We start from the raw sequence: 144,179 nt of genomic DNA, 5'->3' as shown, positions 1-144,179 counted from the left end.
CCGAATCCGCGAACGGGACGACGCGTCCCATCGCGTTGACCGTTCCGAAAGTATCTTGCCAGATGGACGACAGGGAGCAATTAAGGGTGACAATTGTTATGCGTGAGAGTCGTTACTGTCGACTGGTGCGCCGCGACCATGTATTGTGTGACGAGACCATGCTGCTTTAATTACAGTTAAATGATGTAGGGCCTTTAAATATACTCCTCCGTCGCTTAACTTATCCCGAGTTTAAATTATTATGATCCATACAAGCCGTTCTGTATAACGAAAAGCTATATTTAAGCAGATTATTTTTTTTAGATATTTTTTGCACACATTTACAAAAATAATTATAATTGTATAAATGTCGCGTCTGGAAATTCATTAGAAGAGCAAACATAATATTAAAATGATGATCGCGATTAGCCGCGCACAATTATTTCTCTAGATTATCAATTTTGTTTTCAATCTCGTCAGATCCGATGACGAATATTAAAATCCGCGCGCGATTATTGCCAAACGAGCCGAATGTCGCTCGTTAAGATAGGTCGCTCTTCCATATATATTGATCGCGGCATAACGCGAATCATGCGTACTCGCGCGCGCGTCCGTGCTCCGCGTGTAATAAGATTCCGCATATTCATATATATACGCCATATATATTGTCAGCCTGGCACGCATCAAACCGCGCTGCCGAGACATTGTAACGACTGGCGCCTGTGTGACAATGAGCTAGAAAAGAAACGGAGAGAAACAGAAAAAAAAACACGAAGAAATACACGACGCTTCGTGAACACAGGTGTGCGTAGCGTCCTGACGTTTAGGAGCGCCTTCCGTCTACCTTGTCGTCTGCATTCATTCCCTTCTTATGCGTCCGCATAAGAAGTTGAAAAGTGGGAGACTTTATGGCGTTAGAGAAGTAATGCAGACTCGTAATATATTTTACGGCGTTTATATGACAACGTTTATAAACGTGAGAAAAAATCCAAGTTTCGAGCGAGGAACGAAAATTTAAGGAAATGAAGAAGACCGATAACTTATTATTATAATGCAATATGTGTTGAATTTCAGATAATTCTATAATAGATAAATTTTCGCAAATTTTTGAGAAAATGTAGTTGAAACAACATTGATAAAATCTATTAATTCTTTATAATTATATTAATATACATATAATGTATGCAAACTGTGATGAAGATTTCACGATCACAAAATTAAGAAGGCATAATTGCAGAAAAAATTTTCTTAAGAGAGACATAATCATTATCGCGTGTGATGTGCAAGAACATGAACTGTCAAAAAGGAATTGATAAATTAGCTACATAGAGTTTTAACAGTTAGAAATTAGACGATGGTGATTTGTCAGCAAAGGAAATTTCTATTTAATAGCAAAATGAAAATAATTCTACTTTACTGGATTTGCAAAATCGTAGTAAAATTAAAAATAATAATTAATATTAAGATATAATTAATAAATAATTAATAAATATCATTATATATATATATATTTCTTTATAAAACAGGCAAGAGATATGTAGTAAGATGTACATGTAAACCATTTGCTTTTTGTTTGTTATAATAGTGTAAGCAATGCGGTAAAGCCTTCAAACGGTCAAGCACACTCAGCACTCATTTGCTGATCCATTCTGACACGAGGCCTTATCCCTGTCAATATTGTGGCAAAAGGTTTCACCAGAAGTCAGATATGAAGAAACACACCTACATCCATACCGGTAAGTCTTCAGCAATTCAGTGTATCTCGATTCGATTTCCAATATCTCAAAAAAACCGCATGATATATAAAAATTAATTTTTAATCACGATTAATCACGCGGCAAATTATAAACATTGTTTATTATTATTTGAACAGCTTTATTACGAAAATTTCCTTCTCATTTCTCGTTTCTCGTTTCGCTCGCATTGATAGAATTATGAAAATCCTAGCTCACGCGTGCGCGTTTATAAATTTATTAGAATTTCTACGATGTCATGTATTAAGTATTTTATATACATGCGTACATGGACATGGAAAAAAATCACATCATTGCATACGATGCAACAAATAAATATTAGACAGATAAATGCTGTTTATATGATGAGAATTATATTCATTACGAAAAGAGATTCTACATTTAGTTTAAAAATACAGAAATTAATAATTGTTTGTATATCAGGTTACTAATATGTTTTATTAATGCACGAACTGCCTAAAGAGCATATCAGAAAGAATTCGATATCAGTATAATGGCAATTACAAATATTTAATAATAAATATTTAATAATCAAAACTTTATCATTTTTATGTCCTAAGACCTAAGACATGTTCTATTTTCGAACTATGTTCGTGAAGAAAAAGTTAAATATAATTCAAAATTATATTCAATTTTCTAATAAAATAAAATATACTATTATATAATAAATTTTATGGTAGAAGAAATAATTTCGTATATAGTATTATAAAATAATCATACATTCACATGTATGTTCAAACAATTAATTTCGATTTCAAAATGAGCGGAGGTGTATATGATTGTCCTAAATATTTTATGTAATACATAAAGTCTCAGAAATACAATATAATACGCTTCTCCAATCTCTTTGTCATCATTTTCGCGCGTCTCTCTAAAGAGATTGTAATGCCTTACCGAACAAAGCAGACGACTATATGACAAAGTTTCGGCATACGAGACTTGCGTGCGTATCGATAATTGCATTCGTTGGTAACAAGCCTCCACTTATGTATATCTAATTTTTACGTTGCGGTTATACTCGTGCAACTCAAGTTTTGTTCTCGGAATTACAGCTTGTCGCATGTTCTCCCTTAAACTTCTTCTTTCTCTATGATCTTCGACCAAATGTTGCTGCTGCATATCACCGATCAATAACTATATTATTAGTAACGAGTCTCTCTCCTTAGGCTCTACATCCGAACGAAAAGACACAAGCGAGTGGTTAAAAATAGGTTCGATAACAGAATGGCGCGATATCAAACGATTGAATTGGCTTTGACTTCCAACACATATTCTTTTTATTGTAAACGATGTTTTCGAACAGCGTCTTAATTAGACAAATATTTGAAGACAAATTATAAAGTAATTGTAATTGTTATTATAAAATCACGGCTATATATATATACATATTTAACTCTTTACATTTGTATATCTACTTTCAATTATCTACATTACCACTGGATTCAAATTATTATGAATGCAAAAAGGTTAAATTTAATTTTGTCCCCCTTGAGTTGCAATTGGATATCATTATTCTTTCTCATATTTTATTATCCGTCTCCAAATGCATACTTCTTCATAACACTTGAAAAAAAAAAAAAAAAAAAAAAAAAAACCGCGCGCGATCGAGTCTTTGACGGGTGGTTTCAGAATTATTTATAAAAACTCTGTATCTTGTTGCCATCGTGGCAAGCTACTTTGTGTATTATTCAGACTATTGGTGTCCTGTGATCGGCCGAATGTTCGAACGCAGGTCGCGCATCGTGAATTGTCGAAGACGAGAAGAATTTATTGTCTTATTTAATTTCTGAGAAACGATGAATATAAAATTCATGGACCTTGATAATTTTATAGAGCCTATCTTAATGTCTTTTTAAGATTTCGAAAAATACATGCATAGGAAGCAAGAAATAATCTCATTTTATTCATAATAAACTTCATAATAATTTTAATTATATTCATAAATCTAATATATATAATTTTATAAAGTAAGATCGATTGAGTATCGATGATACAATCCTAATAGAATTAAACTTGTTAATATTTACATAATGTATTGATTTTGGGACAAATCATGCATATTGTAATAATATAAATATATGTATTTGTTAGAAGATACAAAAATATTTTACCCAAATATTTTAATAAATTAAAATATTTGCCCTCCTCCCGTCACAAAAAAAAAAGATTAAATATCCTTTCCATACTTTGTAAATTAAAATATTAATTTAATTAATATTTCAAAACATCATTAATGTCACTTAATTCATTAAATATAATAAGCCTCGTGTGCATTATTCGCAGAGTAGGCTTATAAAAAGTTGCATTTGCTTGATGCACGTTATCGCGTAAATGACATTGCGTTGTAGTGCTCATTTATTCAATTCAATGTGACGGAGAACGGAGGACGAAGGGACTTGTGACCGCACCTTTATATCAATGTGTGCATTTAAACGCGACCTGCGGTGCATCTTCAATAGGGTGTCTCCATGAATGTCGCACCCACGTCTCTCTATGCGACTGACCCTTTTCGCATATGAAAGAATCACGCAGAGGGCATATACGCGACACCAGGAATCGATATCACGCCATCGTGCACTTTAGATAGGAAAGGGAAATAGAAGAGAAATATTATATAAATCTAAAGCTTTTAATATATTTTGTTATACCTAATAAAAGTTCTCTCAAATGGAATCTTTTAAACGGATCTTAAAGAACCTTCTTTGTTGTAATTACTGAGATATCTTACAATGTTTATATAATACTTTATCCATAGAGATAAATCATTAGTTCAATCAGTGTTATGGTGAAAATTTGCGATACAGAAATATTACGGTTTCAAATAATACGAAGAAAATCACTTGTTAATATCTAGATACGCAAAATCGGCAAAATATTTTTCGTCGTTTCATTCGCGATAGTGATGACAATTATTCTTTCACAATATAAGTCGGAAAAAAAGTGGATTGGCATGCAATCAGATTAGCTCTGGATTTGATTCATTCGAGGTTTGTCGCCGCGAGAGACTCAAATGCGAACACGCACATTGCCCACAATAAATATATCGGCAGATCATCAGTCTGTTTTGTATGGAAATCGTGTCTCGTCACGCACATGCAAACGGTTATTTTTCTTTCCTTCGTCATACAAAATCGTCCGAAACAGAAATTTTCCCGCCATATATAACAAACAGTAAAAGTCGTTGTTAATAACCATTATTGACTATTATATAGTTATTATTAACTATTATTAATATAACAACCACAGAATCATTGTTATTCTTTAATATTTTCATAATTACTTCACAAGTCATAATTTTTAAGAAATATTTAAAAATTCGAAATATTATTATTATTAAATATTATGTTTCTCGAATATTATTAACGATATTAATAAATACAATAATAATTACAAAACAATATTTTTTATAATTTTAATAAACTGAAAGTTTATTACTCTTGATTTTTCGAATGCGACGCAAGATCATAAAATGACACAAGATTCATTTATTTTGACTCATCATTCGCATCATTGAAGGCGGTTTCTAAACGACGAATTGTTTCCATATAGAATAAAATGTAATTTAGACGGAAAATGCATTTCTACGGCATCAAAAAGTGATCTTGTACTCCAATACCGAGTGAAATATTTATAAAACGCACTGTGCATTTTATGTTTTCCATAACACGAAGAAACTAGGAATTCTTGGCGTATATTTTAATATTTGAAAATATACAAACAGCAGCGTGTATATTCTAACTAGAGTAATAATATAACAAAATCTTCCTTCGATAAGGAATTAAATGAAAACTATAGTATGATTAAATTACATTGTACTCAACATCTAGATACGCCGTGCATGTTGTTGTTATTATAAATTACTTAATATTTCTATGATTCGTAATTACTTAATTATTTATAAATAATTCGATAAATGTATTTTACTAAAACAATAATCTTAATGAAGAAGTGACTAATCGAAAATATTTCGGCGATTGAACACACACATTAAGCCATCCAATAAATCAAATCGCACGCATATATGCATAATATCAAGTGACTAGTGGCTGATCTAAACCCGGTGTGTATTGCGTATCCAATCGCGTTTTTCTTAAACGACTATCCCGTAATAAAAGCAGGATATGAAAGAAAGCGTCGATGGGGAGCGATAGGAACACGTTTTAATAGCGATTTAATCAGCTGCCTCGGCCACGTTTTCTCGTGGAAACGACCGGAAGGAGCGCATGTACGATGGGAAACGGTCTGTTTGTCGCGCGCTAAGCGAGTTTCCGGCACGACACGTGCCCGACACGAGTCGTCGTCGGGCGTGCGTGTCTCGCGCTAATTAGTGGTTAAGGGAGTAAGCCGTCGTCGTCGTGGGTTAGGAGTTACAGAAGAAAGGGAGTGTAGTGTCCTCGAAGAACTCGCTCTAGCTATTTTGCGCTTTCTACTTTTTTTTTCACGAGGGGTGATCGTAATGCGAATTTAATCGATCCTTCCTAAGCGGCAATTTTTCGCTATCAATTTCGCTTTCTCGCATTGCGATACCGCGACGAATATCTAATCGAAATATTCGAGATTTATGTATTAATTGAAAGACGCGATGGTGTAAAAGCATACACACAAAAAAAAATTGAATTCTTCACCTTTAGTTAAATAGATAAACAGTTTTATAATAATAAAATCCAGTTTTTGTAAATAATTTAAAAGTTAGACAATTTATGATAATTTTCAGAAAAGCTCACGTATGTTTCGTAATGCGTCATCACAAGCAGGCTCCTTGAAATATAATTGCGAGCGATAATAAGGTTATTAAAGTTTATTAAAGATGCGACTCTTATGGTTTAAAGTACATTTAACGTTCATAATTATAGTAATATTAGAAATATTGTATGGATTACGTAATCAATGAAATAAAATTAGTCAAGGAAAAAATTTTTATTCGACACTACAGTCGAATATATTAAAATAAACGAATAAATTACGAACAAAATAACGCAGACATTCAAGAGTAAATGATGGGAAAATAACGCAGATGTTCAAAATTTCGTTGTCTTTAAACGTGGCAAAATATACCAATGTAAATAGTAATATGGTATGTGTATGCGTGTATATAGTTGATAGTAATAATATTTATGTGCGTGAAAATTCTTTTTTTTTCTCATAGAAGAGAACATTGTCTTATCATTAAAGCTTTTTTTTTAGAGGAAACGCTCTATAGCTTCAATCATTTTACGAAGAACAACGCTTCAATAGTCTCATCTAATGTATATCATTAATGGTATCTTTTTCCAGGAAATAAAGATTCAAAGATATTTCGATAAATGTTCGACAAAGACGTTCTTGGGAGAAAATATGCTCTATAGCTTTAATTTTTCTAAGTGTAATGCTTCGATGATTTCTCTTAATGTACGGCGAAACAATATCTCTCATCCAAAGAATAAAGATTCAATGATATTCCAACAAAGTTTTTCGCGACGAAAACGTATCCTATAAATAATTCCTAGACGTGGAATAGGCGCCAAGAGGTCTCATTGTCACTATCGTGCGGACGGTGTCTTTCTTAGGGTAGCAATGTCGCCGCTACAATTTGATTTCTTGCATAATTGACAATCGCTTTATCACGATTACTGCGTCTCCACCCACGGATATATTTCATGCGAAATGTAAGAAAAATGTAAACTATGTCGAAGATACATTGTTTTATCAAGACTGTACAATTATTTGGTTCGATTAATCGATTGAATGTTAAAGTGTCGAACGACAAACATAGTTTGCATTTTTCCGCAAACTTTTAGCTATTGGGAAGACTCTTAAATTTCAATATCAATCATTTCGAATTTTCAGCATATTGATAAATAAATATCAATTGATCCAATAATTTAAAACTTTACTATCTCTTATTAATTTTTTTTTTTTTTTTTAGATTCGGAGAGAAACATTAAACACTAAGATTCCAAGTAATAAAGTTGATAATTTGATTAGAATATTACAGGTGATTATCACTGTACTCTTCTCTCTCATAAGCATTACTAACGTACAATACTTGATTTTCTCCGAATATATTCTCGCAACTACAGAAAAAATTCGAGTAACGGCACTTATTTATACGATGAAAGGTACTTATCGATCGGTCAATTATCATCGCGCGATCGATTGATCGGCGAATCGCGCACGGATCGAAGACAACATCACTGTCAATGATTCACTCTGAGACATCTGAGTACGCGCACTATAACGAACAGCGCATATGTATACTTGCATAATGCATTTCGTGTCGTCGCAACAAAATTATTCATCGCGCGGGGATGCAATCCCCGTCATCTATAGTGCAATGCGTATCGATGTAATCGGGCCACGATGACGGTCATTGACGGGAAAAAAAAAAAAAAAAAAAAATGTTGCCTCCCGCGCAAAACACTTTGCGCACACTTTTGCCATTATCAAAAGCACGCTTTTACTCGGTAATTTAGATTCGCCCGGACTTTTCCCATCGAACGGATCGATCACAGCGACAGGGTCCCTCCTCGTTCACCCTTAACTTAGCCGGAAGGGGCAAGAAAAGAGAATACAGGAATAAGTCGGATTGCGATGATCGTTTCCGGCGATCGACCTGAAGAAACAACTTTTTCCGCATGCCAGGCAGCAATTGGCCGGAAAAGGTACAGCCGCTCTCGGCGATCGCTCGCCGACTGCACATACCCGGACACGAACTTTCGCCTATGCAGGCATTCGAGGGGTAATGCGCGCGGTAGTATAGTATGTATTCTTACCTCATCATTCGTTCAAACAACCGTCGTGAACGCTCTGAAAGAGTAATCGTGTCGAATACGCGGGTATCAAACGAAATGGTATGTTGTGCCCAGCTGGCAAATTGTGCTGGCAAACGTTATGATTCTCATCGAGCCCTGGACGAGCGGGAAAACAAAGAAAGGGGCGTTCGATGGGTTTTGACAAAACTTATTCATCATATCATTGCTAGATGTGACGTTTTATCAACGTTTATTGTACTATTATGTTTATTGTCGTTTAAGATTTTGTCTCTCGTCGATGAAAAATCGAATTATTTCAACGTTAAAAACAACAAAATTTATTTTATAGTAAGATATATTTCGCATCTACATGAGAAATCATTCAGAAAAATTTTAATCATGAGACAGTCAATTCTCTCAAACAACAGATTGACGCTTTGTTGAAAAATCGTTAAACTATCGGATATCTTCGATGAACTTCGAACGCTTCACCAAGGCGAAAAATCCGCACAAAATCGATTCTCTCTCTCTCTCTCTCTCTCTCTCTCTCTCTCTCTCTCTCTCTTTCTCTTTTTTTCTCTGTCATCGCAGTCGATACCGCTGCTATTACATCATGTTCGTTAAAAGAGACCTACATAATTAAGAGGACTCGCTCCGCTACTGTATGCGTAATACACGAATGCGTACACATACAGAAGCGCGCTACTCGCTCCTATCATTATAATCGGCCGCGAAGCGAACGTTTCAGCCGGTAAATATTTAAGTCGACCGGTAAGGGGCCGGTAATGAGAGTCGAGATGGATCGATAGGCATAGTACGTAGGATGAGGTGTATACGCACGTAGGTATGGGTCGCTGACACTCTCGATAAATATTGTCCGGCAAGCCGCGCGAATCGTACTTTTCTTCCCTTGCGTTTGTGCGAGAGAGATGATATCGTCGCGGAGAAATTAAAAAGTCTAAGGCAAACATCGCGCTGTCATACTTTTCTCCTCTTTTCCTGCGAGTCACCCTTTCTCCAAATGATATATAAAAATGTGCTTCATTACACGTTGGTTTTGAACGACAATTGGACGAAGATGGCAAATGTGATTTAATCGCCGCTTCGATCCAAATATTATATAGTCCCTTTTTCAAATGAATTAACTAAATATTAGCGATTACGATTCTATTGCGTTTTAAGCACTAAAGATCTTATCAAATTATTTCTAATATTACCTTCATCGTTTTTCCATCAAGTTTTTATTAATTTTAATTCCGCAATGTGTTTTTTCAAGTCAATAAGATCGTAAAGGCTACAAAAGTCTCCGAATTATGAGTGCAAAATTCTTTTAATAGATAGATTCTTAATAAAACTTCGTACGTAAAGGATACGCTCTTCTTTCGCTATCTCGATATTGCCGTCCTTAAAATTGTATAGTTGTATTTTTTGCGTACTTTGCTCTCACTCGTTATGTAGCAAAGACATACATAAAAAAAAAAATAAAAGGTAAAAAGAAATATTCGTAATATAACAATATCGCACATGTACTATTGAACGAAATCCTAATTGCATATAGGAGACACAAGCCGATATAATCAATCGTACAATATTTACTTACTGCAATTAAATAAGAGCACTTGTAATTTTTTTAATGATTATCCTATTCATTATCGCTAAAGATACACGGAAAATTTATTATAAAATACGAAGCAATCTATTGATACGTTCGCTCTAGAGCTAGAGTATTAAAGTTTGATTGCACTTTTTCCAGCATCAAGCAATACAATATAATGAAAATTGAATCGTAGGTGGAACAATTACGATAATTGTATTTTCCTTCGTATGTAGTCGTGAAGAATGGTAAGAGTGAAACGGCATGCCTGCTTCAACAAAGCAATATTGTCATCTACAATACTTCGCCATTGTACATACCCATGCTGCGGACGATAATTCTGACGATAATATATCGGAATAAAACGTCGGTAAATTTAATTTAAAGAAAAGAACGTCCGTTTATACATCGACGGCTGCCGATGAGTCAGAACCGCGTCAAGAAAAGAAAGTTTCTTTATTCCGCACAAGATAAAAGATATAAGAAATCGATCTTTGGTTCTTTTGTGTATCAAGTGCTAAAATGATAATTCATACCCGATATCAAAGATCGACCGTAACGTACCTTTTTACTACTAGTATTAGTAACAATAATGTAAAATTAAAATTTACAAATACTGTCAAAATATAATACAGAGGAACAAAACTTAAACTATAATCTCTTATAGTGAGTGATCATATTCTCCAAAATTTCTCATAGCGAGTGATAAAGATTCTGCAAAAATTCAAAAATATGGATATTTAATGTTGCTTAAATAATTTTAATTTTATTATTTAATTTTTATCGTTCGTAAAGAAATGTTAGAATACATCTTACAATTAATTTTTTAACAATTTATTAAATATTTTTGGCACTGAACATTTATATGGCATTTTTAAGTTTTGCAAATATCTACCAGCTTTAAAGCAACTTATCTTAATTAATAAAAGAAAGCATGACGAGCTATCAAATTACTTTAATGTTGTTACATCATTTCATAAACACTTTCGACATTTTATTTCTTTATGCCATTACACAATGTAAATTGGATATAAATTCGAACGTTTTCATCACCGATCTTATCTCTTTTCACGCGAGCTGGTTAAATACCCAGCAATTACTCGCCGCGTTTCACGCGCGATGACAACATAAAAAATTTCTTTTACGCGAATAACTATTCGTTGTTTCCTTTTGCTCGCGATATTTCTGAATTCTCCTTTTTACTGTTCATGCACGCTCATTCGAAAGAGAGGAAAAGAAAGAGATATCGTTCGCGCGCGCAATGTGTCCGCGAGCAGAATTAATTTCCTTTCGATAGAATCTTAACGGCATCTCTTCCGTCGCGTTACAACGTTCGAAGGCGTCCGTATAATTTTTATCGTCGCTTTACAATCGTAAAATTATTCGCTCGAGTAAGAGAGAAAGAGAAGCCTCGTCTCTACAGAATAGCTGTTTACTCTGTACTATCACCGTCAATCGATCGTTGTTAGACGACCGACGGACTTTTAGAAGATCGTGACAAGAATTTACAAGCGCGTGTAGGGTCAGTCTTTTTTTTTATTATTAGTATTATTATTATTATTATTGCTGTCTACTACGAGGCCGCGATCCGCGTGCAGGATGATCGTTCTTGAACATCAAGATTCACGGGAGCGATTAACAAAGAAGTTGTTGATTTTTTTTTTTTCGCGTAACGATATCGCGAGAGCAATTGCAAGATACGTACAAGATTATGCTGACGTTAATAAATGATAGCCACTCGTGACATTTTCCGCTTTCACCGATGAAACCATATTTATCAGATATTTTCTGCTTTTACTAATGAAATCATAATTAAGATGAAACATCGTTCTATGCGAATAATTTTATTAGTATTAGTACAGTGTATCGTTGCCAAAATTTATGGAAAAACGATACACATTCTTCCGCGCTTTATTTATAAATCATTTTAAGAAAGATCACGAATAGACAGCGTATCCGACATATGCAGCCAGCGATTATCCTCCGCTACACATCCTCTCATATGATTTTTTATTGATTTCTTTAATTCTTCTATTTTCTTCTATCTTTATGGAAGGTTGCGTTAAATGCATTTTTTTATTGTTTATTAGCACGTTATTATTATCTCAATCGCGCGTAAACACTTTATAATTGTTTGTTTTGTATATAAAATAATTATTAATTGCACATTGTGTGTTTGAGCGGATTGATGAACGAAGTATTACGATTGTATGGCCAAGTTGTCTTCGGCAAGATCGACCACAGAGACTTTAGTCATCATCGATCGATGCGCACACGACTGATCGCATGATTTATTGGTTGATTCAGTTGCGTTTGGTTAACCTTGGCTCATTATTCAGGACTGCGCGCCGTTGTCTACCTCGCTGATAATCGAATTTGCAACGCGCGCATTCGTAATTCACGTCTTTCTTTTGAGCAGAATTTATTATGCCATCCAAACTTATAACGTGAATTATAATATGTTTTGATAATCAATACAATAATTAATCGCTTAATTAATCGCTCGATCCGTAATACTCGTAACTCGTAACTAGAAATGTAACATCACTCACGGTTTTCAACGAGATATGCTGCAAAATCTTCCAGAAATATTGTTTGAAATACAATATTATCATTCGATATGATAATCGACGATATATTCTATTATATATGTTAATACATTTAAAGTAAATTTTTATAAAATGTTTGCATATTAATTAAATATAAATAGAAATATATTTAATAGCAATTTTATATATTTCAGAAAATTAACATTTAAATTCTGCTTACACAATATAACTAGTACTGCTTCTTCACTAACTACCGCTTCTTTTTAAAGTTACGAGATACGCTTTCCCTCGAAAATTATATTAAAATACGATGGTATTTTTTTGAAAATTATCTCTTTCCCAGATCAAAATACTCAAAAGTGCAACGCACAGCTTACTAACCCCGGATATCCTCCTCGATTTCGTGTTACAGGTGAGAAACCGCATAAGTGCGTGGTGTGCGGCAAGGCGTTCTCCCAGAGCAGCAACCTGATCACGCACATGCGTAAGCACACCGGCTACAAGCCGTTTCAGTGCGGCCTGTGCGACAAAGCGTTTCAGAGAAAGGTCGATCTGCGAAGGCACCGGGAAGGTCAGCATCCGGCGGCGCCGGCGCTCGACTATCGCTCTCTTCAGATACCGCCTCAGCAGCCGAACAACAACCGGCGCTCATCACCAGTACCGTCACATTCGACGGGTTATCGTATGATATCAGTGCCCAGCAGCAGCTGAGACTCGTTCAGCTGACAGACGAACGTCTTGTCCGTGAACGCAGCGGTGCTTCAAACCGGATAATCCCCCTCATCCCCCTCGCCAGCGCGGTACGTATCGCACCATCGCATCGTAGCCCATTGAAGGTTGAAGGCAATACGTACTGTGAGATCGTTGGTCGCCGGAGAAGCGAGATTTCATATATAGATTTAATCCGACGTTGATCGGAAGGAGTAATGCGTTTCGAGTACACGTGTATCATCCTTGGACATAACGTTGAAGTAGCGAAAAATGAGCGTGTTTAATGTGCGCGTAATGTAAGAAAAAAAATTGAATTTAAAATGATAACTTGTCACGTCTCACGGAAAAAGAAGATTCTGGTGCTATACATTCGGAGTAAAACGAAAACAATCAATTATTCTCGCTACGTTCAACTTGGCTTTACGTCGCGAATATTTCACAATATACGTCGAAAATATATATGAGTGTACGTACGATACATACATTTATGTTAGTCGCAAAAGAAATTTAACTTTTATACAGATATCTCTCTCTAATATAACGTATTAAAAATTTTCGAAGAAAGAAACCTCTCGAACTTTTGCAAAAGAATGGATTCATTATTTTATTAAATATATTATCATATATTATTTTCTGTATATATATATATATAGTTATTTACAAATTTTAAAATCAGAGTTCTAGGATACTTTGTAAACATTACAGAATATCCCCCAGAAATATATTAATGATCTGTTCATTTTCTTTAGTGACTAATCGCAAGTGTATGCGTATTACTGATCATGACATCTAGATGATACTGTTATATATATGATATTGTGATAATATACCACGATGCATGATATGTCGAAACGGATTATTGGACATGGCTCTTATTCGTTGCATCGACAAATCTCGTCACAGCAAGTGCATCGTTTCGGTGTAACGTGAAGACACGTGTGTATCCGCGATTAATGTATTGAAATGCTACGCACATATTGTATATAGGTACATCGATGAATGACCGATGCGTGATGCACGTGTATCAATGAGAATCGCTTTCAAATGTAACGCTTCGCTCTTGTTACGTCAGTGATTCTACGTATACCTTATGGCATATAATTATAGCTCGCGTTATGTATATTAAATATATACGTAACATCAGCTAAATACCGGCTACTTTTTTCAGACAACTCACGTGATATATGTCAAATTATCATCGTTATCTATCGTATATTCATATCAATATTGGACCGAATGTAAATTCCTTAAGACACGACGTTAATCTCGCATTATTCTTTTTGTTTTATTGCTTAACGAGCTATATTTCATTAACGAGCTATACTTCAATAGCCACAGCTCTAGTAAAGTATCGTGTATCTTGGAAAATGTGTCAAAATATCGAAAATGATACGCAGATAATTTATAAAAATAAGAGATTCATCAAAATAGGATACATTCCGAGAGAACGTAATAAAAGAAACCAGCATATCATGAAAATGACATAGGTTTGTCTTATCGCGAAACAATGAGATGTAAATACACACAGCCGCGACTGTGCACGCGTGATTGCATGATACAGATTCAAAGTGTACGGTAATTCAAGGATCGTCTACCACATTGAAGGTCACTGTCTCTCTGCAAGCCAGTCTCGCTTATTCTCAGGTGAGAAACAGAATTGTAAATATTTTTCATATTTGACATCACCACCGATATCCTTTCTTCGGAGGTATAATTACGGAGCGTAAAACACATAATCGAATGCGATTAACGAAATATTTACATAAATCAGTCAATTGGACAATCGTACATTTAATCAAAATCTACATACACAGTACCTTGAGATAAAATATTTCTGACCCAGTTAGAATTATTATGATTAAGCCAAAATATTCCACAATATTCCAAATTTATTATTGAAGGCATATCTCTGAAATTTAACGGTGAACGACTGTGTGTGTATATATATATATATATATATATATATATATATATGTACGTGTATAATATACATACGTACTGTATTTCTTGATGCGTCCACGCAAAATATCGCATATATATGCGTATTTGTACACTGCTGGTTTTATAATTTTATTATTTATTCCTATATTTTATTAAAAAGATAATATCTATCAATAGATGATTTTTAATTCTAAATAATAAATTCATTATACATGATTTACACTAATTGAGAATTATTACGTAAAAATATTTTTGAAATCCTTTTGTATATACATGATGTATAAAAAATATTTAAGTAATATTTACTATATTGAAACGTACACAATTATCTCGGTGTTTCGAAAAATATAAATTGGAATTAAAGAAGATTTTTTCACATCTCAATTTGTATTACTAATTTTTCTTAACGTTATGAAGCAATTCAACTCGATTGACATAAATAAAATGCTATATTAAAAATACCTGAATGTGCCTTTCTTTCGGTGTGTCGTTATACATCATATTTATTGAATATCACTATATTTCTACTATATATTAAAGCGTTTGCGTTTAAATACGTAAATAACATTCGTATATGTTTGATGTACAATTAAGCTCTATGATCTCCTAGATGCAGATATACAGAATTTTTTTTTAAATAAATTTTTTAGTTTATATCTATTTTTTACGCATCTCACAAATCTTATGCACATTTTATTTTTGAAATAAAAAATTCTAATATCAGCTTTAATACAAATTGTGTTAAATGCGTTTTAGTAAATTTGAATATTTTGGCAGTAACAAAAGAAAAGTATTAACATAAAACGCATATAATTAATAAAGTCATGAAAAATAATTAATTTGAGATTATCAATTGTAATTGTTGAGAATCTATTTCTTTCGATATATAATATATTATTGTAGTTCTATTCTCTCTACAATCGAAAAATATATTTCTGATAATATCTAGAGATGACACAAAATAAAATGTACACAAAATGCATCCATTGTATGGAGAGAACTCGCTAAGCTGATTGTGAATATAATACTATTTGTCTATTATGTGTCATAGTCCATCGAAGCCAAAGTTTTCACATACACACATTAATGCTTTGTAATCGTGAATTATTCAGAAAAGATCATTCAGAAAGAGAAAAAGAAAGAAAAAAAGAGAGAAACAATGATATTCTATATCAAATTATTAACAAACATTATCAATTTAATAAAATATTTCATTGCAAATAATTTTTTAAACCGTTTTGTACATTACTTACGAGTCTAATAACTTCACGTCTTGCTTTCGCACTTCTTATTATATTTTTGTAATTATCGATATATGAATGTATTATCTTGACGGACATATTTTTTATCAATATTTAATCGTCAGAGAATCAAAGTATACTTCCGAGGGTGGAAGTCATTGCTGTGAAAGAAAAGCGTAAGTGGAAGCAATTATTTTTATATTAACGCTAAAAAAAAAGCGGAGAAGCGAAATATGTAGCTTAATGATAAGCACGCTGTACTTTATTTGCACAGAAAAAAAAAATCGATGTTACACGATAGGAACGGAGACTCATGTACGAAACGAAATAATTCCGGATAACGGAATTAGTTTTTAAACTTTCGCGAAAGTTTTATGCAAATAGATATTCAATTCAATATTCAATTTTTCAAAATCGTTAAAAGATTATCCGTCCCTGTATGATTTATAGCAAACAAATCGAGAAAAGTGACAATGATGGAATTTTCGCACGAAAAATTCGCATATCCGGCAATCATAGCGGCTAGAGGACCAAAGATAGTATAAGCCGGGGCTAATCGATTGGTAGCGTAATCGAGTTTTCTTATCTGTAAAGTCTACAGAACAAAAACGCGAAACGAGTTATATCGTCAAGCGCAAAACGAGTACGACGAGATAATTCGCGAAAACTCGTAACTTACCAGAGATTCTGGTCCCTCGTACATACGTACAGATTGTAACATACCATTAGGATTAGCTAGATAAGTGCGTTTAGATTAATCGTCTGATTATGACGTATCGTTAACGATAATTTGTTTCCAATCAAGATTTCGCGATGAAGATTACGACTAGCAAAGACATTGTCCTCTTGGGATAATTAATTAGCGAATATTGTAGTGCGACATGTCCAACACTAAATTCGCGCGTTGAGCAATTTTGTGCTGTATGTTAAGATTATATAAACTTATAGGTAGAGACCGTGATCGATAGATCAGCAAGTAAAAATCTTTTAAGATGTTTGTGTAGATGTCCATATTAACATGGGAAATAAAAAAGCGCGCGTAAATATGTCTGAGAGGGAGAGAGAGAGAGAGAGAGAGAGAGAGAGAGAGAGAATAAGAGGATACAATAGTGATAAGATAGATCTTGCGAGCACGAGTGAGCGATTCGTGTTAATCGGTAAAACCAAAAATATGTTTATTATTGCTGAAGAGAATATTGATCGAATAAATTGTTTTTCTTATAATTCTTTATATTATTTAATTTTTCCATCCATAAATCCTCTTCATTCCTCTTTACATTTAATTTTTTAAATAATTTTATATATGCATTCTACATACGCGATATTTTTTGATAATTACGATTAAATGCAGTTCTAATATTTCAAAGTAGATTTATTAGAAAATTATTCGTTTAAAAATAATTTCATTTATTTTAATATAAATATCTGAGCTATAAAATATATAATTTTGCTTCACATAAAAATTTTCACTTCGATTTTTGTATATCGGTTTCTTGCTAATGCAATCTGCCGTTACATCCATTTTTCCTTCAAAGCCGAAGGTCAGTTATTATAGTGATAAGATAATTTTATTGCGTTTGCTTGAGCAATTAGCGGTATAATCATTTACGGAGGACTTCAGTTATTCCCGTTTACGGAATGAATGTATGAACTCCATTTGAGAAAATAAAAAAAAACCACAATTTATCTTAATATGCGAATATCTTATGCGTGAGAAAGTACTTTCTGCGCATGACATCGCCGTAACTAATAATATTTCATATAATTGGACAATTATATCGCAGTTATGTATATTATAATAGTTATGGTTAATAAATTTGTGAAATCGTTAAACCAAACATGGAAATAGAATAACTAGTCTAAAAAAAATATATGAAAAGAATCTATTCCCTATAATAATTTTATAAAAAAAGTTTCTTTTTGTTTAATATATTCTATATTCTTAAACAGTCTTATATATATATATAATATAACATAAGTAATATACATTATTTTCCAAATCAACTATTACTATATATATTGTTAAATTCCAAAAACAAAATAAACCGATATGCACAATGTCGACGTGTATGTTGTGCACGTAATTTGAATTGCGCGATCCAGAGTGAAAGGCTGAGCCGCGCGATTTACGCGATAACGAAGGGAGCGAGATAATCGGCCACTTCCCGATTTCTATCAGAATGCGGCAATTTATACGATCAAGACGATAAGCCGTCATCCTTACCCCTAAAGATTGTCCGCTTGCTTTCTCATCGATTCACCTGCGTAAGTTTGATGCGTGCAGTTTCGACCAAACGCGTGCTCGCACGCGTGCTGCGTGATCGTCATACTACATTCGCGTGTCGAGAAATTTTTCAGTTTAAATCATACGATTTTTCTGTCCTTAATATTCATATGTCCGCTCTTTTATTATTTAAAAAAATAATTTTATAATTATTTTAAAGATACGCGCGTTATTAATTGAAATATTCTTTTAATTTCAGGTTTTATTATTAAGATTTATAATTTTCCTCTTGAATTTTTATCTTATTCTTATATTACATTAAATATTGCGAAAAGACATTTTTTAATAATTTAAGAAATAGTATCGACGCAAGAGATGAGAAATATTTCTAGATAAAAATGAATAACTTTGCTAAGTGTTCGAGTAATTTTACATGTATAAACGGGCGAATTCAAGAACGAAAATAGGAACATTAACCGGTTTACACATTCTTGATCGAGTGAGTCTTTGCGGAATAAATCACTTTTTATAACATTTCTTTCTAACATCAATATTTACTTTTTATTACATGTTGATGTTAGAATTTTTATGTTAATATCTTGGAACCGGAACAATAAAAAAAAAGAATATATGTCATATATTTCATGTCATATATACTGGTCATATATGCCAATGTGCTTTGTTACGTTAGTCATATGTAAAAAAAAAATAAATTAATGATTTAAGTACATCATTTACTTTTTCAATCATTGTTTATCGATATAGTGATGTATTCAGATAATAATTCGGAAAAGAAGCCCTATCTCACACAAAGGCAAAAACAAATTATCCTATTAGATACGGATAATCAATTTAGTTTTTGTTCTCATCATCTTTCTCATTTATCTCACGAAATCTTTTCTCTTTGTCGGTTGCTTTTTGCAGCGAGGAACGATCGTTGATTATCTATTCTATGGTGAGACAGCGCCCGATCAGCGCTGATGACTTCTTTCAAAGTCATCTCTCATCTCTTGCACACGCGCAAGCATACATACATAAAATACATAATACATATTATATATATATATAAATTGTTTTTAGAAATATTTTATTAAATACTCTAACTTATTAATATTGTAAAATAAAATTTAGAATATTTTCTACGTACAAGAAATATATATATATATAATATGTATACGAATGTTATATTACGCAAAAATATAAGAAGTATCGGAGGAATAAATGATATTGAGAGATTGTAAACAATTAATATATCATAACAAATAACATAACAATAAACAAAATTATAATTTACTCCATACTGCTATAATTTATTTTACCGTTGCTTCGTCGTCACTCGCTGCTTCCCTGAGGCTCCTCATTCTCTCTTTCTTTTATAGCACTCAAAACAGCGTATTCTCTCGCGAGAATACAGTTAATTATGCGCGGCACTTTACACGGCACTCCCGAAGTAATTGCACACGACGCGCACTTTATTATATTTTGACAAGAGTACAATTACAAATAATTCAAGTAGCAAGAAATCGTAATATATTAGTATATCCATTTGTTAATAATATGTTTATTTCGCAGAATTTAGTATTCTCGAAATGCATTGCTATTAAAACGATGGCTATATATCGAAGCAGATATTTTGCGAATTTGTAACGTTTGTTCTCTATCGTTTCAAATTAATATGTCAAATAAATAAGTCCACACGAAATATATATATATATATATATATATATATATATATATATTTCTCAATACACCTTGTTTCAATACATTTACGAGTCGTTAATCACGGAAAATTAGTTATCAGAATTAATCATCGCTAGTTGTATTAATTGTGTAAAGAACGATTGCGTTAGCAATTCCTGATATCTATTACGATTATATTTTAACGATACGAAACGATTCGTACTGCTACTTGTTCGCTGGGTTGTCATCGAGTGACAATGTATCTATATGTCAACACAGCGCGTCGATCTTACAGCGCTATTTGTTTACGTATGGCCGGCCTTGTAGTCACATAGATATGATACGTATTAGCGAATTCTTGATTTATTTTGCAAGTAAGAAAAATTTCAAATTGTAACAAACTATACTTCTATTATAATACAATATATAAATTATTGAAAATTATTAAATTTATATTACTCTTAGAATTTATATTACTCATAGAATTTACATTACTCATAGAATTTACATTAAACGCGAAAGTTTTAAATGAGAATAAAATATACGAGAATGATATTTTTCTATAAACATTTTTAAGAAATTAATTAAATATTTTTTTTTTTTTTTTGTAATATATTAATAAGTGTCTGATAACACAGGAGTATATATGATTTATCTTTACTCGACAAATACATAAAAACCGTTAATTTTAGCAGGTAGCTATCTCATACTTGCCAACCTATTATTTAACTTTCTTCGTTTTCCATTTTATCGTCGTGGGAACGTACCATATATTGTACGCTTCAAGCATTTTAACCGCCATTAGTCCTTAATTAACTTCTCCGTTCAATGAAGCCGCAGATCGCGTCAACCGCAAATGGAAAATTTGTTGTAATCGGCTGCGATCGATTGCAACTTTGTGGCGCTTTTTAGGAGGCTATACATTGTAATCATCGGCAATCGAGTCATTAGTCGATGACACGTTTGGGGCGCTGAAATTGAAATTCTTGACGCGGCAAACCGCGTAAATCGAACGCGATTGCAAATTAATCAAAATCGAGCAGGAGGCCGACGGTTTCCTTCTACTCGTATTCTGTACGGTAATTTAATAACGTATTTACATCAGTTCATAAATTAACGTCATCACTCTCACGTTTTGTATACAGAAGATTATAAAAAAAGCTATAGCTGTCTATATACCGGTTATCATATATGTGTACCGATATTTTTCATAAAATACTATTACAATCTCTTCGTTTCTTCACCTTTCATTCAATTTTTGGAAAATTTGCCTAATATAATTCATAATTAATTGAATATTTAAAATCCGTACATACTCTTATAATATATAGAGTTTTCTTTTAGATAAATTTTAATATGAATATTTTTAATACTTTTATTGTTATATAGAATTTTTAATAGTTTACGTATGCAAAATCATCAAAATCAAGTTAGATAGCTGTTCGAAAATCATATCCGGTTCATGAATACGTTTTTCATCACGCTCTCGAATGTATTACGGTATTTTATTGCCCGATACCTCGCTCTGGTTTTTCCACATCTCTGGGTTTATTACCGCTAATTATGAATAGGCTGTAAATCCTTCCTACAACGCAGGCTTTTAAAAACTCGACGTTTCCCTCGCATCACTGCTCGGCTACGCTTTCCGGTTGAATCATTTGTATATTTTATGCAATTTAATTGGTCTACTTCTTGGTACATAACGATAGGATATGCTTCTGTGAACGGCTGACCTTTATAACAAAATCTAATACATATTAGTTTTTATTTCACTTTTATTCTTTTATACAATTATCCAAAATTTATATATGGTAACTTTATACATATAAAGCAATTTTGAAACATGAAATGAACAGTATTGCAACCAAAATAGGCAATATATACATATATACATACATACATACATATATATATGTTTCAAAATTGCACGAGAGTACTGATTTTTAAATCTATACGTATGGCTTTGTTTTATTAACATAAATCCTTTTTGCCTCTCATGTACAAAATATATGTGTATTGTTTAATAAAATTTTATATGGAAAAATGTGTTAATTTACATTAAATATTTAAATAGTTTTTTTCCGCGTTAATGTACAGTTGCAATCTTTTTATGATGAGAATTCGTATAAAGACAGGGTTTCAAAGAATTGAACCCCAATCCGAAATACGATCATGAAGCATTCATAAATATTTTAGTGACATTAATTCTATGATTCCGCGGTAGACTGTGGGTGTCTCGCGTGTCACTTCCACGTTACTTCGATCGATTTCAACTAGAAAAAAACCATAAATTCAATATAATTCAATTGAATCTTTTAAATGACAAAAACTGGATCGATAAATATAATCAGAAAAGAATAACATTATTATTCTATCTTAATATCCGACTGCACTATATTATTTATGTACTTTAATCAATTTTTGTAATATTCTACTTTTACGTTAAAATATTTACTTCTTTAATTATAATATTATTCATTTATTATAAATATTGCACGTTTTGCATTCTCTATCACTTTTATTTAAATAGTACGATTAAGCAGCCTTTTCGTATTTATTTATTTTATAATATTATAAATATTACATAAGTGCTGCTTTTGCAAATATCCTTCGAACAATCTCAAACATCATATCCGATCATTAACTTTTGATATATCATTTATATCATTCGGTAGAAAGTAATTGTATTGTATGTTTGAAGTTTTGCAAGGAATTGAAGTTTAATAAACATTGGCGACGTGTCACAGTCGAGATATGATCCCGCGACAAATGCATCCCACGAGCCCGTTGGGCTTTTATAAAGTATAACGTAAAACGCAACGCGCAACGGTTACGATTATATGCAAACGATTAATTTATCCCCCGCGAGAAAACAAAACCGTCACGCTCCGATCTGTTAATACAAACAAATATGGAATAGCACATCAGTATCCCCGGGGACATTACTTTTCCGTAAACCCGTATCTTTCATTATCAGAAATTATTCATAACACGCGTGCAATATAATTATTTATTAATATATATCAACCTGAGAAGAGTAAGGAAATTTTATTTTTTTTCTATTCGTGTTGTATATCGTTATTATATCAACGACACTCCTTTACTCGATTCTGAATTAGATCCATCAGTGCATTGATTGGCAGATTAATTGGGATATTTTATTTATTAAAAGATATACCATCCGAGAGAGAGAGAGAGAGAGAGAGAGAGAGAGAGAGAGAGAGTGAGAGAGAGGGATGGAGGGCGGGGAAGGGAGAACTAAATGTTCCTTTTGTGAATAATTTAAATTTCCATGCTTAACGAGATGTATTGTAGACCGTCGTCCAATTCAAAAATGTTGTGCTATTGTTAGCACAAAAAGATCTGATAACTGTGAAAGAATAGATCGAATCTTGCGTATTTGTTTAATGCAGATTCTCAAACATTTCCCTTAAATATTTTGGACAAAGCAAAAAAGAAATATATATACATATATTAATTTCTTTAAGATATAGAGATGGAAAGAGATGTGAGAGTGTAGTGTTTAAAATATCTATCTATATAAAAATATTAATAAAATCTTTCTTAATATAAAAAATAATAGTTACTTAAAGGTCTATTTAATATTTAAGTAATTCTATATAAATTATCGAAGAGATTAATTTGTATGAATTATTCTTCTCAACATATTATTCATACAAAAAATGTTTTTGTAATCGAAACATAATATAAAAACTTTGTAAATTAATAAAATAAATTGTAAGTTTATAAATTATATATATATATATATATACATTAGGTTACAAGATATTTTTCATATATAGCTTAATTTAAAAGTATCATTCAAGTTGCATATTATTTTTCGAGAGAATTACTATTCACACTATATGCTCGTTTTTCCAAGAGTAAATGTGTATTATGTTCAGACTTTTGCTTATCATAAAAAGAAAGTTTCCCCGAAATACAATGGTTTTTCATGTCTCGCGTTTAAAAGAAGATTCGATCCACTATCGTCTAGTGATATGTAAAGGATCATCATTCCTATTCAGATAATATAGTGTACAAATCCAACAATCTGATTGGCTCTTGTGATGGTAATAAATCATTCGAAACAAATCGCTACAACTAACTGCATTTCATTTCTTTTCTCTTTCATATCGTACGTTTTTATTTCTTTATCTGCTTTGAATTATCAGAATGATTTGAATATTATATATAAAGTAACATCGTAAAAAACTTTTATCCTTTCTATAATTTCCTATGTATAATTTACATATGTATACTTTTATATAATAGGAAACATCACATTTGTTTGATTTGTTTTACATTAATATTAAATATGTAATGCAGAGAATTTCGTAGAAATATCAATCCAACATCGTATAACACTATATGGACACAAGTTGTAGCAATTATTATCGTATACATGTGTATAGTGTATGAAATCTCTTTACCATTTAAAATCATTTATTACATTGTCGCATGATTTTTACATGTGCATTATTCTTAATGCAAATCTTCTTTATCGAAGCAATATTTTTGTAGACCTCATTATAAAATAAAGTGGAATATTGTGCATGCTTTGTATGTGAGTAATAAACTTCTTATCAGCTATCAAGAAATTTACACATTATTCATGAAAAATAAGAATACGTGAAGAGTTAATGTATAATGTGGCGTAACGCTATATTATAATTAATTCTGTTTTCGCGTAAAGTGAAAAAAAATTGACTGACTCGTGCGAGATGCAATAAGTTAATAAATTGTATCAAGATGTGCAATTTCAACATTATCCTCCATAGTAGTGCGCGGCTCCGACCTTCATTCGGATTCTCGACCGCGTAAAGGACGAAAAACATGTAATTTATCGTGCATTACCGTCCACACATAAACTTTAATAAACCCGCTCTCTCACGAAGGTTTCTAAATCTTGAGAAAACGGCCACCGTAAAGAGCGCGTCCGCCGCCGCCACCGCCACGCACCTGCCGTTCGTAATTTGAAGGAAGCACAACACGATAATTAAGCGGGACGCTTTCCGGTGATAATTAAACTGATGCGTGTATACTTATGCGAGAAATTATTCTACTCGCAACCGCGGTGCCGTTTGACAAGTGATCCTTTGCAAGCGTCACAACCCCCATTGCTTTCTTTCGCTTCAGTCTTTATTTTTTCTCTTGTTTTTTTCTTCCTCCGTTCCCTACGGTCTTTCTCTCTCTCTCTCTCTCTCTCTCTCTCTCTCTCTCTCTCTGTTTTTTCTTTTTTTTTAATTTTCACTGAATGAATATAAGGCGATATCGTTATAAGCCTCATTATAACGAATCCTAGTGCACTTTTGACAGAGTTAGTTAATTTCGTGCGCTTAACAAAGTTTTATGCTCCCGTGATATCTGCAGAATTTTTACGAGTGCGAATAAATTAAGCCATCTTACCTCGCAGCAAAATAAGAGAATAACGATAGAAAATGGCGAAATTTCTTTTCACGAAGTGCATAAGATTATTTTTTTGTCACCTCGTTGAAATACGATACCAATTTTGTTGGTCGATAATAATTAACTTTTTAATTTGGTTTCGTCATACGATCGCGATTTCACTTAATGGCTACGCACATTTTGACTCAATGATAAAAATTACTTTACACATCACGTCATAATTCATTTCGCAAATATTGTCATTTTTCTTTGCCATTTAAAGCATTCTATTTTTTCTTAATTTATTGTACGCCAAATAGGCGTATACCGCCGATAATTTCACCAATCTTTCTCGATTGTCAAGTATCCCCATTTCACTTATATCTTTCGAAAGCAGAGGCCGTGCACCGATTTTCTCGACGCGACCGATTTATTCATATCTTATTAACTTTTAACGATTATCACATGCAAGATTTCTGATTTTCACAAATATGTGATTAACATAACAAATAATATCAAAATTGATACGAAAGCGCTTTTTGAAAAATTTATATACAAATAATTTTTACATTATAAATCATAGAGAATTCTTCCATAAGATAAAATTAATATTTTCAAAGAAAAATTATATAAAAATCTTACAAAAATAAAATACCAAAGATTTAATTTAAAAATAAAATGAAAACTCCATCAGAGATCAAAGAAAGAGAAAAGGAGAAATAAGGGGAGAAATCATATTATAAATAAAATTTTGTTATAAAAATCGATTTTTTGGCAAATAATATTTTTTGTTTCGTTGAATGTTCTTAGAGTATCCGCGTAATAATTACAAAGATGTCGTATAAGACATCAAATATATTAAATATCAAATATAATATATATTATTTCTTTTTTATACAATATCATATAGGTACGTAATTAAAATTCAAGTACTCAAGTTTTCAAAACAGTTCGTCCCAGTCGGATAATTTCTCACGCACACTGGTCAATCTACTCACAACATGCTGCAGCCCTCTCTACGAGGGCAAGGACCTGCCGAAACGGTTTTCAGCAGCAGGCATGCAGCATCGAATAAATTACGCGCTCCAATCCGAGGCGCGTGCAAAATCCACGCGGTATTAAATATGTATACAGTGATACGTCGATAGGAAACACCTGTAGAAGGCCGCGCGCCGTCGCAAGGCTCCGATCAAAGAGGAAGAGAACTAAAAAGGATGCAGGCAGATATTTCTTCAAAAGTTTTCGGATTACTTACGCGCAGGTCGGGCGATCGGTACAGCGAATAAGAGCTTATTTATGCACTCTTCCCTATCATTGGCATAAATTGATACGTCGTGCCATTCCCTCTTTCACGGTAATACCTGCCAATTTTATGACATTCGGGGTAATGAGACATATGAGGTTGGCATGAGAGAAATTTTATCGTCATTGGCAATTCGTTGAGCTTGAGTTGAGAACATTGTTTACTAACAAAATGATAAAATAAATAGATCAATTTTAAATTCATTTATATGTAAGTAAATGTGTGTGTGCACATATATATATATATCTATTTTAGTTTTTGTACGTAAATAATTTTATAATGCACTTTGCATATGTTACATTTTTATATCTCTCTGTACTAATTGTATAAATTTAGTAAAAATTTAAAAAATTTTAAAATTTAGTTTAAATTACATGTATATTATAGTATATAGCCATATATACTAGTATAGAGTATTATATTGTATAACATAATCCAGTATAAATTTTGTTAAATTGTATAAAACGTATAAATATAGTTAATAAATTTAGTTAAATTTATCTATGTGTCATATATGTAAATATTGATCTGTAAAGCTTCTTTGCGTGCAATTATTCCTATATTTGCGCTGGAAATTTTAACCTCGCTCGACAGCTTGGTCCTTAGCTATCGAATCAACAAGAGATTCGACAATGGAATTTAAGAATAAATATTAAAAAACCTTTTTATTGGATGCATTATTTGAATATTTTTATTTTAAAATAAAATCAATTATGCTAAATATTAATGACGCTACACATATTTAATAAAAATAATGCACGGAAATTCGGGAATATGTGCAGATTGAAGCGCTCGCTGATCTCGATTCGGGGGCGACTCTCAATTTGAAAGCTGGCTGATAATTAACGCCACTTCCGCCGTCTGTTTCGTGAAATCGAAGCGTAAAATCGCAAGGTAGAACGATTCTTTTGTCGATCTTATCCCGATAAACGCTCATCTCACTGACAGCCGAGGGATGAGAAGGCAGCCAAGACTTGCCCATGCCAAAAAGAGACCGCGTATCAGAGTAAACGGAGAAGGAAGGAAATGGGAAGCAACATAATCTCACACAGTCGTTATCTCGCGCGTGCATCGCGTTCCATCTGTATAATTTAATAAATCGCACATATACTGTGTGTGTCGATTCTCGAATGGACTTTATTCACGATGCGTGATGCGTGTAATTCGCTCCCTCTTTCAGGGGCTTGTCAGGCTTGAACATTTTTATGGAAATAAAATGAGATTGATGCAATACGGGAAAAAAATTATTTTCTTCTAAAATTAAAAGAAAAATTATCGTGACAAGCAATACGGCAAAAGGTATTTATTGTTAATAGTTGAGTCAATGAGAGTTTCTTTTTTTATAATTCAAGAAATGTCCTATTACACTAAATTCAGCTACAATGGCGATCACGCTAATTTAAATTTCTAGGACATCGTTATGCACCCCAAAATTATTATTCGCGAAGAACATATATGTAACGAGAGTCAACGTGTGGTTGTAAAACAAAGAGCGGAACACACACGTAGTAGTGCTTCTGCACGACGCATATAAGAGGCGCACGCTCCTTTCTTATTGGTAGCTCCTTAAGAATCCGTCTTATCACGGGGCACGCGCTCACACCTGCCTTTTCCTTGCTCTGTATGTGTGTGTGTGTGTGGGTTCCCTCATTTATTACCTTCATTATCCACCATCGTATTCACGCCATACTGTCTCGCTCTGATTTACCGCCACGATTAATCTCACGTTGTTATAATAAAATAAAAAACCAATTACGATGACATACCGTTCGAAAGAATTCTCGTGTACCGTTATTATATAGATTTTCTTTTCTATATATTTTGCGTCATTAATACACACACAAGTGCACGCTCCTGTATGTATTTGCACAAATATTCGTAAAATCTATTATTATTTATTTATTTTAATTTTAGGATATAATATAAATTAAAATACTTTAATTGCAATCGTTTATTATCAATTGTGAATATTATTTATTCACAAGCTAAGATGTGTAATCATTCAATATTTCTTTTTTTTTTCTTTCTGTCTTTTTTATCAATGTTGTTTTCTTTTTGTAGTCATAATTCGTAATTATGTGACTTTCATTGCAATGTATAATATTATATACGAGCACAATTTCTCAGAATCACGATGCAAATTCAATTAAAATTTATGCTCTTTCTTTATTCTTGCTGAATTCAGATATACCATTGCAGCAACATTATAAATAAATGTATCAAGGAAAAAGAGAGCTTTGAAGAGCTTGAAAAGTTTTGCTTTTATATTCGAAATCACTTGTGCCATTATATTGATATATCACAATATTATTTTATCAGGAAGTTGTATCGCGCTATTTGATAAAATATTTAATCCTTTATAAAAAATATAATTTTCTATGTTATATTGACGGTCATTAAAATCATTGAATTTATTTTATTTAAAAAGCACGATAATTGTAAAAATAGTATGTATACTTTAAATATGTATATATTCCCTTATTAATGGTATAACTGTACAAGATGAAAGAGCAAAATCATATATCCCAAGAAACAGACAATCAATTAATTATATAAACATCGCAGACTATGTTACTCCGCAAGGTGCAATGAAACATGCAGCGACAGTATATGCGATATGTTTAATTAATAAGTAATCGTTTTAAGATTAATGCATTCGTAAGAAAGAGAGAGAGAGAGAGAGAGAGAGAGAGAGAGAGAGAGAGAAAGAGAAACATCTTTGCTATAGTTAAACTATAGTTTAAATTGAATGTGTCACTGTGTTACACATCTCATTAGCCGGTGAAAGTACCGTGTTATACATTGATCCTCGCCGAATGCGAACCAGCTGCTCTGCTCCCTTCTCGCGATCAGCAAACTCGCTTTTGATTCCTTTTTTAAGATGGAATTTGAAAAAGGGGAACATTACTGCATATATTTTGCAGTACATAATAATAAATTAGTAAATATGAGTGTTGCAAATACTTTGTGTATATGTGTAAAATAATTACTCTTCTCTGTAAAAATTGAAAAGTTAAAAATATTTTACTCAACATACTTTATACTGTTTCTCTCTCTTTCTATTTTCTTTCTACTCTCTCTATTTCTTTCTATTTTAACTACATTTAAAACGCAACGAAATAAGTTAATAACGTATTATACATAGATTTAACGTTTTAACTTCTCTATTCATTCAAACATAAGTATGAAATAAAATCAATGACGAATATCGAGCGCTCTACAAATCTAGAATGAAAATGACCGTAAATGACTCTGTGCTCGAAATAATTGTTTCTTCTTTTTCATCTTATAATACTCTCCTCATAAGACTCTCCCACGAAAAAACTAATTTCATTCGATCGGATATCTCTCTCATAAGTATAATTTCGATTGTGTAATTTCTAATAACGGTCCACAGACAACCTGTTGCGCGAATCCTGTATAGGCGAGCGATCAGAAATATTGATGCAGATACAGTAAAAAGCGGAGACAAACGGCGATAATTTACGAGAATCGATTCGATACCACGCGCTGTACTGGCACGACATCTCTCCCTTTCTCTTTTTCACTTTATCTTTTATCATCCACGCTATCGCTTTAACAAAGTGCGAAAAACCAAATTTATTGACGCAAGAAAAAATTTATGTACCGGCTTCTTTTAAATTCCACTTTTACATCGCAATTGAAAATAAACGATTCATCTTTGTGCACCAACTTCAAATAATTTTGATACGATTATACTGTTCTGTAACTTATATGATTTTAAACACATTTTTTATTTTCAAGAGATTCTGATAATACAATATTCTTTATTTAATTATGACATTCGCATCTTAATACACATAATATACTGTTATGTGATTAAATTAATTCTGGATCTAAAAATGCATATATAGGTGAGATATATTAAATGACTAATAATAAATTGATAATTAATAAATATTGTAGTTAATTATATAATACTCTGCTTTTAGTAAATTTGTATTAAAATCTATAAAAGTTTTTATGACAAGAAGCTGAATCGATTATTATTTAATTATGCAATATTATTATGTATATTCTTTATATATCTTTCTCCCTTAAGTCTTTTTTATATTACAAGAATGATAATTTTTTGTTTGTTTTATATAATAAAAATATAATTCTTTTATTTTAGATTTAATATTCTGCTTCTCTTGAACTAAATTAATGAATATTTATAACGTAACATCAAGCTTTATGAAAGGAAGAAGCACGGTACCTTCTTTAATTAAAAAATAGGAGATGCAATCACAAGTTGTTGTATCAATATAGTGATAAGAAAGTACGTCAACGTTATCAGCTTCGAAATATTTATTCCAAAATAATGGCAATATACCTTTTATAATTACGAGCGTTAGGACCCGCTCTCTTCGAAAAGGTTAATCGCATTTTTAAAAACGAAGCATGCCGTGACACGCGTCTGCGGTCGGGGCAATAGTAATTACAATTTATTTCGGTTGTTTCCGATCCTCATTACCGAATTCATCGACATACACATGCGCACAGAATTATGCTATTGGCGCGACGGCGTGGAAATTATTTCGCGCGAATCTTATTTCGAAACTTGATTGCGCGTTAAACTTTAATTAAACGAATCAATTAGCCAATTCGATGTCAGCCGAATCGAATTTCTTATGCAAAACACAACGGTAGAGCGTTTACAAATGGGTACATTTAAAATCGTGAATAATTAACGACTGCGAGTGTGTTTAATATTTATCGCATTGTTTATAAAACGTTATTAACTTATCTCAGGTATGATATTTTACATAAAATAATAATGTTTATATATATATATATATATATATATATATATATAATACAATATATAAATAAAAATAATATAACGTATAAATAAATATATAAAATATATATAAATAAATATATCGATTTCTATATAAAAATCGCGATTTTCGTCAAGTGTCATGTAACGGACTGATCAACTCGTTACAATATTATATTTAAATTTTGTGTATTAAATTCCATGCGATGAATTAACTCATTCATGCAATGAACTATCTATTATAAAAAATGTATGATGCAAACGCATCATAATTCTGAACATTCCACGATTCTTAACCACCAGTTTTCCCTTACGTTCTTTAAACCTTCAACGTATTTATCCGCGTAATCCAACCCCTGTCAAGTCGCAACACCTTCTATGTCTCCCCTGTAGAATCGAAAGAACCTTTTCGAGAAAGGTTGAATTCAACGAAGATCTCGGAGGATGCTCACCGACAAGGCGCGAAACTGCATAATTCTCGTCCTAATTTTCACTCGATCGAGCTCGCTCCCACCCCTCGAAACGAAAAGAACGTCACATGTGATTTACACCTGCGACAAGTTTCGGGAGAAGCAGGGCCCGGAGAAAGGAAGATAAACGCATTCAACGATTTTCCGTGGATTTTTTAATGGTTATATATATAACCAACCTCGCGCGTCGTCTCCCTCAGAGTTCATCCTATTTAAAAGGGCGTAAATTACGGGCGACGTGGCAACACAAAAGGCAACCCCCGCAGGTTCGAACGTTCATTTGTACGTAAAATATTGTGACAGGCGTGAACAGTGACTTTTAAAGCGACTGCTGGCCAGATCCTTAAGGGTCTTGTTTGCATTAAATTATGCGTCGCCTCGAGGCGAACGACGAATTATAATACTTGATTGGCTATCGCCGCTGGTGCAACGCGTATTGTCCGCCGGCTATAGAGAAAAATTCTTGCATATATCGCGATCACGATATTGTAAGTAAAAATCGCAGACAGGTAGGCAACGCAAGTATGCGCAGGCGTTTGAAATTATTTTATCAAAAGCGAAATTATTCAAGAAGTCGTGTGAAATTCAAACAATGTTTTCCGAATTTTCTCGAAAAACTTATAATCGGTAAAAAGAATTATAATTCTTTTTATTACAAAAATATATTAGAATAAGGGATAAGATACCGAAAAATATAATACGTGCAAACATCGTTAGTCCTAAGTAATCGATGCTCAATCAAAGAGAGAGAGAGAGAAAGAGAGAAATTGATTTGATATTCAAATTTTGATACTTCAATTAACTTATTTATTAATGTATGCATCCTTAAGCGAGCTTGTCAATCAACACCGAATCATCTTTATCTTCGTTAATTCGGCTCATTGCATTAATGAGACACTACCGTGGTGAAGATGAAGATTATGCGTAACTCGAATGTGTATACATATATATGTGTGCTGTCTTATTAGTCTTGTGAAGTACCGTTTGGATTTTGTTCACCGTGATATGTTGTCCACGATAAAGTATTCCGAGTACGAATCGGATGATTGAAAACAGCTCGATACCGTTGACTTCCGTAAGAGAACGGCGACTGCGTGTCACATTTTGTATCGCCACCTCTCGTTGCATCGTTTGTCGTGCAACTGTTGCATTACGAGTAAACGGGCAGTCATGAATGTTCTTGCTGTTGCCGCCACAAATTCCCGGGACAGAAATAACGACAATAATTAATAAGTAAAATTAACGAATTCTATGAGCGAATAAAATTTTAACCAAAGATCCGCAATTGATCAATTTTTTTAAATTAATTTCTCAATAATTATTACGAAATTCGCAAAATGGTAAAGGACTTTTCTCCTTGGTTTCACCTGCTCTATCTGCACACGAGAGATGATACGGTTATTATCGAACAACCTGTATATACTACAATATGATCCCATTTTAGTTAATAATTAATATAACACCATATCTGTATCTTGTAGAAAACATCTATATCTGGTGTTTTATATATATATATATATACATATATTGTAAATTAATAATTATAATTTATTAATATCATATAACGAAAAATTTTAATATATAAATTATATGAATTATATAATCTTTTTATGATAATGAAATATACTTTTAAGAATTGGAAAATAAAATAGCCTGTAATGCATAAAGATTAATTACCATACATTCGCACAAATCAAATCTATCTGTTCAATAATAACGTATAATAAATGTACTGCAAATCAGTATTCTCAGTAAATACACAGAAATTTTCGGTACGCAAAATGAATAAATACAGTAATCGATGCCGTTATTTCGTCAGATAAGTTTATGGCAACAATGTTGAGGACAAGAGCGGCAGTAATCGAGGATGCACCGTTCAATGCACTCGGGCATGTTTAAAGATCGCCGGAGCCTGCATGCATTCGGTCTCATTGATTGGCGTTATCTCCGCGTTTTTCTTACTCGCTCAACTTAAAAGAAAGTAATCAATTCGATTAATCTCGTGCGTAATTTTCGAATCAAGCGTGATCGCCTATAGGCAGAATAAAATTGAACAAAATCTGCAATTGCATATTACTTATGTACAATTATTCAGTTAATGATTTAATGCGTTTTTTTATATGTTATACATGTATAACGGTTGTCTCTTACTTTATTGATGTAAAAAAAAAACACAAATATTGCTAACTATAAATTACAAGTAAATGATTAATTACACGATTAACAAATAGTGTTTCGTCCCCTTCTTCATAATTTTCGAGAGTAGTTCTTGCAATTTGATGTGAATAAAGACATTGTCTCTCAAAAGCGGTACATCATACCTAAATCACTTTATACCTTTGCTACTGAGGTCAGCCATTACCCCGTGAGCATCAAGATTATTGTAATTGTATTTATTACCACCATTACCACCGTTTAATAATATCCTCAGCGTTTTTCGAGTCTTAAATCCTCGCCTTAAATTCTCGTAGCTGCACGTGGCAGCGGTTCTCAGTTCACTTTTCGTACGAATATCAATCTCGAATAACGCAATTAACGTAATATCACTTTTATATAAAAAATATTAGGTGAGTTAATGATATTATTTTAATTTTAAAAAATGCTATTTATTTACCTCAAACTTATCTATATTTGTATCTTGTAGAAAATATCTATATCTGGAGTTGTAAATCAGGATATTTTGTATTAACAATTTTAAAGCACTTAATATAATTAATATAATTAGACTCATATATATAACTATATATATATATATATATATATATAATATATAACATTATATCATATTAATTTATTCCATATGTGATTTTTTATAACAAATTATTGTTATTTTTATCATTTTTGCTTCATTTCACATATAAAGCTGAATTAATACAATAAATTTTATAATTGTTACTTTGTAATACAATATATTGCAGGAATAAAGATTTTTTTTTCATTAACACATGCAGTCATCAATTTTTGTTCATAAATCTTAACACGCCATCGCGGCGAGCACACCTTGTAGTTTTTTTGAGAAAACGAATATAACCTGCCGCCTGAATACTCCTGCTGGATAGACGAATTAATCTAATGTGTCGATCTACCGGATCAATTTTGCGCATCACTGACCTAATGTCGAATATTAAAGGCAGCGTGCTAGCAGGGCGGCCCGTCCCCTTTTTGCACGTGCCAATTATTACGGGGCCCATACGGCCTACGTAGAGAAGAGCTTCTAATATTCGCAACAAAAAAAGAAAAAGGAGGACTAGCGGGGAGGGAAAGAGGAAAGAAAAACAGAGAGGATACGGACGGCGGGGGCGTACGATATCGGTTACACCCCGTCTGGGGTATTAATTACCTCATGAGGCCCATAAGGCTCGGCGCGTGGCTCCCGCCGAGTCGTCCGCATTGGTCAAAAGTGCAGCCTCGAAGTGCAGCAGTTGGCCCACGGGCCCTCGACGACGGGCCCTGACATAAGGCGCGGTGCACACGAGGGAGAGGAAGAAGAATATGTAAGATATTGATCCTAGGCGTGTGTTAATAATCGACAGAATTATATATACCGCGGCGATCGGCAAGGAATATCGAATAATTATTATATAGAATATCTTTCTCAGATGTCGTTTATTTTTTTTTTTTTTATTTTTTTTTACAAACCGTCGCATTTTACAAAATATCGCATCTTATACATTGCTCCTGCATGATTCTATTATCCTGTGAATTTAAAATTATGAAAAAGCTTCTCGTATATACTCGACTTTACCGATAAAGCAATTTATTCATATATTATATACATATATAAATAAATAGTATTTTACGTTCTCTTTTTTCTTATCAATTATGCATAAATTATTATTAATTAGATCGAAATATATTTTTTGTTGCATTCGCTTTTGCTAATATGCCATATATTTTTTGTAGACATACGTAAGAAAACAAAGATCTTCCTCTGCGTCGCGTTCGTAAACGTATACCCGCACTCCTATATGTTCACAATGAGCGGATACACACCCGTTCGTCTTCTAGTCATACGTTCGCATGCTGGCAAACCACCTGCACCCGAAAAACCTGCCGAGGTTTGGGTTACTCGGATCCTGGCAGGGATCTTGCACCCGCGCGTAGCAGCGAGAGAGCTACATCTAATCCTTACCCTCACAATCCTAAATAATTTAGAACTAGCCGATAATGAGTTTATAAGTGTATTTGCTCTTAAAATGTGTACCCAAGAAGATATTGGCAAATGTTATGTGACATTTTGCGATAAAAAAATTCGTTCATTACAGTACACTCGAATATAAATCGAGTAACGTAAAAGATACGAATTATAAATAGATATCTATTCTTACATTTCACACCATTCTTTTCTACTACATCAGAGAAATACGTTCTTATTATTGCAAATCTTATCATCTCCAATTCAACAAAAATTTCATCTTAAATTTGCTACTTTTTTCGTTGTCGATGATAATCTTTTCGTGCTACTTGGAATCGTTCTTCTCTCGTGCTACTTCGAATCGTTCTTCTCGTGCTACTTTGAACACATAAATTTTGCGTTTCATTTGTAAGCTTACGTGCTGTTCAACGAGTCGATACACCCGCGGCTATGAAAAACGTGACATCGTGAGTTAATAAACCTTTTACCGATTTTATCTTTCCCTTCCCGTTATTTTAATTTTTGTAAATTAATTAGGAATTTAAGCAGCATGCAAATAACTCATCCCTTTTTGCTTCCAGCAACAAAGGAAAATATAAATTTAAAAAACAGGGGATTCAAAATTTAAAGTTCAATTATTTAATGATGTATGTGACCGTGTGCGAAAAAAGCACAGTTCTTTGCGAAAGACAAAAAAAAAAGAAAGCGGAGAGAGAAGATGGCAGACGACTCGTATTCGATAAAAATTATTTAACAGCGTTATAATGAAGTGGGTCATCGCTGATTAACCGGGAGGGGAATAATTCGCGTCGGCTCGCTAACGATAATAATCTGCCAGCCATACAAGGCTAAAAGCGATCGTACGTGCGATCGTATGTATTGTAGGAGCTGTAAAGATAAGTAGCGCTTTTCGCGCGCGAGCACGAGCGCGTAACACGACACCCAGAGCAAATAAAAATGTCAGTCGTGGCCGATGTACAATACAGCACAAAGACACTGAAACCTGTATAAAAAAGTGCGGGGATGGGGGATGAGACAACCCCCGCAAATGCGGGGGCGGTGGCGGCGACGTTCTTGCGTGCGGGAAAATTCTTAGAATTATTCATTCGGGCCAAGCTACCATGTCGGAAAGTTATGTCGATCGTTATAAAAGTGTTCCGTTAGGTATTAAATGTTTCAGTTTCACGCGAATATCGATATAAGTGATTCCTCCTTCCGAAAGTATATTTATCAGAAACTGTTACTTTTATCGTGACACGTTCGAAACTTTTATTTCTATTTATATGCAACAAAATATACAACTTGAATAATAAGGATCTTTTTTTATGGAATCCAACAATTTTTCAAGAAGTGCTATTTTGATTTCGTCTTATTAAATTAAAATAAATCAATTTCATGCACACACTCTTTTTCTTTCTCTCTCTCTCTCCTCTATTTATTATAAAATAATAATATATAAAAAAAAATTAAAAACCATGATTATATATTATAAGAAAATTATTTAAAAATCTCGTAATCATAATTCGTTAATAAAAATAGCAAAAGGTTCCGTCAAAACAATATAGAACCAAATAGAGAAACAGAAAATATTCAATGTTCACATAAAAAAACATGCCCACGATACACATTTATACCGGAAGTAATACCTCTACTAAAAGAAAATAATTATTTTATATGATTAATGCAAATTAATGAGAATTTGAAATTAAGATATAACTAATGCTATATGTAACGCTTACGATTAGTAGTGATTATTTTAGAAATCAATTCATTAAAGTTTTTTATGGAATCTCTAACTCACAATGACAACTTTACAAGTTGTCTTCTTTATTATGTTTACAACATGTTTTTCTCGCGAAAGATATAGAAACCCTAATAAATTACGCGTTCGAGATTACTCTCCGCATATCCAAACTCGGTAAAGGAAACAAAGAAAAAGGAAAGAGAGAGAGAGAGAGAGAGAGAGTAGAAGCGCGCAAGAGAAGATCCAAAAATAAATCTCTCGAGTGAATTGACTCGTAAGGGCACGTGCCCCATTGAGGTTCGCCCTTCTGCGGTTTTTGCGGGGCCCTATGGGTCGCATCGCGCGCCGACATTGCATTGCTGTTGTCGTTCCTGCGGGCATCCTGAGAGCGCGCAGAGCGGCAAGTGTCATCGCACCCGAAAACAGCTGCTCAGACCGGCCGGGGCCTCCAGGGCCCTTTGGCAGCCGGATGCCCTCCACTTAAGACTCGCTCCCTTCCTGCCCCTCCATCCCTTCATTCTCGAGTATCTGACAAATCCGATCTTCCGCAAAGTACAGCATGGCAGGGAGTAGGATGAGAAAAAAAATCGGAAAGAAAAGAAAGAAAGAAAGAGAGAGAGAGAGAGAGAGAAGGGAAAGAGAGAAAGAAAAAGGAACCCGCCACCGCCACCGGTCGGCGAACTCTGGGACGCAACGGGTTGAAAGGGACGTTCATAGGACTAATTGCGCTGATTTTTACGAGACTCGCGGATGACAAAGAATGCGCTCTTCGCTCGACTTGATGATTGCCGTCTTATAAACATACGATTATATTGGAATTTATTATAAACAGCTGGCTCTTTTTTCATTATCTTGTATAGGTATACAATATATTCATACAGTTCCTATATATGTGTATACAAAATGTCACAATTATTCCGCGCTCTTTTTCAACAATTTTAGATTCTTAATTTATAATGAAAATGATTTTTTATTAACAAAAATGGCGGAAATAATTTTTAAATAGTTTTTAAAAGTCTATAGATTTATCAAACTTAAATACGAGCAAAGATAACACAAAAAGAGTCTTTTTACATTTAATTTTGAAAATCCTAGAATAAAAATAGTAGAGTTAATAAAATAGCAAAAAATAGAATATAATTTGACAAAAATTAAATAAATTAAAATGAATTAAGATCTAAATAATGTTTTCAAATAATACTTTCTACAAAAAATATTCAAAAAATATATTGTCTTTTCCTATAAAATTTATTTTTAAGGGATAGGGCAACATAATCGAAAGGAAGTAGAAATAATATCGAAGCCCGGTCGGTGAACCCTTTGAAGAGACACGCGTCGTTCACATTTGCATTTATTACGTTAGATTTTAATAAGCAATTAGTAAATCAAGATCACGGCGATTGATAATATCGTAAATATCCCGTAAGAGAGTTAACGAATGCGACCGTTGGCCGGCACATCACAGCTGACAACTTCGACTATCGAACGTGCGCAAAAGAGGAAAAAAGATCCGTTATATAATCACCGACAAAATAATCAGCCGCCAAGATATAACACGCAAAAATGTTCTACGTTCGATGCACTCGGGGTTAAAGACACAGGCCCGATATTCCACTTCCTTCTAACTTCGATCTACCATCTTTTTTTTTCTTTTTGCGCGTTCCTCGCGTTCCCTCCTGCGCCCGCCATATTTTTAGCCGTGGCGATACAGATCTCTCACGAGCTTCCTACCGCGGTCAAGGAACCCTTTGCTAAAGGCCCTAAGGGCCCACATTTCATGCAAGCATGACACCGATGCATTCTTAGCAGTGATTTTCTCAACCCAAATTGTCCCGTCATTTGGACAAAAGCAAGCTCCCGCTTGCTCGGAGCGATTGCAGGACATTCTTCTTGGTTTCTTTTGTGTTTTACCAAGCACGAACGGCAACAAAAGGAGATATTGCAAATGAATATTTGTACTGATTCCTTTCATAGGAATTTCTTATTAGAAAATATCCGACAGCTTTCCCCGAAAGCTTTTTTATAATGGTCGCTAATTATTGACTTTAAATTATTTTTAAGATATGTTTTATTATTATATTTGGTATTTAAAAAATTAATATAGTTTCTAAAATTAATCTTTCAAAGATAAAAGTTTAATATTAATATAATTTGTAGCATTTGTAATAATACACAGAGGTGACCCGTGCATATAATTTTAGTTTTGCCCTTTATGCAAAATAACCAATCTCTGATTTTTTAATAAATTTATTGATAAAATAAAATCAGTTTAGAAAATTTTTTATGTAAATATTTCTATTTACGAAACATCTTATAATAATTTAGTTTAATAAAGACCTAGATATATTTTATCTTTTTATATTTTGTGTGTGCTATCTTTTTGCGTAAAAATTCCTTTGTAATTGTAAAATTTTAGACAAAATTTATTATATCACTTCGCAGTTCTTTTTGTTTTGTTCTTTCAATATTTATTGTACGCGTTCATTTGAGTGATTTTATGCAAAAATGACTTTGCAGTTCGTAGAAAAGAAGTCTACTACCAGTATGCTAATTTCATCTCAGATGAATATCTCGATTAACCAAAGACTAAATCGATGATGCATTGACAGTTTAATTATATCCTCAAACATACATGTCATACTCTGTCGCAAATTTGATCAGTATACCACGTAGATCGCAGCAATGCATTTACGCATATCGTAAGTCCATTAATAACAGCAATAGGGGGGTATTACTTGGAGTACTAACAATACTAAGTGGGGAAAGCCAGTTTTCCCACTTAGTATTGTGCATATCATAGAAATACTCAATCATTCATACTGTTTTGTGGTCCATTCGAATCGCACGTATTGCGGTAAATTTTTGTCTGTGATTTATCAATTTTAAAAAATTTTGCGCTAGGATTTGAGGTTTTGACAATTAATTTCAAAATATGTGTAATTTCAAAAAGTTAAAACTATTTATGTTGGAAATTTTGCATAAAAGAAAACTAATCGAAAGAGAGAGAGAGAGAGAGAGAGAGAGAGAGAGAGAGAGATCGTGCGATTAATTTATTTTATACAACATTTATCAAATTTTAATGCTATTTAATAATACTGGCGATATGTTTCTTTCGATATTCTGTAAAATAAGAATATGGAGATCAATAACTACTTGAATACACCTTGATGCGGAAGAGACTACATAGTATATTAGGACACAATTATGCGAGAACAGAGATAGCAGCCTAACATTGTATATAACTCTTGTAAGATCGTAGTTTTCGGCTATGTTTCATAATAGCTTAACATCGCTTAATGACAAGTCACGTTCTTCTTTGTATAAACTTGAAAAAATATGAACCGGTAGGGAAACGATAATTGCGACGAAAAAAAAACGGACCGCCGCACCGATAACGACGATGCACGCGAAATATTACGGTGCCCTTTTATTAATCTCTTTAACAACGTCGTGTGCCCGCGATTAAAATAATTTTGCTCCCCCTACCCAATGCAGCTCTTATATATGGCTTTATTAACTTCACTCTCTCCTCTCGTTGGCGCCCAATCCCGCCCGTCAGATTTACCACGAAGTTGCTTCCGCTATTAAAAAAAAACGCAGATTCACGAGATAACGGCAGTAATGATAAGTGGAGTAATGATGATGCAGCCGACGATGCGGCGGTAAAGTGGAAATATTGCGATATTACGAGTGCACAAGGTCGGATAGCTAATGATGACGAACGTGAAAGGAATAGTTTACATTTACAAGATTGCATAATGACAGGCTCGTATCAGCACCAAGGCAATTAGCGGCGCATACATCTTCTCGAAAATATTTAGTTTAATATTTCTCTCTCTCTGTCTTTCTTTTTCTCACTTAATCTCTTAGAATTTTACTTAACTATCTGATATGCTTTTAATATATCTCCTTCTATGCTATTAACCAGATTTCCCTATGACATTTATTCACGATGTTGGCATGATTAGCGTGAAACAAGTTCTCTACAGCGAATATTCGCTAAACGTGTGTTCGCTAACACGTATACAAACACGCTCGAAGTGCAGTATATAATTACATCTCACTTCGCTATCGGTCACATGATAAATATCAATTTGCTATATTAAATAATAATCTTAAATCAAAGTTTTATGACGTAAAATTATATCTATATGAACTATTATATCTATATGAAAAAGATTTTGAAGATTGAAACTGTTTTGTTATTTAAGTACTTCTTCTTATAAAAAGATTATCGACAAAAATTAAGATAAATGAAAATGTATAAAATTTAATTTTATTAAGATAAATAGAAAGAGAATACGTAATATTTCAATTAAGTCTTTCTAAGAGACTTCTTTTTTCATATTACTAGAATTTTTTACTTTTACATAAACAATGATAAAAATAATTTGATCTCTCTTAAGCTAGAAGTGTATACATATATGTATATACAATATAATAATGCTGATACATATTCCTATTATAAACTCTACTCAATTGTAAGGGAAAATGCGAAAGAAAAATCACGATAATTAGGCGAGAGCAGATGGACTCCAAGCACACCGACTGGTACGTTAGTCGAATAAACTCAAATCGAATTATGAATCGGGAATTAATCAATTAATTAATTGATGCAATAATTTCCGTGAAAGAAAGCGTATGCGCGACTCTCGTCGATATTCGTCTATGCAAATTACGCGTGCCGCATCTCGGTTAATTCCGTTCCGTTATCCTCGCGCTGCACCGTTTAAAGATTAATGGCATGGTTACTGATCGCCATATATCAGGCTTATCATCCAAGAGGAGACCGAGGGAGATACGAGCCGAGTAGTCGGTACTCATATCGGCGCGGTAGCAGATGGACATAAAAGTCACTCTCCGGGCGCAAAAACGACGAAGGAAATACCCGGTTTGTTACGGAGCCCTACGATTCGCGTGCTACAGAATGCTACATCGCCCCCCGTTCAAAACACTAACTCTCGCCCGTTGCATCGTTCCTGCCGATGCACCTGCTGATGCAACCAATAGATGCCAACGGTGCGTGTGCTCTCGCGCGAACGCTGCGGCGAGCCACGCACCGTTGGCAAGTGTGTGATGTTAGATGAAATTCGTGTTTCGGAAATGATATCCGAGCATTTGCGTAATCTTTCTCTTCACGAATGAAAACATAAAAGTCATAGTTTCTCAAAAGATATTCAAAAGATGACAATATTTCTCTTTCTTCGAGCATAACGCTTCTTTGAAGCTTTTGTTTTAGATACTCCGCTGATTGCAAGGTAACTAATACAAATGCAAAGGTTTTTAATAAGTTATTGTATGAGACTTTCATAATTCATAACTGTCTGTCAGTCCAACACAGCCAACAAATATTACATGTATCAGCAAGCAAACACCTGTTATACAATCTTGCATTCGTGGTTTCATCATTCAAGATCAGCTGGCTTCTCTGACCTCGTAAATTGTCATTTTTCATGCTGCGTGAGATTAAAATAAAGCCTGCATCTTTATGTACGTGTGTGTGTGTGTGTGTGAGTTATTTTAGCAATCATCTGATATATGATCTAATACGAATATATTGACAAAAATCGTTATGTGATCCGAAAAGTTAATATCATTTTGGATTCAAAAATATTTTTCTCTCCAAGGAAAAAAAAAATTATTGTAAGCGAAGTAATATCGTGCTTTAGGTAGATGTTTTTTTTTTCGATTTTTAAAAACATTTCATTTTTAGGCAATATACATTCTTATACAAAAGATTCAGCATCACATAGATATATAAATCGTTTCTTTAAAAGAAAAGAATAATTCTTCTTCTTTCTTTTTTTTCCGTCAAATAGCATTACCATCGCCTTGGTATGCTTATCCTCCCGCGAGGCATATATGTTATCTTTTCATCGTACGAGCCCTTTCGATCTTTCGGAACCACCCAGCGTCGCCGAAGGGCCTGTTCGCGTAAGACCACTCATTCATATCGATCGCGCTCTCGTCCACGCTTCTTTATCTGCCACTTTATTTTCATTATCCTGCCGCCGCCGCCACAGGAGCGTGATCGCGCTTGGACGAAGAGGAGGAGGCTATACAACCCGCCGCCGGCCAAAGCCGATACCGATCGCAAGCACACATCGCCGCCAACAACGGCGATGTATCCCGCATAATGCGTTCGCGCGGCCACGACTATATGACACGACAAATAATCGTTCGTGGTGCCAGGCAGATATACTCCGAATGCCGCGCACCGTAGTTAGGTACACACAAAAGAGCCGATATATCAGACAGAACAAGGGTAAACAGAGCAGCCGTCGCGCTCTTCGTGGTTCGATTAGGAATCAGGAGACAACTCAGGAAACAACCAACGGCCGTGTCACTCGCTCATTGTTTGCGTACGTAACGTATGACCAAGTGAGGAAATTTTAAGCGATGTTGAGCTAACATTTTTCATATCGGATCTTAGCGAGAAATTGCAGAGTTGCGTTCGATCTATAAAATGATCTCGATTCTCATTCATTTGTCATTATCATTTGACCGGAAGAGCAATTGGTACAAAAATACAAAAACCTCGAATGTGATAAAATGTTTGATTATTTTCCTGTCTTGTTTGGTGAAGATATATAATTATTAATCATTCTATAACTATCGACGAAGGAAGAAACTTTTTTGTCTAGTCGTTTATACATTCGCAATTTCGCTAAAACACACGTTTAATATTTAATGATAAAGAACGCGAAATTGAATTTCGAAAATATTGAATTCTCGTAAAAGAAATATCATCCATCTATATTCGCTATAGAATCCGTCATCGATGGAATATAACGCGCTTGATACAGTCTATATATTAAATAACGATCTAGCTCTGTTATATCGCCGTCATTAAATAAGCACTCGTTACTGCTTCATTCCTGCTTTACTCCGCTTTACCATTTTTTTCCACAATCACGCAAACCGCGTGTAAAGCAGAGTAAACAGCAGCACGACAATTCCTTCCAGCACGGATGCATTTGATTAAGAATCAAGAGGCAGTATGGTTGGCAATATTTGCGCACGAAACGATTGCGGACGAAAAGTATGATGCGCACTGCGATTAATACCTTGCGTGGTGTATATTATTCGTCATCTATACTAGTATAATAATACGAAATAACCAATGTAAAAGCAACCGATTTTTTATAGAAAAAGAATTCTATTATTATAAAAAAAATAAAAAAGAAACGTACAGCCACATAGCTTTCAAATAATTACAATATTAAAGCTATTTACTGATTCGATCGAAATTTGATATCTCATTTTTTCTCACAGAAATATTACAAATATTGCGATAATAAAATGTTATTTTGTAGATGGACATTTTATAATTTCTTAAATAAAAAGAGAAATTACGACAAAAATTAAAACTGATCACGGTTAGTAATTATCTGCTCGAAATATGACTTTGAAGTTCAAACTATCCATATCGATAGAAAGCTGCAATTGATTGTCGTATTACATTCGCCACTCATATCACCCTCGACTTTCGATTTCTTTGTGACAAGGTGACGTACTGTTTTCACAGAACGCTGTATACACATCAATTATTTGATTTGTCATAGAGAGACTCGTGGGACTCGTGAGACGGGATATCCTAGCGTAATGTGTGTCAGCCCCTTTTATTAAAATTAAACCTCCATTCAACCTTATCGTATCGTCGATGTAATATTCTCCAATATTATTCGCATTATAAAATAGATATGATAAAATAAATTTATATGCAATTGAATCGTATCTTTATAAATATAAATTACTTTTATCTATAAATATAAATAGTTATCTGTTACAAGAATAGATAACGAATGACCGTGAAACACACACACACACACACACACACACACACACACACACACACACACACACACACACACACATACACACACAAATACAAAATAGCTAATATATGATAGATTATTTATAAATTCATATATAACGGAATAATGTTCCGTTATTATTTTAACCGCGTTTATTATATGTGTATATCTTATAGGAATCATTTCTCTGCACCTGTACTGCATGATTGTATGTACCGCCTTTTACGTTCGCGCCAATGATCGAAGATAAAAATAAGATGTCTTGTTCCCTCGCTGTGATAAAAATTTTAATTACTCAATACATGCAAAAGGTACTTACGGCTTATGCTAAAAGTAATTAAAAACAATCACATTTTTTCTACAAATATATCCTATAATACGTTAAAAAAATCTTGTCTACATTTTCCATATATAACAATTACAAAAATTAATAATATAAAAAAATTATTCTTGTAAACTGTTAGACGAGAGATTATTATGTTTATAACGAAAATATAGCATTTTCTGTATAATAAGAAGATATGATAATATTAAAATAATAATTAAGTACCACTTCTCTCAAATTAATTAAATATTGTTATAATACAATAAATATAATTTTATAATTTTATTAATACTATCAGAGTTACTAAATTTAAGAAGACTTATTATTATCGGTATTATTTCATGTTAGTATTATATATTTATCTATTTCGAACAATTAATCTTTATTCTCGAGTTGCAGTTAAAAGGCAGGCATACGCTATCTCCCAGCAATTGATTCGATATCCGTAACGCTGCACACTTATCGGACTAGCGGCAATATTTCGCTTTATTCCAGCGACGTACAATCCGTCACACGTAGTATGCCCCATCAAGGAAATTAATAAAGCCCGATAAGTGATCGTTCTCGTGTCTATACTACGCTCGATACCAGCTCATCTCGACACCCCTCGTCACCCGGTCGCCCCTCGTCGACGATAATCTGCTTCTTTTAATCATATTGCGCAAGCACACGTCGCTCCCAGAATGAGAAACTGACGGACGGCCTTTGTAATCTCCATTATCGTTATGCGCGACGCGGCAAACTTTGCGACGGGGTTTCCCTCCTCACATTCAGCGATTTTCAAGAAAAATTTCAATCGAAGCCCATCGCCAGGTTCGCTTTCGCGTTGATGAGCCGCGCGCGATGTACAGGTGCACGCCTCGTAATAAAATTATATATCACGTGGAAGTAATACGTATATGTATATAAATAATACGAGCGAGCGACACACGATTACTACGCGCAATGCACACGAGACTTCTATATTTAGCGAAAATGTAATATATATATATATATGTATGTATGTGAAAATATATATAAAAAATATGTCCGAATGATAATGAGAATTGATTATTTTCGAAGTTATATCGTATTGCGCATTAATATAGTTCACGATACTTGTTGAGATATGTGTGATTTCATATCATACTTTTCAGATTCTTTGACAATTGCAAAATAAAAATGTCTTGTTATTTATAAACTCTAAAATGTTTATAATTTTTTTAAAAATTTACGTAAACATTAAATAGATAACAAATTTTTTTCTCTTACTTAATTGCAAGTAATCTTAACAGAATATTTAAAATTTTGTTCGAAAAAATATTTGGTGTCAAAAAAACTAAAAGAGATGAAGAAAATCAATATAAAATTGTCATTAAAAAAATTCCAAATTAATTAAAAAATTCGTAAATAGATCCGTAGATTACATAATTATAAACAAAGATTATTTGGATCCGATAAATTTTGATAGTTGATAATAATTATAATAATAATAATCCTTGAGTACTATATATTAATAACAATAATTTTGAAAAATTAATTAAGTATATTAACTATAAGCACGGATCATGTTAACTATATAAATCAATACGTGAATGAAGGATCGCACGATTAAAATGTTTCCATTCTTATTAACAATAATAAACAAAAGTATCGTTGTAAAGTTTTTCTCGTATCTATCAAAGCGTCGCGCAAGTCTGCGACATAATAAATAACGCGAGGTACATTATGAGTATACGAGAAGTCTCGCCTTAATTGCCACTTTCATTAATTCTCCGATCAGTATGTATGGGTGTGTGTGTGTATGTGTGTGTGTGTGTGTGCGCGCGTGTTTCTAGAAAGACATAAATTCACTCAAGTCGTTTCAATGAACGGAGCTCGAAGAGTTCAGACAAACCTGAACGATTTACTGAACCGCATTTACAATTATCAAAAATTCCATATTTTTGATTGTATATATATTTTCTCTCCTCTCTTCTCTCTTTCTCCCTTCGTTTTAATTTCAACGGCGACTTTTGAGCGAATAATGATTCTCATGAAAAATGCAAATGATGCTTGTCCTTGAACAGATTCACCGCGAAAACCCAGTAACCGCGTTTAAGTCTCGCAAAATTACACGGTGCGTCGAGATATCTGCGTCTCGTGAATCAAGTACATTCTCAAAAAGAAGATTGCCCTTATGAAATTACAAAATCAAATGTATCAAACCACATTTGCTAGCTCTATTTGTATGTCAGATATAAATGTGCACTTTAATTACAAAACGTTAGCACAACAAAATTGATATTGAAAAACTGATTTAAGTGGATTTAAATTTTGTAAATATAAATTTTTTGCTGGAATGCACAAGATTCAAAAATTCCATCATAAACTTATACAATTAACACTGTCAAACATTAATATTTTAAATTTTCATATTAAAATATGTAACTCATACGTCAAACTTCCAACGTCATTGCTCCGCATATATCTAGTACATGCCGCACAATATAAATACTTGTTATACACACATTAGCAGTTCCATAAACTTGAACGCTACTTACAGAGCAATCGCGATTGCACCTCGCGATTTACATCGAGCTTTTTTTCTGGCACATGAATCGGTGTCGTTATTAAGACCGCGGATTAAAGACGGTTTTATATGTGTGTACACATACTTATGTGCCCATTTACATTTCCTGTGAATGTATCTCACGCCTCTTTATCTCATCTGATGTTTCTTTTGCTTCCGTATCATTTCACATATATATATATATATATATATATATATATATATATATATATACGAATATTTGTACAGTAGACTATCGATTACACTTTCGAATCAATTACGTGCATGCTCTCGTTTCAATCGATTTCGCATCTCGTATCGTTAGCACCTGATTTCTCATTAAAAATTAAGAATGATCAAAATGTACTTTATCGAATAATACGTGCACAATGTATGAAAAATTACACATATTTCATAAGAACAGATTCTTTAATTAGTTTTTTTGACGTTACGTTCTTTAGTAGCTCAACAATGAATTTGTCTGAATAATTATACCAATAGTATGGTACGAGAGAGACTCTTATCATTGCTTCGTGATAATTAGGCGATTATTAGGCTGTTACAGTCCATAAAAAACGCGAAATATTGTATAAATGCGTTATATTTGTATTGATAATAACTTTGTGATAATGATAGCTTAGCGATGATTCGGTAAAATATTATTTTTTTAGAATTTTATTTAACGTTAATTATTTTAATAGTTAAAAATTAATATATTTGTATATTTATTTGTATAATCGATAAATTTATGATAAATATCCGAGTATTTATTGCTATTGCGCAATGTAAACGTGACCGATGTAAACGTTATCGAACTGTTGATAGTTTCTTCTTGAAGTCATTTCTCATTACTTTTTCAGAGTACTAATAATGGTAAAGTTACCATGTAGAGAAGAAAAAATATTTTCCACGTCAGTAAAAAAAAAATACTTGATACACAATCGTAAAAACTCGATCTTGACTTACTCTCTATCATAGCATTCTATAAAATATCTTCAATTATTTAATTAAAATACCATTGAATGATTTAATGTAAATGATAAAATATCGGTAGATGTGTGTGAGTGTCAAAAGATATCTATTAATTAGATTTTTGTATTCTTTACGAATATTGTTAAAATTGAAAAATATTTGGCAGGTAGCAACGAGCATGTGTGTATAACAAATCAAATAAAAAGTCAAAGGCATGCCATTTAATTTTGAAACATGATTCATGCAACACGCTATATTATTGAATTCAATTCTCGAACCCGACATACAAAATAATGATAGACTCCGTGCGCCTTTAAATAGCACCACAATTTCTGCCTTACAAAAATACGTGCAAAGTCGCATGCAACCTATGGATAACACTTTCGCTGCAATTATCGTGAAATTTTCGTGAAATTTTTACTTTATCCGCGCGCACGCTTGTTTATGTCTCTTTCGAAAAGCGATGGATAAAACGCGCATGAATTACAATATATCGCGCGAAACGTCATTGAGCACCTGACTTCTGCGTGATGCAAATTGCTCGCGTTGCAGTTAATTTCCCAACGGGAATCAATGGCAACACCTGTAGGGCAATTTCTGATAATACTTCCGACGATAGCTCTCAAATGATAGAACGCGTGAAGCTTAATTAATTGTAAATTGTTTCGTAATCCAATACATTAAGATCATATATGTATTTTCTATATTAATCACTTAAGGGGTACACGTAGATTTTCGTAGCATTCGTTCTTCACGCGCTTTGTTTTTATTTTAAAAGATTTTAAAATAATTCTTTTTAAAGATAAACATGATAATTTTGATTGTCTTAGAAAGGAAGAGAGGAATAAAAAAAAAACATGAAACTACACGAAGCGATTATATAAAATATACAGAAGTCCTTAATGATATGAGACATCCTAAATGGGGACAATGATACAAATGAGTTAAGAAATATATAAGGTCAATATGGCGGTTTTAATAAAAACACTCCTATAACGCGATTTACCTTACAATGGCTGCGATCTCATCAATTTGCATCATCATTCTTGTTTATCATATTTAGAGAGTTCTAAATTATTCAAACATATTCAAGCTTCTTCTGAATTTTCTGAGAATATACTGATGTGTAAAAAAGCTCACGTCATAGTCATTAGAAAATTGAAATCGAGTTTTTAAGCTAAAGATTAATTAATTTGATACTAAACAATATAAAATATGATTATATATAATTGCATAATTGACAAATATATTTCATTTATAAAAAAATCGAATATTGAGAAAGATTTATATGTGTGTATAGACTGCTCAAAAATATATTTATGTTATGAATATTTAATGCTCATTTATTAACAAATTTTTTCTTTATTTTGTTTAAATAAAAGGAAGATTAAAAAATAATATAATTATTCTCTCCTTTAACAATCCTATTATACGCGAATATTTTCTTACAAACAAAATGATGTTGATAATCAAAATTTGGATACAAACAACTGTACTTTTATATGAAATAAACTCTTATTAATTGTATTTACAGAAAATATTTTCGTATTTTTTGCTGTGGTGTTGATAGCCTTATACCTGATATTAATTTTGAATTTAATGTCACATATATTGGAAGACATTATTGTAACTTTAATTTTTATTGGAGAATATTGTGGTAAACAAAATATAAAAATTTGAAACCATCATTATATGAAAATTGATAAAATTGAAAGACAAACCGGATATTATACAATAAATGCGAGATATTGACGTATCTAAATACTAAATTATAATACGTATATAAACGAGCAATGGTTCCATTGAACCGTCGTCCTCGTCGCGCACATTATCGCGTATTCCCTATGCGACATTAACAAAGTGACGTCGTCGCATCGCGCAGAATTATAACATACTACGTAGGGCAAGAAACGAGGAAAGTGTATTCTCCGGTGTACAGTCAATAAAGCCGTCGCGCAATAATTATCGTTGCTGGCAGCGTCTCGAGGGGCGTCATTAGGCGACAACGTCGCATATCGCGGCTTTTAATGTTTCACAAACGCTTTTCAGGTACGACGACGAAGACGACAATGCACGGCGGCATCGCTTTATCGCACGTCGTCGACCAGGTATTAACGAAGAACGCTCGTGTGGTATGCGTACGTGTGTTCCGCGGAAGACTTATACGATCGAGTTATTTCGATATAAAAGCTGAAACGACGATATGCATTGTTATATGTCTTTTGCGTTGGAAATGCGTTTGCGCGCGTCTGTCATAGCGGAAAAATTATCGAGTACGATCAATGCAGACAACGATATAAAGTTCTACTTTTATTGTTTCTTTTTCCGTATAGTTATTATATTTTTTCGATCGCGCCCACCGCTCTTTTATTACGCTTTATATATGCTCGCCTGGAAAAATTTGCGTGATGCAACTTCTTTAATTCGATAGAATGTTCTAAGTGAAAATCGCGTTAGAGAATTAAAAAAATGTATTTTATATATGTGTAAAAAAATTATACTATTATATTCAAAAATCTATTATATACGTGTATAATATATAATAGATTATATATGTTTTATCATATTTGATGCGCATAGCAATGTAACAAATATAAAATATTGTTGCTGCGCTGACAAGATAATGTTTAAGAGATGAAACGGTATGTCAATAATAAGGGATCAGTTTGATATATTATAATATGCAATCGCATTACTTTAAAAAAAAAAAAATTTACATTTCAAATATATTATATGATATATATATATATGTATATCTAAATGTTTATATATCATTCGATATCACGATCTTTCTTTTGAGATTTCAGAATTTCGATAATATAAAATTTAAGAAAAATTACATTTATATATATATGAAAATTTTTTATAGGTTAATAAATTCAGATAAACATTTACTTGTATTGTACACACGTACAATATGCATTTACATAAAAATCACTCGTTCTTTCTTTCATACATGCGTGTATGCACATTGTGATCTTTCTTAAAAAGAAAAATCGTGATGCCGAATAATATCCGAATGATTGACGCTTTCACCGCAGTTGAAAGATACTCGGTATTGTTACAAATCGCATCACGATCTGTCGCAAGAACGACTGGACATCAAATAAATTCGACTAACATGGTGGTGAAAGTATAAGAGCCAAAAAAACGTCCAAAAGTTGAATATAAGTGGTTAGGTAAAATTGGGGTTATTTTATATTAGATCTCGATGATATCGTCATAGCGTATCTCAAATCACAAGTTGATAAATTAAACGTCATTTCTAATCAAGATATACGTTCTAACGAAAAATAATGAAGATAATCTACAATAGAAAGCGAGCAAATACCTGTGAATTATATATAACGCGTTCGCACATAAAATAAAATGTAATAGTTTACATTTAGTCAACGTATATGCTATATGTTTAAACCGTACACAAAATATGAGTAACAAATGTAAGAAAGAAACATTAAGTTACACATCGTTTAGACGAAAAATGCACGGGATTGGACACAATCCCGTTTAATGATGTGGATATTATAGTACTTACTTTGATATGACCCATTTGAATTTCCGTTAGCGCCATAAACTCATCACATATTCGTTTCTTCTCCTGAAAAAGAAATGTAGTTATTTTCGCGTCGAAATTTATAATATACACGAAAATAATAGAGAAATATCGAACCGTCGACAATATATCGTGATAAGAAATGAAAAACTTACACTTGATGAACAGATTAGCAGAGATTCAAATCCCATACGACGAAAACTCGACCAGACTCGACTCTCGGGAAACCGGAAATGAGCGCTTTCTTGATGGAGATGCAAGGCCATCTAGCGGAGATATAAATCAGTTGACTTTGTCGATAATCAATATGTCGATAATTAATTTGCATTACCTTACAGAGATGTCGTAATTAGTTTATTCCTAATTCTTGGGTAATTGAAAAATGGATATAGGATTATAAGAGGTATACATACAGTACACGTGATGTCATATTTTCTCCAAAAAAACCGAACAGAAAATGTTATAAAAAATAAATGTGACAATATTTTCGAGTTTGTGCAAGTTTAGAATATAATTTATTCTATATATTCAAAATTGTAGAGCATAATAATACTTTTTTATATAATAATACATGCTATTTTAAAATATAACCCCGAACGCATTGTATTTTTACGTTTAAACACAACGAGATATATATATTACGTTAACTACTAATGTAAAACATGAATCTCTTACCAAAAACGCACGAAGAATTCAGTCATGCAGATTATTGGAACACATTCTTCAAGAAACGTGGCAAAAAAGTGTTTGAATGGTACTCTATAATTGCATTGTTGATAATGTTTTGTATATATAATTATAATTTGTTATACTCTCTCTGATTATTTCTGTCTGGTTTCAGGTACGGTGAATATCCAGAATTATGCGAGATACTTTTAAAATATGTCAAAATAAAGGATGATATTTTGATTGTTGGTTGCGGAAATTCTACACTGAGCATGTCTCTGTACGATGTTGGTTATAGGTAAATCTTGTATATATTCTCTTTGCAATACGTGTATATATATATATATATATATATATATATATATATATATATATGATCACAATATGGTTAAATTAATATTTATATTGTAAATGCTAAAATTGTTTTTTACAGAAATATCATTAATATCGATATATCACATATCGTTATCAAACAAATGCGTGATATAAATATAAGTACAAGACCGGACTTGATATATGAACATATGGATGCCACGAAAATGACATATACTGATGAAAAGTTTAGTGTAATTCTTGATAAAGGTACATTAGATGCTTTAATGCCAGATGCGAAAGAGACAACTATATCTACAATTGATAAATATTTTAAAGTGAGTTTCTAATTACTATAAAAGAAAAAATATTTTATAATTTTTATTTTTACAAGTAAAACTTTTATTTTAGGAGATCACGCGAGTGTTACGAAATGGTGGCAGATATATTTGTATATCATTGCTACAGGAGCATATCCTACGAAAACTTTTATCTTACTTTCCTGCTTCGGGTTTCATGTTCCGCATATCACGATGCCACGAAGCTGAATCAAAGGCGCGTTTAGAAGAGGGCAGTTTGGTACCAATTTTTGTAGTCATCGCTACCAAATTCACTAAATTATCCCAGACCGTACGTTGTAATATAAGAGCATTAAAATTTGTCATATTGTCATCTTAGCTTTAGCTGGGTGAGCAGTTTGTCGAACTTATTTTTGTAGATTGTAATCCCGATAGGTTTTTGAATTAGCTTTGGTCGATGGTCCACCTGAACGATTGTCTTCGACAGATGATATGGTATCCGCGATATTATCCGCACAACAATCGGCATTGGTGTGCAGTAGTCTTTACAAGAGAAGTGTTGCCGATGTAGGGGAAATATCGTTGGATTTACATCGTCCAGGTGACAAGCATCCGCGATATACCGTTTATGTTCTGGATCAACCATGTATACGCGGAACAAAAACGTATGCGGCTTTTATCGTTCCACAGGGAAAGTACGTTCGATATTTTTCAAATGTAAACTTGTCGACTTTAAATTACAAAATTATACTGACCCATTCTTTTTTTATTGAACAGAGAAATGGACTGGTTGTTCAGTACCAAGGAAGGACGACAGCAAGTTCTAAAGAGCGCGCAACGTGACAGACTCGCGATAGTTACTTTACGCAGAGAACATAAATTCGAAAGTTGGGACGCTGTGAAAACCGAATTAGAAGATTGCGTACGCAATCTCGCACCGGCCGGTTTGTGTGGTAAAAATGATATTCCCTTTTTGTCATTGGGTTCCGATGTTGGAGTTCGAACTACTTGTTACGAAGGGAAGAGTGACATTAGTGGGCCATTCGTTGTCGAAGAAGTGGAGAAGGACGGCCACGAATTCAGACGTCTTGTATTCCTGAACAATGCATATGTTATTCAAAGTGAGGCTAGACTGAAACAAGGTACTATGATTCACAATAAATACAAAAATTTTATAATTATTAAATTAATCATTGTATATAACTAATAACACAATTATTTATAGCAAAGTCTAGACGTGGTAAAACGAAAAAAATTGCCGATCCTGGATTTCTAGCTTGTGAACATCACATTCATATGAGCGCTGGCGTAAATGCAGTGATAGATATAAAAGAGCAACAGGAAATTATGATTATAGGACTTGGGGGTGGTGGTCTTTGCATGTTCTTACATCATTGTTTCCCCAAAGTATGTATCTACACGTGAAATTTATTATTGTCAGACCAAGCGCTACTCATTTAAGAAACCTGAGTGTATTTTTTTCGTAAATCGAAAATAAATCGAAATTTTTCTTTTCTTTCAGTTAAAAATTACTGCAGTTGAAATCGACAATGCGATGCTAAAAATGGCCACCGAATATTTCAATCTTATTCTTGATGACAGGATGACAGTAGAAATCGCGGATGGAATCCGATTTATTAAAGATGCCGCAGCATGTGAAAAAAAATATAAAGCAGTACTCTTTGATATTGATAGTAAAGATACTACTGTCGGAATGAGTTGTCCGCCTAAACAATTTCTCGACCTATCAGTACTGAAAGCAGTTGCAACATGTTTAACGAAAGACGGTCTTTTTATCTTGAATCTGGTCAGCAGAGATAAGAATTTAAAACAGAAAGCAAAGGATGACCTAAATTCGATATTTCAATCGCTCGCCTGTTATGCCATTCAAGATGAAGTAAACGAGATCGTTATGTGCTCTATAGAAAAACATGACTCGAACGAATGGAGAAGCAAACTTAAACTCGCCGCTATGAGCTTAAATAAGCAAGCGGCTGCGAGAAAGTTATCCTCTTTCAAGGAAGCATTTAATATCTCTACACTTTTAGAAAGCTTATCAATGGAATCCTAATCATTTTATATAAATATATTTTCCTTATAATAAATAAAACTAAAAGTACGATTTTGTTCAATACTTTAAATTATATATATCTTTCATATTTTTATATACTGTATTATCTATTTATATATTTTTTAGCACACTTATCCTATTTATATATTCTCTATATACAATTCATTAAAGTAATTTTATTTTGATATATTCACACACACATAGAATGTCGGCATTTAAATCATAAGTTAATTCATGCTTTTCATAGCAAAAATTCTGTGATCTTTTTAATGTATAGTGTTTACAGATTATTTCTAAACAACATATTAATTGGCATAAGTTAAGGAAAAGTCATTGTACATAGTTATACATATAATGTATATACGACGAATTTTTTGGCAACTTTATTCTTCCACTAATTCATTATACACAATATGCATTACTTTTGTATTTAAAGACGTAGTTTAATTACAAGCAATTAAAATTCAGGCGCATGAGTAATAGTCATAATAATTGACTAAACATTCAACAATAGGCAAACAATCTTATGTATATATTATTCTTTTCCACACACACACACACACACACACACACACACACACATACATATATATTCTTTCATGCGTATCTTTCCATAATATATAATAGATCATTTGATAATATTCATTCAAACATTCATTTTAATATATTAGAAATTTATGCTAAAATACAGAAACGTGTATATAGCATATATATATATTTAAGAGTATAAATAAAAAGAAATATTCATGAATTTTTTTTTACTTGACACATTGATATATATATATATATATATATATATATATATATATAAAAGATGTATTTAGCACATACAATTAAAAGGTCTAAATTTAATAAAAATTTATTTATCCTTTTTTTCATTTATCGATTGCGATGAATGAATTAATGATGAAAATATGTGTACATACGAAAAATATTAGATTGAATGAGTATTCTTTTCAATACATCAAAATAATGTTATTTAGTATCTTTATTGTTTCATATATGACCGTTTTACAAATGATGGAAATAAAGTTTAATGCACATTTTCTGTCTTTCTACAATATCAAAATTTTTAGAAAGATAGAGAATCACACATGGTTAACTTTCATTTTTTAATTTATATATATATATATATATATATATATATGTATTTATATATATATAGGAACAAGTCCATAATAATATAATTACATAGGTACGTATGTGTAATATAATTACATATATGTACCACAATATTGATTTTACTTGCTCTACAATGTATTTACACATTTTCTTATATACGCTTATCTAGAAATCCGCTCGAACGTTTGTGGCATCCAATTTTTAATCATTCATACATTAATAAAAGAGTGGAAACATCGCATATCACACCACGGATTTTCGTTCTGAAGAAAACTAATATCTTATTAGGATATAACTGATAGAACACTTCGCAATTATAGACTAGCACAAGATAACTGCACAAAAATAACGCAGCTCGATTTTTTAATCCTTCTTACTAGCAATATGATTTGTAATATACATAGTAGAACTATAAAAAGCTTTCATTATCGATTAGCATTATGTTTATGGATTAAATTATATGTATATGAATACATTATAAATAATTCTTGCCGTAAAATAACGATATATACAAATAGCACGTGAACGCAAAACATATTATTTTATATAGATTTTACTAATTGTTGATAAACAATATGTAATGTTATTATATCTTGATATTTAAATGTTAATTATTTTGTTCGCGAAATATAATATTAACTGTGCACTAAATATTTTTGAAATACTCTTTTATTATATAATGCATAAAAATATGTAAAAAATTGACAAGTTGCTTAAAAATTAGTTTTGCAGTCTAATATTAAAGTACGCATCTTATTATATTAGAAGTTTAATTTACTGTTACTAGATCAATATATAACAAATATTAAAAAATAAATATATTTCTAGGTATTGCAGATAGTTTTAAGTTTTTTAACTATCATCATATATATATATGATGTATTTTGTTATAATATATATTAGATTGCGGTGCGTACTTTTGCATTAAATTAAGAAAAGAATAAATATATATTATGCTGATAAAAAAAAGTAACGCGTCATTTTTGAAAACGAGCTCCGTATTTTCGTTAATTATTCCATTCACATTCATACCATAAATTCTACATAAAACTTTTTTTATGATTATTATTATAACGATCATGATTTCATTCAAAAACAGAAATTGATACAATTGCTAAAATATTTTACTCAATATAATATCGCATATAAATAGTCACTAGATTAACGATATACGCGCATAACGTAATAAGATATAACTTACACATAGAAAATATATTTAAAAATATATTTAAAAGCTCTCCCTTATCCAAGCATACCAAATATATATAAAGTTTTCCATCTATCAGTATTTTTAATATCTAAATGCACGTTAAAAAAATAATAGGATACAAGTTCAATTTTAAGTAATTTTGGATTCATTACTCCTCCTTATTTCACTTTCTCATTTTGTATTCTTCTCTCCTCTTTTTCTATACTTCTTTATATTTTCTGTCTTTTTGCAAATCTTAGGAAGATTTTATCACAGTGCATTTCTTTATCAAATACAAAAAATGCTGGCACAATCATTGTTAACCTTCGAAGTATCTTGATGATAGATATTTAATAAAATTATCGACAAAGAAAGTTTGCATACTATATTTTACATATTTAGTGCTAAATGTTAGCAGTATATTTAATTATATGACAATTGTAGATGTACAAATAATCTTACAATATGCTATCATGTATTGCTGAATTATATGTCTGTGTATATTTATATGTTTATATAAACTACTCGATTTACATTTAGCACTAAATTCGTAATGCAAATGTAAATCTAAAACTCTAGAAGAAAGAAAGAAAAAACAATGAATAATCTACAGAATTTTACTCTTTTTCACAGAACAAAATTTACTTAATACATTATTGGAAGACGAAAACGGCGGACTATCAGAAAAGCAAAATAAATAACACATATGAAAGATGTATCAAATAAACAGAAAATACCCGAAGATTCCGATGCGCTTTTCTGCAGATTCCCATCCGTAAATCTATTGCAATGTTGTCATCAATAATAATAACAATTGAAGATTTGAGTGAAAATAAAATCAAGCTTACTATCTCTTTTATAATTTCTGTATTTATTAGAGTAAAAAAAGAAAAAAAATTAAGATAGTTTAATATTTTATTAAAAATATCATGCCATTTAACAAAGAAACGAATTACGAAAATTATTATACATTTTTATAATTGTAGTTATTTCTTTTTCGTGATTTCAGTACCTTACAGTAATTACAAAAACTATACTGTCATCATGTGTAAAATATGACTTTATATGATTTTTTTATAATTCAAATAGAACTGAAAAGTCTTCAAATAGAACTGAAATGTACCGATTACTTCAGTAAATATGCCAAAAATTAAGTAATTTTTTTGTAATAAAGACTAAGTTTATTTGTGATGTTTGAGGCTAAATCTCTTCAAATTTCTTATAAGATTTTAAACATTGATCAGATCTCGCAGTAAAAATATAAAAATATTGCCTTAAAGGAGCAACATACAAAGGCTGAGATCAAAATTTAAAACTTTATGTAATCCAAATACATACATACAAATTAATTAAATATTCGCAATATAACACTCGTTTGAAAGTCAATGTATAACACATTTCTAAAAAGTACCATGCCAAAACTCTACAAATTAGAAACTAAATTAATAAAAGCAAGACGATTCTTTGTACATGGAAAGCTAAGATTTGATTGTTAATTCTTCATACGAAATTTTCCGGCCAACCTATTCCTTCGATGCATAACTAAAAATGACTAAGTCAAATTAATTTGAATTATCTTACTTAAAACTATATATAAACATTTCTTCTGCCTTTATAATTTAATGGCATTGATAAAATTAAGAGATTTTTCTTATTTTCTACCATTTGATCCTTATCTCATATACATATATATCACTGGCGACAAAAATTAATTTTCTTTGATTATATGATAATGGATGTGAGTATCGCTAATGTCTTAAGATTTGCTCGTAACATTTCATTTATTTATTTTCTCTCTTTCTTTGGCGATGATTAATAACAAAAAATTATTAAATAATTCGAATTTAAACTAAAACAAAAGCATAGAAATGTTCTCTATGTCATTGTAGTTTCTATTGTTACATCAATTAAGACCAATCAATAATAATATACATATATTCTACATAAAGTAATATGTTTATAAATCTCTTTTTCTCTCTCATTTTATTTATCTTTCGCAACGGTGGGGTAATCTCACGGTTGTGACAATAATGCAGTTAAAGTATGTCTCGTAGCAAACCTCTATGTATTTCTTTGTATTTTGTAACGCGTGCATGCATACTGATTACGTATGATACAATTATTGCTAATAAGTAAAGCACAACTGTGATCGTAGTGCGTGAAACCGCATGTTATCACATAAACGAAAAAGACAACTACCATAATAAATAATGTAAGCGATAGAGGAAACTTTCGAAACTTAAAGCACGATCACGCTTAATGATTTTCTGCCTTGATTTGTAGCACTTGGAAATTTTATGTAAGCTATTTCACATTTGCTATTTCTTTTAAAGTTCTGATATATTCTCCAAATTATATGTAGCTTTGAGCAAAAAAAAAAAAAAAAAAAAAAAAAAAAACATTAATAAGTTCAAATAATTAACACACCGCTTGCTAGTCTATACACAACTAAGATAGGTAAGATCGTGCTCAGGCCAAAACTTATTCGTATATCATATATAACTTTGAAAAGTTTTCATAGTTCATTCATCCATCTTCGATTCTCTAAAAGATGTAAGAGCATCTATTTTATATTTAGTTATATAAATTCGCGAGACTTTTCAGTTCAATCTTGCTTCGTACTTTCGTCTTAGTCTCATTCCTCGTTTAAATCGATTACTTCAATTTATCACACGATAACGAATAAAGCCTATCTACAGTTTATATGGCAATTCGACGCAAAGATCAATGTTCCAGTTCAGTCTGTGTGTGGGTCTATTTCAATCAGAAAAACTTTCTTACCATTTTTTTTAGACCAGCGCTTCTTTTTTCTTTTTTGCTCGATGTAGGTGTAACATTACTGCTCCTCGATTCGTCGCTTTCTTCGATCAAGCCATTCGCGGCTTCACCATTGATGCTACCGTCAATGGTCTGTGACAATGTTTTCAAACCTACGGGACTGGACGGGAAAGACTTGTTGTTTGAATATTCCGAATCCTGGCTCCATTCCCATTTCTCGATGGAGTTTGAGGAGAACTTTCTTTTACTTCTCGTGCCTAAAGCAGTTTTCATGAAAGAAGGCGAACTTAATTTCGCGCCCTTAAGGATACCACTGGTTCTGAACGAGCCATTCTTCGATCTCCCAATTTTCCGCTCGATCGTGGCCGATTCTTCAACAGATTTGTACACAATCATTGACGACGAATTGGATTCGCTGAGTTCATCATCATGACGAACAAGTTCGGAATCTGATTCTATCTTAAAGACTTCATCTTTCGGCGATGCAGACTGCGCGATTCGTTCTCTCCTCTCTGTTTGATCATCGAACCAACCAATGGCAGTCTCGGGCGCAGATTCTGGTCTCTTGTCAAGCAATTTCTGCAATTCTTTAGAACGTCGAGATACTATGGACGATGCTCTTCTCGATGGCAATGTCGTACCGTCAGGAATCACATTCAATACACTCTTGTAACGAATTGCTTCTTGCTTGGCGTCGAGATTAACTCCTACTCTAGGGTAGATTCCGGTAGCGATTATTTCCTTCTTGCGTTTCTTTTTTCGCTCCTTTTTTGTCTCATGAGATGGATCATCGATCATCAGCTCGTGATACGTGCCGCTAATGTGAGAAGCAATCTCGCTAGGTCGCCGTTTCTTCGTTTTTTTCGTCGCAGCATGAGAATTAAAGTTTTCCGCACTCTTTCGACGCGTGTTCTCCTTCTTTGTCTCTGACTGAAATTTCTCTTCTTCGAAATCTCCTTTACGGCAGTAAGAGAGAATCACAATGATAACGATGACTTCCAAACAAATCAACAAGGCATGCTGAACAATTGCGGATATTCGACTGCGCCAGCTGTCACGATCAGAAAGAAGAGTTTCGACTGATTTCGAGAGTATAACGATTTCTTCTCTCAAAGTAGCGATCTCCTCCACTCTCTTTGCTTCGCGCTCCTCACCCTTTCGAGACTCCTCGCTCATAGCAGCTACTGCGCGCTCCAATGAGCGCTGCATTTCTTCGACTTGCTTTTTGTAACGACGACTCAATTCTTCCAGATATTGCCCACTGAGTGACATATTCCTTTCTAAAGCCTGAAAATTCATATAAGTATATAACTGTTTTAATAAATAAACAATCGCATAATATTGCTTTTTTTTTCTTTTTTTTTTTTCTCAAGTTTTCCAATATTTTTTAAAATAATCTCGTTGTAATAAATATCTTTTTTAAATATTCCTGAAGAGTGTTCTTTCTTACCTTGATTCTGTTGGACAATCGAAGAAAAACGGACTCCTTCTGAGGCGCAGCACTTGCTGTAGGTTGAGACATTGATGAAGAACTAGACGCCCCATTCTGCATGTTAACTGTGTCACCCTCCAAATCTTTCAAATCGGAAAATAATGTATCCAGCGTAAGGTGATCTTGAGACGACAATCGAACTTCTTGCTCGCCCAGATCTTTCATCTGTTTCCCATCTTGCTCGCCATTTTCTGATTTGTTTGTTTTGATTTGTACAATAGTTTCGGCATTTTCCGTATCAAGCATGAGGGTATCACCCGTTTCTTGATTCTCAAGCGAATTTATCAATGGACTGCTACTTATAGTTTTTGATGTCATCTCGACAGAAGTTCCCAGAACCGGCAACTCTTCGACAATTTTCAATGTTGGCGTCGGATTAGATGGTGGCGGAACAGTCGTCAGCACTTCTGGCTGCAACGTCTCCTCCGTGGGCTCTTTACTGGGTTCCAAGATTGGTACGGAAGATTCTTTCTTCACATTCTCTTTATTAAGTGTCTTCGTGGGTTTGATCTGCGATGCCAGACTGTCTATGCTAGCAGAAGTCTTTATGGAGTCAGAGCTGATATCCTCGGTTTCCTCGTTAATATCCTGAACTAATAAATGTTGTTGTCGGAACTCTCTGCCAGAAAACGCGCCAGACTTGCAAGCAGGAGAATTCGAATCCAAAGTACACGTAACAGATACTTGATGATGAGAAATGGTCTCGTCACTATGATCGGTAATCTTGGTAGATAAAATATTCTCTCTGGCAGCGTTTTCGGAACTATTCACAGGAATCTCGTAACTCGTGTTCATCACTACCTTACGGTCTCTTGTTGCCAGAACATTACACAATGCCACAATGTATTCGGATTTAAAGACAGAAGTTAAAAAACTCGCTTGAAGATCATCCGCTAAATTGAAACGCGTCGTATTATTGCAATTAATTTCTTCCTTTCTTTCTCGCCAAGACAACTCAATCTCCACTCCATGAAAACTACATAATCTTCCCCGTCTCAAAGTTCTGTTCACCAAATCGATCTTAAGCAAATCATTCAACTGCCGGTCTCTACAACTGACCAGCTGAAAAACGCTGGCGAACTTTTGATCGGTACAATTACCGCAAAGGATCGTGTATCTAGGCGTCGTGCAGCTCATGTATGAGTTGTCCAAGATATTGCCATCATCGATACTCTGCTGGATTTCCGTGATGTTGTTTCCAGTGAGACCGCTGGATTTCACTAAAACCTCTGCGGCCTTTTTCACAATACTTAGTACAGCGTCACGCGCGCTGCCGAAGAGGTTTCTTGGTGGATTACCACTTTCACTGTCCAATAGCTCCTCCTCGTCGCTATCCTCGTCATCGTCGTTCTCCGTGCTCGTCTCTTGTAGAATCTGATTCTCCGTTTCGGTTTCCAACACTTCGAACTCGCTGGTACCGTAAGCGCGAAACAACGAAACGGGACAGAAATGTTCCGAGCCATAATGCGATTGTAGCTCAACCTTGATGAATTTACCAAAGAAGTGAGGATGCAGAACAAAGCTCTGAATATCCTTCACATCCTTAGCGGTGAACTGACCGACTGGACTCCAATCTTTAGTGGGAAAACGATCGCTCACATATACGGAGAAATCTTTCGGTGATGAACTGAAGAGCTCGAAATTTGCCAGCTCAATTTTTTTCGCCTGGATTGCCTCGCAGAGCTCAACAACGAACCAAATACGTGATGTACAGGCGTTCAGCATGTACTCGTCCCGCGTGGACACCAAAACATTTTTGGCGCTATTCGCTTCGGGATTGGCTGCCACGATTTTGGCACCGCAATCGGGAGAGGCATAATTCTTAGAACGAATCTTCATACCGCTTACGCTTCGTCCTGGATTACCTGGAGTCTGCACGGAGGCATTTGGATGAGCTGTAAAATAAATAAAAGAATAATCGTAAATCAAATGTGCAATTGAATGTAATGCAATTATATTGCCTACTGCAATTGTATCTAATTTAACGCAATGCATTATAATAAATATAACATTTATCAATTTTTTGATAATAAAAAAAAAATACTCACTTTTCTTCTTCTCGGCCTCCTCCAAACGCTTCTGTGCCCATTCACTGAAGGATGGTATATCCTCATGCGGATCGGAAGGACCTGAAGTAACAAGCCCGTCTAAAATTACCGCTACAGTTTCATCTCTACTACCACTAATCAATTGTGCTCTGGCCGCCGTATCATTCAATTCCGATACCGTAGTAAATGTGTCGTCGACCTTTGAGGACAACTCTTCGGACACCTGAACTTGGCCGACCTCCTCCTCGACTCTCAATTCCAACTCATCCGTATTAACTTTCTGCTCCGCTCTAACGATCACCACAATCTCCGGCGCCTCCTCGGCGGATATCTTTTTCAGCAGAAGCACTTCCTTGTCGTCCTCGAGGGCCTCCGTGTCATTCGGTCGTTCCGTCGTCGCTGTCGTCTCATCAACAATCAACGGTGGTTGGATCTGCGTCGTCGGCTCAACGATCTCTTTTATATGCTCGGTTTGTCTGATTTGGTCACCGTTCAATATCGAGGAATTCTTGATGGACGATCTCGAGGAAAACTCACGGTCGATCTTCGGCTCGGCCAGATTCTGCAATTCCGCCGTCGCGGTATCCACCAACGTCAACACTACAGCCTGGCCAGTCTCGGAGATCCTACGAATATAATAATCATCGAGTCGTGTTAATATATCGTTATACAAAACGTGCTCTATCGCCGAACAATATGCTATTGCTTTATAAAAATCATAACTTTTAATACTTTACTGTATACCATATTTTGATCTGTTTAATTTAAAATTTTGCAGAACAGTTTGTCTGTTGAATACCACTTCTAACTTATCTCTTAATATATTTTTTATATGCAAGATCAACGTGGCAGGATTTAATAAATTATGTAATTTTGTCATTAAATAATTTGTGCGTATCATATTATTACTATAATAATCAAATGTTCATTAATTAACTTAAATAAATAAATTTTATAAACGCACATTATAAGATATTTATATATCTTAAAGATATCTCATATTTTTGAGGTAAAATATGAATTAATATAATTATGTTTTGCGAATTAAGAAATTCGCCATTACAAAAACAGAATAATATCACATATAGCATCTATTGCTAAAGAAAAATTAATATATTGCAGTGATAAATATATTGTAAAATACTGTAATGTTGAAATAAAGTTAAAGATAATATATTACGCTTTATGATATGCGTAATATGGGACAAATGTGATTCTTTTGAATACTAAAATAGAATGTGCGGCAATCACTTTCGGATGCATAGAATTTTTCAATATCATAATCATGTATATTGAAAATATGAGATACGATGATGAGAATTGAATTAACATTGAAAAAATATATGTGTGCATGAATATAGTGTAATTATTTGTAATTATGAAAAATATATAACTACTGAAATCTATTTAACTAAATTACTGAAATATATGTATCATATGTAAATTTTTCTATATAAATATCTATTTAAATCATCCTGTATTACAATTTTTCTGCAGTTTTTCTAGAACTATGAAAAAGATTTTATACTTCAGGTTACAGTTCTAATAATTTTTTTTAAATAAAGATTTTTCTCTCCGCTTTCCATCTAATTAAATATGTCGAGATCAAAGACTTATCAAAAATCTTAATTCTAAGATTGCATTTTTTTCTAGAAAAATTAATCTACGAAATAAGCGATGATCGTCGAATAAATACATTTGTCAATATTTTAATACAAGCCCATTTCGGAGGCCAACGAAAACATCCCTGATAATGATAACGCTTTCTCACCGATGATAGAGACAGGTAGGGATGCACCATAATACCGCCAATATAGTTAAATAGAAGACAACCACTCGAAGAAGATGTCTGGGCTGCCCAGTGGGATTATCAACCCAATGCAAGGGACATCCATCGCTGTTCTTGACGATACTCTTGGCCATGACTTTAGGCTCAGGCACGCATGTTACTTCACACCATGAAGTGATATGACACCACGATTTCACCATTGCCTTGCCCCGTCTTGTCGTTGCAATTCTTTTTTCAGGCTTGTTCATCATTTTTCACACTTTCATATGCCTAAAGTTTCTCGCAGTCACTTTACGATGATGTTAGGTAAAACATCATAGGCATAATATCTGTTATATTATGAATTCCTCATTATCAAACCGATTTTTAGCCACTGGAAAACTATGGTCATAGCATCTAAGATACATCATACATCTGTCCTACTTTTGAAAAAATGCGAAATCGTGTCATTGGAGCTATCTCTCGTTGTTCCTTTTGATTTTTAAAAATATCCAAATTCTTTTATCGTAGGATAACTTATCGTTTTACCATTCCAAACAAATTTTAAATAAAGTATAAAAAATATCAATATATAGCAAAAACAAAAATTGAAAAAAGATATCGCGCACCTACAACATATGTTAAGTAAAAATATATTTTATCTCAAGAAATCGAATGAATTCTACATATATTTCTGTAAATTGCAATAGCTTTAGAATAAATAAAGTCATACCGAATTAGCCGTCTATAGCATTTATAGTTTAGTATTTAGTACAAAGTAGTATTTGATCGTTGATAAAACATTTCAGCATGTTTAATGATTTGAGATTGATATTGTGATATTATATACATTTCCGCTTCTATTAAATATATTTTAACGTGTTATTTAATCCAGAATTATCTATATGGCACGCGTACGATTAAGAGGTACAAAGCATGCAACATTTATTGAGGCCTATATATATGCTTGAAATGCTATTGGTGTTGACATGCATATTCAATATCTGCAATTATGTAATTCGAGAACATAGAGCGGATCGAATTGACATCTCTCTGTCACATCACATCGCAGTTTGCTCACTGTCAACGTTGACTATAATGATTCTAATGTAAGTAGAATTTTAATAGTCAAGTGATCGTGTCCTTATTTGCTAATTCAATTGTTGAAAAACAAAAATTTCACGTTTTACCAGGTGAAACTAACATGTACTACGGAAAAGATTTATTTATATTCAATATTAAAAAATTTATCGCACGGGCGCTCACATACAGACTGAAATTTGCAAAATATTTCTTTCATATCGCAGTAATATAAATCTTTTCATAAACTAAGAGGATTTGACAGCTTGTTGCTCGACTGTGGCTGTAATACATTTCCGATGTCATGCTGGAAATCGAACTTGAAGTGAAAACTGCTAGAAAGACCGACTAGCTAGTTAATGGTTTTCATATAACTATATAATTAAAAAGTATCAACACTCCCGCATTTAAGTATTGTGTATTAAAAGAGCTTTTTTAATCTAACATTAATTGATTGATCGATTATGATTAAAGATCAGTGACGCAGCCATTGTTGATGATCCACAAAATCAGTGTATTCAGTATACGAAAAACTTAACATATATCAGTAATTACCTTATGTAATGTCACAAAATATAAATTAATTTATAAAATTAGTTTCAATATTCTAATGTTTTCGCATTTTGATCGGTTGGTATGTACTTTTTTCCGTTCGATCAAACGCAAAAAATTATTTATAATTCAACAAAAGTATTTTTGATATATATATGTATATATATGTGTGTGTGTGTGTATGCGTGTATGTATTTATGTATGTATATATGTATATATGTGGCATGCGACAGTGGAAGAGTCAAAACTTGGCGTTATTGTAGTCAACATTTTAAGCTAGCTCGAATAACAGTCAGTTACAGAGTGCATTATGTTTATGTATCACATAGCAACGGAAAAAATCGACTTCCGTGCTCTTTCGTTAAAAAAGATGATTATATCTCAATTATGACAATGGGCTCGAACAATCGACTTATCGCGTGTGCATTTAATCGGAACGAATGGCGCATTGTGAACAAACCCTCAGACGGAGAGGCGATGTCACCGCGAATGGTAAAAGCCTCATCGAGATCGTTTCACGGTCTGGTGAACATCGATCAATGAGCAGAGCCGGTTTGTGAGAATGACGAGTCTGCCACTGAGAAACCGCAATCCTGTCTACTCTCTGTTCAGACTGCAACTCACAAACATCAATCTTGAATGTAATAGAGAATCTAGATAAATTAACGCGATAGCAATCGGTTCGGTAAAATAATCATCAGAAATTCAAATAGACATAGTGTTGCAGAGCGATAAAGAATATTAATCACCGGTCAGAAATAAAAAGATAAAAAAGTACATAATTCGAAAAATTATATATATATATATATATCGAAATTAGAAAAATACCAAATTGATGTATCAACATTGGATTAACGCGTGATAAAAAGTAATATATATATTTATAGAAAAATAATGTATTATTTATCAATTATTCATTAGATTTTCCTAGACAATGACAAAAACACGTTATATATTTTGACTTATTTAATATTAATTCGATTATAGAAATAATCTTGCGTTTCTCGTCTTGATCAAAATAGCAATTGTCGTGCGAGCAACCTAGCAAATGCTTACAAATGTAGCCTGTTACTGTCAACGTCTATAAAATAGTATTTTTCACATCGGCTGGTAGCCTTGCTGCAAGTGTTGTAGATATCATTCACAAGTTACAATCAATTTAAGTAGGTAGGCAAAATAGTCGACAATGCATTTCTCTCTCTTCAATGAACTATTAATAACGCTTCCTGATTCAGAAGTCATTCATACGAATTGTTACGTAACGCACATATGCATGTAAGTATTATTATAATGCAAACTACATAGGCCAAAGTATTAGAATATGCAAAAGAAAAGATAAAAGCACGTAACGCTTAAAAAAATAAAAATAGAAATTCTATTTCTAAAAGATTCAATTTTAATGTATGACGTGGAAAAATAAGAAAAATGAGAGAAACCAATTCAAAATAGAATATAAAATAGAGACACAAATCAACGATTATAAATATTTCTTGCCATAATTCATAAAAAAATGGCATGTTCCGACGTCGCGTGGATGAAAAGAAAATAGTTATGCTACTAAATGCAATTAAAACGACGGGAAAAATATACTATACTGTTATTTTACAATATATATAATGTAAATCGGCGAGGAAAATCAAAGAGAGGAGATTTATGTGTGACGACCCGCGATAAACGACAGTTAAAGGTGAAAACACAATCAACTAGAGAAATTTATTCGTTAGAAAACGAAGCCTTATGTATCTGGTCCATCAACTTGTCAGTTGTGAAACTAGAACGACTTTTGAAATAATCCGAACTAGGTTTTCCTCTTCAGATGTCTTTTACTCGCGTTATATATAAACACATTATAGTTACACACACACACACACAATATACCGTCGTTGTGTGAACATATATAGCATTAAATTTGAAATTACATCATTTGGATACATTATACGAAGGAAACATTAGTGCGACATAGTTGATTAGTTTATACACCGAGAGCTATAATTATTACTTAATTGGGTTAATTAACGCAAGTTATAATTACGGTAATATAAGCATGAAAAAATTAACTCGCCGGGTTAAGACCACAAATCTTGATAAGCGGGAAAATATGAAACCCGCAAAGGATATTAGATAAAAAATTAAAAAATATTAAAAATTTAAAAAGAGCAAAGAAAATAAAGTTAAAAAATAAATTGTTGCAGCTATGTAATTATAAACTACTGTCCTATAATAATAATAATAATAATAATAATAATAATAATAATAATAATAATAATAAAAAAACATGAAATTCTAGATTTATTTACTAAAATTTCCATCGAATTATTAAATGTAGTTGTTCACAAAAATTAACTAAAACTAATTTAAAAAAAGAAATTATTTATAATAATTGTATCGCCCAAATAAATCATTAAATAATCAAAATTTTAATAATATTGAAATTTTCTCCAAAGTAGCATATATCACGTTGCAATGTTGGGAAAATATATACGTGTACATCATGTATGTAATCAGACAATTGGATTGTACATGCGTAATGAACTTCACTTGAAGATCTTTGAAGGAGCACGCTTTCTCAATCGAATATATCGAAGGCTCTTTGTAGAGGCACTAAATAATGTTCCTGTTCATATTAACACGCGCGTCCTCCATTGCGTGTACTTAGGCGATCGATAAATCTCAAGTGACAGCGAAATCATGAAGTGACTACACACGAAAGTAGCTTGGAAATTCTATCGACTTAACGGCTTTCTAATAAGTAGCCTTTTCTCGTAAGACACGTAAAAATATAAGACTGCTCTTGGGCATGGATCCTTTCTAACGTTACACCCCCGATTCTATCGTTACAATAAGAACTGAATAAGAACAGATCCTGAATCGGATAAGAATAATATTTGTGACTTTCTATCCGTCATTCTGACAAAACATTTATTATTTTCACAATTTATTATTTTCTTAATATTAATCATATGCTTAATAATACCGCGTATATCTCGTAACATTGTATCGCGATTATCAAAGAAGAATATTCGTGTTTGATAATTCATCAAACAGTGTTACAATCTAATCACTTAATAAATTTAACCGGGAGTTCTTTATGTGTCAGTCAAGGCTAATGTAAGGTTAAGGCTAACAAACTAAACGAGAAATCATTAATTGTTATTATTCATTAAAGAAAGTCGTGTGATCGATGATTATAATGAAGGAAGCTGACACGAGAGAACGATAAGAACTGTGATGAACTTGCCTCTTTATCGATACATCAAGAATTATAAATATCTTCTTTATTCAAAAATCATTCGCGATTTTTACACGCATAGCAGGCATATAAATTGATGTGCAATAATGAAAATTAATGCGGCAAATTTAATGAAAGTATCGGATTAGATAAAGAATAAAGGTATAGGATTAATCGGATGTTGGTTATTAAATGTTTTTTTGTTCTGATATATAAAATCCGATTTCTCTTGACTGACATATCGTAATAATAAATCAAGTACTCGAAATTGATTGAATATTGACTATTTATCAAGTTGAAATACGTCTGCTTTTTAATTGCCAGAGAAAACTGATACAGAAATTCATAGCCCACACGTATTGCGTATTATAGAAATCAGACCACTGTTTCAAAACTTTCTGTACATGATTGATAAATAGAAAAACGAGTTTATTAATAATTATCAATGTTATTTTTCTTATTCTATCATAATGTTTAGTACGCAATGAATAATTTCTAAAAAATATCTTGCACGCTATATCAAGAATTAGGAATTATGAAAATTTAAATAGCTTCCAAGAGCTTCAATTTATTATTCAATTTATATTTTATTACGTGTAAAATATTTTTAAAGGCAAATTTTTCTGCAAAATATTTTGCTCTGCAACTGCGCTGTTGACAAATCATACACAGCTACATTATTTATCGTACGTTATTTAAAAAAAAGATGTTTTAATAGATGCACACAGCTGCAAAATTGTGCTGTCATCGCGATTTCATTAGGATTATAATTTTTACATAGATCGAATTTATGTATAATAAATCTTGCTTTAGGAAAAGAAAAAATTTCATAAAGCCGCTTTATCGCATATCGGGTTGGCTTTTCTTCCTGCTTTCTTGTTTGATAGCGAGCACGGTCGAGACCCACGCAAAATTCAACAATTGTCGTCGTACAAAAAATGAAATTCTCTATGGTTAGGCACGTTCCAAGGCGTGTCCAGCCACCGTGTTGTGTGGGTATTGGCTTCCACGTGCCTTTGCCAGCTTTGTAAGGTCGATCGATCGTCTTACGATTAGTCGGCGCGCTATGCCTCGTTAAAATGCATATGCATCGTGTAAACGTGCTACGAACGAGCTCGAAACGGAAATGTCATTGGTCGTGAAATCAATGTATTAATATCTACTCAATATTATATTCCACAATACATTGTTGACATAAACCGATAAGTATAAACTCTATATGTATATTTATAAATTAATTATGTTCTCTCAGAAACAACAGAAAATGAAATACAAAAATGCGATATAAAAAACTATATAATATGCTTAAATATATATATATTCAAGTTTACACATTACATTGCAGGATATATTATAATTATATAGATTTTTTCATTTTTTCAACAAAATAATTTGTCTATTATTTATCTTAGAATACGTTCTCAATTATGTTTTAAACTGATTTAATTCGTTATATTTGGATTCAAAGTAAGCACATTTTTTTATTTCATCTCTAAAAAAAAAAAAATAAATAAGGCGGTAAAGATAATTCAATATTTTAGATCTTTTATACACGCAAAATATATACAAATAAATTCTGCAAAAAATCGAAATCACGCAAAATATTTATATATATATATATATATATATATATATATAAATATTAATATAACTGTACATTGAGTAACCAACATACAGATATAACTGTATATTGAGTAATCAGTGTTATCAGTGCTACTTTGAGCCGACCAATTCAAACAACCATGTATAGCAATGAAAATTGTGATGCATTGAATATTACTTCTAATTTCCAACCGTTTCAATTACATTTCCGTCTAATATTTAAGTAGTGTAATCAAGGATTTAATCAATGTTTAGCTAATTCGCGCTGTGTAACTTTTATATGTTAATGATCAATTCATGTCAGACAAATGATATCTCGTGACAATGAAATTTTAACGTCCGTTATCAGAATAATCATCTCTATTATTATGCAAACCGTTCTCGTTTGCTCGATGACCCACTTGAATCGGAATTCTGAGTTGAAGGACGCTAACTGCAATGATCGTAGTCGGATGCAAACATGACCGATCACGTCATAGTCACAATGGAAAATAAATATATGCGTTTGCAGAGTGGATTTAACTAATCAACCGACACTTATTCGATTAATCGATTAAATCGATTTAATTTTAATGATTCGAAATCGCAAAATGAAAGTCTACGCTATGTATTCTATTTGACTCTCTTCTCTCTCTTTCTTTATTTTTTTCTCATATGACAGATAAAGCAGTTTTTAAAAAATTTATTACGTTTATCACATTTCGTTAATAAGAAGATTAATATTATTACAAACAACTATATAAAAGACATTAGTTAAAATATATTAAAAATTTAATTCACTCTAAAATAGAGTGCCAAATTCACATAGATTTCACGATTTACTTCTTTGATTGCAACGCGACGATTCCCTGTCATCGTCGAAAGTGTCGGTGCGGTATAACTTCGTTTGCGTGCATCCCAAAAATTCGGATGCGCTTCGCATTGTTAGATTCGATTTCGCCGTGGGTCATTCCTGATGCCAAAGGTATATGTAGAATTCGCCACGTAACGAAACAAGGACTCGCTTAATGTCGCCGAGAAAATGTTGCATATTATAAAAACAATTCCAACAAGTATCGCTTGAACGAATCGAATCATTTAACGTAATAATTAATAATTATTGCCCAAATACTTCAATAAAGCAGAAATTTGTACGCAATGATATACATGAAATGGCTAGGGATTGAAAAAAGTAAATATAAAAATCAACGCAAAACAACAAAATTTCTTTTCATCGATATTGAAAATACGAATATTAATTGCAATAAATCACATTTAAAAAATAAAATTACTGCATTAATTAGCTTCGCGCAAAATAACATAGCTTTTTGATATGAAAGGATTTTTGTTATTCGTGTTTGTCGCATTTATTGTATAATGTATATTAAATTGTATATGCGCCCCTTTATTCCAGTTTTCGACAATCTCCATACCTCGTATCGTGATTTTATTAAACGATATGACATTGGAACATTGCATTCTCTTATTGTTAGTAAATTGATGTGGTTAGCATGTGGTCGATAGAGTGAAAACTTATGTCGACATTGAGTAATGAAATCGAGAAACCACGAGTTTTCTCGTAAATTACAGCGAGTAAGTAAAGTTGTTTACACGGGTTTACACGGGATATCGTAAACGTGCTCATCAAAGCACTTTTTAAAAAGGGGGAAATGCGCGATTAAGATTTAAGTCAGTGCTTTCTCGAGGGGGGATTTGCGGCTACACCTGCATCCACCCCGCGCACGCTACATCTGCAGTTCACTGATCGATCGATAACCGATATCTGATAGGGTGAGGTAGCGAGAAATAGAAAAAGATATGAGAGTATGAACTTTCCTACGTGGAGAGACTGCAAAAATTATAACACACCTTCTCTATTAAATTATCTGTTATTATTACATTTTGATTATTTTATATTGGTCGTATAATAATGACCATTATATTTAATGACATATTTATAATTATTTCTCGAGAAATATTTGGCTATTTCAAATATCGTAAATTAATAAATTATAATGTATTAATAAACGCAACAAGAATGCGAGATAATATATATATTTTTGAAATATTAGCTTTTCTCTAGAGAAAATTACATGTTGCGAAGGTAATCTCGGACGCGAAAATATAGATATTGTATATCATGCCTGTTTCTGTATATGCGAGAGTAAAAGTGAACGCTGACTATTCTATTAAAGATCGAGAGAATAATACGGTAACGTAAAAGTGTTAATTGCATTATTGATGTAAAATAAGATTATGCGGATAAAAATAAATATTACGAATAATTGCCAGTTTCATCATTTAAGAGAAATTACTTTGCGATACATAATAATACATTATATTAGCACGAGTGCGACGACAGGATCTAGGTTGCCATTCAAATAGGATACGCTCAATCGAATGAAAGTGAAGATCGTACGCGGATAAAGTGTCACATGCGTTCATGCAACTGATTAACATGGGTCATCTGTACGCGCAAAACAAGATGAGCAGATCGAGAAAAGTGGATGTCATTAAGTAAAACTGGTTCTTTCTAGAAATCAGAGCCGAGATAAATAATTAATCAAATGATAGGAATAATATTCATCTTTCAAATGTTGAATAAGTTACTTATTTTAATTTTTTTTTTTTTCTCTCTTTATGTCCCTATAATCTATTTACACTTCTTTGATTTTTGCTAGCGCGTTAATTAGTGTAAATTATGTTGAAGCAACATAATCAGTTCCATTACATAAATATGAAAAATATAAATGATGTTTATTGCATTATAATTTTGTAATTTTGTGGTAATAAATCTCATTCATGCACGAGAGTCGCTTTAATTCTGCTTCCAATGTGTAAAATGTTAAAGTTAAAATTATGCCACTTTCTTTATTTAGAAAAGTTTGTTCTTCCTCTCTTTAGGAACAGTGTAAGTTATGATTAAAAACGAGCACGTATTTCTCCTCCCTTTGTTATTGAAAATACATAATAATAGGCGTAAGCTTTTTTAGAATAAGCGCTTTCCACATGAGTGAAACTGGCATTTTGGGTTGCTTGACAGCGCAGAATCTCTGAAATGAATTTTTGAAATGTGTCGCAATGGGGGGAGATCCCGTGCTTTTTCGCAGATAAATATGCAGGCAATAGCGTATTGTGGACGCAATGCGGTCCCGCATTGCAAGAATATATTTTCACCGTCTGCAGCGATAAGTCGGCGATTCTTATCTCGTATATTCAAAGCCGCACAGTTCGTAAAAAACTTGTAAAATCCCATATCACGTGTTACTCGCCGATCTACTCCAAGAACGAGATTTGACGGAGAAAATTGCGATCATCGACTTTGTGCCACGGAAGGTATATATAGATTGGCCAATCATAAACGGAGTGAAAGCTCTAATTAAGCGGGCGAAAAGCTTTCACCCGTCTGCTTTTCAGAAATCGACTTTGCCATATAATCGTCGACAATACGTTTCGCCCATTTAACGAGTGTTAAACGATTTTGAGTGATGTCAAAAATTGCTGACATTATCTTAGCGTTATTAAATTTCAAGAGAGATACTACGGAAATACGCGATTACATTCTCCCCGAACACGACAGTAGATAACCGGCATTTAATTAAAGTAGTTTGTGAAAGGACATGAGAGACGTATTACGACAAAATCGATTTTTATTAGCGTGTAGTAACACTAAAAACACCTTTCTCAGATATATATATATGTATATATATATATATATATATATATATATATATATATATATGTGTGTGTGTGTGTGTGTGTGTGTGTGTGTGTGTGTGTGTGTGTGTGTGTGTGTGTGTGTGTGTGTGTAGTAAAGATATATAGAAGATATATAATGATACAATCAAAAAATATCGGGTTTTACAGAGAAGAAATCTTCTTTAAATTTCTTATCTCAATTCTATGAAAATGTAAATTAACTAAATATTATATCCACGGATATAAAATATATGATATTGAAAACAATATGCTTTAGTGGATTCCATTTTTAAACCTTTAATCAGAACTTTTCTTTTTTTTCATCCTGAATTCTTTTTAAAATTTACACCTTCATCCTTCATCGATCGGAAATCGTAAACATTTTACTATAACGTGTATTTTATATTGATGCTCTGCTGCATATATCCAATTAAAAAAATACACGGCGCAACAATTACTGAATTTCTTTTAACACACGGCATATCTCCTACATTTAATCTTGCGAAATGCATTGCGAGTAGCATTAAACTAAGCAAAAATTGGTAAAAGCAAACTTTTTGAAGAAAAAGTAAAATAAAATTACAGTGCGAGAGATTATAACATTAAATAAACTCACAAGAACTTGAACATTTAGAATAAAAGCTTGTAGGATTTACGGAAATAACAATAATTAAAATATTTTGTACTGAAGAAAAGAAAGATTCTATAATTGTATTTTTGAATTCGTGCATTCGCAATTTCGCAAAAATTCATTCTATATAACGGTTCTATATAACGGGGTTTTTTTTTTTTGCAAAATAATATATTTCAACAGTATATTAACTTAATAAAACTCATAAAATCCTAAAACATATTAAAGATCAAGTCGAAAAGAGAAACGATGAATAGTGGAAGCATTAACATACTGGAGCTTTCTTTATATCTACGGATATGAAGTATATGATATCCGATTGAAAACAATGTGCTTTAGTGGATTCCATTTTTAAACCTTTAATCATATATAAACTTTTCTTTTTTTACTTAATTTTTCACTTAACAAACTACAGTGATTTGCGGCCACAACTTGAAAAAGAAGAGCCTTTCGAGAGGATCATTGTTAGACAATCAGAAACATTGCAACAAGCGTAGACATTCTTCAGTTGTAAATCCTATCGGTCATCCCCATTATTTGAAGGCCATTCCAGTATGTTATATGATTCCAGAGCATATCCCAGTATGTTACATAGTTCAAATGAGTAGAAGCAAGCAGGGAATTCGTTAATGATGAAAAGACAGAGAAAAGTGACTAGGGTAAGAGAATGAGGCAGGAAAGAAGTCGGACGAAGTTATGATAAATTAAGCGAGTAATCGAGCGTGGCGATGAGACGAATGTGGGTAGATAGTAGATAGTAGAAACATATACCGTGTGTGTGTTTTCGTGCCTGGTTCCCATTCGAAAATTAGGAACGTTTTTACGCGTTTCTTTTTTTCCATGAATTTCGTTAAATTACAGTATCCTTTCTTTTTTTCCATAAATCTTGTTAAACTAAAGTATTTTAATTAAAATATACGATCCTAAGGAACGGTTTAATAACAAAGAACTCGACCTCAATAAGAAACCGTCCGCAACAATCCCTACAGGATGCAACGAGATGCAAAATTATTCACTGCATTTCTCGATTAGTCACTTTAGACAATTGTTACCTTTATCTCTTGCATCGTCATAAAATTCAGCAGATCGTTGCGACAGTTCGCTCGTCCGCTGAATTTTCAACGAAAAATACACATTTCTACGAACATAATTCTCGGTCGAACCAGACTCTATCCCCAGATTTATTAGATTCTTTTGCGCTGTTATTATTATATCATAACAAATTTTTACACAAAAATATTCATTCTTATATCAAATTCTGGAAACAATTTTAATACTCCTGAATAACATTTTATCAATGCTATTAATATAATCATTATATAAGAGACTATAAAAAGCAAAGTTTTTATTAAATTAATAAATTGTGTATTTATTGCATACATAACATTATTTAAAATTATTATTAAATGTAATTAACTTGATATCAATAAATCATCATTATTCACGCGGCTCATCTATATTTACGATATTCGTATTTGCAACGATAAAGTCCATCTTCAGAGAGAGAAAGAGAGAGATGTGGAATACAGATCATCTCAGACCCTCCGCCAAGATTGAGTACCAAGAACTGTTAGAATAACGCATTAAATGCATTTAAGTAGCGAGGAAGTGGGGACTTAGTCGATTTAATGTTAGCCAGTATGACTACTGGCTACTGACAGGTCAACAGTTGGGTGGAACGTTTCAGCGTAGCTGGAAACAGTCATCGTCATATTTCGAATGTATGTCGATGAATATTTCTTCCCAGTAATTATAAAGTGTGAGTGTGTCTACTAAATTAAAAAAGTGTAACATAACACAAAAAGTGATTCAAAAATGGCTGAGGAGATCACTGCATCCAACCTCTCGACGAGATTGAAGGGATATCTTAAAGAAGCACCGTTTTTCTGCAAAATTATCGAACTGGTGAAAATATATATTATTGCGATCTTAAATAACGATATCTTACACGCGATGGAAATATAATCTTCTTAATCTTCCGATAGAAACAGAATTTAAACGATCTTTTTCGTATTTAAATATCTTTCTTCATATTTTGGCAATAATGTAAACTTCAAAATTCCGCAAAAGTAACCATAAATCATATAATCATTTTACTATATATATATATATATATATATATATAAATTATCATTATTTTTTAAAAATATTTTTAAAAAATTTTAAATTGTCAGGTTCTAAAAATAATTTATATAACAAAAATACTTTTTAAGGACAATCACATATTAAATGTTATAGATTTTCTGCGTTATTGCATCGGGATTGGTGGCAGAACCATTTCAACAGAATCAAATACGGCCAGGTGATATACACCATATAGCGATATTCCATGTGGCAGTATGCGGTTATGTTCTTATAAATGCAATTCTTATCATGAGCCATTTATTAGGCGAACGATTGCCGAAAAAAACAGTAAGTTAAAATATGAAATATTGCTACTATCATTTACACAAGTGAAAACAATTCATTCGATGATAAATGCAATCTATAACATAAATTATTAATAAAAAAAAATGTTTTTGTTCGAAAATAAAGACTGTTGAAAAGAATTAACATTTTTTTTCTCGATACAAATCGTGTTCTGTTTCTGTGCGAAAAACTTTGAATTATATATCGAGAATCCAAGAATTGATTTGCTTCCTCTTCGATTTAGCAGAATATTAAAACGCATGAAACAGAATTCTGTCGTCGCTGCTTCAATTTCTTGGATCGTCTACTTTTTATATGTATATTCGAATTATTTAAATTCGATTCGGTCTAGGATGACGTCGTGCTGTCTAAAAAATTCCATTGTTTTAAATTTTGAGATTTATTTCGCTATATCCTCTCTCTAATCTGTTGGAAAAAAAAATTCCATTTTGAAAATCTAATTTCTTATCTTTCTACTAAGTTTCATTGTATTCCTATCTGATCTGATGAATTTCAAGGTGCGCAAGTAGCTATAACAATGCATACTGAATTATGAAAAATGGATATATTTTTTCTTTTTGACATAGCGAAATAGCAAATATTATTCTTTGATTTTGCAGGCTCTCATTTTTACGGCAATGGGAGCGATTCTGTGTTGCACCGCTGGCCTCATTCTAATTCGCAGCTGGGACAATTTCTTGACTAATCTGATTCACGCGTATGTGGAGGAGTATAGTGACCAAATAGTTGCAGCCGGTTCTTTCGCAATCCTAGCTGCCCTAGTATTCGCTATAGATACGTACTTTACTAATAAATATGACTGATCATTCAGAGAATCTGGATTATTATATAAATATATTCATAATCTTTATTAATTTAAGTATTTAAGAAGATAAAATAGTGTTTTCTAAAATAATATGTAAATGTAAAATAAAAAGAATTAAATAAGTTGATTGATAACAAACTTTAATACGAGTGCACAGTCAGTGCATAATATCTCTACGATAAATAATTTCAAATAACCTATTTTATAAACAAAAAAGCTTTTTTTTAATCCATTCTTAATAAGTGCTGTATTGCTTCATATATGTATACATATATGCATATGACCGACCGTTGTAATTAGATGAGCGCCTTAGATGCATTCATGCTGTTATGCTCGCGCTGGTAATTAGTCGTCAGAAACATGAAATGTCCAACACGCTGGGTAGCGCGGATTAAAATGCAATTAAAATGGTATACAGTAACGCTTTCGAGCCGCCAAATGTTTTATATCGGGACGAGCGTGTCGGTTTGTCAAGGAGAGCGAATAGCTGTTTGCAGAAACTAGACTTAACTTTGCCGGGCCGAAATAACGGCGATTAATGTCCGATTGAAATTACACACACAGCCAGAAGCATAATTTCGAAGGAGTTTCGTGAATCGAGAGTATATTTTATTTCGATGAGACAACATATCCATTCTCTATCCTGTAAATCAATAAAATAGAAATTCAGATAAGAGAATGTTCTGTTTGAATCATGTGTGTGTGTAAAATAAATTATGCAATGTAAAGAACGATCTAATTCAACCGTATGTTTTTGAATCTATAAATTTATAAATGTTTTTCTTTATTTTATTTAATGTATAAAAAAAATTTCAGCACATAAATTCCATCTAGAATATGTTACATATATTATCCTATATTATATTAAACTTATTAAAGCATCGCGTGATATATTCGTTTATGGATACTAGTATTTGTAATTTTGTTACATCGTATTCATACATATAAAAATTATTCAGTACACTGTTAACGCAAATACATGTATATTCATCATGGATATAGCTATTCAAATAAATTTTCAATGAAATAAATTTTGTTATTTTATTGTTCAATTGCTCTTTTGTTTATTCGTCTTCCATCGCAATTATTCGTTTAAATTGCTGAATTTTTTTAGCTCCTCGTTATTCGTATTTAAATTATATGTAATAAATCAAAATTAATAAAAGTTCATTGAATGGCTTAAAATGAATTGCAAAAAAGATTCTAAAATTAAATAGCGTGACATTGCGAACATATGTGTAACATTTTATGCATGTCATATATGTGGCAGCGAAATAAAATAGAGTTTAACGAAATCATTGTTTATAATCTGCAACGCATTAAGTTTAAAATATATGAGTATTTTGCTCCTATGTAAACCTATAAGATAGTTTTACGTAATTTTATCTTTAATTTCTAATAGAATATATATAGATCGACGAAAATTCAATATCCCAAGAATTGATCGGAAAGAATCTTAAATTGCATGAAAGATCATAGTATAATTGTCTGATTAATTTCAAAATAATTATGTACCAGAAAAACAAAGGCACACTTGGCACGTGCAAAGCATCGTTGGGCATGATTTTGTTTTTTAGAAAATGACATAAATATCGCAATGTTATGTGATATTTCTATAGTTATTCCTATGTTATTTCTATGAATGCTACGTTTAATAGCATTAATGTAATTTCTAATTGATCTTGCTAATTTGAATTTTCTCTCTGTCTCTACTAATATTGAAAGAGAGCATAATTACTAAATAATGTTCTCTCAGTTAATCTAAACTGTTTACAATTTAAATTACACATGATCATTAGCATAATTTCGTTTATACTGTAGCCGTAATAATTTTAGCAAATTTAAAGAAAACAGCTCAAATCGCTAAAGAATAAATTCTTTGACAAATTTGGAATTATTTTCTTCGTGAGAAAAAGTTAGCAGCAAATCAATATTGGTTTGAATTACAAATAAGAATTCTGTTGAAATAGGACAATTTTAGGTGAAAAATCATATACAATATATAGTTCGTGTTATTCGTATATATATTTAAAAAAGAAAGTATCATTCGCCAAAAACTTTTAATTTTCAAACGTTTATCAGTAATAAATGATCGATGGTTTGTATTCTCTTTAAATAATCCAACGTGAAGTAAGATCATTTATTATTTTTTATTAAAAATTTTTGAATTAAAATACTTTTTTATAATGATAAATCATTCTACATTTTCGATAAATTTTAATAATCTCTGTGTGTGTGTAATTTAGAAAAGGAAATTTTATTTTCAAATAGATGAAATATAAGAAAAGAGAAAAAATAACACATACACAATCGCGATTTTTCACAATCTCACAATCACAATAAAAACGATTAGATATCATGAATGCACATATTATGGGAACATAAATATATTGTATTTAAACGCGGCCAAGATTATAAAACACTGCAAAGAAACCACGATCACGGAAACATGTCATATATCAACATGCAAGTTTAACAAGAACAATTTTAAATGCATGAAATCATTCTAAACATCATTATATACAGGCCATATAAAATCGAAGATAAATTTGCGAAATACTTCCTTACTTTTTTCATAATAAGAATTAATCACAATATTCAGTAAACTATACATATTTCTAAAGACTTTCAAAATATCTCAATTGTATCTAATAAATGTACACATTAACAGATTAGTTACACACACTCACCCTTTAAGAAACCCTCAAATGATCAATATTTATTAATCATATTCTCTCTTCCCCCCATAATATTAACAAAGATTTTTAATATCGTTAAATATTTGGAAGATACTCATTACTTGTCATATTTTACCGATAAATATTAATATAACATGATGGTGTAGATCTAGCCGCTGTATTTATGTATAAAGACTCTGTTAACTAATCAATCTTCTCTTTCACATTCAAAATTATATATGAGCTTAATACAAAATTAATTTTACACAATCGATATCACAGATTATCAATATAACATGTATGTACGAAAAAGATCGGCATTACAATAAATATTGATCGATGCATTCGAGTCTTTAGCCACATTCCGCGTATATTGCACCAGTGATCATCCTGTTGGTCGACCGGCAACTTCGCACATCATGTCACGCACGCACGCACATACCGCACTCTCCTCCTTTCGATCACTTCGGACACGCGTCTCTTTAACACGATTTCTATCGCGAGACCGCGAAATCGCGGAGGATGATGAAATAATGCGGTCCGATCGACCGATCATCCATCCATACCACCCATATCAGCGGCCGCTCGAACGCGAACTGATGGTCCGCCCGTTCGCCCTCGTACGACGTCGCGACGCGACCCTTCCGCACCATCGCCCACTTCCTCTCTAGCACCCTTCCTTTCTTTCGTGTTCCCCCTCATGTCACGTCGCCCGAGAACCGTGACTTTCCTCCTTCGCATCCTTTCTAATCCGCCCTTTTTCTCCAGAAGTCCCCTCTTGGCTCACTCGCCTGGAAGGGGACCCACTTACCTCATACGATTTCAACGATTTGCAACCAAGTGCGCTGCGGTACTTTTGATGCCCTATAAAGTATTCACGCGCGCATGTAAAAGAGTGGCTCGTGCGCTTCGAATAAAAGGTATTCGTAAATTTTTAAGGTTTTGCATTTTCCGGATCGCGATGCATGAGAGAATCCTCGTGATAAGTAATCTCTTTTCGAAACATTTATCAGGATATCTCTCTCTCTGACCTAAAATTTTTTTATTTCAAAGCTTAGTTGTAAAGATATTCAATATGTGATAAAATAAAAAACTATAAGAGAGAAAAAAAATGGTCTTTAAATTAAATTAAATTACATTACATTAAATTTTCATACTGTCTCTAAAATGAAGAAAAACCCATCCGAAAAGATTAACTAATACAAAATATCGTATGTAAATAATCTGGTAGATCTCGAAACAATATGACAAGATGTAACAGTAATTGTGACACTAAATATAACAATAATTAAAGTAGCGAAATTATTGACATGAATATTCAAAATTATTCACTAATCACACATTTCTAGAACACTTCGTTTAATTTTTTTATTGCGCACAACAATTTCAAATATAATCTATATAATATAACATCCTACTTTTTATATTATCTGTAGAAATTATTCATAGATTAAAAATTCTGTAGCAAAATTAGTATAATCCGTAAATTCTTGGAGTACGTAACTCTAAAAGATGCATGTGCTCGAGATGTCAAAATTTATCTGGATAAAGAAAGATGCGTAAAGCGATCGAAGATAAATTTCACACAATGCTCCACGTACAATAGAATTAAAGACCTTTCGTTGGGGTCGTTGTAGCTAGAAAACGCAGTGATTTATCGATCTGTACATCTTGAAATTTAAACGGAGACCAAGGAAGACAGAAAAGCTCTCTTTTCACGTACTTTCAATAATAATTTTTCAAGTTTATCGTGCCTCTTTCGTCGCGAAAATACTTATCTATACCGGTAATGGAAATGTTACGTTTTACTCGTTTTCTGATACACGCAGTAATATAAAAAACCCATAACTATGATATCGATATTGACCCGCAAAGGTAGCCCTTTTTTACGTTAAATTTTAAGAAAATTAATCTCTTCAGTGCAAAACATTTTTTCAAATATCTCCGCTAAAAATAAATAACTACTGTAATATACCGCGAAAAAAAGTCGCACGATCGATATAAAATTTCAAGCGCACACAGTTGCATTTTTGGAGAAAATAATAAACTCCTACGAAATAAACTTTGCGATGTAACTAATAACTTAAGAATTAAATTACTTAAGGATTAAACATAAAAACATTGATAAAAATTATACCAAATATAGAATGCAAAAACAATATATATATATATATATATATGTACAAAATGAAATATATATAAAATTCTTTCTGATTCTCGTACAAATAAAGAGAAATTTTTGAGAAATATGTGATCATAAGCTATTATCGTGTACTGTTATTATTGTGTATTCAGGTGCATTGCAAAATATATGTATGAAATTAGAATATCTTATCATGTTTTATATGTGTTAAATATGTGTATTTATTTTTTTTGTACGCATGCAGATGATGCAACTCATGCGGGAAAAAGAATGCCAAACATACATATAGTATTGCAATAACTGCAACTGTAGTACAGTCACACAGCATTTATAAACATACGAGTTATTTAGTTTTCGTATAAAACAGAAAACTTTCCTCATTTGTCGTTCAAAGGATAAAAAACATAAATAAAATAAAACACACACACACATAATCTAAGTTTTATAAAAGCTTTTGTTAAAACATATATTTGCCTTTTGTTACGATATATTAAATTTGTTCAATTATAGCATTCTTAGTATCTTATATTTTAGCACGCATTAAACTATTTTATAGTCACAAAGTTCTACATTTTTATCGATAAGACAATTCGTGAAGAGTGGATGCGTGGATGCGGATGCAGCTGCAATTGCAGCATTCTGTAAGAGCACATGCACACACACATAAAATGATTCCCGTGCAGGTTGCTTCCGGCAAACGACATTTTCGTGGCTCCAGTGACACGCAAGTAATGAATGCACGAGCTTTTCTCAAAGTGGACGAGGAAGCAACCCGACAGCAAGAGAATTTGCATGAAACTCCGCCCGATCGGGATCGGTTACATGGTTGAGTTGGACGTTCGCCAAAAGTATCCCCCATGCAACATCATCCTTCGTGCTCAATAGATTTCCTCGATAAAAAACGAAATAAGTGCTTTATGACTGCGCATCTTTCGCCTCGGTATCTCTAAAATCAATCTACTTCTAATATATACGAGCTATCGAATTCGTTATAATACTTAAAAATTTAAATCACTTATTTATCACATGCGTGCCTCAAGGCCCTCGCACACAAATTGGCATAGCTGCATATGCATAGCATAAGACCATCTGGACCAATGAGCATGCTATGTAAATCAATACGGTGATTTTATTTCGATTATTTATATTATATATAATATGGTATATCTATGTTCCGTTCGGACATATTCGTTATTAAGATCACCGTTATTATCTATTCTGTATTCTATGTTTATTGAGTTCTGCTTTATTATTATTAAAGTTCCTTTTGTTCTTTATAAAGAGTATTCTTTATTTACATCGTGGTATAGCTTTGAGATAAATATCGATCCGTGGACATATGAAAATAGCATCGGGAAGCCTTTTGGCGATGATTAAGCGAAAAGCTGTGTATATAGATTTTAACGTCTAGGTCGAGAACGAAGCCCTACCGTTATACATACATATGTACGTATGTATATATATAAACACGTACGTATATTATATAAATACACGCATTTTAATACAATATCCGTATATATAAGTACGATTTATATCGGATGTCTTAAAATCACATCGCTGCTATTATATTCCAAACCAGTTAGACAATAGTGATCACAGATAATGAATGAGAAGTGAGATGCGAAAATGTTAATTCAGAACCAATACCAGGTGCTCGATTAAGAGTGTAGGTTGATTAGAGATGTTAAGGAATTCAGTGAACTGCACCCAACATTTTCAAATTTTTGAACTTGCGAAAGTAGGCGTGCAAAATGACGGACGTGACAACGCATGAAATCACGACGTTTATTAACCTTCGCGCATTAAAGCAGTTCTTTGTATTTCGCAATATTTTCTAAATTTAAACGAACAGAAATCTTTGATTATAATCGAAATTTTATTGCATATAAATATCGCCGTCATTCTTATACCGATTAATTTATCACACACACACACACACAGATAATCTATTTTATTTCAAGTGTACAATTAATTTATTTTAACGCGTAGCGAGCAAAAATTATTTGGAATTGTTATATCCTATAAGTTATATATATCCTACATATATTTCGATTTATCTAATATGTTTTCATTATTTAATGCGTTAGTTATATAACATTTTTTTAAATGTATAAGTTCACAATTTGAATGTAATACAAACTGCTACTAAATATTATCTATTAAAATATTCTTTTATTAAACACATGCAAATATCGTATATAGATGCAAATATTCCTATAACAAAAAAAAGGACAATTTTTTTGGAAATAACTTTATAAAATTATTCATGCAAGGTTTTACACTCTTCATAAAGTTGTTGTATTATCACAATTATAATTAATAAATTTCGATTCTATAGAAATTTGGTAAATATAATAAACACAATTAATCAACGCAGTTTTTTAATTGATTGCATATATGCATTCATGGCACTTCAGAAATTTTATACTCGCAAAGTGTAATTATTGGAAATTACGTTACTATTATTATGTAAATCTTATTTGCGTGCAAAAAAATCTAAAAAGATTCATAATAAAATTTATTTAATCTTTGAGATTACCATATGAATATGATAGCAAAAATGATATATTATTATATCTTACGTTACGATGCTATTATATAAATAACTTGCTTTGCTAACGCGAAAAAAAAATTACTGTATTGTTCGTAATAAAAACATCATTAAAAAAATAATAAATTTTATTTTATGTGTAAAATCTTCGTGCGACGTTGTTGCTTGAAGATAAAAATAATTCTTAGACTCTCTTTGTAATATTACTGACATAACTAATATATTTTTTCAGATATGTAAAGATTCGGTGTAAAGCTATTGCCAAATAAATGCAATGGTGCGTGACAAAATGCATCGGTAATAGAGCATTGTCTGTACGATTAATGATGAGTCAAAAGAAACCGCGCTTTTTACAATGTATAGGCGTATGCACAGAACTATAATAACAACAGTCGTGATAACTTGATATGGATCGTCTTGATGTAAATGCTCACAACAATGCAATCGGTACGAAGCAATTTGTCAGCAGACAAATTGTTATGCAATAAATCAAGTCGTCGTGACGAGATTTCCATATCACAGGCGCCAGTGATAACGGTGTCTGTTAAGAGAAAATGAGCATTCAAGCAATTAAAAGCTCGAAATAATGTAAAATATGTGTATTCCAAATAATTCTAATATAGAATAATATAGAAATATTTCATTATTTTACGTATTTTATATATATAATTAGGATATATATCCCATATATGGATATTTTGTAGAAATTTATGTATTTAAGAAGATTATAATACATAAAAGGTAAACTAAAATTGTAAGGAAATACAAAAATATTTATCTCTTTGTACTTTTGTGATAAAATACAAATAAATTTATTAATATTTTCTTGTTTAATAATATAGAAGAATGTGTCAAAGTATATATTTGTTATATATATATACGTTTCCACTATTATAATCCAATAGATTTTTATTATAATGCGTAGCTTTATGTAAAAAGCTTTTTTGCAAACTAATGCGTGATTTTATGTAAAAAGGCAAATTACACAAGTACAAAACAAGACGCAGGAAAATATTCTAGACATACACCTTCACCTAAAAGCTCAGGTTACGATGTAATGCAGCTCGTATTGCCTCGTTAGTACAAAAGCATGTCTAACAAGATACAAAGTATCACAATGACCAAAAGAAATGATAAAACTGAATACACACACATAATTTTAATGAAAGGATCCGCATATATATATATATATATATATATATATATATATATATATATATATATATATATATACGGATCCTTTTGTGCGTTAAGATTATATATACTTTATATAGAATAATAAAAGAATTATTAAAACTTCTCGTAAAATAAAATAAAGAAACAGATAAGTATAAGATAGTCAACATTTTGTATAATTTTAGATTTAGAACTTCTATTATCTCTGCTAATAAAAAAATTAGTAGACATACAACATACAACTAAACTAAGCATTTCTCTTTTAGAAATCTAAATTTACACACACACACACACACGCGCGCGCGTAATTTCACATATTACTTGATTGCCCAATATAAAATTAATTAATAGTTCACATCTATCGTTCTCTATTATTTATATAATTACTATTTGTGAATATTACGAGATATATTATACCCTGTGAAAAAGTAACTTCTCAATCTGTAAGATATTGATTTGAAATATAGCATGATGAAATAAATAAATTGCTATCACACTTGTTGGAAATAAAATTTTAAAAAATACTTAAGAAAATATGTATATGTGTGTATTCATGTGAAATATTAAATAATATTAAAAATTTATATATGTACAAAATTTACTTTTTGTTTTATAATTGCAAATTTTTGTACAAAAGACTGAATAGTTATTTAAAATTAAATAGTTTATTATCATACCAAACGCGTTTAAGAAAAATAACCGTGAATTACAATTTTAATTGTGTTAAAATTTACAACAAAAATAGAATGTATATAAATCAAATATATATTCTTTTTAACGAGATTTTCATTAACGTTCAATATAATAATAAAAAATATAAACTGGGGTTTATTTTATTATTATTATCCTGGAGAATCAATCAACGCACCACCACAATATGCGAATATTTTTTGTACATATTAACGACTTCTATCATTTTTTGCTATGTGACCTTTTGTTGTCATATTTTTTTATCATTTTCTTGCTATACGTATTATGCAGCGAATATTTGGCGTCGCTACTATTTCTTGTTTAATTCTTGCTATAACAAACTCCATGATAATAATAAAAAAAAAACCACAGAATAATAAGTATTAAACAAGAAATAGCGACGCCAAATATTCGCTGTATAATACGTGCAGCAAGAATATGATAAAAAGATACGACAACCAAAGGTCACATGGTAAAAAATGATAGAAGCAGTTAATATGCATAGAAAACGTTTGCATATTGTGTTATGATAGCATTTCTCGAGGACAATAATAATATAATCATAGAATAAACAAGTTTATATTGTTGTTGTATTATACTCGAATCAATTTCTGTGTTCGTGATATCATATCGAAACAAACACATAAACAGTGTTACTCGATATAATGCGAATTCGTCAAACCAAAATTACAAACACTTGTTTTTCTGAAATATCATGACTGACATATAAATAAATGTTCGTAAGATTTGTAAAAATTATAATGGAAAAAAAAAAAATTATAAAATTCTGATGATATATACAGTTTAACTAGGTCCTTAACTTGTTTGAAAAATAATTTTGTTTAATAATCTTCTACGGCATTATTATTATACTCTATAATATATATTATATTATAATATATTTATACCATTTTTTTAACGATCTTAATGATCTTATAGCAATGTCAAATAAAAAACAAATGTATACATAATGTAATGATAATACAGGTCAGAAACCTGTCGCGATAATCTATGATTAACATTTTGCGTCATTCTTGTCGCCAGTCTGGCGCATATCCATTGTATGTTATCGCGTCCAAATCAGATATTCAACCATTTACACATGCCTGCTATTAATTAACAAGTTTCGTATTATATCGTATCTTGCCAGATTTTGCAAGACAATTACGAATAGCAGTTATATGATTTATATTATCATGTAAACATCAACAAGCTTTTATAAAAAGACCGCTGAGCTTCCCAAATAATTGCAACCTCATTCCAATATCGTGTGATGTATATATATTTTTGATATAAAACACTGTTTTTCAATTTCTGTTTAACCTGATGCCAATTTTTTTCAAGATATGTGTATTTTTTAATCGTCCCTGCATTTCTATTACGATTTCAAGTGACTTAAATTTTTCATAGTAAATATATATCAACTATCGAGAGAATAATCTTTCAACGCATCAATAATAAATAAAATGATGCAGAAGTTTCTTTTAACAAGTATATTTTAATATTTTCAAAGATATTTAATCCGTTACCTTGCAATAGTAATCATATTTATCGCGCAAAATAAATCTACAGTCAAACATACTTTGAAGCAATAGAAAAAAAGATACCATGCGCATATATAAAACAATGTAATAAATGTATAATTTATTATTGTATGTATTAGCAATTTAAATCAATTTTTTATCAAAAAATAAAAATAATATAATCTTATACAACATTAATCAGTTGCTACAGTTCATATGTGCATATTCCTACATATGTTATTTTTTAAAGTGCTATAATTTATATTAAGATAAAATAAAATAATGATTTATATGGAAACTCACTCTTGGGAGAGATTAGGCTGCTGTGTAAGACTCTCTGCTAAAATATCCATATCCTTTCCCACCTGTGCATTGTCGTTGATGACTTTCTTAATGCTAGCAGAGACTGTAGTAGCTTTTTTCTGTAATATAATGTGAAATATATAAAATAGATTATGCATGTACATACTCTATCATTATATATTATCATTTGACAATAATATACATATTATTTATTGTACATTTTTCATATAAATAGATATATTTTCCTTTTGTTACAAGAAGAATTAAATTGTATAATCATCTTACCTGATGATATTGATCATTCTCATTAGTCTTGAATGTCATTGTAGTTCGAGTTTTGATATCCAATATGGATGACTCAAAACTTTCATGATTATCATAGCTAAGCGTAATATTACTGTATGCCTCGTAAATCTCATTCTTTTCAGGATGAAAAGAAGAATCTTCGGTTTGTGCGCCTTCCGAAGCTACTATCAGGAACAAAAGTCCACTGTAACAAAGAAAAAATTATTTTATTAGTTTTATTTAAATGTTAATGTTATGTAATGCCAATATAAGTCATTATCTTTTGTAAAATATTTCATTTTGTAAAGCAAAATAATTCTATTATAAATTATAGATTTTTGTTATAACTTAATCAAAATTTAAATTAATTAATTGCAATTAAGTTATAATAGAAATCTAATTCGCACAAGAGTTGACTCAATTGTCAAGATATATATTTAATATTAATTTATTTAAAAGAGTATACTCAATGTATTTGTGATAAATAAAATTCAATTCTAATTTTGTCAAAGTATCAAAACAAAACTATCGAAAAAATTCTTTAATAAATCCTAGATAAATTATAATTAATTTTTTGTACTACTTAACATCACGATTTCTTACTGAAAAATATTTTAGAAAATATGAAATATTAACGAAATATTAACGAATAATTTAGCAGAGATCTATAAAAAATTTGAAATTTATAAATTTATAAATTTATAAATTATAAATTTTCAAATATGTAACATATAAAGAAAAATTTTTAAAATGCGCAAGAAATTATTTTCGCATTCCGATCACAATCATAAACGAAATCATAAACTAGAATTTATCGGGTCTTACAATTTATTATTCTACGTGATTAAAAATCAATCTACGAAACTCTAGTTACGTTCGAATATGATGTTCGAATGTGTACTCACCTGGACACCATCGATATTAGGAGCAGCGCCCAGTAGACGTACAACATGTGGGATTTCATCCTCTTCTTTTATAGGATACTGATGTTGTTATCCACCGCATTAGGAGCAACTTTTTTTCACACACATCGTTGTTATTAAACGCGCGGAAACGGACACGAAACGTATTATCGCCGATGCTGTGAACATCATCGACAACCAACACCACCACCGCTACCAACCACCACTACTACCACCATCACCACCACCACCGGTACCGCGAAAAACTGACGTGGTATATTAACGGAAAACTTCCGGCGCCCAACAAGATCGCAATTCGCTTATCGAAAGCGCAAATAAAAAAGTTCAACGAATCGAAAATGCGTTACGTTTACGCGGATCTTTACCGATGTGCATGTAAATTTTCACGCAAGAAAACGACATTACGAATATGGCAAGACACGCGCGTCCACACGCAAAAAGATTCGTGACTCCTCGTGACGTGCTAGACGAGAACAGCTGATTTCCTCAGCGCATGCGCGTCGCGAATCGTCTGAACTTGCTTGCTTTCGGAACCGTTCGGAAATTTTACCCGAAAGGTAAAATAGCGTTTAATTAACCAATCAGGACACAGAAATTTTTGCTCCTTTTGTCCCGATTGATCGATTAAAAGTCACTCTACCCCATAAATAAAATTTTTGAACGCATCTTTATGTGCACTTTTTTTTACATAAGTTTGTTCTTGCTAGCTGAACTTTTTGCACTTTTTGTTTTTTTCTCTCTTTCTTTCCAACTCCCAAATATATATCTATTTCATTTTATTTCATTCTAGTTCAGCTTCAAAGTACAAATCTATCCATTTTTGCTACGCGGGCTTTTAACCGCAATGTTGGATGACAGAGTCACATTTTGTTTATTTACAATAATTTATACACAATAATGGAAGTGAATAGCGATTTGGCGACTTCCACAGAAAATGCGTAAATATCTCGATTTAAAATGTTAATAATTGCATGTTGAATTACAAACAAAATTGTTGGAACATTCCATGTGTGATTGAAATATAAAACATAACAGTATCTGAATAAAAATAAAAATAATTTTATATCATAATGAAAAAAAATTTATTATGCTAATAAATATGCTAGCATTCTTATAACAATAAGATATTTTATATAGCAAAATAATTTATTAAGTTTGAATCAAAAGAATTTTTTACATTCTCTTTATAAGATATAAATATGTACATGTGTTTTGATGATGAATATTTTTTGTCGTAGGATAGCAGCAGAATCGTTGCGACAATTTATCAACCGTCCAATAATAGCAATCTTTTCTGATCTGGAAAATCCTGTAACAGAGCAGATGCTCTGTTCTCTTTTGGAATCTTTATTGAAAAGATCCTCTACCTTAATACCTGTATTAATTCCACCATTCAGTAATGATATAACAAATGAAACTTTACAACAATATGCAGGTAACATTTTTGCATCTGAACAATATATGATACGTGAAAAATTATGCTCCATAATGTGCTGTTAATTATGTATTTTTAGCATTTACAACATGGTTGTTTGGTACAATGTTTTATTTGACATGTATGCCATCAAGCACTGTGGTGCTTTCAAATAGTATTGAAGTACAAGCTTGTATGCTCAGAATATTATCAAGGCATCATAGGACAATGTTTCAAACCATTAGTTCAGAGTATTTAAATATATTTGATGGTATGTAACAGTAGACTTAGGTAGAATAAGGAAAAGTTAAATATATGATGAAGATATAATTATACTGACATAATATAAGTATTTATTGATAATTATAAATATACTTTTTTTTTTATAGAAATATCAGAATTTTATCTAAATGCCAGAGAAACGGAAGAAATAACTCTTTCAATGTTTTATACAGAAAAGGATATTATACACGATTTGGACTTAACCCCATTTCCTGCAAAGATTAAATTGTCAAATGTGTCATCAGTATATATATCTTTATTGCAGGTTTTATTTTCTTATTCTTCAGTTTTCTAATCAAACATTTCTCTAATGAAATTATTTTTAATAATAATGATATTTGTATTGATAGATAATTATGAAAACTGGTGTATCAGTTTGGGATCAAGTAAAACTGTGGGACAAAGCTACAACAATGATTGTTAAATCTTCTCCAGATTTGCAGGTGGAAGTTTTACGGCTATGCATAGAAATAATGAAGAACTGTACTGTTCATGATTGGGTAAATAAATAAAATTTAAAGATATAATTTGTATTATATGTTGAAATATTATATTTGGGTTTTTCATTTTTTTATATATAGGAACTTATGGCTAAAGTTACATATAGCTTAGAAATAGTGAAAAATCTTCCAACTTGGATTAATTCAAATCAATTGTCGATACACTTATCCCAATTGGTAGAAACATGGATACATTTGATAGAATTATTACCTGTTTCATTTAATGTTATGGAATTATGTTTCCAAATTATTGATTTTATAGCTTCTGAATTTGTTAGTGAGTATTTTCTTCTATTTTATTTGAATTTATATTTACACATTTAAATAGATTATAAACTGTTATTACATCTATTTTTTAGCATACAATGCAAAATCTGAAACAATACAAAAATTGATGGAAGCAGCCTGCTATAAAATTAAACAATATTTAATTGAAGAACCAAAGCCCTGTACCATTTTAAAAGCTAAGAAGTTATTGGCTTACTTCGTACATTGCTCGGTCTATATAATTATCAATATATATAATTAATATATTTATATAATACATTTATATATTTTCTGTATTTTCAAATAATTTGTATCTATTTTAGGCTATTATCGACATTTTTATGCGATTCGTTTTTATCGATATTAGACGAACTGCTATACCAAATGAAATTGTTCTTGCAACAGAAATAAGTGAGAAATGGAAATTATTAAGACAAGAGTTGATAAGTTTTGTGCAGGCTGAGAAATTCACAGAAGTACTATATATTATCAAAGCTTCATCTTTATTACAATTGTGGCTGGAAGAACAGAAATTTCAAATAAAATTATATGAAAATTACTTGAACATTATATTAAAAATTCTTATACAGAACTTAAATTCTGACAAATGTCAAAATGAGCAAATTAGCTTTCAAATTTTAATAAATTTAATGGCTCACAATGAATCGAATAAAGTTTTATTACAATCAATATTAGCATTGCCATTTACTCAAACTTTCAAAGGTTCTATGGACATTAGTCAAAAAATGGTGCAGAGAGCGAAATCTCTTGATGTTGGAATAATGTCAGAGTGTCTTGAAACTTTATGTGCATATGGCAATGGAAAAGAAAGATTAAAATTATTACGTGTATGTATATTAAATGGTGAGACACAAATAGCTGTTACAGCAGTATTGTAAGTATTTTTATATACTTTGCCATGAATTTTTATATGTATCTATATTTATTAACTACAAAAATTATATTATAATTTAGGAACAGTGTATTATTACTGAATGATACAGACATAAAACTGGAAGATGTTTGCCAACATGTTCTAAATACTGCTTTATCTTCGACAAAAATAGAAATACAAGAGGCTTTTGCAAATGTTTTAGGCCAGGTGGTTTGTGTTTCATCAGGAAAGGGAAGAATTATCAGGTTTATTGATATTATGATATGAGTATAATAGCATTTATTAAATATTGCAATAATAAATTGCCACATTTATTTTTAGTGAATCATTACACAACAGAAAATGGACAATATATTGTAAATGCTGCACAGAGAATATGGAAGAAAATGTCGAATCTAATATGAACTATTTGCCAAGAACTTATAATCATATTTTTAATACATACTTTGATCTACTTTCATCAACTAACGTTTCCATACGTTTGCATATTTCTAAAAGTATTCTTTCTCTCTCGAATCATATAGAATTATTTAATTCAAATGAAGTAACAAAGAAGTGGCTCTCTTATATACATGATGATAATATTGAAATCCGATCGAATATTGCATCAGTAATCGGGCGATTATTGAGTAATAAAATCTCTATAGTGAACCGTAATAATGAATGTTTGCCGGATACTATACCAGATGATTTGGAAAAATATGTTGATTTAATAATCAATGTTATAACTAATAGTCTTATGACTGCATTGAATACCTCCAATTATTTTTTACATAATACATTACTCGATACTGCGAGGAATTTTGTATGGTAATTATATATATATATACAGAGAGAGAGAGAGAGATTATTACATATATATATATTTGACAGTAAAATTTGCATAAATGTTACACTGCCTATTATATTAATATAATTTCAGTGTCCCATTACATCTGACAGAAAGAAGAATTCTAGATGTATTCTTAATCACGATATTACATCCAAATTCGTTACCTACAGTTATAGCATCTGCCATAGTTACATATCAGGATGTTGCTAATATTTTAAATGTTTCTCCAAAAGCTTTGTATATTCGATATCGAAAAGATTTTTTAGAGGTAACTATTTTCTATAAATAGCGTTATTTCTTTTTGAAATTTTTACAATTTTTATCTTGTTGCAGCTTATAATGAAAAGTGCAGTTAATAATTATATATATTATTCATATAATATGGCAACTACGGTACATCGCCTTGCTAAATGTATTGGCTATGAAGGATCACGTCAATTGCTGCGCAAGGACGGTCACTATGCGATTTGCTTTCTGATTGCCCTTATTGTTGAAGTTCCAAAAGCGAAAGCACTTTTAGACGATATAGCTGAATTGATAAATATGGATACAAAGCAAATGCTTGAAGAATATTTTCCAGTATGTAAAATGATATAATTTAATCGGATTAATATATAATAATGTATAATTTAATCTATCTTCTTTTCCTCTTTTTTAGTATATTTATAGTTATGCGTTTTTAAATATACCTTTACGAATAGCAGAGTGTTTGAGACTAGTAATGAGTATAACAAAAACTAGTCTTGAACTTCTTACAAAGCAGTCATTTATGGTAAAGACCAAAATCTCTTATTATTTAATAGAGAGAGAGAGAGAGTTAACTTTTATTATATAATATCAAAAATATGCATGTATATATTCTTTTATAGGGAATTTTTGAAGAACTTATGTTAAATTTTCATGAATCGCCCAAAGGAATAATAGGCTTTTTAGAAATTATTTCAGAATACGATAGTAATCAGAGAGGAAATTTTGGTACACAAGATCAAGTTGTGAGTATTTGTTTAATAAGTATATTACTTCTTTAACATAAAGTATGTCAAAAATATATTATGATATATATACATATATACACAGGCATTTTATTTGAATCTACGATTACATGGCATACTGGTGAATTTTGATATAAAACTTGGTCCCAAATCAGATGAATATACACAGCAATCTGCACTTGCTTCATTAGCTGTTTTAATTCGGTACATGGGTGCTACTTACCTAACTCCACTTCGATACAAAATTTTAGCGACATTAAGAACTTCACTTGGATTTAAAAGACCTGGTTTTCCGCGCTTAGTCTGCGATGCATGGGACGCATTTATACACAAGTATGCTAAAAAAGTATCAAAAAAATTAATACAATGTGTAATATATGAAATAATAATATTCCTAAATAATAATTCTCATAAAAACTATTTCAGTATAACTATCGAAGATTTAAGATCGCTATTTCCAACAATATGCGTATCATTAATGTCGTTGCAGAAAATATTCCCGGAAAAAGTCAACAGTATGTTAGAATTTCTAATTGTTCAAAATAGTGAAGAACACAACAGTCATATTTCAGAACTATTTTTTATAGACGACATGGAAGTTCCCATCCACATATCTAATATAGTCAAGGCACATATTCTGCAAGCAAAGTAATTTTAATAATATAAATTTATAATTCATATTTTTAACGAGATTTTCTAAAAATTTTTAATTGTAGACCCGAAGGATTTAATGCCAATTTAGAATTATGGTTGAAACGAATTACACACGAAACTGACGAAGTACGAATTAGAGCTCTGAAACATTTACAAACGTTTTTAGAAGAGCATCGCAGCGAGCTTAACAAAATGATATTAAGCGAAACTGATGTTCATCCACTAATAGTTGAAGTATGTTTATCTTTGTTATATATAAATTGTACATGCATATTATTTATTAGAATATTTGTATTTTATTTTAAAGCTGTTAGATACTTTGCTAATTGGATGTCAAGATAAAGATGAATCTATTCGTCTATGCTATGGAGAATGCCTTGGAGAATTGGGAGCTATTGAACCGAGTCTTATTCCACGAAGAATTATTTCTAGGGGTATTTAATTTTTTTTTTTTTTTTTTTTTTTTTTTTAATGTTATAATTCTTATTTTTTGTAAACTTTTCTGAAATTTATATTAAAAAATTTTATTGTATTATAGAGGACAGTAAATTTATATCAGACATGAATGAGGAATTTGCCTGTGTAATACTTGTTGAACTTGTACGAGCTTTCCAAATGCAAAAAAATAGTCAAAGTATGGATTGTTTTTCGCTTGCTATACAAGTATGTAATTTTGTGCATACATTTCACACACACATATATATATATGCATTTATGATAAATTTACAAAAAATCTTATTTAAACATGATCGATATATCCAGGAGATATTAAGAGCATACGACATTTCTCCACAAGGTCGAAATAATGAATTATGGAATAATTTGCCATTCACAACACAACAGATTATTATCCCTTTTTTAACATCACATTACAAGATAGCAACCGTTAGTGATGATGATGAATTACCGCATCCTATTTATGGGTATGTCTTGTAAAAGATATTAGCCTAAGTGTGTGCATATTATGTTTTCAATTTTTTCGTATTATTTGTGCTACTATTTCACGTTTATTGTAAACTTTCATAGTTCTGAAGCTGGTTCTTCAGTGGAAAGCTGGGCTTATAATTGGCTTTGTAGTATATCGAATGTTGTACATGATACATTACTCAGTAATATACTACAAACGTGCAAATTGGCATTCAAGCGAGATATAAAAACATTGATATTTTGTCTACCATATGTCATATGTAAGTTTCAGCACAAATTTAAAAAGCAATGATTTTAATACATGCATTTAGTATATATTACACTTTCTTTTACTAGCTTATGTAATTGCAAGTAATGGAGAAGAGATACATATTAAACTTAAACAAGAAATGTTGACCGTGATTAATGTTGGAGAGAAACCTATACTAGATTCTGAACTTATGCGTCATTTACCACTCCGGTATGGACAAAGTGTAAAGGCGGATGATAAAAGAATCTCGGAAGAAACTAGACGTACACGCTGCTCACGGGTTAGCACACTTTTTTTTTTTTTTTTTTTTAATTATATTAACTTGATACTATCATTTAATATATTATTATATAATTGGAACAGGTAGTTTTTTGTATATTAGATCATTTGCAAAGGTGGCTTAGAGAACGAAGATCACTGCAGGATAGCAGATATAAAGCGATAAAAAGTGCGTAGTAATTGAAAGTGTCTATTTTACATATTGTTTTAATATATAAGTCGATTGTAATATGATTATTATTTTATTAATATTTTTAGAGTTTTGTGATGGATTGGACAGCCTAATTGTAGCAAAAGGTTGTTATGAATCTCGGGAATATCATCGGGCACTAATGTATTTAGAGCAACATATGGTTTTTTCTAACAAAGGTTTATCAGAGTTAACAGAAGGTGGTTTACTTGCTGTAAGTAATGCTCTTTATGTTATTTAATCTATTTCTTTATTTCATATTCTTCTGTTCTCAATAAGATATGCTTTATTACAGAAAATTTATGCACAACTTGATGATCCCGACGGAGTATCTGGTATTCTAGCGACTCAAGAACAATTTCCTACATTACAACAACTGGTTTTAGCTCATGAAGTCAATGGACAACTTCAGGTAACCTTAAAAAATTTACGTAATTTTATATTTTGAAGAAACGCTAATTTTTACTCTATTAGCTTATATCTTGAATACTATGTCAATTTATTTAGGATGCAACTACATGTTACGAAAGGCTCGCGCAGAAAAAAGACTTAAAACATACATACTTGCAAGGTATGATTCAATGTTATCTTGATTTAGATCATCCATTTACTGCCAAACACATATCTGAGGGTCTATTGAGTAACAGGTAATATTGTCATAATAAAACTAAATATATAACTAAATATATAATTAAATTATAAATTAACTCAAACTCATTTTTCTAAATTATGTTACAATAGACCAGAATTGGAGCCTCTCATAACTGAACATGAACTTTTTTGGAGGCTTGGTCATTTCTCTCGATTTGAAGAGACTTCGCAAAAAAATATAAAACATGTACTACTAGATGATCTTATAAAAGGAATCAAACCGGATTTATTATCATTAAAAAAAAATTTAGTATCGTTATTGGAAGATGCTTCCCGACCCGGAGTTTATCAACAGAGTTACTCATATATCATGAAGTAAATCTTAATAATTTATATATATATATTATTATTATTATTATTATTATTATTATTATTATTATTTCTATATTCTTTCTTTTTCACACATACACACACACATGCAGACACATATGCATTATAATGTTCTAAAATGTATTTGTCATATCATTTCCAGATTACATATATTGAATGAATTTGACAAAGCAGTTTCAATGATGCTAAATAATGCAGAAGGTCTTCCAGCAATGCTGGAAGAATGGGAAAAACGCGGACAATTATTGAGGGCATCTCGTGGTCTAGAGTTTGTCCTGAGTATGCGTAGAGCTACTTTGGATTTAGCTGTGCAGTTACAACAAAAAATTCACAATACAGAGAATTCGATGCTTAAGCAAGAAATTGGTAAAATTTGGTTGAAAAGCGCCAAAATTGCTAGAAAGTATGTATTTTATGTATGTGTATATATATATATATATATATATATATATATATATATATATATATATATATGACTCTTTGGCTTTAAATATAATTTTTATGTTAATTACATTTTTTTACATTAGGGCTGGCTTGCATCAACAAGCATATATGCATATTTTATCAGCTAGTGATACATGTCCACCACAACCATTGTATATAGAACAAGCTCAACTATATTGGCAAAAAGGTTGTCAAGAGAATGCTTTCATTACTTTAAATCGTAGTTTTTTAAATTATTTCAAACCAGCACAATATTACAAGCAATTATCTTCAGGAGATTGTAATGAAGAAAGAAAACAATATGCAAAGGTTTGTAATGCTAAAATACAAAATTATTAATTATCAAGAAATATAATATTTATAATTGTTTTATATTTATATTTGTGTGTTTCACAGGCAAAACTTCTTTTTGCGAAATATAATGATGAAACTCTCAATGTTGATACAGATGGTTGTATCATTAATTACAAAGAAGCGATAGAAGTATGGAGAGGATGGGAAAAAAGTTGGGTATTATGTGCTCAATATTATGACACTATTGTTGAGAGAATGTCTGAAGAAGACAAAGATAGAAACAGACAGTAAGTTTGCTTCAATATAATTTCATTTTGTCATGATATTGAAATTAGAATTATGATTGAAATTATACTTATTATTAACAGAGATCTGCAAGTGCATATGATGAACTTTTATGGCAAATCGCTTCAATATGGATGCAAATATATTCATCATTCAATGCCTAAGATGTTGACCATCTGGTTGGATCATGCTTCTCGTACTACGATTACTTCCGACTCAGCAGATATAGTTAGACTTCGTCAAGATCGTCTAATAAAGATGACTCAGATTATGGGTATCTATTTCTGAATAATTAGTAAAAGATCGATTTATGATAATAATCAGTTTTCATGTTGCAGATGTCTATCATCATAGATTACCGACTTTCATGTGGCTGACAGCATTCAGCCAACTTGTATCGCGAATTTGTCATCCATGTTTGCAAGTGCAAAATACTCTTTGCACAATTTTGGTGAAATTAATTTCTGCATATCCTCAGCATTGTTTATGGATGATGGCATCAGTTTTTAATGTATATTTTATTAATATTAATAATATTACACACTATTTTATAAAATAAATAGAAATATATAGAGTCTGCTCTTTTGTTAATTTTGTAGTCTTCGTACCCGGCGCGACAGAAACGATGTCAGGAAATCTTAAATCATGCACAATTGAAAACACTGGCAATGTCTAAGCTTATCAAAGACTTTCACAGACTTTGGGAAAGATTGATTGAACTATCTAATAAAACAATACCAGATGTAAGTTACGTTATTCAATCGTAATATGTGCAAAATTAGAGTTATAATGGCATAGTATATATGACAAGATATATCATAAATTAATAATGTGTATAATCTACTAATACATTTCTTATTCTTTTACAATAGGGGATGTTAAATACTACAGTGAATCATTTGTCAAAAAATTTGCCGAGATTACTCGCAAGTAAAGATTTCAGTCCAATTATGATGCCAACAACAAAGTTTAGGCAACTGCATCTTCCATCTAAGAATACTTCAATTGAAAATCATAATCCATTCTTATTGTACATATTGCAATTATTATCAAAATATTATTTTTATTGTAATGGGCTATATTTCACGTTATCTTTTATAATATGTATGCAGGAGATGGGTGCATATCACGAAAATAGAAGAAAACGTGATAATAATGCCGTCGCTTCAACGACCGCGACGAATTGCATTGAGAGGATCGGATGGTAAAGAATATCTGTTCATGTGCAAACCAAAAGACGATTTACGTAAAGATTTCAGATTGATGGAGTTCAATGATATCGTAAATAAGTATCTTCAAAATGACCGAGAATCGCGACAAAGGAGGCTCTACATACGAACATATGTAAGATCTGATACATATTCGATTCATATTCGATTTCAATAAATCATTAATTATTCTCGATTTGCAGAGCGTGGTGCCATTAAACGAAGAATGTGGTTTAATAGAATGGATACCAAACTTGGTTGGTTTTCGACCTACTATTATGAATTTGTATAGGGAAAGAGGCATTGCATGTACAAATAAAGAACTTAAAACGATGTTATGTCGTAAGTCGTAATTTGATTAGTAAGAATATTTAAAATTCAATTTTAAAAACTTATTATCTCATCTCGTGTTTAAATCTTTTTATTAGCTTTGAAGGATCCATTAGAAAAGAAGAAACAAATGTTTCTAGACAAACTATTGCCGCGGCATCCTCCTGTGTTTGCTGATTGGTTTCGCATTATGTTTCCTGATCCATATGGATGGTATGTCAGTAAAATATATTGTATTATTATCCTAATATATTTTGCTCTCGTAATTTTTTACATGTATAAATATTAATTATTTAACTTTTAAAAAAGGTATGAGGCTCGTACTGCATATATTAGAACAACCGCTGTTATGTCCATGGTGGGTTACATACTTGGACTTGGAGACCGTCACGGAGAGAATATATTATTCGATTCTAAATGCGGAGACTGCATACATGTTGATTTCAACTGTTTATTTAACAGGGTAAATAGTTGTTATAACTAATGAAAGTTCGGAGAACAAATTATGACGTGTTCAACTTATAAATCTCTCTTGTATATTATATTTTTATTATTACATATATGTATCAACATGTCATTGTTGCATCTCGTTCTATCAATATAATACATTATAATATATATTCTTAGGGCGAACTTTTCGATTGGCCTGAACGTGTACCATTTCGCTTGACACATAATATGGTAAACGCTATGGGTCCCCTTAAAATTGAAGGACCATTCAGACGCGCTTGCCAAATTACCATGCGAGTACTTCGGCAAGAATCGAGCACATTACTGAGTGTACTCACACCTTTCGTCTATGATCCTCTTGTCAGTTGGAATAAGAATCAACCTGGTGACGCGGCTGAAAAAACAAATGAAAAAGTACAAAAATACTCTTCTTTTATGTCAAATTGTGCAAGGAATAAGAACAAAACATTTATTTTTGTATATTTTAGGCTGTAGAACATATAAAGAACATTGAACAACGATTAAAAGGCTTGATTCGTTATCCTGGAAGGAAGGCAGAAAATATTGCATTACATCTTAGTGTTGAAGGACAAACTAATCATTTGATTCTAGAAGCGACAAATATAGATAATCTGTGCCAAATGTATTTTGGATGGGGTGCATATTTATAACAAGTGGTATAGAATATCAAGAGTGACAGAAATACTCACAGCATTTTATACAAATAGGATAGAATAATGTATGATCACGTAATGTACAGTATTGTACTAGTCATGTGCTACATTGTCAAAACTTTCATATATAATTTTGAATTATTATTATTATCTGTTCTAAATATTTTAATATCTTAATCAATAATCTACACACAATTTTATTCAATTATAGTTTGACATTAGTTTCATCTGAGCTAAAACTTCGAAGCAGCATAAAGTATGAGACAGCGGTACTTAATACCTATAAATTAGAAGAAGAATTAAAATATTTTTTTGTTTACATATAGAAATCACACAATTCTCATATATTTTCTAATATAACAATATGGTAATTCCTACTTACTGCATTAAAATTTTCCAAATGCATTACATAAAATTTTCCTGCAGTAATCTTACTAGATTTTTGACTACGCAACATAAGTAAACATATTTCAGTTTTAAATGAAATCGGCAATTCATACCAAGCAATTGTATATATAGTTCTACTGATCATAGAACTCTGTGATGAAAAAATATCTATATATATTATCTTTATAAGATACTAATTTTATTTCACTGTCCACTATCCACACACCTCATATATCAAAGCATCACCAGGAATACAAAAAAGCAGCAATTGAAAAAGTGCCATGATTAAATATGAGATATATTTAATCGATTTAGAGATTATACTTGTAGTTATATTTGCAGTTGCAATTTGAAGACCTACTAGACAGATTATGAGACTGCTAGCTAGTGTTTGTAGAAATAACATTGGACTAAAAATTGTTTCCATATAATCACAAAACCTGAATGTAATATTATGATATTTTACTTTATATAATCATATTGTATATCAAAATAATAATTTAAAATTATTATATACCAAAGGACGACATGATGATGTTTAATAAGATCTATTATTTGTAATTTAATTTTTTGCACAATACTTTCTTCAATGTATACATGTTGCATCTGGAAATAAGAGAAAAAATTATTAATACATAATATTAGCTGTTCCAAATATATTTATTTATAATGACATGGAAGGCTTTTGAAATAGATACTAACAAAATCAATTTCAGTGTCCATATTTTCTATCTTTTCATGAAGTACTTTAAAATGTCCACATGTGTGAAATAGTGCTGTTGCAATTAAAGTATCAGTTCCCAAAATAACAAGGCCACATAAACTTGTTGCTACCATTTGCGAAAGATAAATAATCTATGTAAACAGGATATGTACACAGGATATTATCACACATCCTCAATAATTCGATAAACCGGAAAAGGTATATTTCTTACCTCATACATTGGAAAATTATAATAATTTTCTGGGTATAAAGCTATGAATGGAAAATGCTTTGTACTATTATTATCATTAGTATTTTTAATCATAGTAACAAATATCTCAATTATAGGTAGACTGAAGAAAAATACTAAAGAATTACAAATTAAGAATAAATATCCTTTAGTATATAAAGATCCTTTTTTCACATATCTATGAATAATAAGTAGTAGTGAATAACTAGTACACGCACACGCATAAATAACACGTGTGTTGCGCTACAGTTAAGTGCATCTGTTGTGTATGTAATTTGGAAAAAATTTTATTTACATTGCATATACATTTGCATGTTTCGAAACGTGTGCCATCATTATTTCCCAATAATCTGTTAACATATATTCTATTAAAAAATCCATTTTCCTTCTGTTGCTTACCCAAACCAGCGATTTTAATATGGCAAGTAAGATAGTGAGCAATACTGAACTGTAAAAATGTATATGAATTAAATAAGATGATGTGAATCTTGCTCTTAAAACCAAATTAATCATAATCAAATTGCAATATAGTGTATGTGTGTAGAATTTGGTTTGTATCAATAATGGGGAATCGTGAACACATCATACCTTGTTTCCAGTACTATAGCCAAATCGTTCCAATTTTGATAAATTTGCATTACTTGCGGTATAACAATAGCAAACATACACATGCAACACATGATATATCTTACAATATTCGTTGGATAAAGGCCAACAAACTTTAAAACTTTTCTATTAATAAATACATAATTATTGACATTTCTCTCCATTTTATTTAAAAGGATATATAATCAGAAATAAAATTTTGGAAGAAACTAATATTCACGAACTTTATATATCAGACATCTATGCTAGCTAATACCGATAAAAATAATATTAGAGAGATCGACAAATAAACATTATAAATTATTTGATGTTTGAAAACGTATTATCGGCCTTTCAGTTTGCATTCTATACTTTTTTTAGCTTTCTTAATTGATTGTTCATTCTATTGAAGCAATTAGCAAACATCACTGATTAGTACTGAGCCAATTAATAGGTGAGTGTATTAAAGATCTACACAGAGGTGCAAGACATAAAATGTAGGCTTTATAACTACCCTATGTTCATTAATATTTCAAACCTAATAATAGCTAATTTGCCAGATCAACATCTATCATTATTGTAGGCACACAAAGACAAATTGTACTTTTCTTCAGTATGTCTTTTTATTTATACAGTTTAATGAATAATGCTGCTTCTTTGATCAACTACTAATTAAGGTATTTGAAAAGAGACAAATTGCTTTTCCTTTGTATCTTCCATCTTATACCTATTTATTATTTCAATGGAAAATACATGTATGTACTATAGAAGGAAAGTTGCTTCAGTTGTTTCAGGTGAACATATGCTCTTTATACTTCCTTTCTTGTAATAACATTTGTTAGAGCGGGATCAAATGTCCACAATTCCAATGTGATGCGTATAATATTACTAGCAGTGAGACTAACAGGACATTGTGCAAATGTGGTGAAATTGATGGAATTACAGATAACAAGTTTAGACAGAGCCTTTGCTATGGTAAGTTTTATAAAAAATCTTATTACAATTTACAAAATTTCGTCGTTTTTCCATAGAGTATATCGGTAATAAATAAAGATAATAATTTTTCCATTTCATTTGCTTATAGCATAATTCGGAATATAGAGCGTAATATCACTTATAATATACCTATCTATATGTATTGTATGCGCAAATGCTATAGTAGACATTATAATTTGATATAACATCACAAGTATATTTGTTACCATAATATAACATTATGAAAAGTGATTTTATGTAAAAAGATGTTTTATGATCTCATATTCTTTATGGATAATAAAACAATGCACACACAATATCATAGAATGTAAGTTTTTGTATCCCGAAAATTATACTCACTCTCTGTGCAATGTTTCTCTGTACAAATCTGACGCTCTAATATGACTCGATGAAAACACAACGAAGTATCACGGTTTAAGGACATTTTCTTTCTACTTGACTCTTTCCACTCTCTTCATATTCCTGACTGGAGATCCACATTTGTTGGAAAGTACCAATCGATGCCAAAATTGAACCACCTATCCAAGCTCCGAATCTCCTTTCCGCGCAACCGTTCGCGCTAATCAATTTGAGACGCATGCTAGAAGGTATTCTCATGGACAAGTCTCTATTCAAGCGCTCCGGAAAACCCTATATGATACAATAATCTATTGGTATATGCAAAGACAAAATAATTATTTATAACTAATATCCTATTTATTAAAATTGTACCTGAATAAACGAATTGCCACCAGTTACCACAACACTCCCATAAAGCGCCGGTCGTACATCAACGTCGCACATGCCAACACTGGTCGTGACGATATGTCCTACTCCCAACATGGTATTACCAACCATACCGCCGCGCATCTGTACCATACTAGGATCAAATAACGCTTCTGGTATTCGAAATCTTTCACTTCCAAAGTCCTTCAAAATTTTTATTTTGATCATCTCTTGTTTTATTAACCAGATATAATTTTATATAAAGTCGGAGAAACATTAAGATATATATATACATACCTGATGATATCCAGTAGGGAATTCATATTGTACTGCAGGAATTGTAGAAACAATTTTCTCATCATATGGCGTTTCTGATACCTGGAGAATTGTGGCCTGAAAATCCTGAATTACTTTCTTCACCATATAATTATGCCAAGACTTAGTGACTTCAGGTAAACCTTTCTTTTTAACCCATCGTGGTTTATCATGATCCTTGATTACCTCTTTGCTACCCACCATATAAGGGGGAGACAAATCGATATCATTGTCCTGCATTTAATCGAGATAAGTAAAATGAAGAAGACTTGAAAGTATTTAAATACACATATTCATGTACCTGTAAGAACTGTCTGCATTGCATACTTATGTAATCTCCACCAAGAGGAGATTTAACAATAGCTTGTGTCAATACAAATCCATCTTGCACAGGTACTGCAGAAGTATGTGTAGCACCACTATCAACAACAATACCAGTTGCTCTGCCATTTGCAAATGCAGCTAGAACTGCATTCTTCACAAGAAAATAAGCTGGTACATTGTATTTTTCAAACATTAATTCGGTTAGCTTTTCCCTCTTGCTGCGCATATTCCACGGTGATTCAGAGAATAATACAGGATGATATTCAGCATCGGATTGGATTATTTTTGAATATGTATAATCTAAAACCTAAAAGAGAGATAAATATATACAACTAAGTATCTTCAATATGAACAATTTAATGCATATAATACAATACTTAAATTTTACATCGAGTATTACTCATTTCCTACCTTTTCAAAATGATCCCAATCTTCAATCATACCATCTTTCATATAACTCGCAATCTCCATATTTTTCCGTGGAACATGAAGAATTGTGGTATCGATGTAATATTTAGTCCCGCTTTGCGTGATATTGCTATCAGGCTTCTTATCATCGATATCCATAGGCTCGTTCTTAGTGACTGTACCATTGGCATCTTCTCCGATACCAACGACAGCTGGAATTTCTGCCTTTGGGGTATCTTCCTGAGCATAACCCACTCTTAAGGAATGATGACCCAAATCAAAGACTAATGCTCCTATCTCATCTCCACCATAAAGCATACCTCCAGACATTTTGAAGATTGTAGGATTTCTTTAAGAGAATAATGTTTGTAAGCGTTAATTTATCTTTTCTTTTCTTTCTTCTCTTGATATTATTAAATATTATTGCCCGATAGTAATGGCAATTAATACTAATACAGCAAATCTTCTATCTTAAACATTGTATTATTCATAAATGAGTAAATACTCACCCCGTGACTTCCTTACAAAAATAACTCAAGGAAAGTGAGTATATGTTTATTTAACGACTACATGAACAATTATTCTTGTGATTTTTACGATACATGTATCAACCATAACCTCTACTTGGCAAGACGCTTTCAATGCCGCCGCAGGGATTCATAATGGCGGCATAGCTACGCTCCATTGGACGAGACAAAAACTTCAAAGCGTTTGATTGACCAATCAGGATAAAAGAATTTTTAAAACCCCGTATCAGACTACGCATCGAAAATTAAAGATTAAAGCGGCGTTTACAATAAGATTTTAAGCCCTAAGCTTTAAGAAATTGACCAATCACAATCAAGTATGAGGAGAATACTCGACTGTGATTAGTCAGTTTCTTAAGGCTTAGGGCTTACTACACTTATTGTAGAGCCAGACTTATGTCCGGTTTCTTCACACCACCCGATAGCTATCCTCCAGATAAAAGTGTCCGTCCGATGATTCAATTCGTCGATTCCGCGAGATATCTGCCGGATAAAGTTATCGGGAGGTGAAGAAACCGGGCATTACACTATAGGTTTGCGGGCTCGCTTAAGCTCGTGTCAAACTACGCATTGAAAATTGAAGATTAAAGATTGGAATTTGACTAATCAGAACAAAAGGGACTAAAATTTCTTTGTCCTGATTGGTTAAATTTCAATCTTGAATCTCAATATTCAATGCATAGTCTGATACGGACTATAAACTATCGCTCTCTAATGACAACGATAATTGTGGCAAAAAACGTTAGAGAATCCCAAAAGGTGATTTAATACTTTGACAGTTCTCTCGATTCTCTGCCAACGATAAATGATTCAATTTTCAAGCGACGTGGTAATAATATAGCATCTGTGGCTTGTATATGTACTAAATAAAAAATGGCTGATGATTTTGATGGAGACGAGTAAGTATAATGCCAGTTTCTCTGACGTATATACATAGAAGTATATGCATGTTGGTATATAGGAATATACATTTTATAGGTTATTTTGCATTTCATTAATATTACTAATTATGCAATCGATTTTTTTTTATAATTTATGTGCTATTCTTGTTATAAACTAAAGACAATAGGTTGAACGTGGTTGAACTAAAAAACAAGTGGTTGAAAATTATTGAATTAATAGTTTCTCTCTATAGTTTATATGCATAATTAATGTTATTCCAGTTAATCTTATTATTTGTAGGGTCGCAGATGATTTCGATGATGTAGACGACGAGGACAACATTGAATTAGAGCCTCAAGAAGATGATGGTGAAAATATCGAATTGTTGAATGCTAATGAAGCTACTGCTGGTGTTCAAAAGTCAAAAAGGATAACAACAAGATACATGACAAAGTATGTGTATTATATATGATATATTATTTGCAGAGTGAAAATATAAGTAACTTCAATGATATATTAAATTTATTTTACAGATATGAAAGGGCAAGAGTTTTAGGCACGAGAGCATTACAAATAGCAATGTGTGCTCCTGTAATGGTAGAATTAGAAGGGGAAACTGATCCGCTGCAAATTGCAATGAAGGAATTAAAGCAAAGAAAAATTCCCATAATTATACGTCGCTACCTGCCCGATAACAGTTATGAAGATTGGGGCATTGACGAACTTATTATAATAGATCATTAATATTAGTATAAGTTGTACAAAATTCGGTATATTTTATATTAACTATGTATCATCAATACTACAATACATTATTTTATTATCCTACATTTTTTATATCAATATATAGTGAAATTTTTACATATTTTGTTTCTTAAAAAATTATTTCGTCTTCCTGCACAAGACAAAAATGTTAATTATAATAATTATGATACAATTCTTTTTATGTATTTTTTGAATGAAAAATGCAGATCTATAGTTCACGATTTGACGCGAGAGGTCCTCGTGGTTTCTTTAGTCATTCTTAACCTCGTTGATCAATTGCATGTTACTGCAAGATAAAAATTTCACGCCTATTATTTAGCACGAATATACGAAATACCGATTGCAATATTAGGAAGACAGAGAAGTGACAAAATGAGTTTAAATCCGACCACAAAACAAAGAATAGCCATTGTTTTGGACGTAAGCAAATTTGTGTTTCAATGGGGCTTTATTCCCGCTGTCCTCTTCTTAGGTTAGTTTCTAAATTTTATATAACATCACACACATCTCAAATATATATAATAAGATATTGAAAGAGAAGAAAAATTAAATTTTTAGGATTCAGAAAAGGTGCAGACCCAGGCATGCCTGAATTAACTCTTATGAAGTAAGTAACTCTGAAACAGAATTTTTTACAGAACCGTTTCTTTTCAAGCAATTATACTTTTAAGAACAATATATTTTCTAACAATTGTTTTTTTTTTTTTTTCAGTTTATTGTGGCAGTAAATTCTCTCTTCTTTTCATTAAAAAAAATTGTATGTATTATGTATGTACACATACACACATACACACAAAATAATTGATAATTATGTGATGGTTTCCCCCATAAAATCAGAGTAATGTATTTTATTGAATAAATATTAAGACATTGAGACATTGAAATAGATAATTTCTTATTATACATATATTTATGATATCTTGCAAAACATTGTGTTAATTCAAATATAAACAATAAACATTTATAGAAAAAAGGATTCACAACTGTTTGCATTAATTTTATAAAATTTCTTATCTGTATCGTTAGATATCAGTTATGTTACAATATGTATATGTACATTTTTTTTTTCGCGTGGAAGATTGAAAATTAACTAATGAGAATATGATTTTTAATATCTACAAACAGAAAAACGATATCGCGAATCTAATTGGCTGCGCCATCTTGTTACTACTATCTTGGTTGCGTTCCGATATTTACTGCTAATACTGAAACTCTATAGTGTACATGACGTAAACTATAGATGTTCAGTACTGGCAGTGAATACCGGAACACAGCTCATAAAATTAGTCGAGTCTCTTATCTATATTTTCGTTGTTAAATGTGACGTACTTCGCATTGGCCAATCAACGAAGAGCATTCGGTTCAGTCTTCAGTTTGATTTCGAAAAACCGTTTGAGGAGAGGTTGAGGAATCTCCCAACTTCCACATTGACACTCATTTCATCAAAAGTGAAGACTTTTCAAACATCGTATATTTTTATTCATAGATAATTATTTAAATTGAATTCTTAGACAATCATTTATATGAAAAGTATAATATTCTATTATTAAAAATAAATATAAGCTTCGTGTGTATGTGATAGTAAATTGACGTTTATAAAACTTAAATACACGATAAAAGTTAAATGATTTATCACGGTATGTATATATATATATATATTTCACGACTTATAATATAATTTTTCTCTGAAGTATAAATTACTGCAAAATATTGTTCATATCCTTATTTTTATTATAGATCTGGGATAAAAAATATCGACTGTGAAAAATAGAAAGCTTGAAATGGATAAAGAAAATAAGACACATCAGTTAACTACACAAGTATTGAAAGGCAGCAGTTTTAAAAGTTTGCATATTTCCAAAGCAGCTTCGACATATAATATTTTAAAAAATATGGAAAATGCAAATAATGACAAGAAAAAGATCTGTGAAATTGACTCAGCAAAAACTACAGACTTAGAAAAAAATAATATTGTGAAAAAATCTGTAGAATTAATGCCACCACCTATGTTAGCAATTGCACCTAAATCAGTCAACTCTATCCAAGACCAACAAAAATCTAATAATGAACATAACAAAGAAATAAGGGATAACAAAAGTGATGATGTTCAGAAAGTTTCCAGTTCAGATACAGCTAATACAAATACTGAAAATCAAAAAGAGAAGAGATGGGTATTGACAGATTTTGATATTGGTCGACCTTTAGGCAAGGGAAAATTTGGTAATGTATATTTAGCCAGAGAAAAAAGAACAAGATTTATAATAGCCATGAAGGTGCTTTTTAGATCCCAAATATCAGATGCGAATATTACGCATCAAGTAATAAGAGAGATAGAAATTCAAACCCATTTAAGGTATTACTTTTTATCAATTATCTATTATATTGAAGGCTATATATATGTATACATATAATGAGTTAGATAAAATAAAAGTAATATTCGACATGAATCTTATTTTTCACAGGCATCCAAATATTTTGAGGATGTATGGATATTTCTATGATGATAAACGAATTTATTTAATATTAGAATATGCTCCAAAAGGAGAGCTGTATAAAGAACTAAATAATCAACCTAATAAACGATTTGATGAAGTAAGGTAAGTGTTTATTGAAAAATTATTTTATATAAGCAATTAAAATTAATCAACTTTAAAAAAACTTTTAGAACAGCAAACTATATAGCTCAATTAGCAGATGCGTTAAAATATTGTCATAGTAAGAGTGTTATCCACCGTGACATTAAACCAGAAAATTTACTCCTTGGATTAAATGGCGAAATAAAAGTAGCCGACTTTGGATGGTCTGTGCATGCTCCTTCCTCTCGACGAGACACTTTATGTGGCACTTTAGATTATTTACCACCTGAAATGGTATCTGGCAAAACACATAATCATACTGTTGACTTTTGGAGTGTTGGAGTATTATGTTATGAATGCTTGGTTGGTAAGCCTCCTTTCTATGCAACAACTAATGATGAAACTTATGTGAATATAAAAAAATTGCGATACACATTTCCAAGCTTTGTTAGCGAAGATGCAAGAGATTTAATTTCAAAAGTAAGTTTAATAAGTAAAATTTAAATATTGATAATATATATATATACATATATATATATATTATTTTAAACTTAATTCTTAATTATATTTCAGCTAATAGTTATTGATCCAGAAAAAAGATTAGATATGGATGGTGTCCTCAAGCATCCTTGGATTGTAAAAAATCGTAAACAGGAAAAGGCATGAGTAAAATATAATTATATAATACAGCATATAATTGCATCATATTATATAAATTTGTCACAATTCTGTATGAAATAATTATCACAGAAAATTAATAACAAATAATTTGTACATAGACTATTCATATCGTTTATGCCTTTAAAATATCCTCTCGTATATATATATGGTTTTGGGATATGTTTAGTGAGTTTTAGTTTAAATAATATTTAAAGTGATTTATGCAAAGTATATCAATAGTATTGACATCTTTTATAATTTTTCGATATCTATTTTCTATCTTAGTGGAATAGACTAAATTGCTGTGAGTCAAATATGATTGAATAAACTAAGAATGTATGAATGATTTGTGTATTGTGGTTATTAAAGAATGTTTAATAGAGAATATACAAATAAACTAAAGAGAAATGGATTCTATTTTAAAATACATGTGCTTTTATGTATGTGTGTGTGTGATTAAATTTATGCATGTAATAAGAAGTATATTATTGAACGTAAACTTTTATTGATGAAAATTTTATTAAGGATTCTTGTTACATTAAAGTCATACATGTACATGTTTTCTATACTCATGTATCTAAAAAATAACGACATAATGCAACTCTTTGTTTTAATCGTGCATTTTAAAACGATATCATTGATTATCATTACATTATTAAACATTAAAGCTACGTCTATTTACGAATCATCAATATGTGGGAACTAAACTACATCATTAAAGGAATACTTTTTGTCTGTTTTGTGTAAAAATTATATAAAGTGTTTGATAATGGAAGAATTGTTTAGCAAATTTCATAAACTTTTAATAATTGTACTTTATGTTTCCATTGGTTCCATGACTACATCAACAATTGGTGCATCTATTGGTGTTTCCATTGGTGTAACTTCAGAGTTCTTTCTAACTGAATATAGCTTACTAAATTTTTCATAATATTTAATATCCTGTACAATATATATCGTTTATTATTTGTGTTATAATCGAAAATATGTGTTGAAACATATAAATCAAATAAGTACTCTGCGTTGATACCACTGCTTGTTGCACTTTATCAAATGCCCGATAGATGTGCTGCATAGAAATTTCTGATTGTCCATAACCAGCTATTATTTCTTTCAATGCTTCCATGCCAGCTTCCTTTATTAAAGCTGCTAAGTCTGCACCAGTATAACCTTCACATTTATCATTATATCCCACTTGATTTAAATCAACATCAGTAGCAAGCTTTGGTTTTGTTGCATTCTACAATAAGTTGCATAGGAGAGAAAATATTAATTATTTAATACAATAAAATATTTCTTTGTATGTTTTATACATATATATGTAAAATATATAAATATATGTAAATACCTTTGTTATTGCACGTAAAATATCAACCCGATCTGATGCTGTCGGAAAACCAACATATAAAATTTTGTCTAATCTTCCTGGTCGCAAAACAGCTGAATCTATAATGTCAGGACGATTACTAGCGGCCATCAGAAATACTCCTTGTCGACTTTCCACACCGTCCATTTCTGTAAGCATTTGATTTACGACACGTGATGTTGCGGAATTATCGCCTTCTGTTCTTTTAGGACATAACGCATCTATTTCGTCAAAAAATATGACGCACGGCACCGAATTTTTTGCTCTTAAGAAACATTGACGAACTGCTTTCTCACTTTCGCCAACATACTAAAAATATAAAACAAAATTATTAGCTCCCTTACATTCTCCTTACTATGATAAACTTACCATGTTCAAAAGTTCAGGTCCTTTAACGGAAATAAAATTAATTCCAGCTTCATTAGCAATGGCTTTGGCCAATAATGTTTTTCCACAACCAGGTGGACCGCATAATAATACTCCACTAGCAGCAGATAAACCTAATGCATTAAAGTGTTCAGTGTGTTTAACAGGAGCCTGCAATATAAATAATTATATCTAAATAATACCGAAAATTCGATATTAAAATAAATAACTACAAAAATTTTAAAAGCATAAAATATCAAGTATAAAATTTTATATTGATATTTACAAGAATTGCCATTTGTAATTCCTGTCGTATATCTTGCAGTGAACCAACATCATCCCATGTTACATCGGGAACTGTTGCAAATCCCTCCCTTTTTGCTGAAGGTTGAACAACACGTAAAGCAATTTCAAAATCACCATGCTCAATGCATAAAGTTGACAAACACTCTGGGGAAAGTGGAGGTTCGCTACGCAACCAAGCCAGTAAGCTTGAAAAATCCGATGAATGTTCTTGTATTACATCCATTTCGGTACTTTCTAAGCTTGGATTTTTAGGTGAGTCTCTCAGGTACATAGAAGTGTCTTCTATTGCAGTAGAAGCTTCTGTTGTAATATTAGTATCAACTAAATTTTCCAAGTTTTCCTGTGCTTTCTTTTCAAATTGCTTATCAGTTTCGGTTATTTCTGGCAATTTTTTTGTCTGTTTTGATCTATTTAAATCCTCAAATACTCTATAAAATTTTATATATGTATTTATATTATACATATATGCACATAATTAAAATCATTTTTAAAGATTTACCTATCTACAGCAGCCATAGCAGCTTCTCTAATTAAGGCAACCAAATCTGCACCTACAAAACCTGGAGTAAGGGAAGCTATTGTCGACAAACTAATATTAGGAGCCAGTACAACGTTTTCAGTATGTACTGCTAGAATCTTAGCTCTTGCCTCTCTGTCTGGTATTCCAAGGCACACTTCACGATCAAAACGTCCTGCTCTTCTTAAAGCAGGATCTAATGAATCAGGTCGATTTGTCGCTCCAATTACCAATACTCTATCTCCATTTTCCTTTAGATTCAATTCTAATAGAAAAAAAGGAAAAGTTGTAATTGTGCTTTATAAAGACCGATATAGAAAATAGAAAATATAATGACAATATGAATCAATAGTATTTTACCATCTAAGCTTGACAATAATTGTGCAACAATTCTTCTTTCCATCTCTCTTTGAGCTGTAGCTCTATGTGGTGCAACAGCATCTATTTCATCCAAGAAAACAACACATGGTGCAAGAGTTACAGCTTGCTCAAACAAGTCTCTAATACGAGCTTCACTCTCACCAGATACTCCAGCCACAAGCTCTGGACCTGCTACTTTTAGTAGAGGTATATTTAATTCCTAATAAAAAGGACACAAAATATTATTATTAGAGAGAACTGCCTTTCTGTATACGAAAAAAAGAAAAAGAGAGAAAGAGAGACAGATATAGAAAAACAAAAATACAACTTCTATACAACTTTTACAATATCTACAGAATATTATGAATGTATTGTTTTATTCATTATAATATATATTATATATATTAATATATTATTATGTATATATATATATATATATATTATTTATAATTATTTATTTAGGTTATTATAATGAATATATATATATATATATATATATTCATTATAATAACCTAAATAAATAATTCTATTTGTAGCATATATTAGAAATTTTCTAGAAATAAATATTATCTTACTCCCGCAACTGCATATGCCAATAATGTTTTTCCGCATCCCGGGGGTCCATGAAGTAAAAATCCCCTTAGTGGAGATATACCAAGCTGTTTGAAGATTTCGGGATGTTTCATGTGAGCCAATAATTTGCAGACAGATTTTAAAATTTTGTCATTACCTCCTACATCAGAAAATGTAATTTTTGGTTCTGTGATAGGTATAGTTCTTGCCTTTTTCGTAACTGAGAACTGCCCATTATCATTTTCTTTGTCTCTTTGCCGTTTTCTTGTAGATTCTACTAGTACTTGTTTTGTTATCTCATTCACAGGCTGAAAAGTAACAGCGACAGATATTAATATAAGATAAATATATTTTTTATCTTTTAATCTAATATTGTTTAAAACTTATTGTTAGCAATCTAAAATCTTAATCATGAAATCATATATAAATACACATACTATTTTTGATTTCACAGGTGTTTCTGATTTTGAAGCTAGATTCTGATTTTCTGGTTTTGAGGCATGTATTTCCGGCTTTGAAACAGATGGTTCAGAATTTGAGGTAGATGTTTCTGGCTTTTCAGTAGCTGTTTCTAATTTCGGAGTAATCATTGAAGGTGTGTGCAAAGATTCATCTACTACATTACATACATCGAGTGCCTTTGTCTCTTTATCAGCTTTAGATTCATTTTTAGATATATCATCATCGCTACTAATGTCAATCAATTCTTTATCACTCGAGTTTCCATTCTGTTTCTTATACATATGTATTAGCATGTCACTTATTGAAGTCTGTTGCATCTCCGACTAAAATTGAATATAGTTTTGTTAAAAATATTATACTGTATAAATGTAATATTTAAGCATTATATTTAAATACCTCAACATCGACATCCTCAAAATCGTCGTCGTCATATGCAGGGGATTCGCGTATCGGAGGCTTCTTTGCAAATATTTCTGTAAGCTCATCGTAAGCCTTACGTACCATCCCACGAAATGCAGCACGTTTTTTATTACGATAGTCTCTGTATCGCCTCTGCAATGCATCTGCCATCTCATTGACATCGATGTACACCTTATTTTCATTTTCATGCATATACTGCAAAACGCGTTAAATTAGATATAGTTACAGTGGTATAAAAATTAAATTTTCCTAAGTAATCATCACGTTCGTATATTCGAAGAACATAGAGCTATCGATGTAACATTGGCGCATTTCTATATACGTGGTAGATATATTGTGATTTCGTCAAAGAAACAATCGAAATGAATAACCTCATGTGACACGTTACCGTTTGCACGCGTGCGATCAACGTTTGATCCCGGAAACATCTCTGGTCCATTCTGTGCTTATTGTCCATGTGCCTCGACCTGTAATCACCACTCGATCCTTGTAGCGGGATGATATCGATTGACGAGTTCAATTTGCCCACTTTCTGCATATTCTCGGATCCAGCGAGATCAGATACCGTATGCGAATCGTGTGAGAGACGAGACTTACAATTATTCTCGTAAATTATTCTCGTAAATTATTCTCGATCCAAACCGACGTGACTTCAATTCACTCACATCACTTACTGTAGTATACAATAGTATACAAATCTGTGCAGGTCAATCCGCACTACTAGCGTAACATGGAAAAGAAAAACCGGCATAATCGACGTTTAAATCGGGCATGAATGGCAATCAGCCAATCAGTAATTGGCGTTACAAAATACTACGAACCGTTTGATTGACAAATCAGAGACGCACTCCATTTGACACTATTTTCGCTTTAAAGCGCAAGATTCTTTGCCCTGATTGGTCCATCAAACATTTTGAAACGGAGATAGCGTCAAATGAAATGCACCTCACATTCACTCACAATCAGGACAAAGATTTCGTTGCCTTGATTGAATATTTCGAAGCATTTGTAATACCAAAAGGAATACGTATTAGTATCTATGTATATTAGTATCTATGGTTGACACAATTATATAACCAAATTATTCAAGTGATTGAAAACAAATAATTGAAAGCTCAAGGGTTTATGTATGTCATTGGTAAGTAATATTGTACGGATCCTCGTTTTTACATGCGCGATAAAAACAATAATTACTATTAACATTCTGTATAACATTGTAAATTATGAAATATATATATATATATATGTATTACATTTATAGATAAGAGTGTTATTATATTTTTCTTGTCATCCTTTGTTAAATCATTATTATAAATACTGAAATTATGTATTATTGTTCGACAAAGAAGGTTGAAATCAAGAAATCTCTGTATCTCTTGAAAATTTATTAAGCTTGATTCGAGAGAATGTTCATAATAAAAATTATATCCAAGATATATCTTGAATGACATATATGGTATCATCAAATGGTATGTTATGCATTGCATATTTCTTAATTTTGCTCTTTTCAGGTACATTATGCTAGATCACGAGAATATCACTGGATTAAAATGGGGCGCGCCTATGTTTAAGGGACCTGTTACAGATTTCTTGGCTAATGTACGAAGTCTTCAATGTCTCAAGGACTGTGCACAGTATGAGCTACAATATGTCGATTGTATGGAAGCGTACGGTTATCACAGAGGCAAGAAAGAATGCAGATTGATATTGGAAGATATGTATGAATGTGTGATGAAAGTAAAAAGATTACATCGCGTTGAAGCAATGGAGCAAGAGCGATACCGTCAGTATAAAAATGGTGAGAGGGAAAAACTTTGGGCAGAAACTCCACCGCTCGATCTATTTTGAGTTATTACTCTCTGCTAAGACATATAGTTCACATATAGATATATTGTATTCGCTATGATATATGATGATTATAGATGACAAGTTTTATCATCTATTAAAAAAAAAAAAAAAAAAAAAAAAGAAGTTTATTTGCAAATTCCTGTCTCTCTATTCCTAGGAATGTCTTGTCAATGTAATATTTGAAAATTGATATATGTATTTTCCTCTTCTTAAATCTATGTTTTATTAATGTTCTTAATTTTCTTAACGTATATTACTTCTATAAAAAAAGTTTAATTAACCCATATTATAGACATAAACTATGAAAAAATTATAACATTGGAGATCTCTCGAAGATCCATTGGCAATTTGTAGAAAGATCTGTTACGATACATGAATATCCAGAACTTTGGCTATATAATGAAAGATCTAAAATAATTATCTTTTTTCATCCATATATTTCTTTTCATACAATAAAACTTCCAATAATAATATAAGCATGAAATATAAATCGTACACAGATCTATATCACTTTTTCTTATCGATAGTGACGTTCACTGCTTACAGATGACGCGCAGATCTTCCTCGGTAATTGCGAATTCGCCTTACGATCGCGTTACGTGTTACGTGTGCACGGATCTCCTTCGTGGGTTTCCGCATACGGAAGCGAAGAGCTTTTTGTGATTTCGTGGAAATTATTTTCGGAACCAGTGGTGAGTCGATTTGTTTGTATCGCTCGTTCCAAGCTGCTCCCAAAATATTTGTGTCACGTACTCGATCTGATATTCTGTGAAAATGAGCTGAGGATTTATTCGTATGCACATTCCCTGACCAGCCCTCCCTGCTATTATGTAAATGATAGTGATACTGTGTGTGCCGTGTTTAAAATTGTCCATTATATTGTCAAAGTTTGTCAAACACATATTATTGTAATTATAAATTTAAATCGATTATGTTCAATTTTGTATATTATGATTACTTTATCGGCAAAAAATGATGAGTTAGAAAAAGGATATATTTTATAAACGGAGAGATATATAACTAAATGTATAAAAAACCAAAAATTTTTTCTTATATCTTTTTATGCAACATATTTATTATTTATAAAAAATTGTCATTTACATAGATTATTTTGTCATAAGACTACTCATGCAATATTATTACTCCTGTATGTCATGGTTTTTCAATACATTTCTAATTACTGTGTTAATAATTTTTTACAGAATGGCAAAAAATTGAATTCTACATTTTAATTATCTGTAAATGATGCTGAAAGTAGCACGAGATATGATATTTTTATCATAAAATTTAATATAAGAATTGAAAATTAACATTATATAGGATATTTGAATATTCTGTATAAAAAATAATGATGTTAAATATATAATATATTTCGCAACTTGTAGCAAAAGAATTGTAATGATTGTTAGTTATGGTTTGAAAAATATCAATTAATTTGTAAAAATTTGAACTTATAGGAGTCCAATATCCAATAACAATGTTCAGCAATCGTCTGTCAACAATCCTGCGATTGGCTGCGCAGGATCAGCAATGGCAATCGCAGAGAGGAATGGCCACTCTCAAGTCTATCTCTTTGCGTCTAAAGTCGGTCAAGAATATCCAAAAGATCACGCAATCTATGAAGATGGTGTCGGCCGCCAAGTACAATCGTGCAGAGCGTGACTTGAGGCAGGCTCGTCCTCTCGGCATTGGCACAAAGACGTTTTACGAGCAGGCTGACATCCAAGCTCCGCCAGAGGAGCCGAAAAAACTCGTCATTGCCGTGACTAGCGATCGTGGTCTATGCGGCGCCGTGCACACTGGGGTATCTCGTAACATTCGCGATCGGTTGCTGGCTGATCCCAAGGAACGCGAGAACACAAAGATTATATGCATTGGCGAAAAATCTCGGGCGATCCTCCAACGACTATTCGCGAACAATATACTTTTCGTCGCATCCGAGGTTGGCCGTAAGCCGCCGACATTCAACGATGCAGCCAAAATAGCTATAGAAGTAATGAATAGTGGGTATGTTCAGCTCAATCAAATATATAAATCCAAACACATTATATAGCATAAATAATTAAATAATGATTATTTTAATAGATAACTTGTAGTAATTATTAAATTACTATTTAAATAGTTAATTTACAATGCTATAATATATTATTCACCCTACACACACACGCATACACACACACACACATATTACTTTTATGTATATATTATATCTAACTTTTATATTACTATTTAAATATTCATGACTTGATTTGAATTTTTTTGTTTTGGATATGTAGAGCATGTATATTTGTGGATTGTTAAATTTCGTTAAAGATAAGGCACCCTGTACAAGTATGATGGATTATAGCTATATTACTTTTTTGCAGTTATTCCTTTGGTTCCGGACGTATAGTGTACAATAAATTTAAATCTGTGGTGTCATATGCGGTTAATGATTTGCCACTATTCGATAAAAACGCGGTGGTTACCGCACCGAAGCTATCAGTGTACGATTCACTTGATGAGGAGGTGATACAGAGCTATTTGGAGTTCTCGCTTGCCTCATTGTTGTTCTATTCGATGAAAGAAGGTGCTTGCAGCGAACAATCCAGTCGTATGACAGCGATGGACAATGCGAGCAAGAACGCCGGCGATATGATTGACAAACTCACTCTCACTTTCAATCGCACTCGGCAGGCTGTGATCACTAGAGAATTGATCGAAATTATTTCCGGTGCCGCAGCTTTGGATTAAGAATATCCTGGAGGATAATTAGTTTCTCAATTTCTAGTGCAAGCAAATAGAATGAGAATGTATTGTTGGAAAAAGAAGAAAAACGAGAGAAGAAAAGTTTATTATGCTGGCGAAAGATGAAATTCTCGATCGACTTGGATGGTGTTCAATCACGACCAAGAACTTCACAAATTTAACGTTATTTATATGTCCAACCTGTTCAATAAATCGATCGAATTAAAAAAAATCGCACGTTTCAATAAAATATAAGTTACGTGTCCTATTATATAATACAAATTCCATATAACCATAAAAATTCTCTGCATAATAATCTATATAAAATTGATAAATTATGAGTAAAATAAGAATGTGTAGGTAGATAATTCAGTACATTCAGCTTGCAATAAACATGTAAATATATATATATATATATGTATGTAAATATGTAATTAATAAATAAAGATCGTAATCCGAAATTCATTGCCAGTATTGAAAATCTATTGTTCATATAACGTATATTATAGATTTTCAATACTGGCAGTGAATTTTGGAACACGGCCACGACCAAAGTTTGATAAGCGGGGAATACATACTTGCATAAGCGCATAATCATAGGCATAAGGAATTTGATTGGTCCATTTCGTTATGCATAAGAAAATGGACCAATCAATTTCCTTATGCTTGTGATTATGCGCTTATGCAAAAGTGTGTGCTCCCCGCTACTGTCAAGCTAGCGCCAGATGATTATGCGCGTATTCACGATTCGTTTATAATTCGTGAATAACGTGGATGGATGATTCGTTAAATTCGACCAATCAAATTTCTTTATACCGTTCACGAATCGCGAATTACGAATCACGAATTGCGAATACGCTCATAGTCTGGCGCTAGCTTTATAAGTGTCATAAGGGTTTATTTTCAACAGGCTCTTCGAGGTTCGATATATCGACGGATATAATTTAAGGCGAACATTGTAAATACGAACAAAAAATCCACCAATCGCGAAAGAGTATAAACTATCGCGCAAATCGACTAAGCACGCCGCGCTGGTTTCACGTTTCACCCTCATCGCGATTGGAGTCGTTGATCCTTTCTAAAACTAAAGAGTTAAGTTGCGAGTACCTGTAACTCTATATACTGGTCACTGCTGATATAGAAGCGGAAAATGGGCGGCGAGGAAGGACTGGGTGTTACCACCGGCCAGCCGAATCTCTATAAACAGGACCTGTCGAAACTCGTAAGTCTTGACGATGATCGTTCGCGCGCCGCGTCAATTCGCGCCCGCCCATTTAACCTCCTTTTTTCTCAGCATACTGATTTGTCCGGGCGACGATATTTGACTTATATATATATATGTATCCGAAAAAATTATCTTTTTTTTTCTCATAAGTATTGTAAACTTGCATAACGGTTTTCCGGTCATAAACGGTAAAAAGAGAGGAAAAATAATTCACGTATTCTCATCTCAAGATTTTATCTTATGAAGAATTTAATGGCGTAAATTGCGGTTGAGATTTTTATGCTGTTCGTTAGTTGAATTAAGTCAACAAATTTAATTTTTTGTCTCTTTATATATTATGTATAAAATTGTTATTCGGAAAGAGGCAATCGATTGTTCTATTTATTATTCACTGTACTATTTGCAATAGTAAATCATATATCTCTCTCTCAATCTTAACATACGTCAATCGCGTATTTTCTTTCCCGCAAATTTTTTTTACTTTTTATTGTCTGCATTTTGTGAAAATACTTTATTTTACACGATACAGTAACATGATGCAGTGATAGGATTGATTAGTTGGGATTGAGATATCAAATCAAACTTTAGCAATAAAATCTTTAATCAATTTCGAATTAAATTTTTCTTTACAAAAATGTCGAAATGATAATAGTTTTGAAATTATTTAACAAGAAATTATCAATAAAAATTTTCACCTTATATCGTGATGTATCTTTATAATATTATATAATTCTAGATTTAAATATTCTTTCCTATGTTATTGGTATAAATTATGAGATCAGATAAAGAAATTAATTTTTTACTTTGGATTTTTGTATCTATATTAGAGAAATAGATTAGAGAAAAAGCAATAAAAGTATGTTAAGATCATTTTAATTGAATTGAATTTGATTAGTATTGCAAAATATTGTTGGTATTTTATTAAGAAGATAATGTTTATTCTTTGGTTTTACATAGGATGTTAGTAAATTAACTGCATTGTCGCGTGAGGTGATCAGTAGGCAAGCTACAATCAATATTGGTGAGTATAAAAGATTTTAAATATTTGAAGTTTAATTAATATATAGTTTAATTCTATTTTAAAGTAAAGTTTGATGTTATGTTATTTTGATATTTCTATTATAAATATCTAAACTTGTTACAGGTACCATTGGACATGTAGCACATGGAAAATCGACAATCGTAAAAGCTATTTCGGGAGTGCAGACTGTTCGTTTTAAGAATGAATTAGAAAGAAATATCACCATTAAACTCGGTGAGTACATTTAAATATATTAAATATTTTTTCCCATTGCATAGTGTAATTTTTTTAATTTGATAGAAAAGAGATTGTGCACAAATATACTTTTTGAAATGTCTTTGTAAAAGTACTTTTATGGTAATTTATTTTTTTATGAAAATGCACAATTATAAACATGAGAAATGCTTTGTGAACATTTATTCTTATTAAAAAAAAAAAATTAATGAATAATTTTTTTTAATGTCAACATATGTTTAGGAATTTTGGTAAAATGGTGACTTTATACAATATATTAATTACGGTTGAACTAATAAAAAGATTATCATATCAAATAATCAAATGATCATATAATCACTCAATTGTTGAGAGCAGTCATTTTGATTAAATTTTAAAATGTTTTTTTCTCTTTTTTAATATGTAAGAAAAATTGAGATAAGAAAGGTAAGTATTATTTTTATATTGTAACAATTAAAAATTGATTAACATTTCAAGGAAAAGCATGCAATTATAATTAAAATCACATAGATTATTAAACTGCTTTTTGCTTTAATAACAGAATATATTATATTGTTTATTTAACATACAATATATATGTACATTTCCAAAATCTGAATATTATGGTCTTTTGCTATTTGGTTTTATTTTAGTTTTATTTTATCAATATATACATTAATCTCTTCAGCATTTAACATTAAAATTGCGGCATATAAATAATTGTGATATTAACATACGATTTGTTTTTTTTATAACTGAACTTTTTTTATAGCTGCACTAGTTCAGAATTATTTATCTTATTCTCTCCACATTGAAAGAAGAAAGATAAATTGAACTAATACAGCCAATTCAGCTATAAAGAACAGATCCATAATCTAGTACTAATTTATGTCTGTCTATGATATTCGTATCTATGTCATTACTTATTATTATGTATGTTTGGAGTTTATATTTGTAATAAATTATTTAGCAATTTTTTTACATGGATATTTTATATGGTATTTGTCATGAGAGCTTGTGTTTTATATCTTTCGTCCAAATGTGAATCGAAATAATACGCATACGTGCTTTAGTAGAAAAATACATTTTATGCCAAATGTGCAAATATGAAAACTTTTGATTTTTTCATAATTTTTGAAGCTGAGTAGGATGAAAAGTTGGATATCTGAAGATATTAGAATTATATATGCTGTCTCTGTTATGTACCATTCAATCGGAACCAATAATTATGGTATGAACAAAGCAACCTTGTGTTATTTGTTGCTATTATTCGTCCGGAATATCGAGAAAAAAAAGTGAAAAGGAACTTTGAGGAGAACAAAGCGAAAATGGAAAAAAAACAGATATAAGAAAAGGAAAAATAGGCGAATGGGGAGAGTGGTCGTACAACTAAAAAAAAAAAAAGGAAACGAAAGAAAGATGAAACAATGACGCTGTTTAAATGTTTGGCATTGCAGACGCAGTGGATTGCGGTAGCAGCAGCAAATCAGCAGATATACCCGGCAACGTAGATAGTGAAACGCCGGCTGTTTACCAAAAACGACATCTCTCCCCTGTTGGAAGCATTGACGCACCATGTCCCAAGCAGTCCAGACTCATCAACACAGAGAGCCGCGACAACAACATATCCCATCGGCTGGACAACAGAAATACGTTCCGCTCCACATCATCGAAGCGTCTGCAAGCGCGGCGAGGAATCATCACGCAACAAGCGCTCAAGGCATACGACGTCTGCCCTCACTTACATAACGGAAATACGAGAGATCCAGGTAGCGATGGCCGACAATCCGATTACGAGGAGTCGTCATCTGATGGTAGATTGTCCGCACGAGATGACAGTCTGATTTCCCGCGACTACGAGCTGAAAGAGGTACGGGTGTTATTGCACGATATCAAGAACAGTGAGTACAATCGTGAATTACCAATAATGTCGCCCGGCAACTCATCTTCCGTGTCCAGTAAGCAGACAAGCAAGTTTTGGGAAGTGGAGAGAATTATACAGAAACGCGAGAAAAATGGTGAGCCATTATATTTAATCAAGTGGAAGAACTGGGGTATCGAGTACAACAGCTGGGAGCCGTTGCGCAATCTTACCAATTGTGAGGATTTGCTGCGTGAGTTTGAGAACAAACGGCAGAAATTGATCAACCGGTTCAAAGCGAAAACGAACTTTTACCCAAGTGCGCGCGACGTCGAGGACTTTCTTGTGACCCAATTATTGTACAAGAATATATCGATCAATGACGCTACATCCGTTGCCTCTGCCGCCGTTGCCGATGACAATATGTACAAGGAGATTCGGCAGTATTTCAACAGGCCATTGCGTGGTGGCAAGTTGGAGACAAAGATAAAGCAACAAATCCTGTACATGTTTCTGCTCGAGCTGCGACGTGACCAACTCGAATCGTTGCAGGACTGGGAGAACGAGATGAACAGTATCACGAAAAATAAACCGATAATACGAGTGGAGAATCTGGTGGACTTGGAGGGCGCGCCGCAGGACTTTTATTACATCGACAATTATTTGCCGGGTGCGGGTGTTATAATACCGGATGATCCGCCGATTGGTTGCGAATGTGACGGTTGCGAGACTGGTAAAAAGTTCGGTTGCTGCTTCGCACAGAACGGCGTATCATCATTGCCATATACGTCGGCATGCCGGGTACGCGTTCCTCCCGGTACACCTATCTACGAATGTAACAAGCGCTGCGCCTGCGACGCACTAACTTGCCCGAATCGTGTGGTGCAGCGTGGCAGCGGTACACAGTTGTGCATCTTTCGCACTGATAACGGCCGCGGTTGGGGTGTGCGTACTCTACGCGCAATCAAGAAGGGCACTTTTGTCATTCAGTATGTGGGCGAAGTGATCAGTACCGAAGAAGCTGAGAAACGCGGCAAACAATACGACATGACCGGTCGTACGTATCTCTTCGATCTTGATTACAACGAGACCGATGGCCAGTGCCCATATACCGTAGATGCCGCCATGTACGGCAATATCTCACATTTTATTAATCACTCATGCGATCCAAATCTCGCAGTATATGCGATCTGGATCAACTGTTTAGATCCGAACTTGCCGAATCTCGCCCTCTTCGCCATCAAGGACATTAAACAGAACGAGGAACTCACTTTTGACTATACGTGCCAGACGCCGCGTGGCAGTAATGAGAAAATGCAGCAGCAACTATCGGACAACGAAGCTGACGCTCAAAATATCTCGAAGAATAGGACTCTCTGCAAATGCGGCGCCGCAACGTGTCGGCGATATTTATTTTAAAAAAGTTTCTTCTTGAAATATATAGTTGTTACGAGTTGCCTATCTCAATGTGGTTCAATCGATGCCATCCTTGATTAACTCAACTTTTTTTTCGTGTATATATTGTCGAGCTAGCAACGATTATAATTCGAAGAGAGAAAGAAATGAATTATTTACTTCAGACTAGTTAATATAGATCGAGATAATTCGATTAAATAATCTTATTAATTCGATCAAATAACCTGAAATTTTTTATTAATTATATATATATATATTTTTTTTTTTTCTTTGTTATTTCATATTTGCTACTTGGATGTAAAATTCATTTCGCATATATATTATTAAACTATAGATTAAGGGATAATAAGAGAATAAAGAAATTATTTGATCCAATGTGTTAAAAATAAAAAAGTTTGATTGTAATTAATTAGTCAATTCTGTAACAGTCAAACAATTTTTTTATTTAAAATCTTTGAGAGAAATAAAATAATGTGAAAACACACATATATACACACACACATACATGTACACACACGCGCGCACACGCACGCACGCGCGCGCGCACACACACACACGTGTACATATATACACACATACAAGACATTTCAAAGATGTTACTATCGTATTTCATTATATTATACATTTTATCAATGATTTGCGATTACTACGACTCGTTAAATGAATTTGTCATGCGGATTATTGTCACATCAAATATTGGGTTAATTATAAAAAAGTTTGATTCGATTTTTGTTTTTATAGTTTCAATTTGTAGTCTCCTTTATATACAGGCAGCATCACATCTTTTGATGACGGATGAAGATTTTAGCTTCATAATAATATATAGGAATGGTCAATAATTGCTTGTTTTGTCATGCATATAAAGTTTTGTATCATAAAGAGCCGAACTTTTTAACTGACTTAATTAATAGTTATTAATGTTAAGTTTCTTGAATATACTGAAAGTTGTTATGAAAGAGTGTGGCAAAGCTGTTTGTTGTGTGGTTTTGTTTTAATACATTCTATGCTTATGTTTATACTCAGCTAATTGCACAAAATGAACATAAACGTGTGGAATATAAATTCGCATTCTCCTTTTATGATCATTTAGAACAATAGTATTGTATAAGAAGGCAATATGCAACAAAAATTGTTTTTTCATTTTTCTGCTTCTTCAGTTTTTCACTTTTGGAGAATACGAGTATGCGTTTATATTTCTTGCGCGCGCGCGTATATTTATATATATTATTTTAAGTATGCCAATTTTGCAGTATTTTCCAGTCAGAAAGCTTTCGGAGAAAACTGAAAATTTCGATTATTAAAGCTTTTAAATATATTAATAGATTCCATTTATGTTATAGATATTTAAAGAAACAAAATAAAAAAAAATATGTAAAACACTACGTCTTTGTTCGAAGATTAGATGACAAGAGATGCTGCAAGTTTAAATCACTCTCATTTGTAAGAATATAATTCATATATATTGAGAAATAAAATATTGTTATAATAAAACGCTAAGAACATATCGATACATAAATAATGTCTCGGTATTCACGTTAATTGTAATAGATACACGGTGCGTTTCGCATTGCTGCGCGTAACTTGGCGCGAGATACTACCGTGTCTCTTGATATCGTTATATTATTGTAAGTTACAGTTTCTATTAATATATTTATTTTGCTTTTATCCGCATAACTGGCATTTATTAATTTGTCCGTGAGAAGCGATTACGACTTTTCTTGCAATATTTATACGATAAAGAGAAAGAATGTTTGATACTGCATAATCTCAACGCTGCATCCGAATAGATATGTAAATTCATTGGTAAAACGTGATTTCATATTATAAGCAAAAACTGTATTTTATTTTTATTTCGAAAAAATGCACATTTTCGATTATCTCTATATTGTATAAATAGTTTAGTAATTTTAACATTGTAAGTCATTAGGGAATCTTTGTAAAGATATTTTAGATTGACGTAACAGTGAGGGTTGATCTTTTACATTCAGAAAAAAAATTAGGGATGTATTATATTATTTAGGTATGTTTAATCCACACACATACATTCCTTCCAAATACATACATGCACATATATGGTACACATGGATTTTTTATAATTAAAAATTCATATTGAAAGATGTGCCAAAGAAGTCTGTAATGAATGCAACGATGTTCAACCAAATGTATGTTAAGAAAATATCTGAGAACAGCATGTTTATATATGTGTATGTGTATGTATACATAGATACACACATACACACACTCTATCTTTAAATATTAAGCTTATTATAAATATTTATTAACATATAATAATCAGTATATAGTGAAAATTACAGAATAAAGTTGAAACAGTTATGTTACATAACTACAAAGCTAATTATTATCGCATAATTATTTCGGTAATAAATAATTATAAATAGTGACAACTTGTTTTATGTTAGAATTTTAGATTTTTTTTCTTTTTACTTGATTATTTCAGAATGTAAAAGATCAACACTTGAACACGTTGCTCATTAGAAATAAATTATTATCTTTCAATTGAATGTCATCAACATTTCGGATCTAATTCAAAATTTATATATGCCAGATATATGTTGCTCTAATTTCTTCGTTTAAAAAAGACTCACCGATTATTATTCTGTTATGTCTTTTCACGCGAAACGTTATGAAATTACTTTATTTATATGTCGATAGTCGGTATTAGAAAACCAAACAAAATAGCGAGTTAAGAAAGCATATTCTGTAAGATTAACAAATATCGTTGTCGAAGAACTTGAAATAAAGTACATGTACACGAGGCAAATTATAGCGTTTGTTCTTTCGATATAAGATTAGCTAGATTATTTCGAAGACGATTTATATGTTATTTCTATTTACATATTTTCATATCTATGGTAAATTAAGAATATTTCGATAATTCAATGTAATGCATGTATAATTATTTCAATTTAAAAATTTGTATAACAATATAATAAGCTTTTTCTAGTGAATCTAGATGATAAGCAAAAAAATTGTAAGAGATATAGAAAATCTTAAAAAACATTTTTTGCAATTTTTTTTTATACATGTGTACTTTTGAATACTAAATATTAAATCTGGGATAATAAAATTCTTATTAATTCATACATACACAAAGACATTAAATTTATTTCAGACATGAATGAATAACGCGCTTAAGCCTTTTTTGCTTAAGTTTTTTTTTGCATGAAAAATTCTCATGGGCAAAGGACAGAGAGCAGTTCGGAAGAAATAAATTATATTTAACTCCTCTTCTTATTTCAGGATATGCAAATGCCAAGATTTACGAATGTGAAAATCCAAAATGTCCTCGACCAGGGCGCTATATATCTGGTGGATCTAGTAAAGACGATTCCTTTCCCTGCTTGCGTCCAGTTTGCTCTGGAAGATTCCAGTTGGTTCGTCATGTCTCCTTTGTTGATTGTCCTGGGCACGATATTCTTATGGCAACTATGCTCAATGGAGCGGCTGTTATGGACGCCGCCTTACTATTAATCGGTAAATAATTTAAATATTCTGTTGTTTTGTTCTTATTGAATTGTCTTGTTCCGCCTTTTTTTTTCTTTCTTTTATATATATATATATAATAATAATAATAATAATAATAATAATAAGCTTCTGAATTGCAGCTGGTAACGAATCATGTCCGCAACCCCAAACATCGGAGCACTTGGCGGCTATCGAAATTATGAAATTAAAGCATATAGTTATCTTACAAAACAAGATCGATTTAGTGAAAGAAGCGCAAGCAAAAGAACAATATGAGCAAATTTTGAAATTTATTCAAGGTACTAATTATTTGTCACTATTTATACTGTTTCTCAATGTAAAATCAATTATGTTTTTTACGTAATTTTATATTTATATCTGGAGCATACATTTTATGCATTTCTGAAATTATCATAATTTGACAGAAATATTAAATATTTTCTATTTTTTCTATTTTTTAAATTTAATAGAAATTAATTGTATTTTATATTTTGTTTATATAATTTTCTTTAAATTAGGCACGGTAGCGGAAGGCGCACCGATAATACCGATTTCAGCGCAACTCAAGTATAATATTGAAGTACTCTGCGAATACATTACAAAAAAAATCCCGGTCCCAATGAGAGATTTTACATCAGAACCGCGATTGATTGTTATCCGATCTTTCGATGTGAATAAACCAGGATGCGAAGTGGATGACTTGAAGGGCGGCGTAGCTGGCGGTAGTATTCTCAGGGGGGTGCTAAAGGTAATAATAAAGCTAAATATCGTTAAATACGATACATATATATCTGAAATATGTATCATAAATATCATGAGTTTTTAGGTCGGCATGGAAATTGAAGTTCGTCCAGGATTGGTATCCAAGGACAGCGAGGGTAAGTTGACTTGTCGCCCGATATTTTCACGTATCGTATCTCTGTTTGCCGAACAGAATGAACTGCAATTTGCTGTACCAGGTGGTTTAATAGGTAAGTAATATTTATTTGTATAAATATTGACATTATTAATCTAATATAAACAAAATCTAAGCAAATATTGATGAATAATCTTAAAGAGATTTTATATGTGATTTTAAGGTGTCGGAACCAAAATCGAACCTACGCTTTGTCGCGCTGATCGTCTAGTCGGCCAGATTCTTGGAAGTGTCGGCGCATTACCACAAATATTTATCGAACTAGAAATTTCGTATTATCTGCTCAAACGTTTATTGGGCGTGAGAACTGAGGGTGACAAGAAGGGCGCGAGAGTAAGAAAATGAAAATCTACATTACTGCATTTTTTACATTAATATTTGTTTCTCTGAAAGCAATCATATAATTTTAAGAATGTTTTAAATTAAAATTGTCTCTTATTGTAATAATCTTGAAGTTATAAGATTTATACAATTATACTTTGATATAGATTTGATGTGTAAGAAATACTTTGATTATATATAATTATATTGTGTAGGATACATTTTTAAGAAGGTGAAACTTTGCTTTTTTCCTAAAATTATGCTCATTTTGTTTAAAATTAAATAAATTTTTTATTTATATAAATATCTCGTTGGCGTCGTAGGTACCAAAACTATCGAGGGGAGAAGTATTGCTAGTAAATATTGGATCGTTAAGCACTGGCGGCAGAGTACTTGCTACTCGCGCCGATTTGGCGAAAATTAGCTTGACAAATCCGGTTTGCACGGAGATTGACGAGAAGATTGCATTATCCAGGCGCGTAGAGAAGCATTGGCGTCTGATCGGATGGGGACAGATTTGCGGTGGTCAAACGATAGATCCTATTCTGGATCGAAAATAAGTCTGAGTGCTTCAAACTCACCAAAAAAGTGAAATATTATTTCTACAAGTTATTCACTATGCCGCAGCTGGCCTCATGTATGAAATATTTGTAATAAAAATTTTATCTTGATCCTGTGCTATAACATTCCATAAGAGCGCGCGCGCTTTCTAAATAAATATATATTAAAATATTTGCCAAATTAGTTGAAACATCTATTTTGGGATTATTTTTCTCAATAATAAAATTTTTTCATGTATACATCAATTAAATTTCTAATTGAAAAGAGATTTATTTAAATAAACTAATAAATTATTTAATGGCTTATTTAAATAATTTAATAAATTTTTCTACTTGTAAAGAGAGTGCAATAATAATCTTTACTATTTGTTGACGATTATTCAGGATACAATAAACGTAATTTGATTTGTAATTTGATTTAGGTAATAAAACAAACTCTGCATTGGTATACATATTAAGTATTATATTAGCCAATCATAGTCATTCCTTTAACGAATGAAACGGCTGTGATTGGACAGTATAGTATTTAGTACGTATTAAAGTATATCGATGTAAACTAGGACAAGTTTTTTGTCTACAATAGTCTAGAGTTCTCCGAGATTGCGTTCGAAAATCTACCGTCTGATAAAATAACTTTTAATTAATCAGTCGGGATAAAAAAATTATTGTTATGATACGAGAACTCTGTCCGAGTTCTAATATCGTGGATAGAAAGCTCAAAGTTAGGAAAAAATGAAATAAAATGGAAAGTTTATAGAAGATGTAGCTTAAAAGAATACACATTATTTACACTATTTCGCGAATATAAAAAGTTAGAGTTATATAGTTGGTATCTCTTTTTTTAAACCTAAAGTTGGCAGTGAATTTTAAAGGTAAATATTATATATAAATAGTACGTAAGGTACTCGCGCGATGATGCGTCAACGGATTTTCAAATATAAACATAGACTTTATATTTTCTTATCGCAATTGTAAGATTGTCGTTGAGGTAATTGCAAGATAATTACAGTCAACAATTTGAAACGGTTGACAAAACATAACATAATTATAATGGACGAAATCGCTTTTAATGCAAACAACGTGTTCATCTCCGCAAAAGATGTAGATCATATGGTGTGGGAGGTGAGTTTATACATTTATATATATATATATATATATATATATATATATATATATATATATATATATATATATATATATGGATATATATATATATATATATATTCTCTCTTTGAAAAATTTCAAAACAATTCGCAACAATATTCCAGTAATTTGCATCCAAATTTAAGATCAAAGTTTAGTTCGATTAAATTAAACACGCAGTTTCAAAAATGAATTCGAGTGTCATGATATAGGACTATAGGATAAGATCGATAAATGAAATCACAAAAAAAAAGAAGACATAAGAAATAGAAAGAAATTGTGTACATATATTTGATAGATTTTATTTTGTATGGATATATTGAATGATATATTCGCGGATAAAAAGTGAAACAAGTAATTTTTTAAATAAAAAAAGGAAAATGTGTGAATATTAAATAAAGAAAGATTTTATAAAATTTGAAATTGATTTTCTCAGAAACAAGATCTTGCAAAAACAATTTTATTTTATATTTTCATCTTATTTTCCTATATATAATCTTTACATTCCCAATGATATTATTGCAACATCTACTATGTATATCGATATATATTTAATATTCAGATATTCACACGCGCATATGATTTATTAAAACTCAAATATTTTGAAAAATCTAGCAATTTTTAATTTTACTATTTTATTTTATTCATCGTCAAGTAATTAAAAATTTGAAAATATAAATTATTATTATAGTTAAAATACAATTTTTGTGAGTTCTTTGTTTTCGTTGCAAAGCATATTACAGATTAGTGATATTGTTATTAATTTGTATAGCTGAAGAGCTATTTATTTCAAAATTATCATAAGGGAAATGTTGATGAAGTCTTATACAATCTGTCGCGATTTACACGTGATTATCATCCGGATAAGTACGATCACATGGCAGCGGATTGGCTATTTGTATTAAACACCATGAATTTTGCACTTTGGAATCCAAAGAATACCAAACAATGGACAGTTGATGAACTAACTGGATATCAAGCATTATGTGCTGCTATTAAAAGAGCGATTGATGTAAGTACAATAGTTATTTAATTGTGGTATTCATTTGTAGATACTAATATTTTCTATCATCACACTAATGTTGTTACGCTTTGGGCTATTGTTAATATAATTTAACATATATAATATAATTTCAAACTTACTGTTTATTGGTTTTAATGAAACTGTACTGATATTTATCTCGTAACATTGTTAACGGCATATAAAATTTTTCTGTCTTTACGCCATGTATGTGTAATTTTTGTTTGTATCACAATTTTTTAATTGTTTTTTTGCCTAATGATTCCTATTAGTCAACCCGTGTATGATATTTTACTTTGTTACGATTTGTGCGTGCAATATGTTCAACCTTTTGCATTGCATTTTGATATTTATTATTTGCATTTAACTATTATTTGAATAAATAATAATTTGTATATTAAATTTTGAAGCACTGAGTGAAACAAATTAAAAATATTGATTCTATACCTTGCGTTTTCTTTGTTTTATAAATTGTGACATAAAATTTATCGAAGTTTGAGAGTTATTTCTTAGTTCATCTTCTTTTCCATCCTGCAATATATAATTGAAAAACATTCAATATAGAAGATATTTTGGTTTATTTAAATTATGTTATATATTGTGCGTTTTTTCACCTTATTACTCTCAAAATATTTCTTACAGCAAACACGCTCTCTTCCATCTGATGAATATCTTTGAATGTAACAGTTTGTAAATAATTTAGCATTATCCAAAAGTCCTGCGTAAAATTATATTATAAATAATACAATTAAACTATATAAGTTTATATATATATATATATATATATATATATATATATATATATATATATATATAACTATACCTCTTATTTTATCTTATGGATTTGTGTATGTGTATGTGTTAGATGATAATCTGACTTTACTATTACGTTATTCGCAATATAATATCAATTTCAAAATTTTTAATTTATGAATAAATGTATGCAGTAAATCATGTATCGGCTAATATGGATAATACTATTATTGAATTCTATTATTAAAGAGATGTATATATAAAAAATATATTATTTTTGAAATATTTTTCTTTGATCTTTACTTTGCATTCTTGCGGTTTCTTTATTGATTGTGTCATTATAATTCTGTATAAATTTTTGTCGGCGAATATCTATACATTGTAATAATGTTTTCTGTTTCGCAATATCCTTTTCTTGAAAGTACTGTCTTCTTTTCCATCTGTGAAAATTTTGCCGTAGAGCTTTTTTTCTACTACATTATTTTATTTAAACTAAAATTGCTAAATCATATTGTGAATATTCTGATGGATACGTTCTGACGAATATGTTTATATTTTTAATTCGATAATAATGTGTATCAAAGAAATAGGATATAAACACCTTTCTTCTATGATTTTTTGCTTTTGTTGTTTAATGTCTATTAGCCGCATGTTTTTGGCTTTCTCTCGTCTCTTGTCTTTTTTTTTCCAGTCTACCAAAACGTCGATTATTTTGCGTCGAGCAATCTCCGCTGCGATTTTGCATTTTTGCCGGGTCTGCTCGGCCCGCTTTTTACGCTTAATATTTAACAGTCTTTGTTCTTCTTGCCTAATGAACTTTAACAATTGCAATCTTTGCTCCGTTTTGCGCGCTCTTTCTCTTTGCTTCTGAATTCTTAATTCTTTTTGTAACAATCGCTGCTGCACACGCCGCTGCCTATCTTTGGCTAACTTCTCTCTTTCTCTTAATCTAACATTTTCATACAAAAATTTATAATAAATATGTTTATCTTATAAATTCGTACAGAAATAATGTATAAAAATATCAATAATTATAAAAAAGGGAAGATAAAATAGACTCTCATCATACATCTTGGTATATTCTCTAATGTAAATAAAGAGAAAGAATAGAATGTTTTAAAACTATCATATATCTTTTTGATGACAGATTACTTAATTATAATTTGGAATCGATTTTTTTTTTAGAGAGAAATATAATAGACGTATATATAGAAGTCATTTTTTATTTTTTTTACATCATATATATCTTTAATTGAATCTTAATCAAAATTTTGCTAAACAAATTTGACTTGAAATTAATTAAAAAGTAGTTTTGTCATTTATTTAGCTTTCTATAATTTGCTATGTTTTATTTTTGCTTTGTAAGAAGCTCTTTTTTTCAATGGCCTATAACTCGAAAATTATTGATATCTCGATATTTACACTAAAAAAATCGATTCTAAATTAATTAAATCTATCTTTAAAAGAATATTTGATGGTTTTGAAATATCCTTCATAGGACAGAGATTTATTTTCTTTCTGTTGGAAAAAAAATTTTTATCTTTTGAATTAAGAGAATGTGATGTTTTTTTCTAGCTGCATAATAATTATGAAATATACCTTTTCCCTTCTTTACGCGCTTGGTCCTCGGCGAAACAAAGGGCTCTCCTTTCGACGAATAAACGATTTCTTCTTTTCAGTTCCCTTCTGATACGATCAGTGTATACTTTTCTCAAATATTTTCTGTAGACGTTATAATCGCGCAGCGAACATTTCACATCCATATCGACTGTAATAAGACCGGCTTTTAGTAGACACTTTAAGTTAGCCGGTCTAGAGAAAAAATCGTGTAGATGCTTATCGTGCAGGGGTTCATAGAAGAATCCGCTCTCATGACAATAAGGATCACTCAGATCGAACTCCATCCTCGGTCCATCTATCTCCCACAGATTCTTTCCTACCTTACATCGTACGAAATTGTAAGCATCCTTGGGTCCGGGTATCATAGGTATCTTATGCTCTAGAGGCATCATCTTCCATTTCGGTAGGCCAAATTCGAGCATGGCGCCCTTCGGCTTGGGAATTGTCTCGGCTAACCGGTCTAAGTTTCTATTTCAATAAATAATTCTTAGTTCACAATGTGCAAACCTATTATATATATTACTATTTACAATTTAGTAAAATATAATGTTTATGTTAAAATATAATATTTATGTTAATACACATATTTTATTTTAACATAAATATTATATTTTACTAAAATGTAAATTTGAGATGAATTAATACATATATTTTTATCTCTTTTTTATATGGCCGAATAATTTTCAATAATTTTCACGTAATATATTCAAATTTACAAATGAGATTTGATATTTAATTATGTAGGTTATTCAAAATGAATTATATGCAATATACGAGATACTTACGTAACTCTTCTAATTCTAATCATTATGCGTGTTAATTTTTTGTATGAAATTTATGTCATAAATTTAAGACATGTCAATCTTATTTTCTTTACAACAATATATACATTTATAATGGTGCCAATTAAAGCCGCTGAACATTGCACATGCATGCAAATTTTGATGTATCTTTCTTCGCTTGTTTTATAAATCATAAAACAATAATTATTATTATTATTATTTTATAAATATTAGAAAAACACACACACATTCGCTCTCTCTCCCTCCCTCTCTCTCTCTGATTATTCTATATCACATATATGTATAAATAATTTTTAAATTTTCTGTAATGCTTATAATTTATGAAACTTACATTTATTCTTTAATTTTGTTGTTTTTTTGTCGTTAAATATTGTTTACATCTAATAACTTTTGACATGTATCGCGTTCTTTCAATTTTAAGATTTTAACTTTTTAAGCAAATCTATTTATGACAAATATGTAAAATAAGTTCAAAATTTATAAAAATTTAACAATCGCGCATGTGTAAATTATAATAAAAAATAATAATCCAAAGTTGTCAAAAATAATTTCTTTTTTTTTCAAATAAATATTTTAATTATATTTATTAAGATTCGCGAATTGGAATAATCGGTTAATAACTTTAATAATGTATAGATAGTAGTAGACGATACGATGAAGGTAATTCTCGTAAGAAATTCAGTGTCCATAGTTTCGTTATATTTCCATAGTTTTATTATATGGGTTTTCTAAATTTATTTAAAAGTCTCTATAGATCTCTGGCATAATATCTGTGTAGTATAACATATAATGTTTGCGATAGAACGATATGCCAATATGGGACCCAAGTTATTATACAAAGTTAACGCAATGTAACCTTGAAATCATTTTTAAAAGTGACGATGGAGAAACTAGCATCCCACTTATACATGAAAGACTTAGAATTTTGCATCAAGTTGGAGAAGTTTTGTTAAGAAAATATGAAGGTATAAGTAACAACAAAATTTTATATACGCGAAAAAAAAAGATTTGTTCCAAAACATATGATCTATTACAATATCTTCATTACAATATCTTTGCTCGTTGTAACATAATTCGTTCAAGACTATTCTCTTTTATTGAAAGATAGAAAGAAAAATTCTTCAGTAAAATATAATAGATGTATTATATCCTTAGAGCTTACATTTATATGTACACTCATAAAAAATTATTATTATTATATCATTACTATTATAATATTCTCTTATCAGTCGTAATAAAACGTCGCGCAAAATGTAGAAATATTGGAAAAAATTAATAAAAATAAATCTTTTGTATGCAAAGAGATAAATATTATCAATAAAATGATAACACTTTTTTTATTGCAAATTTGATTTATTCTGTAATATGAAATTGATCAGATAAATAGCCTGTTAGAAATACCAAATAATAGGAGTTTTGGATGGGTACTATTTTGGACCAAAAAAAAATTTAATTCTGATAGAGTTAATAAGATACTGTTGTGTTGCAGGTAGTTTCAAGCGATGTATCCAATTGTGTGAAAACGATCCACTAATATTGATGACCACAATTGTAAGTGAATTCGAATCATATCAAGATAAGCCAACATACGACTCTAAAGAAGGTAATTATTATTATTTATCTTACGGTATTATTGTTAGATAATAGTTTGTGTGCGCATACATATATGTATATACGTTATATATAAAAGAGTTTTAAATTCAAACAGTATTTTAAGATTGTATTACAAGTTTATGTATATATCTTGGAAGGATCGTGCGTTGAAGTTTGTGTATATATTGAAAGATTTGAAAGAGTGTATATGTTAAAAGATTTTTATGGCAATTTATTCAGTGATTAGTATTTAAGGATTTAATACTCTTAATTATAAGTATTAACAAAAAATCTTGTGTGGATATAACGTTTGTTTTCCATTGATGAATACTATATGTATAATTTAATCTCTATAATTAATTGATTTAAATACTGTGTATTATGCTTGATAATTAATACTATAATGTCGCTTTATTGAACTTAATTTCAGTTGATCTATACACCAAGGCTCAGACATTAGTAAGCGATATATGGTTTTGTTTTAAGGGACATGAACTCAGTTTTGATTATAATCCAACTTTGATGGAGTCTACTATATTTGCCGATTATCGCATTTCTCAAGTTCTTCTTCATTTTAAAGTTCTTAAATATAGTAAAGAACTTATGACCAAATTAGAAAACAGTAAGACATTTAATGTTAAATTATTCTTTAGAAAGGGCAAATTTTTTTCATTTTTATTCGGAATCTTGATTTACGAAATGTACATTTAATGAATGAAAATTAAATGTTTTGTTGATAGACTCAGTGCTTAAAATGCTATAATAAATACAATTAAATATCCTAATAAAATTGGATTATATTTTTATATTATTATTATTGCTAGGGGATTTTATACAGCTGTAAGTTATCTTGCCATTCCTAATCGTCATATCATATATTTTCACATACTAGATAAAAATTTTTAAATATTCTTTGCTTCAATTGACTTCTATATAAAGGATTTGCCGTGTCGTAAAGTAAAATATTTGTATTTTCTTGCAGACGAGCCGCTGGAGTATGGGAGCGCAGAGGAAATAGAGATACGTGGTTGCTCGCTCTACGCAGTGGAATTACTGGAAGAAGTAATGTTGCAAACATGTCACGATTTTATGAAGAATAATAACATTAAAAATGAAATTGGTTATAAAACTCTAATCGATAATTTCTTGTGGGATTATCGACATGCACACGATCAGCTACTGATGGAGACACAACCATTTCCAAATATTAAATGTGTGTACTACTAGAACCCCTTTGTATCGTCGTAAATTTACAACTGATTTCGCTAATCACGAAGGATAGTAAATTTCTTTTATCGTAATAATATTTTCTTTGGGCCTTTTTGTTTTTTTTTTTTTTATAAATATAATATTTCTTACTATTTTTTAAAAGAACATGACATAATTGATTCTAATTTTATTGATTGAGAAATGAACTTTTTAATATATAAATAATTTGTTTAACATTTGAATTAAAATAAAATTATAAATATAGATATTTTATCAAGATATGCTAAAAAAGAAAAAATATGTTTTCGAAATTAGTATATATATGTATATTAGAGCTTTAGAGAAATGGTCGAGAGAAATGCGGCCAAGCATACTTTCAGATTAATTATTTCTA

The 144,179-nt window shown here is 31.5% G+C and overlaps 16 protein-coding genes across 20 annotated transcripts in view; 11 read left to right on the top strand and 5 right to left on the bottom strand.

The window, feature by feature from the left end:
* Positions 1 to 13,628, top strand: part of LOC138940666 (uncharacterized) — a 26,185-nt gene extending 12,557 nt beyond the window's left edge. The window contains exons 5-6 of the mRNA XM_070309776.1: positions 1,565 to 1,715; positions 13,020 to 13,628. Coding sequence (XP_070165877.1) covers positions 1,565 to 1,715; positions 13,020 to 13,318 — 450 coding nt within the window. The 3' untranslated portion in view covers positions 13,319 to 13,628. The remainder of the gene's footprint in view (positions 1 to 1,564; positions 1,716 to 13,019) is intronic.
* A 40,253-nt stretch (positions 13,629 to 53,881) lies between these two features.
* LOC138940782 (eEF1A lysine and N-terminal methyltransferase homolog) lies at positions 53,882 to 59,879 on the top strand. 2 transcript variants are annotated; one of them, XM_070309998.1, is made up of 9 exons: positions 53,882 to 54,178; positions 54,266 to 54,388; positions 54,524 to 54,740; positions 54,814 to 55,032; positions 55,137 to 55,396; positions 55,479 to 55,843; positions 55,927 to 56,108; positions 56,224 to 56,817; positions 59,717 to 59,879. In XM_070309998.1, the coding sequence occupies exons 1-8, from the start codon at positions 54,087 to 54,089 to the stop codon at positions 56,770 to 56,772; spliced, it is 2,007 nt and encodes a 668-aa protein (XP_070166099.1). In that variant the 5' UTR covers positions 53,882 to 54,086; the 3' UTR covers positions 56,773 to 56,817; positions 59,717 to 59,879. The 2 variants fall into 2 exon arrangements, with proteins under 2 accessions (XP_070166099.1, XP_070166098.1); XM_070309997.1 differs by lacking the exon at positions 59,717 to 59,879 and having other exon boundaries at positions 56,224 to 57,023.
* Positions 57,695 to 93,902, bottom strand: LOC138940781 (SUN domain-containing ossification factor). 2 transcript variants are annotated; one of them, XM_070309994.1, is made up of 6 exons: positions 93,431 to 93,902; positions 92,526 to 92,730; positions 92,241 to 92,359; positions 65,402 to 66,027; positions 63,312 to 65,248; positions 57,695 to 63,148 (listed from the first exon to the last, which is right to left on the bottom strand). In XM_070309994.1, exons 1-6 carry the CDS (start codon positions 93,487 to 93,489, stop codon positions 61,847 to 61,849), a joined length of 4,248 nt encoding a protein of 1,415 aa, XP_070166095.1. In that variant the 5' UTR covers positions 93,490 to 93,902; the 3' UTR covers positions 57,695 to 61,846. The 2 variants fall into 2 exon arrangements, with proteins under 2 accessions (XP_070166095.1, XP_070166096.1); XM_070309995.1 differs by lacking the exons at positions 92,241 to 92,359; positions 92,526 to 92,730; positions 93,431 to 93,902 and adding an exon at positions 67,173 to 67,702.
* LOC138940566 (uncharacterized) lies at positions 79,583 to 82,090 on the top strand. Its single transcript, XM_070309554.1, has 3 exons — positions 79,583 to 79,846; positions 80,180 to 80,353; positions 80,971 to 82,090. The coding sequence occupies exons 1-3, from the start codon at positions 79,757 to 79,759 to the stop codon at positions 81,172 to 81,174; spliced, it is 468 nt and encodes a 155-aa protein (XP_070165655.1). The 5' UTR covers positions 79,583 to 79,756; the 3' UTR covers positions 81,175 to 82,090.
* On the top strand, positions 93,696 to 106,909 carry LOC138940780 (serine/threonine-protein kinase ATR). Its single transcript, XM_070309993.1, has 41 exons — positions 93,696 to 94,005; positions 94,239 to 94,386; positions 94,687 to 94,883; positions 94,963 to 95,133; positions 95,252 to 95,409; positions 95,495 to 95,644; positions 95,726 to 95,921; positions 96,004 to 96,143; positions 96,235 to 96,806; positions 96,887 to 97,051; positions 97,128 to 97,616; positions 97,729 to 97,906; positions 97,972 to 98,217; positions 98,297 to 98,410; positions 98,508 to 98,630; positions 98,716 to 98,963; positions 99,057 to 99,278; positions 99,347 to 99,518; positions 99,592 to 99,718; positions 99,823 to 99,947; positions 100,047 to 100,207; positions 100,311 to 100,471; positions 100,548 to 100,741; positions 100,825 to 100,909; positions 100,999 to 101,144; positions 101,226 to 101,342; positions 101,438 to 101,577; positions 101,672 to 101,896; positions 102,054 to 102,314; positions 102,439 to 102,664; positions 102,752 to 102,936; positions 103,018 to 103,208; positions 103,273 to 103,445; positions 103,534 to 103,677; positions 103,807 to 103,964; positions 104,047 to 104,278; positions 104,346 to 104,484; positions 104,571 to 104,685; positions 104,782 to 104,935; positions 105,100 to 105,336; positions 105,411 to 106,909. The coding sequence occupies exons 2-41, from the start codon at positions 94,346 to 94,348 to the stop codon at positions 105,591 to 105,593; spliced, it is 7,461 nt and encodes a 2,486-aa protein (XP_070166094.1). The 5' UTR covers positions 93,696 to 94,005; positions 94,239 to 94,345; the 3' UTR covers positions 105,594 to 106,909.
* Positions 105,011 to 108,033, bottom strand: LOC138940784 (odorant receptor 13a-like). Its single transcript, XM_070310000.1, has 9 exons — positions 107,525 to 108,033; positions 107,232 to 107,384; positions 106,919 to 107,114; positions 106,686 to 106,838; positions 106,501 to 106,589; positions 106,210 to 106,423; positions 105,979 to 106,134; positions 105,633 to 105,876; positions 105,011 to 105,316 (listed from the first exon to the last, which is right to left on the bottom strand). Exons 1-8 carry the CDS (start codon positions 107,704 to 107,706, stop codon positions 105,802 to 105,804), a joined length of 1,218 nt encoding a protein of 405 aa, XP_070166101.1. The 5' UTR covers positions 107,707 to 108,033; the 3' UTR covers positions 105,011 to 105,316; positions 105,633 to 105,801.
* A 146-nt stretch (positions 108,034 to 108,179) lies between these two features.
* On the bottom strand, positions 108,180 to 110,910 carry Bap55 (Brahma associated protein 55kD). Its single transcript, XM_070309999.1, has 6 exons — positions 110,779 to 110,910; positions 110,273 to 110,618; positions 109,839 to 110,168; positions 109,520 to 109,771; positions 109,229 to 109,426; positions 108,180 to 109,147 (listed from the first exon to the last, which is right to left on the bottom strand). The coding sequence occupies exons 2-6, from the start codon at positions 110,597 to 110,599 to the stop codon at positions 108,932 to 108,934; spliced, it is 1,323 nt and encodes a 440-aa protein (XP_070166100.1). The 5' UTR covers positions 110,600 to 110,618; positions 110,779 to 110,910; the 3' UTR covers positions 108,180 to 108,931.
* Positions 110,911 to 111,259: 349 nt separating this feature from the next.
* Rpii18 (RNA polymerase II subunit RpII18) lies at positions 111,260 to 112,506 on the top strand. The gene is made up of 3 exons (XM_070309736.1): positions 111,260 to 111,695; positions 111,979 to 112,131; positions 112,212 to 112,506. The coding sequence occupies exons 1-3, from the start codon at positions 111,670 to 111,672 to the stop codon at positions 112,420 to 112,422; spliced, it is 390 nt and encodes a 129-aa protein (XP_070165837.1). The 5' UTR covers positions 111,260 to 111,669; the 3' UTR covers positions 112,423 to 112,506.
* Positions 112,507 to 112,692: 186 nt separating this feature from the next.
* Positions 112,693 to 113,358, top strand: LOC138940482 (translocase of outer membrane 7). The gene is made up of 3 exons (XM_070309423.1): positions 112,693 to 112,915; positions 113,002 to 113,050; positions 113,156 to 113,358. The coding sequence occupies exons 1-3, from the start codon at positions 112,816 to 112,818 to the stop codon at positions 113,169 to 113,171; spliced, it is 165 nt and encodes a 54-aa protein (XP_070165524.1). The 5' UTR covers positions 112,693 to 112,815; the 3' UTR covers positions 113,172 to 113,358.
* An 81-nt stretch (positions 113,359 to 113,439) lies between these two features.
* On the top strand, positions 113,440 to 115,792 carry LOC138940481 (aurora kinase C). The gene is made up of 5 exons (XM_070309422.1): positions 113,440 to 114,080; positions 114,181 to 114,796; positions 114,906 to 115,040; positions 115,109 to 115,499; positions 115,593 to 115,792. The coding sequence occupies exons 2-5, from the start codon at positions 114,225 to 114,227 to the stop codon at positions 115,683 to 115,685; spliced, it is 1,191 nt and encodes a 396-aa protein (XP_070165523.1). The 5' UTR covers positions 113,440 to 114,080; positions 114,181 to 114,224; the 3' UTR covers positions 115,686 to 115,792.
* Positions 115,793 to 116,199: 407 nt separating this feature from the next.
* Positions 116,200 to 120,664, bottom strand: Smid (nuclear valosin-containing protein-like smid). The gene is made up of 11 exons (XM_070309834.1): positions 120,438 to 120,664; positions 120,026 to 120,244; positions 119,605 to 119,952; positions 119,170 to 119,475; positions 118,595 to 118,814; positions 118,217 to 118,499; positions 117,698 to 118,145; positions 117,415 to 117,582; positions 117,028 to 117,354; positions 116,710 to 116,919; positions 116,200 to 116,621 (listed from the first exon to the last, which is right to left on the bottom strand). Exons 1-11 carry the CDS (start codon positions 120,585 to 120,587, stop codon positions 116,496 to 116,498), a joined length of 2,805 nt encoding a protein of 934 aa, XP_070165935.1. The 5' UTR covers positions 120,588 to 120,664; the 3' UTR covers positions 116,200 to 116,495.
* Positions 120,665 to 121,080: 416 nt separating this feature from the next.
* Nd-15 (NADH dehydrogenase (ubiquinone) 15 kDa subunit) lies at positions 121,081 to 122,000 on the top strand. Its single transcript, XM_070309587.1, has 2 exons — positions 121,081 to 121,187; positions 121,561 to 122,000. The coding sequence occupies exon 2, from the start codon at positions 121,568 to 121,570 to the stop codon at positions 121,895 to 121,897; it is 330 nt and encodes a 109-aa protein (XP_070165688.1). The 5' UTR covers positions 121,081 to 121,187; positions 121,561 to 121,567; the 3' UTR covers positions 121,898 to 122,000.
* A 479-nt stretch (positions 122,001 to 122,479) lies between these two features.
* Atpsyngamma (ATP synthase, gamma subunit) lies at positions 122,480 to 124,879 on the top strand. Of its 2 annotated transcripts, none has more exons than XM_070309877.1 (3): positions 122,480 to 122,589; positions 123,355 to 123,904; positions 124,264 to 124,879. In XM_070309877.1, exons 2-3 carry the CDS (start codon positions 123,375 to 123,377, stop codon positions 124,628 to 124,630), a joined length of 897 nt encoding a protein of 298 aa, XP_070165978.1. In that variant the 5' UTR covers positions 122,480 to 122,589; positions 123,355 to 123,374; the 3' UTR covers positions 124,631 to 124,879. The 2 variants fall into 2 exon arrangements, with proteins under 2 accessions (XP_070165978.1, XP_070165979.1); XM_070309878.1 differs by lacking the exon at positions 122,480 to 122,589 and adding an exon at positions 122,618 to 122,727.
* A 762-nt stretch (positions 124,880 to 125,641) lies between these two features.
* Positions 125,642 to 135,754, top strand: Su(var)3-9 (suppressor of variegation 3-9). Of its 2 annotated transcripts, XM_070309774.1 has the most exons (9): positions 125,664 to 125,846; positions 126,807 to 126,870; positions 126,994 to 127,104; positions 133,622 to 133,855; positions 133,987 to 134,145; positions 134,365 to 134,594; positions 134,673 to 134,817; positions 134,926 to 135,095; positions 135,407 to 135,754. In XM_070309774.1, exons 1-9 carry the CDS (start codon positions 125,775 to 125,777, stop codon positions 135,641 to 135,643), a joined length of 1,422 nt encoding a protein of 473 aa, XP_070165875.1. In that variant the 5' UTR covers positions 125,664 to 125,774; the 3' UTR covers positions 135,644 to 135,754. The 2 variants fall into 2 exon arrangements, with proteins under 2 accessions (XP_070165874.1, XP_070165875.1); XM_070309773.1 differs by lacking the exons at positions 133,622 to 133,855; positions 133,987 to 134,145; positions 134,365 to 134,594; ... (1 more) ...; positions 134,926 to 135,095; positions 135,407 to 135,754 and adding an exon at positions 128,541 to 130,533 and having other exon boundaries at positions 125,642 to 125,846.
* A 939-nt stretch (positions 135,755 to 136,693) lies between these two features.
* On the top strand, positions 136,694 to 143,803 carry LOC138940558 (queuosine 5'-phosphate N-glycosylase/hydrolase-like). Its single transcript, XM_070309543.1, has 6 exons — positions 136,694 to 136,765; positions 137,559 to 137,798; positions 141,786 to 141,948; positions 142,473 to 142,610; positions 143,007 to 143,198; positions 143,559 to 143,803. Exons 1-6 carry the CDS (start codon positions 136,694 to 136,696, stop codon positions 143,801 to 143,803), a joined length of 1,050 nt encoding a protein of 349 aa, XP_070165644.1.
* Positions 138,249 to 140,988, bottom strand: LOC138940793 (trichohyalin). The gene is made up of 6 exons (XM_070310007.1): positions 140,966 to 140,988; positions 140,160 to 140,648; positions 139,162 to 139,509; positions 138,864 to 139,000; positions 138,422 to 138,525; positions 138,249 to 138,338 (listed from the first exon to the last, which is right to left on the bottom strand). The coding sequence occupies exons 1-6, from the start codon at positions 140,986 to 140,988 to the stop codon at positions 138,249 to 138,251; spliced, it is 1,191 nt and encodes a 396-aa protein (XP_070166108.1).
* Positions 143,804 to 144,179: the final 376 nt, after the last annotated feature.

The sequence above is a fragment of the Polyergus mexicanus genome, unplaced genomic scaffold (assembly GCF_030449975.1).
Source record: "Polyergus mexicanus isolate NDT 795.1 unplaced genomic scaffold, iyPolMexi1.0 SCAF_17, whole genome shotgun sequence".
NCBI classification, from domain to species: Eukaryota; Metazoa; Arthropoda; class Insecta; order Hymenoptera; family Formicidae; genus Polyergus; species Polyergus mexicanus.
This window is presented reverse-complemented; position numbering and strand designations above follow the sequence as displayed.

Excerpts from the sequence above, each read along its gene's own strand:
- LOC138940558 (XM_070309543.1), top strand. The coding sequence starts at position 136,694 with ATGGACGAAATCGCTTTTAATGCAAACAACGTGTTCATCTCCGCAAAA. Across the intron at positions 136,766-137,558 it reads TAGATCATATGGTGTGGGAG|CTGAAGAGCTATTTATTTCA; the intron begins GTGAGTTTATAC and ends TAATTTGTATAG. Across the intron at positions 143,199-143,558 it reads TATGACCAAATTAGAAAACA|ACGAGCCGCTGGAGTATGGG; the intron begins GTAAGACATTTA and ends ATTTTCTTGCAG.
- LOC138940482 (XM_070309423.1), top strand. The coding sequence starts at position 112,816 with ATGAGTTTAAATCCGACCACAAAACAAAGAATAGCCATTGTTTTGGAC. Across the intron at positions 112,916-113,001 it reads TCCCGCTGTCCTCTTCTTAG|GATTCAGAAAAGGTGCAGAC; the intron begins GTTAGTTTCTAA and ends TTAAATTTTTAG.
- Smid (XM_070309834.1), bottom strand. The coding sequence starts at position 120,587 with ATGCAGAAAGTGGGCAAATTGAACTCGTCAATCGATATCATCCCGCTA. Across the intron at positions 118,500-118,594 it reads ATTATTGTCAAGCTTAGATG|AATTGAATCTAAAGGAAAAT; the intron begins GTAAAATACTAT and ends TTTTTCTATTAG. Across the intron at positions 117,583-117,697 it reads AATTACAAATGGCAATTCTT|GCTCCTGTTAAACACACTGA; the intron begins GTAAATATCAAT and ends TTTATATTGCAG.
- LOC138940784 (XM_070310000.1), bottom strand. The coding sequence starts at position 107,706 with ATGGAGAGAAATGTCAATAATTATGTATTTATTAATAGAAAAGTTTTA. Across the intron at positions 107,385-107,524 it reads GCTATAGTACTGGAAACAAG|TTCAGTATTGCTCACTATCT; the intron begins GTATGATGTGTT and ends ACATTTTTACAG. Across the intron at positions 106,424-106,500 it reads CATCATCATGTCGTCCTTTG|GTTTTGTGATTATATGGAAA; the intron begins GTATATAATAAT and ends TATTACATTCAG.
- Atpsyngamma (XM_070309877.1), top strand. The coding sequence starts at position 123,375 with ATGTTCAGCAATCGTCTGTCAACAATCCTGCGATTGGCTGCGCAGGAT. Across the intron at positions 123,905-124,263 it reads ATAGAAGTAATGAATAGTGG|TTATTCCTTTGGTTCCGGAC; the intron begins GTATGTTCAGCT and ends ACTTTTTTGCAG.
- LOC138940481 (XM_070309422.1), top strand. The coding sequence starts at position 114,225 with ATGGATAAAGAAAATAAGACACATCAGTTAACTACACAAGTATTGAAA. Across the intron at positions 114,797-114,905 it reads GAAATTCAAACCCATTTAAG|GCATCCAAATATTTTGAGGA; the intron begins GTATTACTTTTT and ends TATTTTTCACAG. Across the intron at positions 115,041-115,108 it reads AAACGATTTGATGAAGTAAG|AACAGCAAACTATATAGCTC; the intron begins GTAAGTGTTTAT and ends AAAAACTTTTAG.
- Rpii18 (XM_070309736.1), top strand. The coding sequence starts at position 111,670 with ATGGCTGATGATTTTGATGGAGACGA. Across the intron at positions 111,696-111,978 it reads GATGATTTTGATGGAGACGA|GGTCGCAGATGATTTCGATG; the intron begins GTAAGTATAATG and ends TATTATTTGTAG. Across the intron at positions 112,132-112,211 it reads ACAACAAGATACATGACAAA|ATATGAAAGGGCAAGAGTTT; the intron begins GTATGTGTATTA and ends TTTATTTTACAG.
- LOC138940566 (XM_070309554.1), top strand. The coding sequence starts at position 79,757 with ATGGCTGAGGAGATCACTGCATCCAACCTCTCGACGAGATTGAAGGGA. Across the intron at positions 79,847-80,179 it reads TCTGCAAAATTATCGAACTG|ATTTTCTGCGTTATTGCATC; the intron begins GTGAAAATATAT and ends TAAATGTTATAG. Across the intron at positions 80,354-80,970 it reads AACGATTGCCGAAAAAAACA|GCTCTCATTTTTACGGCAAT; the intron begins GTAAGTTAAAAT and ends TTGATTTTGCAG.
- LOC138940793 (XM_070310007.1), bottom strand. The coding sequence starts at position 140,988 with ATGATTAGAATTAGAAGAGTTAC. Across the intron at positions 139,510-140,159 it reads GCGCGTAAAGAAGGGAAAAG|ATTAAGAGAAAGAGAGAAGT; the intron begins GTATATTTCATA and ends TGAAAATGTTAG. Across the intron at positions 139,001-139,161 it reads CAAAAAATCATAGAAGAAAG|ATGGAAAAGAAGACAGTACT; the intron begins GTGTTTATATCC and ends AAATTTTCACAG.
- LOC138940782 (XM_070309998.1), top strand. The coding sequence starts at position 54,087 with ATGAATCTCTTACCAAAAACGCACGAAGAATTCAGTCATGCAGATTAT. Across the intron at positions 54,741-54,813 it reads CAATTGATAAATATTTTAAA|GAGATCACGCGAGTGTTACG; the intron begins GTGAGTTTCTAA and ends CTTTTATTTTAG. Across the intron at positions 55,397-55,478 it reads TTTATCGTTCCACAGGGAAA|AGAAATGGACTGGTTGTTCA; the intron begins GTACGTTCGATA and ends TTTATTGAACAG.
- LOC138940780 (XM_070309993.1), top strand. The coding sequence starts at position 94,346 with ATGGAAGTGAATAGCGATTTGGCGACTTCCACAGAAAATGC. Across the intron at positions 97,617-97,728 it reads ACTGCGAGGAATTTTGTATG|TGTCCCATTACATCTGACAG; the intron begins GTAATTATATAT and ends ATATAATTTCAG. Across the intron at positions 98,411-98,507 it reads TTACAAAGCAGTCATTTATG|GGAATTTTTGAAGAACTTAT; the intron begins GTAAAGACCAAA and ends ATTCTTTTATAG.
- Bap55 (XM_070309999.1), bottom strand. The coding sequence starts at position 110,599 with ATGTCTGGAGGTATGCTTTATGGTGGAGATGAGATAGGAGCATTAGTC. Across the intron at positions 110,169-110,272 it reads ATTGGGATCATTTTGAAAAG|GTTTTAGATTATACATATTC; the intron begins GTAGGAAATGAG and ends TCTCTCTTTTAG. Across the intron at positions 109,772-109,838 it reads AATGCAGACAGTTCTTACAG|GACAATGATATCGATTTGTC; the intron begins GTACATGAATAT and ends GATTAAATGCAG.
- Nd-15 (XM_070309587.1), top strand. The coding sequence starts at position 121,568 with ATGCTAGATCACGAGAATATCACTGGATTAAAATGGGGCGCGCCTATG.
- LOC138940781 (XM_070309994.1), bottom strand. The coding sequence starts at position 93,489 with ATGAAATCCCACATGTTGTACGTCTACTGGGCGCTGCTCCTAATATCG. Across the intron at positions 92,731-93,430 it reads CTAATATCGATGGTGTCCAG|TGGACTTTTGTTCCTGATAG; the intron begins GTGAGTACACAT and ends TCTTTGTTACAG. Across the intron at positions 66,028-92,240 it reads CAGCCTAATCTCTCCCAAGA|GATCTCCGAGACTGGCCAGG; the intron begins GTGAGTTTCCAT and ends TTATATTCGTAG.